The sequence below is a fragment of the Aplidium turbinatum genome, chromosome 3, assembly GCF_918807975.1.
Source record: "Aplidium turbinatum chromosome 3, kaAplTurb1.1, whole genome shotgun sequence".
Lineage (NCBI taxonomy): Eukaryota > Metazoa > Chordata > Ascidiacea > Aplousobranchia > Polyclinidae > Aplidium > Aplidium turbinatum.
The window spans coordinates 37042636-37186814 of NC_137474.1; the positions used below are offsets into that span (position 1 = coordinate 37042636).

The 144179-nt window shown below is 37.9% G+C and overlaps 8 protein-coding genes and 1 non-coding gene across 10 annotated transcripts; 7 read left to right on the top strand and 2 right to left on the bottom strand.

Annotated features, from left to right (window-relative positions):
* Positions 1-24696: 24696 nt before the first annotated feature.
* On the top strand, positions 24697-28410 carry LOC145766769 (cuticlin-6-like). Its single transcript, XM_082578476.1, has 3 exons — positions 24697-24709; positions 27356-27528; positions 28225-28410. The coding sequence occupies exons 1-3, from the start codon at positions 24697-24699 to the stop codon at positions 28408-28410; spliced, it is 372 nt and encodes a 123-aa protein (XP_082434602.1).
* Positions 28411-36874: 8464 nt separating this feature from the next.
* LOC145766770 (cuticlin-6-like) lies at positions 36875-43258 on the top strand. The gene is made up of 4 exons (XM_082578477.1): positions 36875-36957; positions 38147-38271; positions 40907-41079; positions 43073-43258. The coding sequence occupies exons 1-4, from the start codon at positions 36875-36877 to the stop codon at positions 43256-43258; spliced, it is 567 nt and encodes a 188-aa protein (XP_082434603.1).
* Positions 43259-46561: 3303 nt separating this feature from the next.
* LOC145767335 (E-selectin-like) lies at positions 46562-64224 on the top strand. The gene is made up of 9 exons (XM_082579137.1): positions 46562-46919; positions 55340-55447; positions 57507-57725; positions 57820-58017; positions 59245-59445; positions 61137-61325; positions 61636-61806; positions 62893-63100; positions 63972-64224. Coding segments are annotated over exons 2-9 (1263 nt in total). The 5' UTR covers positions 46562-46919; positions 55340-55371; the 3' UTR covers positions 63973-64224.
* Positions 64225-71258: 7034 nt separating this feature from the next.
* On the top strand, positions 71259-84711 carry LOC145765904 (DNA replication licensing factor mcm2-like). The gene is made up of 18 exons (XM_082577570.1): positions 71259-71382; positions 71944-72161; positions 75844-76013; positions 76145-76227; positions 76775-76949; positions 77705-77924; positions 78168-78334; positions 78958-79133; positions 79334-79525; positions 79751-79858; positions 80021-80257; positions 80366-80455; positions 81066-81200; positions 81362-81496; positions 81956-82030; positions 82580-82801; positions 83190-83348; positions 84012-84711. Exons 1-18 carry the CDS (start codon positions 71374-71376, stop codon positions 84120-84122), a joined length of 2682 nt encoding a protein of 893 aa, XP_082433696.1. The 5' UTR covers positions 71259-71373; the 3' UTR covers positions 84123-84711.
* Positions 84712-89316: 4605 nt separating this feature from the next.
* LOC145767079 (putative protein-lysine deacylase ABHD14B) lies at positions 89317-93228 on the top strand. 2 transcript variants are annotated; one of them, XM_082578826.1, is made up of 4 exons: positions 89317-89540; positions 90645-90785; positions 92657-92764; positions 92947-93228. In XM_082578826.1, the coding sequence occupies exons 1-4, from the start codon at positions 89327-89329 to the stop codon at positions 93114-93116; spliced, it is 633 nt and encodes a 210-aa protein (XP_082434952.1). In that variant the 5' UTR covers positions 89317-89326; the 3' UTR covers positions 93117-93228. The 2 variants fall into 2 exon arrangements, with proteins under 2 accessions (XP_082434952.1, XP_082434953.1); XM_082578827.1 differs by having other exon boundaries at positions 90645-90758.
* A 724-nt stretch (positions 93229-93952) lies between these two features.
* LOC145767078 (uncharacterized) lies at positions 93953-98537 on the bottom strand. The gene is made up of 2 exons (XM_082578825.1): positions 95760-98537; positions 93953-95091 (listed from the first exon to the last, which is right to left on the bottom strand). Exons 1-2 carry the CDS (start codon positions 97103-97105, stop codon positions 94809-94811), a joined length of 1629 nt encoding a protein of 542 aa, XP_082434951.1. The 5' UTR covers positions 97106-98537; the 3' UTR covers positions 93953-94808.
* Positions 98538-116295: 17758 nt separating this feature from the next.
* Positions 116296-116883, top strand: LOC145766771 (uncharacterized). The gene has a single exon (XM_082578478.1). The coding sequence runs from the start codon at positions 116296-116298 to the stop codon at positions 116881-116883; it is 588 nt and encodes a 195-aa protein (XP_082434604.1).
* A 5784-nt stretch (positions 116884-122667) lies between these two features.
* On the bottom strand, positions 122668-139660 carry LOC145767215 (uncharacterized). The gene is made up of 13 exons (XM_082578997.1): positions 139434-139660; positions 137176-137319; positions 135392-135508; positions 134132-134223; positions 132178-132361; positions 130583-130671; positions 130273-130375; positions 129495-129716; positions 127626-127758; positions 126356-126578; positions 125115-125297; positions 124362-124506; positions 122668-123601 (listed from the first exon to the last, which is right to left on the bottom strand). Exons 1-13 carry the CDS (start codon positions 139521-139523, stop codon positions 123545-123547), a joined length of 1782 nt encoding a protein of 593 aa, XP_082435123.1. The 5' UTR covers positions 139524-139660; the 3' UTR covers positions 122668-123544.
* A 1264-nt stretch (positions 139661-140924) lies between these two features.
* LOC145767722 (U6 spliceosomal RNA) lies at positions 140925-141027 on the top strand. Its single transcript, XR_014288873.1, has one exon. It is a non-coding gene; the product is annotated as a U6 spliceosomal RNA (small nuclear RNA).
* The last annotated feature ends 3152 nt before the right edge of the window (positions 141028-144179 follow it).

Sequence of the window (144179 nt, forward strand, 5' to 3'; positions counted from 1 at the left end):
TCCAGCTTTTTTATACAAATTGCTTGCGGTTGTAATGTTTAGGCCTAAGTGTTAGTTTTTGTAGTGTAGGCTTAACTGAATATCTGAGAATGAACATTCATGACGAATTAAACATTTAGACAACTATTATTCCATGTCAAACACAGGATTTTGGTCCTGCAACGTTAAAATTAAGATTGTTCATGACTTCTAAACATTAAATGGATGTATGATCACGACATAGGCGCAGCACAATTTGACAGACTTTTATTTTTGATTTGTTTTGGAAATGCTCTCAGAGCGCACCAAATTGGAAGTGTTTTTCAAAAATTTCTGGGAGAGGCCCCCCAGACCCCCACTGGAAGTGTTTTTCAAAAATTTCTGGGGGAAGCCCCCCAGACCCCCCCCGCTGGAAGTGTTGCCTTTGGCAACTCGCCTTCGGGCTTCGCCCGACGGTTACGCCCTTCGTGCCTACTACCTTGCTGCAGCATATTTCCAAGTTGCTTTCCCAACGGTTTAAGCCACCGAACGTCACTGGGTAAACGTAATGTGGTTTCAATTGCATAGAAATTTAAAACTGCTTTAGACTGTAATTTGCAAAAAAAAACGAAGAATCCAACAACTGACCTTTGGAAGGTAAAGTTTAAAATGAACAATTTGAAGTAGAATTTCAAAGTTTTACAAGTTATTACTCCGAGATGGACTTCAACTCTATAAATTATGACTTGTAAACCAACAATGAACCCTGGCTTGTTTCCTTTTGATTTTCTTTTTCGGAATACCAAATTGGGCGAAACGTTTTAAGCTAAAAGTCTGAAAGACTGTAACTTGTCACATCCATATAAATATTTGGCCGAAGGTGTTGGGAGCTATCCAATGAACGCTGTCGTATTGTGTCTTTATGACTTTAACGTTATTGATTCGCCGTCGATAGATATTGAAACAACAGTATAAATGTCAAGCAACATGCAAATCTCCATCATATTTTTGCAAACTTTGAAGGACTCATCATATTTCAGCATGTGGAAGGTTTTCACTTTATTCAGCTTCGTTGTTCTTTTCCAGCTATCAGCAGGTTTGTTTGCTTTTTTTAACATTAATGATAAAACACAGCTGGTCTTGCTTAATCGGACCAAACTCGAAGCAGGATTGATTTGACATTATTGCCCCTAATTGAAAACATTTCCGCTGCTTTTATTGTAGTTTGTTACCGGTCAGGTGGATTTTGTTTCTGTCAGAAATTACGATATATCATGACTACGCTATCGAAATACAGTTATAGGCTACGCATCAACCAGGTAAATCCGCAAAGAATGTAAAAAATCGTAGAAAAAAATGCTATAGCAAAACATCAGAATTTAATAGCATTTCATCAAAATTTTGTCTGTGTTAAATTAGCTTTGCAGTGTTGGAACTGCCACAACGCCAATAGAGAAGATGAATGCATAGCGAATGGATTTTTGGAAATCTGTCCTGGCCAGGTAGGCTATGACGTGTGGATTTTTGAACTAAAATATAGTCTAATATTTGGTGATAAGACAACTTAAAAGCAGGGTCCCATTTGATCGTGTTTTACGAACTGCTTCTTGCTTTTATAAACAATAGCCTACGACACAACTTTTCTAAATACAACATTTTCTCATCTTTCAATGCCTAAAAACCATAGCCGTAGGAGAGTAAAACATTTTGGGGGGACAAAGAAAATTTGCCCAGATTTTATCTGTGCAAAAATACTTTCAAAAACGCATCATTACTCACAATCTCTGAGGTAGTGTATAGTCTATAACAAGGGTGGGGAAGCTTTTTAGGTAAGAGAGGCATGGAAGCTACATTTTTGGAAAGGTAGGCCTATTTTCGTAAGAACCATATATAATGCTTTTTTGGTAGAGAGGTGATTTTTTTAACCATAGACATTTGTATATTATCAGTAGCGTAGCCAGGAATTTTGAAAAGGGGGGTTTTCGCCTAAGACGACACTCAGCGGTGGGGGGTCTGGGAGGCCTCCCCCAGAAAATTTTGAAAAATTACATTGAATTTGGTGCGTTTTGAGAGCATTTTCAACAAAAATGTGGGTATGAATATTTCTGTAAAATGGTGCTGTCCGGTGGCATAGCAAAAGCATTAGATCATGTTTTTTTTTCGGCATTTTTCGGAAATAAAGCTAAGTCTCTATGTTTTCTTGTTGCTACTTCCAGGCTGAGATATTTGAGTGTTTGGTATTGGCAAAACTCGCTCTTTTAATGCAGATTTGTTTAAAATTAGGCAAATTTTTTTTAGACTGAAAGCATCATTCTCAATATCGTGACGTCATACGCGTGCCAAAGGGGGGGGGGTTGTAACCCCCAAACCCCCCTTGGCTACGCCACTGTATATAATGCTTTAACACTTAATACAACTAGCATGTAGTGGCAGGTGATGAGTTGTAAAAGTGGGGCCATGTGATTTCTGAAGATGAAAAAAGTAGCGGGGGGGGAGGGGTCTGGGAGATCTTTCCCAAAATGTATCTCATAAATTATAACAATTACATAAAATTTGTAAACTGGTGAGATGTCGAAACATCATAGTAAGATTGATTTGCCCAAATAACCTGACATTTTTGCCTAAATTCGCAACGTTTTTTTTTTGCAGTGGGGGAGCGACCGCCCCCCTGCCTCCCATCTCCTACAGCTATGCTAAAAAGACACAACCCATTATAGCCCAGAAAAATAGCAGAAGTAGAAAAATGTTATTTTTAGAAAATTTCTTCCAAACTGTTAGCAGGAATCTGTAGCCTATAATCTCTTTGTAGCGATGATGGGGCTTAGTCAACGTCCGTAATTGTTGCTTCTGTTTGAGGCAGACTAGGCTATGAAAAGTCGTAAGTTTGGATTTACTAACTTACATAGCTTCACGTTATTTCATAAACATTAGATTTCGGTGGTTTGAATTACAAAATTATAAAAATTAAATTTTGGTGAAAACTCATTTTATAAAAATATTTTTTCAATGCTGTTTTTTCACAGGATGTTTGTGAAAGTGAAACTCGACGTGAGAATGGAATTAACTCGATAACCAGACGCTGCAAACAGCGAGAAGCTTGTGAAAGCTCCATGCTTCGAGTAAGTTTCCTCTGGAAGTACCAGATAGGCTATTCGATCGATAGGCTCCAATGCGTGCAAGAGTGTGTTCTTCGCAGTGTCGTGTACAATAAACTGCTCATGTAAGATAATTTTTTAAAGTAGGAGAAGGGCGGGTGAGTTGATACACTCCCCTTCTAAGAAAAAATAAAACTTTTCGGAAAAAAGTATTGCCAGCTAGTCGTAATTCAGTTTAAAAAGCCACAGTAAAACATAATTAAATGAATTTTCTCGAAAGACTATGATGTAATTTGAAAAAAACAAAATGTTTAGTGAGTGAGTAAACTTTTTTTAATGTTTTTTATCGAGGTCTCGCAAAAACAAGAAAACCTTTCAAATAAAATGAGATAATGTTTTAAATTAATCAGAACAGAGGTTTTAAAATAAGATATTTTTTTATTTGTTTACCTGCATAGGTAAACTTCAAAAATGGACATTTCATCATTTTTGTAAGTAGAGGTCAGTTGATTCGCGTGTATGAACTGACCTGCGCCATGTAGGCTATTGATAAAGGTAACCACATACAAATTTTAACTGATATGTTTTCTTATGGTGCTTATTCAATAAGCCGTATCATCTTATGTCTAGTCTTTTCTACTTTTATGTTGTAGTTATTGAGTCTTGCACACATTTTTATTGATTGTTAATAAAATTTGCATGATCACATTAATCCTCAATGCGTATAAGCCAGTGTATATTCCTTCATTGCTCTATGATGTTTTGTTTTTGCTTGTGTGCAAGGCATATTATAAAGATGCTTGCAATGTTGTATTTTAAAAGTTATTTTTTAGCACAGTATGCAATTTAGGTAGTACATCAACTGACCTGTTGTGGCAGGGGAATTGATACACTTGAGTAGCCTACATATTTTAAATTGCGCGCTGAGAGTAAACTATAAAAGATGTGAATCTGAAAGATTACTAATCAATAGATGAAATAATATTCCACTAGACTTAAAAACTTTAAGCTTTTAATGTGTTTACTTTTTGCGCAAAGCGAACAAATAAGAAAAGTGTATCAACTGACCAGCCCTTCCCCTACCGTATTCTAGTACTCTAAGTCTATAGTCTATAACAGTGCTTCCCAACCGGTGGGTCGCGACTAGAGATGTAAAAAACGTTTTTTTGTTTTAAAAAAAACGAGCTCGTTTTTTTTGTTTTTTTATCGTTTTTTTGTTTCTTATTCATTTTTTTGTTTTTTTTACCTATTTTGATATTAAAAGTCACAATATGCAGCAATTAGGGTAAACTCATTGCAATAGCGTCTCTTTCAACAAACAAACAGTTTCATAACTCGTATAACTAACTTCAAATCAGACTATATGTCTGGAATAGTTTTTCATTGCAATTTTGTAGATCTCAAGTTTTAACACACGAGCCATAAAGATTTCTCATCGTCTCAAATAGTAGTAACAGTGTCCTATGGTTGGCACATCTCAAGTATGGTCTGTAATTTGGTCCAGCCAGTTGTTAAATGCAGTACCGGTACCACACTCGTGTACAGTTTCGAAGCCACCTGGAATTTTGGTTAATGGGCATGTTAGGACCAGGTGGTCAGTGTCCTGTTTCTATGCTTCACAATGTGGGCATTCAAATTTCTCAAATAATACTGATTTGACCTATTGCCAGTATTTCATACTTTCGTGGTTTGTAAGAACCTGTATAGTGTACATGATTACTAATGTAATGTATCATTCATTAATCATCATACATGAAGCATTTATTCACTATCTGAACACAGAGCAGTGCTGAAAAACTCCAGTTTAAAGGGAAAATTTCTTCATTCAGGGCTGGTAGTCACTAGCAATATAGTCAACATGGGTGGTAGACATTTGAAAGGAACATTAACCCAAACCTTTTCTGACAAATGCACTTACAGTGCTGGCAAAAAGTTTAGAAACTTTTGGAAAGAAACTTAAAAAGCAGATTACCATCCCTAATTAATACTTTAACACACTTTATCATATATCGAACACCTTCAATACACACCAAATTGTATCATATGTAGGCTACTAATATTTAGTGTGATAACCTTTGTTTTTGATGACATTTTGAATAGAGTGGGGCATAGACTCTGGGAGGTTTTTGCACACATTTTCGTCAATGCCCATGCACCAACCCTCTATAATGATTCGTTTTAATTCCTAGAGACACGGATTTTTGGATGAGTCAACCTTTTTGCAGTTTGCCTCCTATAGACCCTACGTCCGAAGACCTCTTGGCTCTTCACCAGTGAACCCTCGGTACATCCAAGAAACTGTCAAGCACCCTCCATCTGTCATGGTTTGGAGGTGGTTTTCCAGTCAAGGCCGAGGGTGCCTCTATTTCTTACCTAAAGGTCAAACGATGAACGCCATACGCCACATCGATGTCCTAGATGCTCATCTTCTGACTTTTATGAACATTCATGGATGTACAACATTCCAACAAGACTTTGCACCATGTCATAAAGCTAAAGCGGCTATGAAGTGGTTTCAGACCAAAGATGTAAATGTGCTAAAATGGTCAGGAAATTCTTCTGACCTGAATCCAATCGAGAATTTGTGGTCTTTGATAAAATAGAAAGTCTCTAGATCAAATCCAAGAAATTTGGAGGAATTAAAACGAATTATTATACATAGGGTTGGTGGTGCATGGATATTGACGAAAAGGTGTGCAAAAACCTCTCAGACTCTATGCCCTTACAACACACGAAAGGAATACTTCTGTTTCAACATTTATTAAGCATATACATCGTTGCCAGTGACGTTCGGTGGCTTAAACCGTTGGGAAAGCAACTTGGAAATATGCTGCAGCAAGGTAGTAGGCACGAAGGGCGTAACCGTCGGGCGAAGCCCGAAGGCGTGTTGCCGAAGGCAACACTTCCAGCGGGGGGTCTGGGGGGCCTCCCCCAGAAATTTTTGAAAAACACTTCCAATTTGGTGCGCTCTGAGAGCATTTCCAAAACAAATCAAAAATAAAAATCTGTCAAATTGTGCTTCGCCTATGTGGTGATCATACATCCATTTAATGTTTAGAAGTCATGAACAATCTTAATTTTAACGTTGCAGGACCAAAATCCTGTGTTAGACATGGAATAATAGTTGTCTAAATGTTTAATTCGTCATGAATGTTCATTCTCAGATATTCAGTTAGGCCTACACTACAAAAATTAACACTTAGGCCTAAACATTACAACCGCAAGCAATTTGTACAAAAAGCTGGATAAGTTTGCCTCCTGCTTATAGAAGCTTAACCCTTTGACCGCCACCAAAAATTTACCCTACCGTCACGCATGAGTGATCACGAGTTTGTTGGCCCTAAATTTCTCATGTATGAATCTTCCCTCAATAACCTTCACATGAATGTCGAAGAGCAATTCTTTCTCTTTTCAAAAATGTAAAAAGATTATTTTATACAGTTATATTAATTAATTTTTGACCTCGCAAAGTTATCTGCATTTTTTTTCATACTTTTCTCACTTCAACCCCAAATAAAAGCTAAATTTTGAGCTCTTTTGGTGTTGAAATTTAATAAAATGTTTGAAATATTATCGGCAACACTGAAAAAACAGTTTCTAGCGCGACGGTAACGCTCTCTCGTCTGAAGCGAGCGCGGAAAATCCAAGCAAAAATTTCTGTCCAAGTTTGGCAGTAAAAATCTCAAAAAGTCTAAATACAAACTATATTTTTTTAATATATATTTTACTTCTCCATTGCTTCATCTTTGATTTGAAAGGTCAACGAGCATCAACGATGCCACCGTTCGCAAGATATTGTGGTTTTTAGACTTGCACTCAAATATGAGTGCTGGCGGTCAAAGGGTTAACGAACTAAATATTGCATCCGCACCTGAACGTTCATTGGCGAAGTAACGTTATATCAACGCTGTAAAAAGGGCAAAGGCATGACTAGGAAAGCTAGTAGGCTAAAGTACATGGCGAGGAGACATCAAAAAACAGCAATTATGATGCTGTGCGTGTACCGTGACGAGAGATCATTCTGACGAGTTAGTCTAGTCGCTCTAGCAAATGTATGCATTGACGTCACTGGGAAAGCAAGACTAACCTTAAGCAAGTCTAACCTATCTGATTGGCTAAGCAGCTGGTGACGTTTTGCAATACGAGTAAGGATTGGTTAAAACGAAGGCGTTTTTTGAACTTGGGTAAGCAATTTTGATAGTTGCTTACCTGGAGCCTCAGTGGTTGTTTCTGACAGAAGCGTTTACGTTAATTGGCATTTATAGGCAAGACATGCGGTTTGGTGAGGTCTTAGACTACTCACAAGCGTTACGAGTAATTCTAGCCACGAAAACAGTAATTTTCAAGTTAAAATAGACGTGATAAAAATAATAAGAAGTTAAACCTAGAATTCAGTCATTATATTTTGCATAGTTTTTGCTAAGGTAAGCACTGCTTTCCTTGCTTTCCCTCACCGATCGTCACTGACATTCGTTGCTAAGGTATCAGTTAAAAACATGTTTAAACAAGCTATTGGCAATAGCTTGCATTAGTAAATTACCACAAACAAGGTACAGTAATGTGTGCTCTGAATACTGCCATCTTGTTTTTACCAAAATTTCGTCAACCCATTGAGTGTGTACAAGAATATCCAGTACCAGTATACTAACATCGTAGGCTAAATTCCATAAACGGCACTTCCATAAAAGAAAAAAGAAATTAACTCATCTACATTATGTCATGCAAGTGAAACGACGTAGGACTATGCGACTATGCAAAAAACATATGCTTCTGCCAAGCACAAACGCTTAGAAACTTCAGCACACCAATAAAACCATTTTTACTAGTTTAATGTTTTTCAAGAGCACTATAATGAAACTAAGCTGCAAATTGTAAAAAATTTGCAACTTTTCCAGAAAAATATGAAAAAAAACAAAAAAAAAACAAAAAAACGCGTGTTTTTTTGAAAACGGTTTGTTTTTTTTGCATTTGCAACTCTAGTCGCGACCCATTGGTGGGTCGCGAAGCTATTTCAGCTTGGTCGCTAAGCATTTCTAAATGTTATTGATTGTTACAATTTTCTAAAAAATACCGACATTACTATGGATCTCACAAGCCACAATTTGGTCTTGAACAGTACTGCGCCTTCACCATCGCTACTCTTATCTTCACTTCATTTGTTGACTTTCCATTTTTATGAATTGTGCACCCTATTTTCTACTAGGTCGGGAAATTATTGCATTATGATTACGTAACAATTATGCAACAATGTAACAAATATGTAACAATTAGATGTGTTGTGTCGCATTAAGTATTTCAGTACATACGCCAGTAGCAAGGATGCCAGCGCTTGGTTTTTCCACCTAGATCTAGGTGTTTTTGACCACATTTGGGTTTTAAGTTGTTTTTTTTCAAATTTGGGTAAATCTAGGTTTTTTGGTTTGTAGATTTTTCTTGATTTAAAAAGTTGCTCCTGCAGCTCAACATAAAATTCCCAAACTAGCATAAACATGATGGCTTTCTCGAGAACAGGTCATCAGCAGCATATTAGAGCAGTGGGAAGCGCTGGTTTTGTATTTTCAGTAGGGTGGCTCGTTTTTGAACTTTTTTTTTTAATTCTCTCGGGGTAGTGAGGAAATGGTGCCAATGAGTGAGAAAACGCTCATGACAAAATTTGAGATTCGTAAAAAATTGTCTTCAGCCTCCTCATGGGGCCCAAAAGTCGAAAAATGGGGTCAAAAACGCATTTTTTTTCAAAAATATTTTTAGTTTGGGTAGATACAATATTGTTTAGATAGATCTAATTAGCATAAGAAAAAAAATTGGAGTCATTTGAACTATTCCTTCAGCTTCCTCACAGCTTCTGAAAATTTCCAATTTGCTGAAAATTTCGCATTTTTGTGGATGGTTACATGATACATAGTAATTGCGTTAGACATTTTGCCAGCTATAAAACGTCATTGTATTTCTCTTTATAGACCTGCCCTGAGCTGTTGGGTCATTTTTTAATGAAATTGAGTTAATTTAGTAGGAAAAAGTGACGTCTTTTACTTGAATTAACGTCACTGACGAAGTTTGTAGTAATGTAACCACAAACAAAAATGCGAAATTTTCAGCAAAATAAAAAATTTCAGAAGCTATTCTTCCGTCCGCGTCATACCATCTGCGAGTGCGGCGCTTCAGACAGTATGAGCTTCTGAAGCTCGATCGACTGGTATTGCAGTGTTTGAAGGTGGCGTGGCGTCTTCCCAGGTGGGCGTGCAGCGCTTTCTTTTACTGTAAGCCTGCATTGGGGGGCTTTGGTGTGTTGAATCTGTGTCGCGAAAGCGACACGCTTTTGATAGCCCAGGCCTTCAAGATGCTGACGTCTCCTGACGACCGTGTCTCTGCCATCGCTTTCGGGCAGCTTAGGCGTTGTGCCAGTCTGAGGTTCGGCACTCCAGATCCTACCCCGTGCCAGCTAGCCAGTTACTTGAATAAGGACCCCCCACCTGAAGGTGCCCGTTCTCGACCGTGCCCAACAGGCGAAAGCTTGTGGGGCCGCGTCCCGGCGGCTACCCGTCGTCTAAATGTACGTTGGTCCGCACGCCCGGATGGCGGTCTCGAGTTGACCGCGGGGAGCTCCAAAATCACCCCTCCCCTAAGAAAAAAAGTGGTTCCGACCCTCCACCAACACAATGACTTGTGGTGGAGGAGACAGTGGGAATCCAAACCTGACCAAGGCAAGACGGTCAGTGCCCACTGTCTGTCCGGATTTTCGAATTCTTGGACTCGGCGACCGGAGCTCCTGGATCACGCGAACCGTGCATTTGCTTATAAAGCCCGCCTAAACCTACTTCCCTTGAAATCAAAACCAAGCCATGGCCACCCATATAAACCTGCCATATGTCGCGCGTGTGGGAAAGCGGAAGAGACTCTCCCTCATATATTGAATCACTGCCCTACCGTGATGCCTGTTGTCACGGAACGACACAATTCGGTATTGTGGGAGATCGTGAAGCATGTACCTGCCGAATGGCAACCCTTGCTTACCATAGATAGTACGGTTCCACAACACGTGGAAGCGGGCGGTGCTGATCTGCGCCCTGACATTGTCCTGCAACGCCCTGACGGTGTCACGGTTGTATGTGACGTCACTTGCCCGTTCGATTACGGCGCGGATTCCCTTCGAAAAGCCGCCGACAGGAAACACGACAAGTACGGCGAGTTATGTGTAAACATATTGGAAGACAGGAAGCGCCCTTGCAGGGACGTCCTGTCACTTCCGTTCGTCGTAGGCTCCCTCGGGAGCTATGCTCCGTTGAGCTCTCGGGCTTTGGCGGCCTTGGGTGTTCCTGCTCGTGGGGTAGCAGAGGTGGCTAGAAAAGTGGCCTCCCTCTCAATCGAAGGTTCCCTCCGTGTCTGGAAAGCTTGGAACGCCGGGCTCACTCGTGGAGGGGCTACGTCATAGAAAAGACGATTCCAGCGATCAGAAGCTCAATTCCCCAACAGCAGAAGCTCTGCAGTAAGCATCCGAGCGCGCAAGACAGCAAACCTCAAAACCCGCCAGTAATTGTGTGACGTCATAGTATGTTAAATCCATTGTTTCATTATCAATTTACCTGTAAACAATTGTCGTTTCATCAGCATGCTGCAGCTCAATGAAGAATACAATCATCATCAATAAAATAAAATAGCAATATATGAATTAAGTATATATTGCATATCGTGAATGGACTCATATCATCATCAATGACGTAATATCATTAACAACACTGGATCTGTATTTTCATATTTCAATATTTTAGATTATCACACACTACCTTCTCCCGATATGCTGCTCTTTCCCGCTCGGATCAACCTCGCGTTGCTTTTAACTCATCGATAATCATGATTTCCCGATCAACTCGATGCAACCTCCAAAGTTTCATCCCACTATTATATATTTTTCCTGGTAACGTAGCCTAGTCATATCTACGCTTCGATCGCTAGTCCCCCCGACCCATCTGGGCGAACCTGCCTCAACGTCTGGCCAGTGCACATCCGTGCTCGTTGGTTCAACGTCAACACTTTTTCGGTAGGTAAAGCATACAATATATTCCCACTTACCATCTTTTTTTTTACACCAATTAATTGAGCCTTTGCTCCAGATTTTAAATAATTTTCGTCTCCCACGAGTATTCAAATCGTCCTTGTAGCTAAGCTTCTCTTCCTCGTGGGAGACCCCAAAGTTTATCCGCTCTGCCTACGGGCAGACCGGGTATAGGAGTCAAACGTACCTGTGTTACGGTCACGTGATGGAGACGTGGGCGCTGCCTGGCTTTATAAAACTTCTGTCGCCCGGCCCGTCGTGAGCTGACCTTTTTGCGTTTGCAGAAAGCAAATCCCGTCTCCCTGGCCCGTTCCGCCATTCTAACTTTTGCGGACGAGTCGCACAAAAATCTCGATCCACACTTTCCTTCCACAGGTACCTAGACTCCCCAGCCTGGCCCCCGCGACCTAAGCTGGTGGACTTCCCTTCCGGGTGCATCGCCACCCCATAATCACGCCGCTCCCCGCCTCCACGGGGCGTGGCAGGCCGGTTCTTTAAAGTCTCTGACCTGGCTATGTTTATTGTGTTCTTCTCGCCGTGTCAATTATTTTGTACTCGTGCGTCGTTGACCAAAATAAAACAGTTCATCATCAATAGTTTAAATGACTCCAATTTTTTTTCTTAGGTTAATTAGATATATCTAAACAATATTGTATGTACCCAACCTAAAAATATTTTTGAAAAAAAATGCGTTTTTGACCCTATTTTTCGATTTTTGGGCCCCATGAGGAGTCTGAAGACAATTTTTTACGAATCTTAAATTTTGTCATGAGCGTTTTCTCACTCATTGGCACCATTTCCCCACTACCCTGAGAGAATTAAAAAAAAAAGTTCAAAAACGAGCCACCCTAATTTTCAGTCTCAATGTAAGACTGACAACGTTGATGGTACAAAACGGATTTATGATGCATGTAGCGGACGCGTCGGTTAGTGCGCGCGCTCATATGCTGCCGTCCGTGCTGACGGCGACATTCCTGGGCAGAACGAGATTGGGACTGGCAAGGAATGACCAGGACACGGTGGTCTTCACACTGTCTATTTACTAACTGGCTTGACAGCTAATGCTTGACTACGAGATTGAATTCTCCAAGGCTCCGTCGTTTATTAATTGATCCACTATTTTCAGGAGAACAGAAATTTAAACATAGCGAACTAAGAACACCGAACTTTCAAAGAATAGAACTTCAGCTTGCAGAAATCAAATAGCCAGCTTGGTTGCAACCAGAAAATAATAGCGAACCTTCTTGAATCGTCTCGAATAATATAGTTGAATAGTAAAGTAAAATCTATTACAGTAAAGGTCTAGTAAAGTTCTCGATCACAAGTACCATATCCTTTACACCCAAAACTAAAATTCTCGGTCTGTCGATTGGTTGGCCAAAACGCGATATACATGGTCGCTGAGGAATGAAACATCTGTAAGCTATAACGTTGAAAAGACGAAAACTACGCATATGTGATTGAAGCTACAGGTTGTAAGAATGCTTTTAGCTGATTGGCAAACGATTTCTTAAGAGGCAAGCAAATTCCTAATCATACTTCAGGAAGCCCAAAGCATACTTGCCAAACTACATGAATTGGTTGACTTACAGAGTAACATTACATATATGCAACAGAACGATGATATCAAGGCGGTAACAAGCGTTAAGGAAGATTGAAAAGACCTAAAGTGAAAACGCAGGGCGCTACAATGCACTTGTTAATCGTGGAACAAAGCATATGATCGTTTTTTTTGCAATTTGTTCTTGAGAAGGTAAATAATGTCGACCTGGAATGCCATTGTGAGCATTTTCGTCTGCACAAGTTGTATTTTATGGTTTCTAAAGAATATAGATATATGTTGAGTCTCTTCATCAGATAAGATTACATCATGCACAGAAAGTTAGGAAAAATAAATCCAAGCAATGCTGAAAATCGTAGGAACATGTCAGATGTGCAGTATGCACCTTGGTGGATGAACAATGTTCCTGTTGGAACAGGAACCCCATTTGTTTTTGTATATAGTTATATGCCATAATAACTACCAACATAAGCATGTGTATTTGTATAGCCTTGTTACATATACGTGTTACTATTTGCAGCTTTCTGAGGCTTCTGTGTAATGATATAAAGTGGTGTTAAAAGCACATGCAGGTACTTTTTACCGCTTTTTTACGGTACATCTTTTCTGGACCTAGATTTTTTTTACCTTATCTGGGTTTTTTTAAACACACGATCTAGGTTTATTAGAAATTTGTCGCTGGCATCCCTGGCCAGTAGTAAAGATGCCATGATAAAGGTGTCATATCTCATTGTGGGTCGCACAATAAAACTTGCATTAAAAGTGGGTCGCGAGCTGAAAAAGGTTGGGAAGCACTGGTCTATAACCTCGTGGTCTTAAACAGATTACAGTGAATTGTGAAGGAATTTAGGTCGGTCTTTATTGAAAGTCTAAATAGTTGAACTTTGGTAATTAAGCAATATACATGTTCATTGTTCAGCCTATAAGAATTTTTCCTGTTTGTAAATTTTGCACTTTTTTAAATAATTGTAAATGAAAATTATTACTGAAAAAAATGCGTGAAAGTATCAGCCATTTGCAATGACAAAAGAAAGACGTTATTTGTATAATGTTTGGGAAAAGCAACGTAAAAACATGATAGCATTTTTCAGTCTTAATAAAGGCTGTATTTTCAGAACAATTTCTACATAAATCGGAGATTGCGATGCAACGATGATGCAAACGTCGTCTCTCACTGCGTCTGCTGCTGCAATGCTGATCAATGCAATGCTGAGGAAGGCTCTTGCCAGGAAAACATTATTACTTTAGGTTGCCAAAATCGTCTTTTCGTTTTCTCCATTATGATTATGTATGGCTTTTACAGCATTGAACTGCGTTTTTGTCTATTCGATTTGCAACAGCTGTGGATCGGTTGTTTCATCAAAATTGGACCGGTAGTTTAGCTTGGCTGCAGATATGTGAAACAAAATACAAAATCATATATTTTGTTGTTGCAAAAACCTTCAGATTTTGATTAAAAACCGGTTCAGGTGGCCCTAGGCCAGAAAACGGATGCCCTCCACTTACAAACCTAAATTTCGGAGAAATCACTTGCTCAGATGGCAGAAACATTGGTTCACAATGCAGTTACAGATGCGTGGAACCTGGGTACAGTGTATACCCACCGAACAACAACGTATTGACGTGCTTGTATCCTGGAAGATGGAATAGACCAGAACCTTGTTGTGCACGTAAGTAACACCTCCTGCCATGCAAGGTCCGATGTTTTGTTAGACTGCATTTATAGCCAAGTTGAAACATAAATGATTATTTCATTTTACGATTATCATAAAGAAAGCCGAGTTTCCAAATTTTCTGTTACAATTGCATTCAACTTTCTGCGGAATGGCACCAGAAACATGTGCTTAAATTACTGCACAACTTTGACCTGCCACCTAGGCTACACTGTAGGCTTATCAACCTGTTATGCTACAGTAGAAAAAAACCCAAAGTAAATTACATTGTGGTAGAAGAAAAGCTATAGTTAATTAAGCTCAACATTTAAAAAAAAGATGCAGTAAAATGCTTCGTACTATTGTTTAGAATTATTGACGTTCAAAAGTATATTTGTCCTCTTGCCCACAGGTCCATGTCCCCCAAATGGTGTGTTCGATGTTCTTATCCTTTTGTATTTGAAAACTAATACTTCCCAGGCTTTTTTTGAAAGAGTTGCAATATCTGCATCTGGGTACGTTAAACATAGAAAATGAAACTTTAATTCGTGTTCTCTAAACTAGACTAACTTTGCTACTAACCCTAGTCGTACGAGACCAAACAAACTGGAGAGAAGCAAAACAAAAAATTTCCAAAATTGCGCATTTATTAAAATTGAATACATATAGTCTACATTGAAACAGTTATTGACTTAGCTTAAGAACACAAATACAGTATTTTAAATGACTCCAAACGAATCCACTGAGAAACTGGTTAGCCTACTGTGCCCTGGCCAATAGACTGTAGCCTACTTTACGTTGACTGTTCTTTGTGTTGGCTAGTGCTTACACATTTGTTGAAAGCCTACTTTCAGATACAAAAGAATAATTACGGTCACTTTAGCAGAATTTTCTTGAGTATTTTTAAAGAAATATTTTTATGTTGCTTTCCTACAATGTTAGTTGTAGAGCAGATATTAATTTGTTTTAAAAAAAATTCTGTCAATATTCATTATACAGTAGCAAAAGTAGCCTATGGCAAACATTTTTGTTATCGTATTTTATAAAGTAGTGAATGTAGATTTCCAATCTTTTTAAACAAGTAAACGATGTGTCAGCTAAACATGAGGTGACAAAAAGTATTCTTTTAGCTTAAAGACATATTCAACTTTTTGAAAATTTCTACTGTAGCCTAAATAAATAGGCTAGCCTACTTCATCTAACTAGGTTCATTTAGTATCCGCCAAAACGGCATAATACGCTACAGCATAAGGGTCACCAACTGGCGGCCCGCGGGCCACATGCGGCCCGCCACGCTGGTATGTGCGGCCCGTGGAAGGTATCAGCGTACAAGTACAACCAAAAATACTTTTCTTGAGGAGTTAAAGAGCATGAAGGCAAAAAATACTTTCCGGGAAGCATATTTTCGCTTTGCATACGATTCCATCGACGGACCAATCAGATTGTAGTTCTAGGTAGGGGTCGCTTAAAGTTATTCCAATGCGATGTCCAACCACACTGTCCCAGTGGTTGATTAAAACGTCTGTTTTCGAATTTCAAAATTGTCTGTGAGCATAGGGGTGCTTATTTTAAGTTTGTAAATTTCATGTAAACACTAGTGTGCGTGCCACCGTTATTGTGTTTCATGAGCAGTGTTCCCTTTATGCTAGTTTTTGTTGGCAAAATAGGTCGTTGTGCCAACTCAATTTATAATTATTATTTATTTGCAATCAGACTCAAAGTCCATAGAATTCAAATTTTAACAGTCATCACACAAAATATCAGACCAACACAACACCAAGCAGGCTACATCAAACAACGTACAAAATATACTGTTGTAGTGAATATAAAATGTAGAATTAAAATAGTAATCAGAAGACATAACATTGGGCAAAAGTGGATTAATTGATCTTTTGCAGCGTTCTACAAATGCATAGCAATTTTTTCTTAATAGAGCATCAAATGTTAACATGTCATTCTGTACCTGATACACTCTAGCACTGTCGCATCTCGACAAATTGTGAATAATTCTGTTCGAATCGTCTTAAGCAACTCGTATGCGATTTAAAGTAGAAGTTTTATAGTTACACCATAGCTGAGAACCATACATTGGCATACAATATGATTGGTACATTACATTTTTAACTTCGGTAGAGCAATTTCCAAACTTGGACCTAAGCTGATTGGCAGCGACACAAAGAGATCGCACTTGCCTTTTAATATCCGCGTCATCACTGATGGTATCATCAATCAGTATACCTAAATATTTCACTTGGCTAACAAATTTAATTTGTGTATTGTACAGCCGCATGCATGGAGAAGTCAAAACTTTAAATTTGCGACATTGATGGATCAATCCAACAGTTTTGTTACAGTTGAAAATAATATCATGTCTAGAAGCATAGGATTCACAGACATCAATGAGTTTTTGGGCACCTTTAGCACTTGGACTAAATACACACAAGTCATCTGCAAACATTAGGTGATTCAAGTGAGATGAACCAGTATTACATCCGACATCTAGGGAATTCAATTCAGTCGATAAGTCATAAATTGTAATTGATAAGTAATAAATTGGCAAAATATTATATATAAATTTAAAGACTTTTTCTGGTTGTAATACGAAAATACCAGAAAAAGTCTTTAAATTTATATATAATATTTTGCCAATTTATTACTTATCAATTACAATTTATGACTTATCGACTGAATTGAATTCCCTAGATGTCGGATGTAATACGGTACACGACAACTGGGCGAAACAAACTGGGCGATACCCACTTGGGCGAGACCAGGTGGGCGATGCGTCGAGTGGGCGACGGACCAAGTGGGCGACGAGTCAAGTAGGCGACGAGCCAAGTGGGCGACGGACCAAGTGGGCGACGGTAGCGAAAGTTTAGCCGTTCGGAACGGTGGTGACATATATAATTTATCTAATCGCTTTGCGGCGTTACGGTTTATCGTGAAGCTTAAGAGAAACCCCTCAGAAAATAAACAAACGAATGGCCAAACAGTGGTTGAAGTCATCGAAGCTTGTCAGTCGTTATAAAGTCACATTTTCTGGTTTAGATCGTAAATTATGACTTTTAATTTTTACTTTAAAATACAATGATTGATTTGTGAAAGGGAGGCAATGAGAGTTCTCACGCTGAGTTTCACGAAGCATTGGAAGCAACATTTTCATTATTTTTTGTAGTCTAGTAATAGCGCTTGCTGTTTGATGTTAATTTTCATTGTGACATCATCTTGACACATTATTTTGCAATTTGCGGCGTCACGGTTTATCGTGAAGCTTAAGAGAAACCCCTCAGAAAAGAGACAAACGAATGGCCAAAGAGTGGTTGAAGTCATCGAAGCTTGTCAGTCGTTATAAAGTCATATTTTCTGTTTTAAATCACAAAATATGACTTTTAATTTTTACTTTAAAATACAATGATTGATTTGTGGAAGGGAGGCAATGAGAGTTCTCACGCTGAGTTCGACGAAGTATTGGAAGCAACATTTTCATTATTTTTTGTAGTCTAGTAATAGCGCTTGCTGTTTGATGTTAATTTTCATTGTGACATCATGTTGACACATTATTTTGCAGCACACAATCCAGTCTCTGAATATTATAATGTAAATAAACGCTTGCGGTGGGTCACTAGATCAGCCAGTGCTGAGATCTTAACTACTAAGTAGCTGGTTTGGTAGGTACATGCATAAGACATTTCAATTTTTGCAGTGATTTTCAAGCGAAACTTTCGCTACCGTCGCCCACTTGGTCCGTTGCCCACTTGGCTCGTCGCCCACTTGGTCCGTCGCTCACTTGACTCATCGCCCACCTGGTCTCGCCCAAGTGGGTATCGCCAAGTTTGTCTCGCCCAGTTGTCGTGTACCGTGCTGATAAGCACCGTAAGTGAAAGTTGTCCAATAATCAAAGAAAGACGGTTTTAAAGACTCTCACAAAAAGGATGAAAAAACAATTCATTGCTTTTTTAAAAGGAACACTGTTCATGAGTCACGATAGAAACGTTTTTTCGGTGATTTCCACAAGCGTTTGTTTCATGGTGCCTGGTTTCTTTCTCCCTGTTATTGGAGCCTATTTTCGCTGATATGTTTGCAGATCACTATTGTTGCCTGTATTGTGATGTGTCAAACATTTCCTTGTTTACTGAAACTGTAAATTGCAAGATATCTTTTGTGAAGCGCAGTGACGACACCACTTTTGCTTGGCGATGAATATTCTCATGAAACCGCACGCCTCGCTACAAGTGCACAAAACAAGTGGCCTCGTTTATTAGGCATTGTAAAAGAAGTCAAAGGTGTTGTTATAGGAGCTTGGCCAGGCAGTAGCGTTGTTCGACTAATTTTGTTGCTGCGGTATTCTAAGATTAATATTAACAACATGTAACGCTGGACACTGGGTACGAAATGCGTTCTTTTCTAGCATTAGAGTCAACCTACCTAAAATTTTATTAGTGCCGCCCGCCATAGCTTTCCTTAGTGCTAAAGTGGCCCGCATGCAAAAAAGGTTGGTGACCTCTGGGCTACAGCATAAGTTATTAACTTACTTTAACAGTTAATTGTATGAAGGAGTTATCCTAACCAGATTTTATACTTTGTGGATGCCCAAATAGACATGATAGCCTACAGTTGTGAAAATAAATGTAGATCGGTAATCAAGGATTTAAAGCAACTACATCTTGCTCACTTGGGGATTTTGTTATCTCGATAATTGAGTTGCTTTATGAACAAAGAAATTGTAAGATCAAGCGGCGCTGGTTCGACTCTTCGAGTGCACGCTTGAGCAACGCCCCTTGGTAGATAGTTTAACATGTCAATTCTCAGAAAGACCAAATGACATCGTCAACCAATCAAAACATCTTTAACCTTTAACATATCAAGCCTAGCTCACCAACGTCATTTACTAAGGTGGGGTCCTCTAAGGACCCCATCGTTTCTATTGCTTAAAGTATACAGTATAGGCCTACCGGCACACCAAAGCACAAGCCAATTTGTAGTCTACTTTCTTCATTATTACTCCAATTACAGTTTTTACAGCCAATGTAGCAAAGGAAGATTGCTGAAATTGTAAGTAAAGCAGGTGTCATTTTTAAGGCACTGTAACAAACCCCTGTTTTTACCCCGAGTATTATAAAAACTAGAATTTTAGTCTTAGCATTACATACAGTATAATACAGGGGGTTTCAAACCTTTTTTACACCGTGGCCCCCTTTGAACTTTTTGAAAAATCAACGGCCCCCCATTTTTTTTCCTTTTGAAAAAATTAAGAAAGTCATTTTAATTAAAAAACTTGTTTATAGCCTACAGTCACCGGTACTTAGAATGATAAAATAATATAAATACAACACACAATAAACATGATAGTACATTAATTAGTTATTACATATGCAGTTAATGTGATGGTTGAGCTTGTTTTTGCTCTGACAATGTCTTAATTGCTAGTTTGGTGGTGGAAAGAGCAAGCCGCATGTCATATTGAATATCTAAGACACTGCACTGCTTTGTCTTCAGAAAACATTGTTGAAAACCTACATTCACAACGATATGTTGATGAGAAAGGCAACAGCAATGGCATGACAATTTCATTAAGCTTAGGGTACGATTTGCTTAGTTTTGCCCAATATGTGGTCAAACTATCTTTCTCAAAGCTCAATCGGGTTGCCGTCTCTTCTTGCAGCTTCAAGAGTTCGCTTTGCGCACCAGGACAATGCAAAGGACCTTTTACTAGTGTAGCAGCTTGATCTGGTGTGTCAGGGAAATACTTGCTGAATTCTTTCATCAAATCTCCCTAGTGGGCACTAATTAATTGTTTCAAGTCAGCAGACATATCCACATCTCTGCCATCCAATACTTCTGATAATTTGGAAAACATTGCAAAATTGCCCAATTCTATTTTTCTTTGCCAATTGCCAAGTTTTCTGATGAATCCTGTAATAATGTCCTTGAAGTCTATGATTGTGCTGTCTCTTCCTTGTAATGATAAATTGAGATGATTTAACTACGTAAGCATGTCAGTTAAATAGGCACCGCAAAATGTACTAGTATTTTTATTAAAGTTTAATTTATTTCTTTTGTTATATAGTTTTGGAGTGAACTTAGAGATGATAAATTAAAAAAATTATTATTATTTTTTAAGTTTTTTCATGGCTCCCTTGAAAAAGGCTCATGGCCCGCTAGGGGCCATGGCCCCCAGGTTGGGAACCCCTGGTATAATTTATGTGTTTCTACAAATTACTTGGACAAAGGATCATTTTCATAAACACACAGTTCATTCACTGTCATGTCCGCATTCTTTTGCACATGTCACAGTTGTGTTGGTGACTCGGTGCTGTTCGCAAACGAAACGTTTGCATTTGGAGCATTAATGTTTACTTTTCTATCGTGGTTTCGAGGACATTGAAAACATCTTCTTCCCTTCCGTCTCACAAGCTGCCTTGAGGATATATTTGAAGCTTCAGTGTTTCGAGCTACAAAAACTCCCATAACTTTAATAGCTCTAACGATGTGAAGCTGAAAACCAGATGGATTACATGCTCTGGGCAAAACATTGGGTTTCGTCAATTCTTTGCCTAAGTACATCAAGAAATAATATTTTCGATTAGATTTTCTACTGTTCCAGTCTCTGTTTTTAACACCCAAACGATATAGGAATTCAGGGCTCCAATGTCAAGCACGTTCATAAAAAGTCGAAAAAACCATTCTGGCGTTCGTCTGGCACAAGAATATTCACTTACTAACTTGTCTGCATTATCCACTCGACCACTCCACCTTTTGTGCGGTTATAGTCAAGTAGCCTATGATGTTGGGTTTCTTGTGATCTTCATTAGACAGTGAGTCATCAAGATACTGAGAAGATAGTAAACGAACCGTCTTGCTTTTTTTAGGCACATAGCTTACAACTGCCAGTTTATCTGAAAAGATGAAGTTTGGCGATAAAACATCTCGTCCCTTCGCAACTTCTATAACTGGAGGAATATCTGGCTTTTTCTTAGTGTTCCTGTCATGGTGACATTTTTCTGGAGCAAAATTTGGCAGTTGGCACTGATGTAAAAAAAAATATCTGTGGTAACACTTCTTCGAGTTCCAAACAGAGGCTTCATCATGTCACACACAACCCGACGTCCTTGATTTTTCTCTGATGCACTCCCAGAAAGTTTTCCAGTATAGACTTGGAGGTTATACAGGTAAGTGGTCTTCACGTCTGCAGCTGCCCACACTTTAATTCCATATCTTGTTGGTTTTGATTTCATGTAGCCTATACTGTCTCATTAAACATTTCCCTCGAAAAGAGACTAATTGTTCATCTATCGTTACTTCTTCAAATGGCTCAGAGTTTTTTGCAGTTTTCTACAAATCCATCCCAAATCTCGCGAAAAGCTGCCAGTTTATCATTTTCTTTTCTTTGACCACTCGTTGATTTGTCATCAAATCTAATAAACTGAAGAATGTGAGCAAATCTGTTTCGCGCCATGGAAGCAGTAAAAATAGTATGGCAAATGGCTTGAGCAATGCATGACGGATTATACTCTCAAATTCTGGCAACAAAATGTAACGACATTTTGCGCATGAAGTTAACTAGAAAACATTCAGCATTTGTAACCTAATACACCAAGAGAGGTCCCATCAGGACCCCAAGTAATGTTATGTTGTTTTTTGCATATGTTTCAAATATTTTTTAAATTTTTGTTGCACTATACTGAACTTGCTTGAATTTATGACACATACAAAGATAAGGAGAAAAATTGTTGCTGTAGGTAAGGCGGGAAATAAAAAAGTTCACCTCTGGGGTCTCTATAAGACCCGGCTTGGTATGTTAAAGGTTAAGTGGCTACCGTCCAATTGTGACCCTTCTAGCACTCAGTCAGAAAGTTGATCCGTGCTTTGAACTTTGTTTGGTAATTGCAGAAGAAAAAAGAGTTATGGTAGGGGTGGGAATCGAACTCACGTCATCAAAATGTATTATCTAGCCCTAACCCTCTAGGCCACGCTGGCTACGGCAGAACATTCACTTAATTTACTTTCTATCAGAAATTTTTGCGTTTTTTTTCTGTTTTATCTCTAACTTTTGATTGATTGAAATGTTATTCTACCTGTGTTTCTGATTGGTTAATTGCTTCAAAGCTTTACTAGCTCTTACAAAAGTTGTTATGTTAAAGTGGCTACCACGCAGGCACGCACATTAAGGACAGCTCTCCGTTCAGCGGCACCTAATGGATGAAATAATTCACAGATTACAACACTTCAGCAATAGGAAACTTCACTTTGTGAAACTCGGTGACCGGCCTGCGTCAGTGATTTAAAGCCTCTACAAATATGCCAAACTGCAAGAGTTGAGCTCTAAAAGAAGCTTTCTCTGTTCGAGGAGAAATATGCCCTCATTAAATCAATCAATTTTCATAGAAGGTTTAGGCTACATAGATGCAAGATATCTTTATATTTTATGGCTGCAATCAGGCCAATTTATTTTATGGCCCGATTCCAACAACCATGGCAGGGCTGTAGAATCGGGAAAAAAATATACGACTCCAACTCTTTGGCTTATAACTGGTCCGACTCCACAGCCCTGCGTTTATGACAACAGCCAGGGGGTCAACTGCCTCCCTGGCTCGGACGCATATGCTACTAACATTATATTCGTTCACTCTATTGAAATGTTGTGATTTTTTGCTAAGCAGAAAACTGCTGTTCGTTGATCGGGAAAATGGCTTTCAATTTGCTAGAGTGCAGTTCAGCTCCAGTGTTTACACATCACACTCAACTCGCTATAACGAAGTTCCTCTGAAACCGTTAAGTGAAAATTATTCAGGTGTGTTTGGGACCAGAGTTGCCACATTGGTGTTTTCAATGCTAAATTAGAAAAATTTGGCGATTTTTAATGCGTTTGGCAGGCTATTTTTGGTTTGGAAATGAAATTTTTTGGCGTTGTTTGCAGGGGCGCCGGAAGCGGGGGGGCAGGGGGGGCGGATGCCCCCCCTGCCCTCAATTTTTCTGCAGATGGAGGGGCAGGGGGGGCAATGGTGCCCTTTCAAAGTCATGTAAGCTACTGCACGTTTCGCAATATAACAATTTCTGCTATTCGCTTTTAGCCTAATTATAATCTTTCATTTTTGCCTCAAAATAATATTTACGGCACAAAATTTTGCAACACAGTACAGGCCTTAAAATTCCTTTTTTTTTCGGCAGCCATCGTGGCTTACCGGGAGCTCCTTCTCGGCGGCCAAATCTGCGTGCTTGGAGGCCAAAATACAAATAACGATAGCACAAGTAGGCCTAAATAGAATTAAACTTGCAACAATGCTAAAATGATCACTTAGCGTTGTTGAAGGCTGGGCCTGGGCGACGTCCTGCAATAGAATCGTTGCGCCACGCAATAACTGCTTTATCGGAATTGTAATCCAGTACTGCGGTACCATCTAACGACACTCGCAAGAGTGTCTCCAATGTGGCTGATTTTAAAGAAGTTGACCACTCCCCTAGAATTCTTTTTAGCAACGAAAAACAACGTTCGACATGTGTTGACGATGACGGCAAGGTAATAAAATAAGTATTTCAATGATGTGAAGGACATTACTAAAAAGAAGCATACTTTTTGCAAAATATGACCAAAAAATGTTTTCCCCTCGGATGTCAATTAACTTAGTTCTCCTTTTTAACAACGATTCAATGTCCGACAACATCGAATCGACATAAAAACGACAATATTACCAGCCGATGTAAATTAGCACTTCGGATTAAGACTTTGTTAAAATAAACGTCGGGAATTACTAACAAGACTTACAGCGCTGGTGATCGCAGATGGATATATTCCATCAATAACAAATATTCCCGCAAATACAACAGTGGCGATTATGACGCGCTGACCTAATTTTGCGTCACTTTTTGATACTACATATTTTCGACAGTTAATTCACGATCATTCTATTGCGAAATTAAATAGTTGGCTAGAAGAGACCGGCGGCCAAACTTGGCCGATTGAGGAGGTAGCACCGGCGGTCAGTCAAGCACTACTTAGCGGCCATGGCCGCAGGCTGCTTTAAGGCTTGACAGTAGGTTACATCATTATAACATAGCATGATGCCCTTCCTTGTATACCGGACACTTGTAGGCTATCATTACTCAATACATAGTGAGCTGATAGATTAGCATTATCGCTATATCTTATCTTAAAACTTGAAAAAAATTGGCCTTTTAGTAAACAAAAGTGCCCTTTTTTCGTAATCTTGCCCCTCCAGTCAAAAATCGTTCCGGCGCCCCTGGTTGTTTGATAGTTCTTTCGTAGCATTTTAAATTAAAGTTTAAAAAAATTTTGTTTTATTTATTTACAATCTTTATAAAAAAAAATCAGGTTTGAAATAACAACCTCTCTTCCCCAATCTTGATAAAGTAGCTAATAACATGCCAATTCCCAGTAAGATCTCAATTACAATAATGACATCGCCAACCAATCAGAACATGTTTAGACGACTACCGTCCAATTATGACTATTTTAGCAGTCAGTCAGAGAGTTAATTGTTGCTATAAATTTTGTGGGAATTACAGACGAAAAAACAGTTATTGGAAGAGTTGGAATCGAACCCACGTCATCGGAAGAACCCCTTCCCTAATCCAAACCCTCTTCGCCAAGCTGCCGACATTTTTCTCTGACGGTTTGCAGCTCAAAGCGTATCATTTTGTTTGAGTAATGACGTCACAGACAACGCAACTTTTGATTGGTTGGCGATGTCATTGGGATCTTACTGGGAATTAAGATTTTTAAACTGGGCAGCATTTGCAAAGAATAAAAAGACTTTAACCTCCAACACACTTTTAATCAAATTAAAATAAAAAAATTCTAACACTTACATTTTACCCGCCGTGCTATACGGTCTACAACAGTGTCCTTCAACTGGTGTGCACGGTGCACCCTAGGGTGCACCAAAATATCTGTTGGTGTAATATCAACAGAATAGTATAGCTTTGGTAGAGAGATACTTTTTGAATGCCACAGACAGATAATCGATAACAGCTTTATAAGATTGAATTGCATAATTCAAAAAATAATACATAAAATAAAATACAGTAGCTACATAACTTCAAACGTTTTCGGCAAAACTTTATGCCCTCGTCAGGAAAATACCTTAATTCATCTAAACAAAAACAAATATTCGTGAAATGTTAATAATAAATGACTAAAAATAAATAAAACTGCACTGACCTGCGTACAAGCAACAACTGACGAACAAACACAAAAGGTGGTAACAATCTGTCATAAACTATGCGGGAGTGTGGTCATGAGGCAAGATAGTGAGCGGAACAACATAAAGGCAATCAAGGGAAAAAACCACTAAGCAACATAAAACAAACGTAATCTAATACAAATTCAACAGAAAAGATGCCCCTCCAGCGAATAATTGTTTGTTGAGCCTAGGGTTGTGCTGCTTAATTTGGAGTGCCTCATGAAAACATGAAACTAAAATTCATGAGGCACTCCATGAGGCACTCCCGCATAGTTTATGACAGATTGTTACCACCTTTTGTGTTTGTTCGTCAGTTGTTGCTTATACGCAGGTCAGTGCAGTTTTATTTATTTTCAGTCATTTATTATTAACATTTCACGAATATTTGTTTTTGTTTAGATGAATTAAGGTATTTTCCTGACGAGGGCATAAAGTTTTGCCGAAAACGTTTGAAGTTATGTAGCTACTGTATTTTATTTTATGTATTATTTTTTGAATTATGCCGTTCAATCTTATAAAGCTGTTATCGATTATTATCTGTCTATGGTATAGCCTATCAACAGAAGGTTTTTACAACCTTTGTTAACAAAAATAACCTAGTAACCTAAATATTCAGAAGAACAAGATTTCCAACTGGGACATCTTAACTGCCAAGAGGTTGCGTTGAGAAAAAATGTTGCCAGATGTTTTTCAAAATTAAGCAGAAATGTTATTTTGAAGAGGTATTCGTACAAATTTCATCCTTTTAAAACTATTCAAAATTTGAGGTTAAATAAAATTAGTCCAAACCAATTCGTAATTAACTCACCTTGCAATGACGTTTGCTGACTTATTTCATTTAAAAAAAAACTATGCTACAAGTTTATAAAATCAACCTTTAAAATGTAAAAAAGAGAAAATAAAAACCACGTCTTAGGATTATAAAGCATCATGTGTCAAGTGAAAAATCTTGATTGATAAAGCCGTAATTTTTTCTGGTTATTACTTACTGTATGTATGTAGATTGGATTTACAAACATGATTATGCTTTGATGAGTTTGAGATGATCAAAAATTGCTTTAAAAAAGTAATTTCGGAATAACGGTCAATGGGCAAAACTTGGGCTGCCATTACTGCAAGATAACACTTCAAATATTAGCCTATATGGAGCGATTTTTCTGTCTACGCATAAGTTAATTGTTTTAAGTTCAAAGCAGGTGATAGAAAGCCAAGTCATGGCAAAGCTTTGTCCACAGCTGCTTCCGCGTATTCCACTCAATGTTGTATAATTTTGGCACTCAAAAATGACAAACATCGCATTGAGATTATTTTGAATGAAGAAAATCAATGGCAGGAAATTCATTTGCATATTGTCATTTGAACTTTTTAACGCTATAATTATCATAAACGTGCTGCAGAGGCATGTACAGACGTGACCCTTTCTAAATACAAACATACATTTTGGCTGATTGAAGCATTCAGTTTGGATAGAGCTGATAGATTGATTGATTACTGATAGTTATAGATCCTTCGCTGTTTATCCATCAGGATCTAGTACTAAATGCTATTTTTAAAGTTTTCTGATAAATACTGCAATCGTGACAGCTGACTTTGTTTGCTCTGTTTGAGAATAGGCGTAGACAGATTGAGCTACGAAATAAAAAGCAGAAAGTAACATGTAACTTACAGTACTACCACACTACTCGCTAGATTAATAAAATCAAATTTAATGTAAAGTATTCGCCACTCAAGTTCATCAGTACGTTTTTCTGCAATATTCTGTGAAAAGTTTTCTGACGAACTTTTGTCTTGGAATATTGAGTCAGTTTGATCATTTCATCATAGTTTTATTATTTCAGCAAGAGAACGGGCGAATGCGGGGCGTGCACTTAGATGGGCATTTAAAAACGCAAGAGGCGATAACTTCAGAAAGAGACCAGGCGTGCAGAACTTTGTCTTTGTAATCACAGACAAAACATTTGATGATGATGTGGCTATTCCTGCCAAAGCCTGGAGAGATGCTGGTGCTATCGTAAGTAATATAGCTTATAGTTGCCTGCCTGAAACTGTTCTCATTACAAGCAATGAAATATTGCTGCACAAATGAAAAAAATTAGTCACAACTGATCGCCCTAAAGCGGTTAAGCTGTGGATCACGCGTAACCCAAGCAAGCTAGCTCACCGTTTACAAGTGTGAGGTTGACTTACCGTGCTAGAAGTAGATGCGAAGTGCAAACGTTGGTCTGGAAATAAAAAGTTTGGTGAGTAGATAGGAATTGGTTGTTGGATTGTGGCCACTTAGCAATTGCTTTTGGTTAGGTAGAAGGACACGGTGGTTGTTATATTGTAGATTGGTTTTTGTAATTGCTATTGGTTGATTGAACAAAATTGTCTCCACCTGAGGAACTTTCTTGAACCGGAAGCCCTTGTGTCCTTTTCAAATGCAAAACATAGACGCCAGCTAGCGTTCATCTCATATTTTCAGATCTTCGGATAAATTAAGTTGAATATGTAACATAGTGCGGGAAAACTGAAAACACATCACAAAACTAGATTTTTTATTGAATGTGGTTGTCACAGTAGGCTATAAAGTAGCCTATTGCTCAATTTATAACTTGCGAGTGCCAAGAGATAGGACTCAAGCCAGACGATATCACCAATGCCTAAATCCAATGAATACAATCATCAACACACAAACCAACGTTTTGATAACTGTTTTACTTTGTAGGTGTTTGTAGAGCGACACCAGGACGATGACGGAAACTATGCAAGTTATGAGCAAATGCTTGAAATCACCGGCAATCCCTCCCGAATCTTTGCCATGAATGGCCGGTCACAAGAAATTATTGATCGTGTGTTGGATGCCGAGATCGAATATATGTGTCGGTTTAGATGTAATCGTCCTCGAGTTTGAACAGATTTGACGATTTGCAATATAAATGAACATAATTTTACTCTGATGAATTTATGTGAAGAAATTTTTGTTTTTTTGATAAATTTTCTTTAATGTCAAGAAAAATGCAAAACTCTATCATATTCTTGATTGCTAAGGGATTCATCATTTATTTTAAATTGTCTTCTTAGCTTGACTATTTTTCTCGCAGTTGGAGTCAACGACTGTGTTTCGTCTGGCTAAAAGAGTCGATCTATGATCTTGTCAGAGACGTGCAGTAGAGATGGGCTCGAGCGCCTTCGCTAGAGCAATGAAACTCAAGCATTGCTCTTTTGAAAGTGGCACCTAGTGAATAGAATAATTCAAAGGCAGCAACACTTCAAAAAGCGAATACTTCACGCTGCCAATTTGGTAATCGGGCCTTTGTCAGTGTTCAAAGCCTTTACAAACATGCTAAACCGCCAACGTTAAACTCTCAAAGAATCTTTTTCAGTCATATTCTGGTGCCACCAGTCTGCTTGTTTCGGTTAAGTGACGCAATTAGACAGCGGCTTTTTGCCATATCTTCGGCATGGATTTTTTGGTCAACCTAACTAAATATAATATTTAGCCAAGCTGCCCATTTGAAGCTACACTGTTTCAAATATTCGGGTGATATATTATACTATATAAGGGCCCTGTGCTGATCTGCATTTGATTGTTTTAATAGCATAGCATTTTGTTTGACTTCATAACTCCGGTGAAAATCTAAATATTAATAAATTTCTTTCCACATAACGGGCTTTGTCAAAATGTTACTCATTATTCATTATGTTTGTATAATTCGACGCCGACACCGTCCCATCGGCCCGACGCTGCAAAAACAGGCATGGGTGCATCTCAATCGTCTTTGTACGAGCGTCGGACTTTTCCGCTCAACCATGCAACAACAGGAAAGGTTTTTTTTTTCTCCTGTGAATGTGGTTCTGAGGAACAGACCGCAGACCACATCATCAACGATTGTACCATCTTCAAGCCACCTAACGGAGTGGAAGGTCTGCGCGTCTTGGATGATGAAACCAAAGACTGATGGCTGCTCTTTAATAGCCTTCTAGTGTAGTCTGGGAACATCGTGAATCTGGGGTGGTAAAAAAATAGACCCTGGGCGCCAGAAGCTTACACGACGAAGAATAGGCTGTATATTATTCAATTGTGCATTAGCTATGATTTGTAAGCTTACAGCATAGTCGGATTATAGCTTTTGCAATGATATTTAAACATTGGCTTTCCGCCAAATCTTCGGCATTGTCTCAAAGCAAACTAAATAAAATTTCTTTAAATCTCTTTCCACAAACGCGCGTTGTTGAAATATTACTCATTATTTATTATACTATACAATTGAACGTTACTTGGGCTACTTGTTATATAGTCGGATAATGGCTCTTGCTTGCGGAAAGTGAAAATTTCATAAAAGTTTTGTTTGTTGTTGATGTGTGCATGAAAACTCCACCCAAGATAGTATGAGATTGTATAATTGTCATTTCTCTACAGGAAAAAAAAAGGGTTTCTGTCAGAGCAGTCAAAATGAATACAACAAAGCAGCAATTGTGAATGGCAATCCTGTAGTGAACAACAATCGACAGCATTATTAAGGTAGGCACTTTAACATGCAGATATCCAATCCAGCACGAACCAATCAGAAGCTACGCTTTTCATGGCGTCATCAAGATTGCGTTTGGGAAGAATAAAGGAAAAACGCAAATTCTAGCTAAATTAAATCATCGCTTTGCCATCGGTTGGCTTGGCGCATTGGGTTAGGGCGGTAGTAGTCATTACAGTGACGTGGGTTTGATTACCACCTCTGCTATAGCTCTTTTTTCTTCTGTAATTACTAGGGCCATTTAAAGTCATTAAAGTCATATTTTTTTCTATGCATCAGTAAGTCGTGAAATCAATTTTAACGCAAAAACCGCATCCCTATGAGGTATATTAAGAAAGTTATGAAGTCATATAAAGTCATATTTTCCTGGTTAGGTCATAAATCAGCTTTTTAAGTTATATAGTCATATTTTTGAGTTATAAAGTCATACCGTTGTACACTTTAAATAAAAAGTACCAATTTAAGCGGTGAAGCAATTAAGCACTAAGAAAGTAAGGCAATTTCTGATTGAACGAAGGCAAACTGTAGGATTGGCCTACATAACCCCTACAGTCACAGACCTATATTTTATGAGGTCACACATTGCATTGTGTTGCAACACAATCTGTTCTACTTCTGACCTGTGCATTATTTATGTACAAATACAGTACAACTAGTAGCAAACTGAAGAATATAACAGTTAAATATATACAGAGACTTAGACATAGAGAGAATATCCGGTTCAGCATGCCAAAAGTGAAAAAATCAAATGCAGCGAAAGTCAAAGCGATTGTAAAACTTACTAAAGTCATTTTTACGTCCAAATCGTAACTTCAAAGACTCTAACATTCCACACTACATGAAACTGTACTACAACAGTGGTTTAAAATAAAAATGGATGTGTATTACTGTTATGTTGCGTATGTTTTACTCTTTAGTTCCGTGAGTGACGTTGTTCGCATGTAAAAATAAACGATTTTCACATAAAGTCATATTTTCCAAAAAATAAAGTCATATTATTGATTTTTTAAGGTCATATAAAAATGGCCCTAGTAATTACCAAACAAAGTTCAAAGTAATTATTAATTCTCTGCTGAATCCTGGAATGGTCACAATAGCAGATAACGTAGCATCTCATTGGTTCGTGGTTGGATTGGATACGCGCGTGGATTATTAGAAATCTGCTTGTTAAAGTGCCTACCCATTATTAATCTCTAGTACAGCGCAGATGCTGAATCGATGTAAAAAAGGACGAATTTTCTGACTGAGAAATTTTCCTCGAAATACTTTCCTTTCACCAAACCGAGTCAATAGATTTTTAATTGACTTGGGATCCGAGGTGGACGGAGTTAAGTTTTGTATACTCCGGATCCACTCTAACCTGAAACTCCGGCTTCTGTACACCTCTGCTTGGGATGGTAAATTTAGTTTTTTAAACTATTGTTTTTTTAGACTGCCGCAGTTTTGAGAATTTAAACCAATATGAACAAATAAAGAGCGGAAAAATTTGCAACAGTTTACTTGGCGTGGAGAAACCGATCACATCTTTACCTTCACAATCAGGGTCATTGAGAGAATATTTTGGGCCGGTACCAATGAGATCCTCGGACCCCAAATCAAGACATTCATAAGAAAAAGGATTGTAGGCTATCCGCAGAAAACGCAATGGTTTTTTATGTTTTCTTCGTGCCCTTTGAAAAAGTTCCGAGTCCCTAAAATTATCCCGGGCCAGGGTCCAAAAGTACCTCTGTACCCCCCTGTCAACGCTAATGTTCACAATCGATCGCGCCTTGGTTTTATAGCACATGGGTTGCTCGATATCAGCCTGATTTAATCCTAGATTCTATATCGAGAGTAGTCAAAAGTGAGTCCTTGCACCAGTGAAGAACGTAAAATTTCATGTTTGCTAAATTTGCTATTAATTTTTGGAGCAAAAGACAAATGATCAAAAATATTGTAAAGGAAATTTTCCACGATGTTTTTAACACAGTTCAAAAACCACTGCTCCACAATCTTTCACTAGACGCATATTTTTTTCACCAACCATTTTTGCCTTTTATTTAACATACCTTTTGAGCTCAAACTGCTTTTGAGCTCTGTATTATTCACTCGCATTATTTCTTTCAATAACAAAGGATGACATTTTTCGGCTGACCTCTACAATTTGTAACTTGCAGACCTAGATTCAACTTGTCTTGTTTTGCATTTAATGTCGGCTGCGTTTTATTTATGAATCTTTTCGGTAATGCCAAATTGGGCGAAACGTTTTAAGCTAAAAGGCTTGAAGACAATAAGCTATCGCACGTCCCTGCAATTGTGTGGCCGATGGAATTGGAAACAATTCAATGCACGTTGCCTTATTATTTCTTGTTCTCAGCAAATTATTGATTCGCCGTCGATAGTTATTGAGACAATAGTATAAATGTCAAGCAACATACAAGTCTCCACCATATTCTTGCAAACTTTGAAGGACTCATCATCATTCAGCATGTTGAAGATTTTCACTTTATGCAGCTTTGTTGTTCTTTTCCAGCTATCAACAGGTTTGTTTGCTTTTTTAAGAATTTAAAATACACTTTAATGCGTTTAATAGGACCAATTTTGCTTTAACTCTACATGGTTCTATTAAGGCTAAGCGGATAGTCGACTTGAACACGTACCGATTAAAGAGGATTAAAATGGTATTTAGTGGCCTATACTGAAAGTATTCTCATTAGCAGTGGCATTGACAGGAAGGTCCAGGAGGTAGCCTACTTTTGAACGCGTGCCCGGGATGATATTAGAAGCTCGGAGCCTTTTTAAAGGGCCCAGAGACTTGAAAAAGCCACCGCGTATTCTTTAGATATAGGGGTTTTTCTTAGAAATGTCTTAATTTGTGACCGGGAGATTTTATTGGTACCGAGCTCAAATTATCTTCTCAAAGGCCCTGCCCATCATTACTATCGTAGAAGTAGTATAATGATCAGTTTGATCAGTTTCTGTCACAAAAGTTACGATGTGTACTGAAACACAGTAGGCTAATTACGCATTATCTCAGCCAGCAAACCCAACTGAGGCCCAGTGAAAACTCAAGTGGGCACTTGGGCTTGTGGGCTTACCATGTGAGCTATTAATGGGTCACAAATGTAATGACACAAGTCCAATTCTGTCCAAGTCCAATTTCATGTTTATTTAATTAATTGTCCCAAAACGAGCCCCATCTCTCAATTTCAACTTCTTATTATTTTTTTTTAGTGTAAAAAATAAAGCAGGAAATGTGAGCACTAATGTAGGTTGAATCTGGGTAGCCCAGTTGGAAATTCATCCAAACATGGGTGGTAAGTGGGTTGCCTAATATTAAAAAAATGCTTTTACAAAACAAAAATATTTTTATTGGCTGTATGAAAACAACTTTGTCAGTGTTGTTTTTATACGGCTAATAATTATTGAAAGGGTTGATATGAGATCTCATGTGGAGTCAGTCTGGGCGGCCTATTTGCACAACAACATTTTACAAAACTTAAGCTGAGTTGAATTTCCCACATTAGTTCAGAATATTAGTAAGTTAAATTAATGCACCATCTATTGTTTCTAGCACTAGTTGCAACGTTCATCTGATGAAATTGAAAGTAAAATTAACAACAAACAAAATGGTTTATTGCTTCACTGACGTTTCGCGCACCATGACAATGCGCATCCTCAGAGCGAATAACATACAAAATAAAATTTCACCGGGTTATATACTACAGTGCCGTTGAAGGCAAGAAAAAATAAAAATATAAAACACGCAATATTTTAAAAAATTGGCCAATGATGTGTGAGCGGTTACTTTCCACGTTAAATTACGTAAAAACTTCTAACAATAAACATAAAAATTTGAAGCAGCGACGACCAACAGAAAAAAGTGCGATTGAAGGCAAGAGAAATAGAACACAATGTTTTTTTTACGCATTTTCTTCTTTCACATGCGATTCAACCACAAAGAAAGCTGCTGTCATTACCTCTGAACTCGAAGTTTTTTGGCGTGAGGTTCAGTAGCGCATCGTATGATCCAAATTACAAAGAACATCATTTCGACATCGCTTGGAAGCGTTTTTTTTAGACATTTTCTAACTGGGCTGCGCAATTGAATACGAATTTGAGCCTGCGGACAAGTATAACTAAGACCCAATCCAGCAGCCCAGTTGGTGCCCCAACATATTGCCCATTTGCTACCCAGATGGGCCCCAGTTGTCATTGCTGGCTGGGATATGGTATTGCACATCCACCAGGTAAATTTTGCTAAGACTGTGAAGAATTGTAGAAAAAAGCGACAACAAAGCATTAAAGTTTAATAACACTGTGTTAAACTTTTGTTTGTATTAATTTAGCTTTGCAATGTTGGAACTGTCACAACGCCGATTCAGATGATGAATGCATGGCGAATGGTTTTTTGGAAAACTGTCCTTCTAATCAGGTATGAAGTGTGGATTTATGAAGTTGATACAGTAATATTTAATGACATGACATTAGGCTTATGAAGCAAAATATAGAATTTAACCACATGACAACTGAAATGTAGGACCCTATTTGTCACGTGTTGCAAACTGTTTCATATTTTTGTCAACAATAGCCTTTGGCATAATTTTTTTAAACACAACATTTTCTCATTTTTAAATGATTGGAAAGACACAAAATTGTCGCTGGGGATGTAGTTGTAGTGGATAAATGTGATTTTTTTAAATTTTCTGCCAGACTATTAATAGCCATCTCTAAATAGCAATAATGAAGCTTAGTCGGAGCCTCATATAAGAAGTACTGTAGACTATGAAAAGTTCTATTTAACCATTTCCAATAACCAATTTCAAAAACTTTGCTGTATTATCTGTTTTAGCCTAGCCTGCAGAGCTTTAAGTTATTTCGTAAAATATGAATTTTTGAAGGTTTAAATTAAAATTATTAAAGTTAAATTTGGATAAAAACTTTAACTTTTGTTAAGAGTTTTATTGATATGTTTTCAATAACATTTTTCACAGGATGTCTGTGAAAGTGAAACTCGACGTGAAAATGGAGTTGACTCGATAACCAGACGTTGCAAACAGCAAGAAGCTTGTCAAAGCTCCATGCTTCGAGTAAGTTCCGCGTGTAGGCTACCAGGCGGGGTACAAACAATCGATAGGCTACCATGCTGAGTAGAGCTTGTTTTTCGCAGTGTCAGGTGCTATTGCGCAAGACGAATAAGTTTTGCTTTAAAACGAGTAGACAATCTTCTACACCGATTAGATTAGACCACAATGAATTGTGAATGAATTTAAACCATTCTTTGGAGCAGGACAAGATGAGATTTGTCTTTTCGTTTGTTTTTTGTTTTCGTGAGAAATATTTTTTTTTAATTGAAAGAATACGTAGTAAAATAATTTTATATTAATTTTTCAACGCGTATGTAATAAATTTAAGTCAAAACTGTCAATCAGCAAAAACACTTGCAAGTAATAGCCTTTTTCTAGTGGTATCCAGGCTAACGCTGGATGGTTAAAGCATTACATGAAATGGACGGGAAAGAACCTGATTTTAGCGTCCATCTTCGGGCATGTCTTTGAAGTGTCTTGCTAAGGACACAGTCGCATGCTCTTAAGCGGTGTCGAACCGGCGCCCTTTTGAGTGTGGTACCAGAGCTCTCACTATTTGGCTATGCAGGCGACACAATATCTTTGACAATGTTGACCATTTGCAACTGCAACAAAAGTAAATCAGTTGTAGGCTTATAATATCATGAAAAAAACAAAAAAGTATTAGGCCTGTAGTAGCCTAGGCCATTATGCTTTTCATATTTGATAAAGGCTGTATTTTCAGAACAATTTCTACATAAACCGGAGATTGCGATGCAATGATGACGACAATATCGTCTCTCACTGTGTTTGCTGCTGTGATGCAGATCAATGCAATGCTGATGAAGGCTCTTGCCAGGAAAACATGATTACTCTAGGTAGCCAAAATCATCACTTCTCTTGCTCCATTGTGATGACTTTGACAGCATTGAACTGTATATCTGTCTGCTCGATATGCAACGACTGTGACTGTTTCACAGAAGAAATATCGCATGGTTATCAAAATTAAACGGGTAGTTTAGCTTGAATGCAGATTTGTAGAAAAGTGCATAACAATTTGTTTTGTTGTTGCAAAAACCTTCAGTTTTTTGATGAAAAAACTTGGTACAGGTGGCCCTAGGCAAGAAATCGAATGCCTTCCACTTTCAAACTTAAATTTTGGAGAAGTCACTTGCTCAGATGGCAGAAACGTTGGGTCACGGTGTAGTTACAGATGCGTGGAACCTGGGTATAGTGTATACCCACCAAACAATAACGTATTGACGTGTTTATATTCTGGAAAGTGGGATAGACCAGAACCTTGCTGTGCACGTAAGTGTTAACTTTGTTGGCTTTCTTCTTGGCGATAGCTTTGTTTTAGCTTCGGTCCACGCACAACCTGACCTGACATTCTATTGGACTTTAATCATAACCAAGCTGAAGCACAAACAATCGCATTTAATTTTGCAATTACCTTGAAGAAAGCTGAACTTCCAATGACGATGTTTTTGTTTTCACAATTGTGTGCCAATATTTGAGGAATGTGTATTACATCACACCAAAAAGATGTGCTTACGTTTGATGCAGCTCATCATTTATACATGCAGCCTTCGGCCTAGACTTATAAGCCCACTACAGACAGTATAAGGCCACGAGTAAATTACAATGACGTAAAATTTACAGCATAGCTAATTAAATTCAATAGCGTACTTTATAAAAGCACAAAAAAAAATCATTAAAATGCTTCATGCTTTTTGGAGACAATGACAATTAAAAGTTATATTTGCTCTTTTTTCCTACAGGTCCCTGTCCTCCAAATGCCATGTTCGACTTTCTTGCCATTTCGCATTTCAGTACGAATGCTTCTCAGGCCTTTTCTAACAGAGTTGGAGAAAATGTATTCAGGTACGTTGAAAACCGAAAATAATACTTTAGTTTATGCTCGCTAAACAAACCCCACAGATTTTTTTTGGAGGGTATACGTAGATTTTGGAGAAGTAGAATGAATATTTGATATTTGTGAAGAAAAAAAAAAGGTATATCTTAGATTGATCCTTTATAGCCCAATGTTGCAAATTTACATCAAGTTGTAATGCTAATTATTCTTTACTTCACAAATGTAGATGTTTCTGAAGTAGGCCTACGCAACGATCATTCTGCTAAAAGCGAAACTTCATCTATATTCTTTTGCATAAGTCAGGGGTGTTCAAACTTTTTCCCAGGACCACATTCTGGAAATTTATTTTTTATTCAGCATGCTGGTAAACAGACACGAAAGAAAGATATTGCTGTCGACTTATTCGTCGCGATGAAGCTCAATTAGCTGAAGCCCATCAAGGTTCAAATAGAAAGAAGTGAATAGCAATAGCCAATAGGTTCTTTACATTTATGGTAAAATCGCGAAAGCAGTCATTGAGTTTGCTTGCAAGAAAATAAACGAATACTCGACTATGTCGCTCATTACCATTATCTCAGGCAATAATAGTTGATTTCGCAATTATTACGCAACAATGATACTAACTTTTCTTGCTTTGCTTTTGTCGGTGAGAAAATACGATTTTCAGTATTGTATGATTTATAAAATGCAAGTTGAATTTTTATGATTTTTGTGTATTTGCGGGCCAAAATTAAAACATCGACAACAAGCCTGGGCCATACAAAAACTTCTCGCGGCGGACTTTGGACACCTCTGGCATAAGTGTTCTTTGTTGGTTGGGCTACAAATTTTTTTAAACTAAAAGTCTAAAAACTTGACTTCATAGCGACGCTACAGGAGTAGAAATTTACTGTGTTTTCAGTATTACCCTGTCATTTTAATCAATTTGGCTGCACAGCCGAGTGGTGAGAGCTTTTGTAGGCTACGATGTTCAAAAAGGCATCAATTCAACGCCGCTCAAAAGCGTGCCGCTGTGTCTTTAGCATTAGGCCTACATTTAAAAGCATGCCTGAAAAGGGGCCACAAGATTCTGGCTGCTGCCTTGTTTTTCCGTTTATTTAAGCTAAATCTTCAACCACTTAGCGTAACCCTGGATTCGAAAAAAGTCAAGTTAATAGTCTGTGGAGATTTGAGATGTTGTGGTTGATTTCTTGGCAGAAAACTGGTGCATTCTCGGGAAAACGGTTTTCAATTTGCAAGTGTGCAGTTCAGCTCCACCGTTCACAGATCAAGCTTGACTCGTTATGATGAGGTTCCTCCGAAACTCCTGAGTGAAAATTCAGGTGAGTTATAGTGACATTCATTGCTGCGACCACCACAGTCTAATAAAAATTGTAAGTTTGCGTCTTAAGAATCCAACGTATTTTTTTTTGGTATTTCTGCTAAGCCTACTTATTTTGTAGAACTGTCTAAATATGCTATGACCACCAGTATCATTGACAAGGGTATCTATAAACCCGGGCCAGAGATCATCTTAGGGGCCTAGAATCTTTTCAGATGCACAGGCTTGTCCATGGGAATGGGATTCCCACGGGAATCCCATGGGAAATGTCCCATGGGATGGGAAGGGATGAGACAGCACGAATTGCATTTCCCATGGGACAGTAGCTAGGGATTTTTATTAAAAAATGATATGAATTGTCATAGATAGACAACTTTTCTGAACTTTAAAGTTAACAAAGTCAATAAATTTTGTCGTTTTGTATCTCTTTTTGTACATTTAGTCCTATCTAGTACACATTAGACTTAAATTTCCATAAATTTAATAACATTTATTGAATTGTATTTTGATGGGAATCCCATGGGATGGGATGGGATGGGACGGGACAGGCATGAATTGCTATGGGATGGGATGGGACAGAAAAAAATGTCCCATGGACAAGCCTGCAGATGCATATAGCGGGAAGCAGTTCTCTATACCTGCTGTTTCATGTTGAAAGTCATCTGCTATTTAATGGAAAATGATATCTTCCCTTGATAAAGTTTCTAAGTTAATAAATTATTATCCTTCATGGAGATGTTGGATGTTTTTTTTTTTTGCTTGTTAAAGGTAACTTATCGAGAGAGGGAGTTGCCATTCATTGGTACCAGCCAGGTCCAAGTTTCCTTTTAATGGTTATCATAACCACTACATACTTGATGATAAAAACTATGGCCGTACGAGACGCATATTGGTAATCTGTATGTCGCTGTAGCAAATGAGGTGTTTTGACAGGTAGACACTTAACAGAGAACAATTTTCCCTATGAACCAGCTAACTGCAGTCATTGTGACCCTTTTAGCACTCAGCCAGAGAGTTGTTTCTTGCTTTGAACTTTGTTTGGTAATTACATAAGAAAAAAGATTAAATGACTATTGCCTAGCCCTAACCTTTTAGGCCACGCTGGCGACGGCGAATCGTTCAGTTAATTTACTTTCTAACGTGCATGAATCGCATAACTGCAATCAGTTGGTTTAAATCTTGCCTTTTGATTGATTAATAAACCTCATCTGCTGCACCGATCTGCAGAATAGGCTACAAATATTCTTACGAGAGTTTTGATGAGAAACAAAAAGCTGTCCTAATTTGTGCGATTTTATTTACACTTAGGTCTTATACCCAAGTATATATTTTATACCAAAACAGCTGCTTACTGAGCTTAATAACAAATATATTATGCTGCAAACAAGACCACTGTGAAACTGACCATGCACTGTGTCTGGCCAATAGAAACCTACATTACCTTGATTCGATTTGTCCTTTATACAGTAGGCTACGTTCAAAACATTAACTCTCGTTGAATTTTAAATAATTGCATGGTTTCAGGTCTGACTTAATTCTTTATTGCAATGGATAATAAAAGTGCAACTGTTCAGTGTATTTTCATCTTACTTTCAAAAAATATCAGCATCAATGCTGATATCAGTGTTGTTTAACAAGGTTAAAATGCGGTCTTCCCACATTCATTATTCATTAGCGTTTCTTTTCCACAAAGAAGTAAATGTAAGCTTTTCATCTTTGCCCACATAATTGTATACTTTTTTCCCTAGTTTGCAATCTCTTTGACAACAGTGGCCTATGCAAAGAGCAACAAGGGTTAGCCTACCACTTTGCCAAACTAAAGCCAATTAGCACTATGTTTCACAGATTATATAACAATAGCATAGTTTTCCACTATGGAGTACGAGACCTGTTCCCAGGGGGTGCGTGGATACTAAATCATAAGTTATCAAATGACGGAAGAAAGTATGCTTGTTTAGGGGGCTTTTACCCAGTATTCTGAATTGTAGATGACAATTAAGCTTACTTCTCAGTTATTCTAGGAAGGGGTACGAGATCCGGTTAATGATTTCAAGGCGGTGCCAACCAGTAAGGTTAAGAACCGCCAGTCTATATCTGAAAAGTTGTGCTTAAGATTGGCTTGTCTTTCAATAGTTTAAGATGAAGCAGACAACCCAAATTGGTGGCCAAAAATTCGTAATCAAATTTCAGTTCGCATCAATTGAATCACGTTTTTTTATGAGTACCTAACTCTACACTTTTGTTGAACTTAAGTGACAAATCATTAAACCAGGAAAAGCAGTAAGTAAACGTGCACCACAGAGTATTATTTTGAAGCAGCTCAGCAGCCTATAGCAATGAATTCCGTTTTTTTTAGCAAATGTTAATTGACCTGTCTGACTTAAGTGACTAAGTTGAGTTGATAAATTGATTAACTGCTAAAGACTAGTTGCAACGATGTCGCCTTTACTGTTCCTGCATTAGGATCTGCCGCTAAATGCTATTTTTGAAGTTTTCTGTTGAATAGTCCAATGGTAGCAATGTGGCATTAGGCCAACTTTGTTTGCAACGCTTTTGCATATCTTTGTTAACTGGAACAAGCGTAAACATATTGAGCTACTTTGATTGCTTCATCGTAGTTTTTTTTTTTATTTTAGCTGGAGGACAAGCAAATGCGGGTCGTGCACTTAGATGGGCATTTAAAAACGCAAGAGGCGATGACTTTAGAAAGAGACCAGGCGTACAGAACATTGTCGTTGTAGTCACAGACAAAACATTTGATGATGATGTGGCAATTCCTGCTAAAGCCTGGAGAGATGCTGGTGCTATCGTAAGTGACATAAACTGAAATCACTTTAAACCAGAGGTTTTCAAATTGTGCGTCATTTCAATTTCCCAATGGCGTAGCACAATAAGTTTGTTTTGTGTTTAAACTTAATTGCTGTAATAAAATTCTTACAGATATTATTATCCCCGGACATGTGCATTCGAATTCAATATTACCAAACTGTGGCAATTGATTATGAATTAACAGTCACTTAGCACAATTCGAATTCACTTCGCCGAGAGACAAATGAAGGCTGAAAAAAAATGACTGAAATTTCTATCGCTGGCTGCGTCGCAGGTCTAACAAACTTTTTCAAAAACTTTGCAACGAAAAAAACATGGAAACCACTGCTTTAAACTGTTAATCAAATATTATTGCGTAAATACTTCTAAACAGAAAATACAAGAATTCCTCGATAACCTGCCAAAAATGCTGCTAAACTCGGCCTCCAAATACTGTAGATGTGTCCAAAACCAAATGCATCACAACCGATACAATTGACAACTCACTCAACCTCACCTATACGAAAAGCAATTAGAACAAGTATCAGAATTCGCATATCTTGACCATAAACTATCCTCAACCAACGATGGAGAAACTTCACTACAACACCAAATCGGTCTAGGCTGGGCAGCATGTGAAAAGAATTAAAAGATTTTGAGCCCAAATATACTCCCAGCAATCAAACTAAAATCAAAAAATTTAAACACTTAGCCTACGTTTTACCAATCGTACTATAGAGCCTACAACGCGTAAATTGGACCTCCACAACAATAAAAACTCGCCACTTTCCAAAATCACATCATAAGAAACATGACCAACAAAAGGCTACTTGACCACACGAAAATAGGAGACCTATAAAGTATAAACTATAACGAAGCTACACCCAATTACAGCAACAATAAAATCAAAAATTTTAAAACTATACGGCCACACTAAAAGATCAAAACACGGACTCAACAAAATCTGCATAGAAGGTAAAGTTAACGGAAAGAGAAAAAGAAGCAGACAACCAAGGCGATGGCATGACAACATCCAGACAAACCCGAACTCAATTCGATGACACTGGGCGAGCTAGCTAAAAACCGTGACTCATGGAAACAGATAGCCTAACCCATGTTGATGAGCAACCTGTTTCAAGCGGAAATGACGATTGAATAAAAATACAAATAAAAATATGTCAAAGATTATAATTATAATGATCAATAATCACATGGGTATCGAAAACATATGGTTGTTCTGGGCCCCTTACCCTAAATTGTGGCTTCCGACCTGAAGAAAAAGACAACAAAATTTTAACTTGGCCCCCAAGGTGATCGTGGTGTTCTTTTCGAACGCAAAACAAATGCAGGTATGAATTGACTTTTAGTTACTGGTCTTAGTTACATTTTCCTGAGCATATGACATAACTCGAAATTGAAAACAAATCAGAAAACCACTTTTTAAATAGGTCTATGCATCATAATTGTGATTCTTAAAATAGTATTGATCAATAACCCATAAATGCCAAAAAATCTTTCACAAACCATAGCCTACCAACGTATAGAAGTTTCTAGGCTGAAGTCGGAAAGAGTTAGCGGTCACAATGACTGTTATGACGGAGTAATGTATTGAACCTTTTTTTTTTTACTTTTCCGTCGGGTACAGGCCCGGATTTAGCGGGGGCAGAAGGTGCAGGTGCCCTGGGCCCCTCGACTCTTAAAGGGCCCCCTACGTGGAAAAAATATGATTTTGTGTTATATTTTTTTCTTTCAGAATTTGAAGTTTCTACAAAATGCTGTGCAGTGCTGGATCAATGCTACTGTAGACGTAGAGGTAAATTTTTGCGCCGTAGGCGCGAAACGTTTTTTTGCACGGGGGCCCCCCGATCTAAAAGTGCCCCGGGCTCCTCATCAGCTAAATCCGGCCCTGGTCGGGTATAACTGTTGGTATAACCTAAATCCCAGGGATAAACAACAAACAAACCAACGTTTTGATAACTGCTTATACTTTGTAGGTTTATGCAGAGAGACAGCAGGACGATGAAGGAAACTATGCAAGTTATGAACAAATGCTTGAAATCACCGACGATCCGTCCCGAGTCTTTACCATAGAAGACCGATCTCAAGAAGCCATTGATCGTGTGTTGGGTGCCGAGTTCGAACATATGTGTCAGTTTAGATGTGATCGTCCTCGAGTTTGAACAGATTTGACGATTTGCAATACAAGTAGCCTATAATCATTACACTCTGGTTAATTTTTGGCGACAAGATGTTTTCAATCCTTATTAAAATTTTAATCTGAGACAAACTGAAGCAATCGAAATAATCCAAAAATGGGCTTGATGAAAACAAAAGTTATAATGATGACAGTGTTTAAATGAGTTTAGAAATAAAATTATTAAATTAAAATTTCTAAACTTCGATGCCTGTGACACAGCAACTTAGTCGAAGTGCAGTAGCAAGAATTCTAAGTTGAGTTACAAGTTTGCAAGCTATTGGCAATCCATTGTAAGCTATAGGCCTACTCTGCGTGCTGTGTAGCCTACAACCACAATGAGAAATGACCATAACTGTAAGAGAACAAAGTATTTCGTGATTGTGGCTTAAGAAGAAGCATGCGTGAGAAAACATTTACTGATGGTCTCAGGTATCAAGACCAACTCAAACCAAGTAGAGTAAAGCTTTATCTACGTTCTCACACTGCCAGGCACTACAACTTCAGCACAAAAGTAGTCTGGCCAAACAACTTGTAATGTAGCCTGCTGAATGTAAACACAACAGCACGCAACGCAAATAAATGAGAGAGCACTTACCGCACCTTGATTACAAGCTTACCGTCTAGTTAAAAAGCATCATCCAAATTGAATCTACATGCACCTCACCATTTGCAAAAAATATTTTTCCTTATAGCAATTCTGTCTGCCGAGTCTCGCATACTTTCCAAAAGAACGAAGTTTAAAAGGCGTTAAATGATAGATTAGACTCGAGGCAGTCGTATTACAATTTAAAATAAAGGTGAGAAAATTATCGGTAGGCACTTAATCATAAAAAGTTTTGTAAGACAAATGAATCATTGGACCATTTAGAAGTTATTGCAACAACAACTGTTGCTTTTAGTTTCAAATTTTTATTATGATGGAGGCCTACTGTAGTTAATTCCAGGAAATTTTAAAATACTGTAATAAAAGCTTTAAGACAAGCTAAACTAACGAGTAATTGTCATTAATCCAAACGGCTAAGGTAAGCAAATTACCCCCTGGGCAGTAGCGTAGCGTTTAAAGGACACATGGGGAACATGCCCTTCAATAAGTTTGAAGTTGCAGTAAAAAATTTACTACTGCATTGTAAAATATGGTTTCACAAGGTTGGTTTAAAATTTTTCTAGGTTATGAAGTAGCAGTGTGGTGATAAGGAGTGACAGGGTGACTTAAATCGCGCAACTCGTGGACTTAAAATGTTTCTGTTTTGAAAACTCGAATGCAAGTTAAAGAAATAGCAGTGACATTCCAAGAATACGTCACTAATGAAGCTGGTGTTTTTAAAATATTGTTACATTTACAAACGTATTTATGACACCATTATCGTCTTTCGGTGACATCAAAGTCTTCTTCGTTTTTCGTCGTTTAATTGTTACTGTTAGCAGAACGCAGTAATATCAAAACCAGAAAATTAGACCTAAAGGTTTGTTGTTTTCCGCGATGTACAGACTGTAGCCTGCCTACTAATTTGAAGGGTAAAGGTATTTTTATGACTTTCTGCATCACCAAAACCTTTATTCTCTTTAGTATGGGTGTTTAATCACACCCATTGAGCCTGATAGCCTATTGGCATTTTTTTACCGTTTTATTGCCAGTAGGCTACGGCATTTTCCTCTAACATGAGTTATTAGGCTATCTATTTTTCTTGATTAACGCATATCATTAATTGATTTTGTCTAAATAGAGTTAAATAAACATAAAAAAGTTCTGATAACACCAAATTATAGCCAAGAAATTTTCTGTTATAGAACAAAAGAATAAAAATATGAGATTTATAAATTTTGTTACTTCGCAGGCTACGGCTTTTCAGAGCTCAGTTAGGGCATGAGGGCCTCTGCTGCGTGTCAGTGCGGTGCAGGGCCTCTGAGAGAAATTTTCACTAGGAGTACGAAGAGTCATTCCGGGCCCTCTTTGTCTTGGGCAAAACGCGTGATGTTTTCTTAGGAGTATTGCACACCATAAAATATTTTACTGCACTGGACATCTGTGCGTAATAATAGTATCAGGTTGCAACAAAACTATTATTCAGTGTTTTGTGTTGTGCATATCATGTGATCTGTTTCCCGCCAATTTGTGCATCCTGCATTGAACTCGTGTTTCAGTTGTTGATGGTGCTGTTGAGAGGTATCGCTTGTACAGCTTTAATGTAAAATTTTCAAATTCATTTATTTATTTATTTTAGATGTAGGCTTAGCCTATAATTATTCCTGATGAGGACAATATGTGGTGTCAAAAACGTGGGATTTAGTATAGTTCTTTCTTGTTTTTTTTCTGTGTTTAATAAAAAATGTTAAATCCGTTAACGTTACTGAGTGTTATATGTATCTGGTACAACAAGTCAAGCTCTCTGCCAAGGCTCAAACATAACATCTTGTTAAAACATACTCAAATTAATCATCTGACCAATAACTTTTTTTCGTTGACTTTTGTAGAATCACCACATGCCTAGCAGAGGTGAACAAAGTCACTTTTTTTTTACTCCGGCTGCGCTCCTGCTCCGAAAGTATTGACTCCGGCTCCTGCTCCAAAATTCATTTTGAATTGAAATAAGCGTGAATCTACCTTTTTCAAATAGTTTTTAAAAAACACAAAAAAGCTCAAAAATACCCGGTTAGTGAGTTGGGCTTTTTAAAAAAATCCTGGTTTTTTCTCAACTCTGCTTTTGCTACACTATGCCCCCCTCCCCGACAGGAAAATAAACAACTTTTATGATTTAATTTCTAAGGGTGCTTTTAGCAGAACATTTTTGCACGTAAAGCATTAAATCACCACTTTGGGCCCCTAATTTGCGCGCAATGCACTCAATTACCTTTCCGGCCCCTTTTTCTACATTACGGGCCCCCTCCAGGACTAAAGAACAACAACTTTTATGCTTGAATTTAATCGTTTAGGATGGTTTTAACCAAACATTTTTGCGCGTAAATTATAAAATTACAAGTTCAGGCCCCCAAACAATCACAGGCCTGGACCCTCAAGGGTACGCCGTACCCTCCGTACCCCCCTCTCATAAGCCTTGGTGCGGTGCGTCGGAGCAAACAGCCAACCACATCACCTTTGAGTATCCCATGTATTCCCTTCCCAACGGAATAACAGGCCTTCGCCTACTTGACGATCTGACAAAAAAAAATGGTTCCAAGTCCTTCCATCAGGCTGAGTGTTACGTCACAGACGCTGGTTACGTGCAGTTGAAATATCTCAAGTCAGTTTCGTCATTTTAGAATTGTCGTTTGAAAAGTTGGTCGCATATTAAAACTGTTTTGCTTTGTGCTTGCCAACTAGACGAAGTTTCCGTCTTTATCTCAGTAATTTGTATTGTGGTGACAAGTTTTCTACTGCGTAGTGCATACGCGTTGCATTAATTTTCGACAGCCGGTGGCTATTTTTTGCTGAAATACAATTCTTGAAAAAGACATTTCAGAAGAGTATTCTTTTTCGAGGTCATTGCATACAGACGAACTGATGCGGGAATTTTATGTAACAACTTTCCAACGAAGATATTATGGTTTACCGCTGTGACCACTGACCACAAACTTTTTGCTTCATGCGAAAGACGAGAGCTCAGATCTCACGTGGATTTGCGTTTATTCATTAAACGAGCAATCAAGTAAGTTCATAACACGCGATAAAGCAGCGGAAATAACCAAATTGATTTTTTTACGGCCGTTGTTTGTTTGTTTTGATTTACCGTTTACACGAAAACACTTCCGTGTTTCCGAGGCTGGAATCATTAATACATGAAACATTTAGGCTACATAAACAACAACACCTGATTCTAAGCACTTATCCAAGTCTCAACCACTCAAATCACGCAGGCCTACAGATGCTGCAAAAAGAAAAACTGTCTTTCGCTGGCCTCATGCTATGTTTACTCAATCGTTGTAAACCAAACTGTAAAAACGTTTAAAAACTGTTGCTTAGTTTACTTTAACAAAAACAAGTTGAACACTTTGGAGTTACTTTTATCGTTCTAACCACGAGCTAGCCTAATTGTCCACGAAAACATGGAACAATTGTTAAACTTTGAAAGTTGAAATAACGTCGAGAAGTTCATTTCATTAGTCATTTAATTTTGAAATAACTCAAACGAAATATCATAAACCTCTGAGAAAAAGGCCATTTTTAAAACTCTCTTTTCTGAGTAATTTGTTGCAAAGGGTCCGACTTCCCTCTTGGCAGAAATGTAAGTAAAAAGGGCATTGGGCCATGGCCGACCTCTCTCTTTAAATTTGATCTGCAATTGCAGATTTAATGCCCCAAGCGCGGATCTCCCATCAACAATATCGTAGGGGAGAGTGTCCAACAGTGCCCCGCTTTTTGGAAAATTGAGGTTTAGACATCAAAAAAAAAATTTTTTCAAATTTTTTTTTCTATTATGAAAATTCCTCCTTTTCTTTAGTATTTCCACATAAAAAAAAGTTTAAAAGTTTTACACAAACTTCATAATCAGGCGTTAAAAATCACCTGTCAAAGTGGGGCACTGTTGGATCCTACCCGGGGCACTGTTGGATACCATATCCAACAGTGCCCCTATCAAAGTAATTGGTGTCTTTAGTTGCAATGTTGAGCCACTCTTTTTGCAATGATTACCCTAGGTATGAAACTTGTGTTAGTACCTGTAGTGTATTGAAATGTGATTATTATGTTATGCTTATGACCGGTTACCAGATTATCTTTTGGCAACCCTGGCAAGTATCCCGGAAGTACATTCTGTTGTCAGTAATTAATCAAAGTAGAAGTGCATGTTATTTCTGTATGTAATACACCAGTAAACAGACAGAATATGACATTTGGCGACGAGGAAAATATTTAAATCTGTAGCCTATTAGTTCAAGAGGTCCAAGCAGACAGTGAATTGTTCTTATCGTGTTGCCCAAACTACTAGTGAGCATCATGAATGGAGCTGCAGTTACCTGCGAGGTGTCAGCTGTATTGCCCTTTGATGTCAATGGTGATGCACAAAGCCAGGGACAACGTTGGAAGCGATGGAAACGGGCGTTTTCATTGTATATCACTGGAAAAGGTGTCACCAGTGATGAACAAAAACAGGCTCTGCTGCTGCACACTGCTGGTGTGGATGTGCAAGAAATTTATTTTTCTTTGGTTCCAGACAATGAAGGTAAAACTCTTCAAGAGACTTTAACATTGTTGGATGATCATTTTCTTCCTAAGGCTAATGTACCTTTTGAACGCCATGTTTTTAGGCAATTGATGCAAAAACATGATGAGCCGGTGAACAAATTTGTTTGCAGACTGCGACAACAGGCAGCTATGTGTGAATTTGGTGATTCATTGAATACCCAACTTCGTGATCAAGTAATTGATAAATGTCATTCCAATCATTTACGACGAAAGTTTTTGGAAAAAGGAGATGTGCAGTTAAATGATATATTAGCTATTGCTAGAGCACATGAAGCAGTTAATTCACAGGTTAAGATGATGGAAAGAAAATCATTAGAACCAAGCATGCAGCATGAAGTAAATTCAGTTCCTATACAAAGAAAGAGTAACATTAAGTCAAAACAGGGAAAAGACACACAAGAGTGTTTTGCATGTGGATTATTTGGTCATTTCAAATTTGACAGGCAGTGCCCTGCAAGAGGGAAGAAGTGCAACAAATGTGGAAATCTGGGACATTTTCAAAAGAAATGCAGATCAAAAGTAAGGAATACAACACAGTTTTATCAACAAAGAAATGCAAAATCTAAAACCTTTTTAAAATCTAATGCCAATCAAATAGATAATTCAGGATTGGGTGAAAATGAATTTGGAGCATCAACTAATGTCTTTTCAATGAAAAGTTCAACACATGGGCTGTGCAGTGTAAGTTTAAACATTGGTGGTGTGTCTGTGGGAGACATGTTAGTTGATTCCGGTGCATCATGCAACATTGTGAACAAGCAAACTTGGGAATGGCTGAAGACATGTAATATTAATGCAACAACAAGGAAATCTGCTAAAACATTGTACGCGTATGGAAGTAAGAAGCCAATTCCAACATTAGGAACATTTACGGCAAAAGTTGAATCAAAAGTTACACAAAAAGTATGTGTTGCTGACTTTGTGGTAGCAGATACCGATGGACACAGACTATTGGGCAAAGACACCGCAGAGACTTTAGGTTTGTTGCATGTTGGTCCAATACATGTAAATGGTGTTAAATCTGGTGCTAATAATGTTGAACCCCAAGTTGATAATGACATTGTGTCTAAGTATGATGGTTTATTTACTGGTGTTGGCTTGTTAAAAGATTATAAGTTAAAATTGCATATTGATGATTCTCTTAAGCCAGTAGCTCAACCTGTTCGAAGAATACCATTTCCGCTGAGAGAAAAGGTAGATGTGAAGTTAAATGAATTGCTTGATGCTGATATTATAGAAGAAGTCCCAGAAGGACCATCAAGTTGGATCTCTCCATTGGTAGTCATACCTAAGAGTGATGGTGACATTCGCATTTGTGTTGATATGCGACAAGCCAATCAGGCTATAGTTAGAAAGAGACATCCAATTCCCACTGTTGAAGAACTGTTGTATCAACTCAATGGTAGTACTGTTTTCAGTAAGTTGGATTTAAAATGGGGCTTTCATCAAATAATGTTGGATGAAACGAGCCGCCATATTACAACATTTGTTACACATCGAGGTCTATACAGATATAAAAGGCTAATGTTTGGACTGAGTTCTGCTCCTGAAAAATATCAGAAAATTATTTGGGATTTATTGAAGAACTGCGATGGTGTTGCTAACATTGCAGATGACATTGTCATTTATGGAAAAGACAGGACAGAACATGACAGTCGATTACATGTGGTACTGGAAAAGTTGTTAAAATCTGGATTGACTTTGAATAAAACAAAATGTCAGTTTAGAATGTCAAAGCTTACATTTTTTGGACATGACTTGCACCAACAAGGGGTAAGTCCCAGTGCAGAGAAAATTGCAGCTATTCAAAAAGCACAACCTCCAACTTCAGCTAGTGAAGTCAGATCATTCATGGGTCTTGTTCAGTTTTCAGCTAAGTTTATCCCAAATTTAGCAACCATCGCAAGGCCTATACTAGACTTGACCAAAAAGACTGCAAAGTTTCAATGGCATAAAGCACACCAAGATGCATTTTTGAAATTAAAAGCAGCGATCACAAAGGCTGATACATTGGCATATTACCGGAATGACTGTAAGACAAGAATTGTGACAGATGCATCTCCAGTTGGTCTAGGTGCTGTGTTGACACAGTTACAAGATGGAATGTGGAGAGTCATTTCTTATGCATCTCGAAGTTTGTCAGATGTGGAAAAGAAGTACAGCCAAACGGAAAAAGAAGCTCTAGGGTTGGTTTGGTCTTGTGAAAGATTCAATTTGTATGTATTTGGAAGACATTTTGAACTTGAAACAGATCATAAGCCCCTGCAATACATTTACACGAAGAAATCAAGACCATCAGCAAGAATAGAACGCTGGGTATTGCGTTTACAATCGTTTGATTTTAGTGTTATTTATCGTCCAGGGAAAACTAACATTGCTGATGCATTGTCAAGGCTAAATAAAGAGCCCTATGAAGAAAGCAGAGATTTAAAAGAACCTTATGATTATGTGAGATCTATTGTTCTTCAAAGTATGCCAGTCGCTTTATCTACAGAAGAACTTGAACAAGAATCAGCTGCTGATCCACAATTGTCAGAAATTAGGGACTATATTCATTCAGGAAATTGGTCCAAGTGTACAGACACAAGCTTTTTGCATGTAAAAAATGAACTGTGTACATATGGAAACTTGTTGCTCAGAGGGACAAGACTCGTTATACCTGCTACATTGCGTGAAAAAGTGCTCAATTTGGCACACGAGGGTCACCAAGGCATTGTCAAGACAAAACATCGATTACGCACAAAGGTATGGTGGCCAAAGATCGATGCTGATGCAGAAAAGATGTGTAAACTTTGTCACGGATGTCAAGTCACCAGCGACTTTTGCAGACCAGAACCAATTGCTCGGATATTGCCACCAAGTGGGCCTTGGCAAGATTGTGCGGCAGATATTCTTGGTCCATTGCCAAGTGGTGAGAACATTTTGGTAGTGGTAGATTACTTTAGTCGTTTTTACGAAATTGCAATCTTGAAATCAATCACAAGCGAAAAATTGATTCAAGCGATTCTGCCCATGTTTTCAAGGTTTGGAGTACCTTACTCATTGCGAACTGATAATGGTCCACAATTTGTATCGAATGATTTTGAGAATTTTCTAGAAGAATATGGAGTAATACACCGCAAAACAACACCATTATGGCCTCAAGCAAACGGTGAGGTGGAACGACAAAATCAAACATTGTTAAAGGCAATCAAAGTTGCTCAAGTTGAAAAGAAAGATTGGCGGTATGAGATCAACAAATTTCTAATGGCATATCGTTCAACTCCGCAAGTTTCTACAGGTTCTACTCCTTATTATATGATGTTTCGCAGAGAAATGAAGTCTAAATTACCTGAACTGTGCCGAGAACCTCAGATCTTTGATGAAGGGATTCGAGACAGAGACTGGAAGGGTAAAATAGACGGTAAACTATATACTGACTTTAAGCGACGTGCTGTCGACTCAGATATTCGGGTTGGAGATGAAGTTTTGGTTAAAAGTCAAAAATCAAATAAACTTTCTGCAAATTTTGATAGCGCTACCCAACAGGTAGTTAGGAAGGAAAGGGGGGAAGTGACAGTACAAAACAATGAAGGGGTTCAATTGACACGAAATTCGTCGTTTTTCAAGAAATTGAACACCAGTGATGAAAATGTAAACTCACCTCCTGCTGACATGACCGTGAACGCTGATTTGAATGAGTCCTCAATACCTGTACGTACTCGTCCGACACGTAATGTCAGTAAACCTGCCCGCTTTGATGATTATGTAACCTGAAGTGACTATTAAGAATGCAGACTTGTATGTCTATGATTCCTTTTGTTCTTTCGTTATAAAGACTAGCTTTGGAATGCCTGTCTATTTGTTTAAACGTCACGTCAATTGAGTGGTAATCTATTTAATTGTTCACCACTACAATTTCAAGTTTAAAGTGGAAGCAAACGTGTAAATTATGATCTTTAGTGTATGGCTATATTGCTTTTGACAGTAAATGTTGGTACTTAAAGTTAATCTGTGTATATCATAGATTGCATGAATGATGCTTACGTAATCGAAACCTAATGATGATGCGTCTTTTGGTTCAAGTGCTCATGGTTATCATCACCTGTTATAATCATTTAATGTAAAATAGGTTTTTATCGAAAGAAGTAGGCCTAATGCCTTTGAAAACTACGTTTTAATCCGAGAAGGAAGGGATGTAGTGTATTGAAATGTGATTATTATGTTATGCTTATGACCGGTTACCAGATTATCTTTTGGCAACCCTGGCAAGTATCCCGGAAGTACATTCTGTTGTCAGTAATTAATCAAAGTAGAAGTGCATGTTATTTCTGTATATAATACACCAGTAAACAGACAGAATATGACAGTACCGGTATTGTTTTACATGATGGATGTCACTGAGCTGGTCAGGTCAAGACAAAACCTTTTAAAAGTGGTACATATGCTACACAATTATCACAGATAAGGAAGGTGTTTATTCAACAGTCAATCAGTGAAAGAAAATGCAGTAATAGCCCCGATAGCTCAATTGGTTAGCGCGTCACTTCTTGCATTCACACGGTTTTAATACAAACTTTTACCAAAATATGTAAATGAGACAGAAATCTCGTGGGAAAAAATATTTCGCGACCGGGCCTGCGTCAATGATTCAAAGCCTCTACAAGTATGCGAAACTGCCAGGATTAAGCTCTGCAAGAAGCTTTCCCAGTCCGAGGATAAAAATTCAATCAATCAATCAATGCAGGAGATTAAAGACATCATTGATTTGGCCACATGGAAGGTATGATTTACACAAGATACAGTCTACAGACACAACACACTTTGGTAGGCCTATATTGGCATGTGGTTCACAAGAAATGGCTTGGTTTATGGAGCAAAATAACCAAATTTGACAAACAAAATTACTAAACAATAGGCCCACATATAGTTCAGGCACGAAGCTTCTTCCACAGCGGAAACTTAGAAACACAGGCTACCAAAAACTCCCCAACACCTATAATATTGTTGATATAACATAAAATGTTGATAATCATTTTGGCACTGCATATTGATTAATAAAATCTCATGGCTTCCAACAGTGCTCCACCGGGGCACTGTAGGAGACCTCAGGGTGGGGCACTTTTGGAACCACGGGCTTACAAGATAAGATGGCGTCAGTTTTTTTACCGAGGCCTACGATCTGAAACGTTATTACTGAAACCTAGTCTAGTGACTGACCAAGCATGAAAAACTTGTGAAGCATCCCTGAAGCCACCGTAAAAACTGCAACAACAAAAAGTTATAAAGTTCTGAAAATTTACTTTTTACCCCCTAAAACAAACTTTCATTTCTGCCAACAACAAGCAATGACTTATTTCTGCCTAACTTAGTTTCAGCAGCTTCTACGGACCACGTGACCATGGTAATGTACAGTTGAGTGAATAATTTGTCACGGATTGCGAAAAATGATGGGAGGGGCACTGTAGGCACCCGGGGCACTGTTGGGCACTCTCCCCTATTAGGCCTAGCCGAGTAAGCTATAGCAATAAATTTCATAACATACAGTGGTTTTGGTGGGTCCTGAGATTTTAGACAGAAGTGGGGCTGGGTAAAAAAACGTTGAGAACCACTTGGATATAGGCTAGCCCAGAGGTAAATATGCAAGTTATTTAAAATAAAGAATGGCTAAATGTGTTTGTTCTGCCAGTTTTGGGGTTTATTCTGTAATCTACTGTGATTAGGCTGTTCCTGTTTAACTGTGACACCTGCCAATGACCGTGGCCTAGGCTGTTTCAACTATGTCCAGCTGAAACGTAACCAAACAGAAATAAATAAATTGCAGCAACACCAGTGTAGCCTACATATATCCCTAAACTTTTATGGTAGGCTATATATGATAGTTTTTGTTTTGCTTTCATTAGCTCATTTAATTTTACTTTTATCTTCTTTTCGTAGTGTGTTTTTTTCTACTTTTTCCTCTGATTGAGTTCTTTGAGTTTTTACTATTTTTTTTTAACTTTTATAGGCCTAATGTCATATTTTATTTCCGTATTGAGTTTTAAAGGGACGCAAATTACCAAAACATTCCAAAGGGAAATTCATTACGCTATAATTTTAGGAAAAGTTCGGGAATCGTCTGGCTAGGCAGACAGCTTCACTTCATCGAAAAAATGTTCTAAAACGGCAAAAATAAACATTGCAAAGCAGGAAACATTAAGCTACAAACTGCATTAAACTACAATTTAGTTTGGCATGGTATTACCATGGCCACCTGGAGATGCGGCCTGATTTGTCACATTTTGCAGATTTTGATTACAGCTACTGCTAGTGCTTGACTGACATTTTTTTAGATGTTTTTACTTTTTGCGGTTTCCTAATGACAAAAAACTTTTTTGTTGCCTTGGGGAAGCAGTAGCAAGTGAGAAAAAGTAAGTTGAAAAACGCAAAATCAGACTGTCATTGAAAATTAACAGTCTGACTAAAATCTACAAAATTAAATTTTCTTTGTTTTTCAACATGTGAGGATGTTAAAAGCTATTGTGTCATCTGGGGAAAGAATAAAGAAAGCGTAAAAATCTAATTGTTAGAAAAATTTATTTAAACGTTTGCCCAAAGTTAGAAAAACCTGGAAATTTCTGCAAAATGTGACAAATCAGGCCGTATCTTTAGGTGGCCATGGTATTACACATGTTGTTGTTAAGAAGAAAAATAAGGAATGATAATACTGTCTTCCGATAAGTGAAATTTACAACAGGAAACCTGAATATTGGTCGTTTCAATGATTGTAAATAGTTGTTAATTTTTACATATAAATCAACCTATAAATAGAGACGTTCTGATCGGTGGTGGTCATTTTTGCAAAAACTAGTGGTTGGATCTAGAGGTAGAAACTAGTAGGCCTACTTATAAATTAGTTTATATCAGAAAACTTGCAAGGTGTAAATCGTGAAAACAAGATGATGGGAAAACGGCTCAACTTGTGCTTACTTGTGATCGTTCTTGGGTGCGTTTTTGAATGCAACGCTTTCTTTGGTGAGTTTTAACAAGCATAAACAAACTCTAACCTACTACATGCTGTTGTTGTAGCCTACGCGAAACTTCAAGTAAAGTTCCATAGGCTAAATCTTTTATACCGCGTCTTACAGTTGTAGCCTATCTGGTGCAGATCTGGACCAGATGCAGTGTCTGTCTGGGTTGTATCCGAATCCTATAGCATGGCAATCTGCAGCTGCTTCCAATGCAAACGCTTTTTCTCAAAAGTGTTGAAGCTATCGGAAAAAGGTGTTAATATTTCTATATGACTTTTGTAGGCATTTCACTTTTCTCGAAAAGAAATCTTACTACATGCTATTACTGAATAGGCCTAAACGTTGCAATCTACATTATTGACTTCCAGAGGTGGGCAGTAGCGCGCTACGTTTGTAGCGGCGCTACTTTTTAATTGGAGTAGCGGTTGCAATAGCGGCGCTATTTTTTTTCAAAGTAGCGGTAGCAGGAGAGGCGCTACTTTTTTTCAGTCGCACTCCCGCTACCCGCTACTTTTTAATTTAAAGTGAAAAAATACTCGTTTTTTTCGCAACACTGACGTGGTCAAGCAGCTATATTATATAGCCTATATAATCGGTTTGGTTGCAAAGTTTCGGTCTTTTGGGAATCTCGTTTTCTGGTGTGGAGCTGCGATCCTACGATCAAGGTATGAAATCGATAATGTTCATTTTAATTTTAATACTAGCCGAAGTAACGTTGCATATGGTTTATATAGACTGCATGCAGTGAGCATTGCATCATCGGTCATCACCTGTGCTAAGATGTCCAAAATAAGGTTTTATCGTATTGGTTAAAGTAAAACTGTTGACAAATGGTTAGCTAAGATATTTGTTACTGATAAAATTTTCTCACACGATGGTTTTTGTTAAAAGAAATCATTACAGGGCAATTTTGTGGTTTGTTTTGCTTACAACTTAGAAGTTACAACATAGTTTATCTTATTTCTAAACAGCTCATTTATTTCTAGCTAACGTCAACTTCTTCGGCGAATATCTTCGTGTGATGAAGCCTATCTGCCAGGCTTTATTAGACATTCTCCAGGGCGAGTCCAAGGCGTATTACGGAGTCTTGCTTCCAACCATTACAATTTGTGCGAAGAAGTTGACCGGGATCAGTGATCTTGTGACCTGTGAGGAGTTGAGAGTGAAAGTCCTTGAAGGGGTGAAGAAACGATTCAACAAGTGCTTCAAAGACATAAAATGCGTTAAGGCATCATGTCTTCATCCCTCCTTCAAGGCGTCGTGGCTACAATTTCTGCACTACATTTCCACGGATAATGCTGACGCACTGCGAGAAAAAGTCAAGACAGATATAATTCGGCTGTTGCGGGAGACATCAAGCCAGGTTGATACCGAGAAGAGTGGCACCAACACCAGTCACGACTCCGAGGATGAATTTTTTGGTGTGATGGCGCCATCCTGTGAAACGTCGGTGTTTTCAGACAGGAGCAAGTCCTTGAGCTTTTCGAATATCGAATTAAAAGATCTGTTCATTAAATACAACACCTCCATTCCTTCCAGTGCTGCGGTGGAGAGACTTCTCTGTTTGAAAAGATGTGCTTAAGCCAAAGCGGGCACGACTTAGTGACTCACATTTTGAAATGCTCTTGTTTTTGAAAGATGCGTAACAATAAATTTCCCTTAGAATGTGTTTTCTATAACGACGTTAAAATGACAGTGTAAACAAATGATAACATTCGTTTTCAAGGTTATTTTTGCGTCACTACGGACTTAAAGAGTGTTTCCTAGTGTCATTTTAGACAAAAGTAGCAGAAGAAGTAGCGGTAGCGCGCGCTACTTTGGTCCGAGTAGCGGTAGCGGGTAGCGCGCTACTTTTGTAAATTGGTAGCGGGTAGCGGTAGCGCGCGCTATTTGGGTCCAAGTAGCAGTAGCGGGTAGCGCGCTATTTTAAAAGTAGCGGGTGCCCACCTCTGTTGACTCCTCTAGGTAGGCTATAGCCTATAAAGTGGACTGTAGACTATTTGGCAATGCTAAATGCAGTAACTCAAAGTTTTATAATTTAAACCAATGTTTCCTTGTGACAGGCTTCTTCCGTTGTCTTAAAAGAAGGTTTGATAGTGATCGGTGTCCTAAGCTCGATGATCTTGAGTTCGGTAAAATACTTTGCACGAGAGGCCGAAGACGTGGCTCCTATTGTTGGTCCCGCTGCACAGAAGATGGCTACTCAATATATCCCCGCAAAAGTCGCTTAATACGATGCACTGGTAGTGGGGAATGGAGCAAACCACAACCGTGTTGTGCACGTGAGTTTCCAAATCCAGATACAATCTAAATTAGAAAGAGATGGTTTACACCAGCGTTGAGCGAAAAAAAAATTTTACTTTTAATATTTTTAAGGCACAGCGATCGTCGTCGGCGTTACTTGCCAAGTCCCTCCCAGTCCGACAAATGGATTTATTGTGAACCCTCAAAATACTTACAACGAAAATGCTGTCATCACGTTTGACTGTGATGATGGCTACGAACTGGTAGGATCAGCAGAGTCAACTTGTCAAAGCAATGGAACATTCACAGGATTCTTGCCTAGTTGTTTAGGTAGGCTACTTTTAGAATTGGGCTTGACACATTTAATAATTAATTGATGCCTACGTAAAAGCAACAAACACTACAAACAGGCCACATGACAATTTCGCAAACTCTGATCGCGAGCGTACTCAAAGAAATGAAATCAAACTACAAGACTTTACCCTTCAGTCGCAAGGAATACAAGTTGCTACAGCTGTCGTGCCTTTTTCATAGCGTAACTATACAAAAAAATGCTAAGCTAATAAGGCCCGCTAATTTTCAAACCTCAATATTTTTCTAAATACTGCATAATTTTGAACGAAACTTGGAATGAGGATACTTTGGGTCTATCTAAACAACATATCTATGAAGCAAGTTTCTAAGTTAAAGGGGTTGTAAAATATTAAAAAAATAAAAAAAATCTCAAGCGGGCCTTATTAGATACACGTGTTGTGAATAAGGCCCGGTTTGAATTAGCACCAAAAGTAATGGAAAAGGTATATTTTCACAATAACAACACCACAAAACAAATTCTAATCGACAACAGAGGCACATAACTAATAATTAAATACACAGAAACAACTATTTCCTCCCCCGCCCCATGCTCCATTTTTTAAAAAGCGACGTGGTGTTTTTAGATTTGGTGGGGATACTAAAGTATTTTGATTCTGAAATTATGATATTTCCATTGCAATAACAAATTGGATTAATGGTGTAACAAAAATTGTTTAGGTCACTCAAGTCTTTAACCCTCACTTTCTTATCCAGGGGTGAACAACGTTACCCCAGGGGCCCATGGGCCTCATTATCAAAATTAGCCTAGTCTGATCATCATTATCAGTCTTGCTTTAATTAGAAAAAAAGTTCAAATTTATTGGTTTTACTGCATCAGCATGCACATATCTTTCACATAAAATGCAAAAAAACGGAAGTCAAAGCGGTTTGTTAACTGCAGAACAGTCTAAAATACGTGAAAATTAATAAAACCACTCAATTTCAGCCCCCCCAAACTTCAACTTTCCGTAACTCAAAAAGTTCTCAACTTTAGGCTGTGAAACTTTACCAGTTAGTCTCAATTCACCATAGCACCAATCAGAGCTTCCAATTTTGTTTTAAAGATTTGTAACAACGGAGATCCAGGGGGTGGGCCTTATTACTGGCCGGGCCTTATTAGCTGCAGGTGCCTTATAGTTTTTAATCATAACTTCCTATATACTGTAGTGCATTAACTCTATTCTTTGTTCATACAATATTTAGAACTCGCCACTCCGCCTTCGAATCAATCCTGTCTTCCTCCACAAATTCCTTTGTTTGGATCCATTGATAATCCGCAGACATCTTACTCCTTTGGGAGTCTTATTAGATTTCGCTGCCAAAACGGGTACAACTTACAAGGTCCATCAATAGCCACATGCGGACAAAACGGCCAGTTTACAGGGGGCACTCGAGTCTGCAGAGGTAAGTTATAGAGTTTATTTATTATCAAATGGTTAAAAATGCATCACGCACGACCTCTTTGTGGTTTTCAAATAGTAAGGTTGATGATTAATAATAATGCATTGATTACCTATGTTCATTAGCGGACCCATGTGGTTACGCCCCTTTCAAAAAACAAAAAAACAGGCAAATTTTTTTGGGTTTCAGCAAAAATTCCTTGCTCGCTTTATTATTTTTCTTTAACTTAATCAGCGATGCAGAGCACGCAAGTTTTCAATATTGGATATGAGCGGTTAAAATTCTTTTAGTGCCAATCAAAAACAGAAGTAGGCCTAACACAATATTTAGAAGAAAACACATGATTATTCAGCCATATAACGATTAAATTTAGGCTATCTACTTCAGTGTTGATAGAGACATAAAGTCAAATTTGCCTTGAATACTATAAGGAAACGTAGAAGAACCTGAAATGAATTTTCAAAAGTTTACTAGAAGACTACACAACTTTCATACAAAACTTCGTCAAATAATAAATATTGAAATCCTTGAGTGATGATGAAAAAATGATTTGAAAATTAACTTTAATTATACACCAAACCTTGCAACTTTCCATAACCTCTGTGGAAATCTCGTTTGTATTTGGATGAATTTAATTAAATACGAAGTGTGGGTCAAAGTAAAAAAACAAAAAACATTATTGAGCCACAAAATACCAAACAAGCAATCAAAGCAAAGAAAACTTTTCTAACTTTTTTTCGAGACAATTTTGAATCCGGTACTGTTTGTGTTTACTCGAAAACGTAACGCAAACATTTTAGCTTATGGGCATATGACTGTTTTCTGCATAACTTTGCAATTTACAACTTATTGGTTGAAAAGTTTGGTACAAGCAAAAGCGACACACAAATAATAGAAATAATAAAGGACTTTTTCTGCACTTTTAGTGATTTCTTCTCCAACACCTTCGTTTATCACATGCCGGGCCCCAGTTATCTCATTTGGGTCCATCGTGAACGGCCAGGCAAACTACAACCTCGGAGAAGTAATCAGTTTCGTTTGCAATCCTACTTTCACTTAAGATGGACCGGCCACTGCAATGTGCTTAGAATCAAACTTGAAATCGTATAGTAGTCTACTGTAAACCAACACAAATGATTAATCGAACTTATGCCAGGGCCAAGCTTTTTCAACAACATTTCTGACTTCTTCAACAATACCTAATAAACGAAAGCCCTTGTTTTGAGGCGAGTGACTTCATCAAAATATTTATTGCCAAACAAGAGTAGCATTGTCTCATAGCTTCCAAATGGGTACCTTTTAAGTAGATGGATCTCGCGCCATTTTTTAAAAATTTTGAAACCTAGCAAAAACACAGGACAGCTGAAAAAATGGAACAAAAAAGGCCTACTTTTTCTTCACAGACATTTTAAAGCATAAAAAATTATTCACTGACTTATTGAGACACTCAGAGCCAGCGCGTCCATTAGGTCAAATAGGCGGTCGCCTAGGCTAGGGCACCGCCTTCAAAGGGTGCAGAACTAACTTTTTAAAGTCTTTTTTTTTTATTAAAGATATTTTTGTGTGGTACGAATTGTTTATGTATTAGACGTTGAATAACTATTGCGGTTAATGGAGTAGCTGATGTCCAGGTTGCTCAATCTTACAAGTGTTGTCTTTGTCTTAAAAAACGACAATGTTTTTAATATTTTCAGTCACTATTTCTGGAGTGCGTTGTCCTGTAAGCCCACCTGATGGTGGGATAGTTGTTGGGGGTCTATCGTCGGTCCAAGTAGGTGTGGTTGTACAATACGACTGCAATCCTCCTTACCAATTGCTTGGGGAAAACACAAGTGTATGTCAAGCCGGTGGAACATTGCAATTCCCACCTCCCGTTTGCACAGGTGAGTAATCACGGTGTAACTTTAGGCATAAAGTTTACATTTTATTTCAAGGCTAAATCATGGTAGGGTGATTTTATTGTATCGCCACTAACACAAGTAAAAGGTTTCGAAAAAAAAAGCTATAAAATTATATGACACTGTAGTGCAGACGAGCAGCTTTAAGAAAAAGTTGAAAAATAAATCAGAAATGTGTGAAATGAAAGCAGATCTACTTCAATGGCGTTTTTTGGAATAACATCTAGTCTATGCGTCGATCGGTCAATTTTCAAAATTATTTCATATTTCTAACAAAAACAATCTTTATTTTCAGAGTGTATACCTCAGCCACCACAAAATGGGTTTACAGTGGGAGACAAAAATGTGTGGAGAAATGGCGACCTCATTATTTACGATTGCCTCCCAGGCTATGTGTTAGTTGGGCTCGCCCCCTCACTGTGTCAAGCTAATGGCGAGATTCTGGGCAACCTTCCCACCTGCAGAAGTGTGTATTCTTCTTTTGCGTCGCTATTTCTAAGATAGGCTATCTTTTTAGTTGTTTTATTATGAAAGACTACTTTAAACTAGTGACGTCATGTGATGACCACCTTGATTAGAGACGTAGCTGCAAACAAAAATTTAGAAGAGTAAAAGCAACTCTTGGGAGGGAAACGTCAGTTAACATGAACTACAACGCTTTTAAAACGTTGTAATGGTATAAAAACATATTTTTTGCTGGGCAAGATAATATTTTTGGAGGACGATTGCCCTTAGCCCTCCTGACCTTGCTTTATTTAATGCATTCACACACTACTGTAGGCTACATTGCAATATCTATTTGAATAAAAACGATATGGCGACTCTCATAATACGAAACCACTGCAGAGTAGTTTAAACTTACAATAAATTAATTTCACTGTCTATTGTTTATATTTATAGCAATCTACAATGGGCATTGACCTATAAGTAAACACTTTTATTCTGCTAAATGTAGAGATGTACGTATACGCCGCAAATTCTACGCCGCAGACTTGTGGCGTAGACTTTTTGTTTACGCTAACGCTTACGGCCACATTTTTTTGGATAGTTTGCGCTTGAGGCTACGCCGTAAAGTTTTCGCGGTTTTTTAGCGCATAGCGTCAACGCATACTTTTTAATGTATTTTTTTCGCTACAACACGCCAATACCTTCCAGCGCTGCAGTTGAAAGAATGTTTTCAATGGGCAAAGACATATTGGAACCAAAACACAGCAAAATGTCAGATGAACACTTTCAGATGCTTGTGTTTCTTCGTGGAAATTCAAAATAAAACTTGTTTGTTTCGAGTGGTTTATACCGTGTGAATGTTTGGCACCTAACAAACAAATTTAGTTTACGCTAGTGTATGCGCTGACGCCGCCAACTTTTTTTTAGAAGTTACGTTGACGCATCCTACGGCGTATGGTTTTTCGAACGTTTGCGTTTACGCTGACGGCGTCAATATTTTTGTATGCGCGTACAGCACTGGCTAAATGCATATAAGATTAAACCATTAAAATGTTCTGGCTAAGACTCACCAATCCATGAATGTAAAAAGTTTTTTCGATTTTAGTGGGCGGAGACAATGAACTACCGACAGAATGTGAAGTGGGTACGCTTGTAAATGGAAGGGTACTTTTCAATAACACTGTTACAACGAGAGTACCGGTAGGAAGATTATTCAACTTCGAATGCAACTCAGGATATAGACTTATTGGCCCACCTGCAGCAATCTGTTTACAATCACGAGAGATTACTGATTTTCCTAGGTGCATGCCATGGTAAGATGGACTGATTTTCAATATATTCAAAATTTTAGTCGGGTTTTGAAGACAGTGCGATAAACATATGATAGAGTTTAATTACAGAACTGGTTTAACATCAATAAAGCTACTGTAACAGAAACACAGGTCAGTTGGGTTACTGTTATTCTGAATACAGTTAAGGGAGGAGGACAGAAACCTGTGGGAGTGGGAAAATGTAGACGTAATAATTGTTTTGTTTTTTTTTCTTACAAATCCAACCACCCATAAAATCATAAATAGAATAGCAAGTAGAATAAGTTCTCGTTATGGTACGTTGATAGCAACTTCAGTACAAAAGAAAGACCACTTAGAATTATGTTTCATGATAGTCTACCACCATCAAAAATTTCACTCGACAGTGAACATCAAAAGAAAAAGAATGAATGTTTAGGCTACCGTATTCATATTGGCTTGCTCATCAAAGACGCAAGCAAGCAACACATTTCAGTTTACACTAGCAAATAACTATGTCAGTAGGCTGCTGTAGCCTACTTATGGTTGTGTGATAGGCTGCATCAATCTGGGCGTTCCTGAGAAGGAGACAACGACACGACCACACGGTCCACAAGTCAGTTGCCTCCCTGGAGCTGCGCACCACAGTTAACCAAACTGTTAATTCTTCGTAAATCGATTAATTATATATTTACAGTAAATCCTATTTTCTTATGTCTACCTTTTCTACATGAGATTTCGAGCTCTTGAAAATTCGAAGGGAAAACTGGCCAAGCCTCAACTCGGCCTTTAAGAAATTGTCTTTGAGAAAGATTAAACAGAGTAGTCTACAAATTTTCGAAATTTATTGGAGCCAAGTCTGATTTGATGTGAATTTTTGTTGTTTATTTTCTAGATCAAGAAGATGGATTATACCGTTCCCTTTTCTCCCTTAATTTTGCAAATATCGTCGTTAGTCTACACACCAATTTTCTTTGCAAGATGTCATATTGTTGTTAAATGACAAACATTGCGACTGAAAATTGTCAATAGCTGTCAATTGCAAATATAGGCTTTTCTCAGATTACAATTTTTGTCTAGACTACCGGTATATAGTTTGTATGCTTGTATGCACTAGTCGTGTAATAGACTAGCCTACTGTAGCTTCGTGGGCCTACTTGATCGCTTGAATAAAATATCGTTACTTTGATTGCTTCGTGAATGTTTTTTAAAAATCATATTAGCCTACAAACATTAGGCTACATCATGATAGTCTATTTAAGTTTGGAGTAGACATGTAGAACAACTTTCACTGGCAGTAGCCTGTCAGGCAGTCGGTACGGTACTGCAAGACTGCATCAGCAGCGCAACTAATGGGGTTACAGCTTGTGTGACAAGATAATTAGCAAAGAGCAGAGATGTACGTAGGCTATACGCCGCAGACTTGCGGCGTAGACTTTTTGTTTACGCTAACTCTTACGGCCACATTTTTTTGGATAGATTGCGCTTGAGGCTACGCCGTAAAGTTTTTGCGGTTTTTTAGCGCATAGCGTCAACGCATACTTTTTAATGTATTTTTTTCGCTACAACACGCCAATACCTTCCAGCGCTGCAGTTGAAAGAATGTTTTCAATGGGCAAAGACATACTGGAACCAATGTAGATTTTAACGACCTGTTTTAGCCTGATGCTGCGAGTTTGCTTTGGTAGTTGAGTTTCTGTGTTGTTAGGCGTTATTATTAGACAACATTTCACAATTTTATTAGTTTAACATCGTTAATCAAACTTCAGTCATCGTCTACTTGGTAGATAAAAAATTCATTTGTTTTTCTTTCCTTCCAGCTTATATAGGTAACAGTCGCCTGTAGTAACACATTTCAAAACTGCTTAACTTTTTAAAGTCACGTTTTTTACGTGTCCAAATCTCACACCCATACGAGGCAATTGGGAAAACGAGAGTTCGCAGTACGGTAATCTTAACTTGGTGTTCTTACCAATTGACACCTGTTTCCACACCATTGTAGGTGACCACTACGCATAGCCACGACCACCCTAAACAATGTAACGAAGAAGGCTCGGGTTAGCTGGAAGCCTCCAGCCGGGTTTCACACATTGGCAACGAACCTATGATTTTAATTATCGTTTTCCAACGAATTGCGATGACATTGTGTTCCATACCAAAATCCGTGTCTTAGCTGGCTTATCCATGATTTCCCGCAGCCCATATGGGGAAACCACTAGAAAAGGAGAGGTAAATATCGGACGGACATCGCAATTTTGACCTGGTAAAATTGCGGAGCACATCTTTTAGGTGCCGGCCAAATAGGTGCTCACACTGTGGCGTCAAGATATTTAGGTGTGGCAAACGTTCATTTAAGTGCTGTTCCCAGTAAAGTTTATTTCATTAGGGGCTTAACATTAATACTGCAGGCCGTGACGTATGCAAGATTTTCTGGAGCATTCGAAATGCTTTTCAAATCAAAACGAATTAAAAAAACGCCCATTTGCTAATTATAACCAGCTATTTAGCCTATGTAGGCTATATGATTAGCCTACCACACTCAGCTTGCTTTGACGATATTTTGCTAGTTTGCAACAGCTATAGGTTACTCATTTGCATAGACTTTGTATTTGTAACAAAACAAGCAATATGATACAACATTCTTGAACAAAAGTCGAAAGTATCGAACTGTCAACATGCGTTTCTCTTCACAAACGTAGAAAATCCTCGTGTGTTTACAAAAAATAGCACATAGGCCACGGAACGGCAAGACCACAAGTACCGTAGGCCTATTATTAATAGGTCGGTACATAGATACTATATTTACTTGTGAATAGGGGAGACTGGGGGAAGTTGGGCCATTTTTAACATTTTTGAACATATAGTTCACTCAACACTCCAATAGACCTTTTGCACATTCAAAATCACCAGAGCGTGACGTTTGAGTTACGCGGAGTCTGAGGGTTGAGAATCGCTTGTTTACTACGGTTTATGAAGGCGTTTCTTGTTATTGCAAGCAAGCGTGAGGTCGGTGGCAGGTGAAAGTAAATTTTTTGTGTTTATGAATTGTTGTAGATTATCGGTACACTTCTATTCTTGTTCGTTTTAATCATAGTGTTGGCTAACAGACTAGGAAAGGCAATTTAGGACGCCATTGTGAAGCGTGTGCATTTTGACCGGGAATTATGGACCACGATAGTGGCACCTTGTCTTGCAACATTTTATTTTCATTCTGCATAACATAATATGCAACGAACCAACCACATTTTATTGATGATACCAAGCATAGTCACTGGTATGTTCCTGTCGAAGATGTGAAATTGACGAATTTTTTTATGGTCCTCTCTACATGAATGCGATGGCGTGCAATACTTCGTTTATTCAACACTTCGTCCTCACTAATTTGAGGCCTTCTACCTAGGAACGGTGGGATATTCAAATGTAGACCAATACCATGTAGGCTAAGCCTTTTTCTATAAGAAACCCTTTATCAGCCATAACAGCATCATGAAGTGCAGTTCATTAGCAGCTATTTTCTGCTTCAAAAGGTGAAAAAATCCACTCCTCTGATATATTTCTTTGTCACTCACATTACCAGTGTACAACTGAAATACAAACATATTACCCCCATTTGGATCAACTCCCACTAATGACTAATGCCTTTGCAGTGTTCGTACTTTTATAGTTCGAGTACGTTTGCGACTGACGGTGAAGTGAGGACAGTGTTTCGAGACGTAGGCCTACTTCAGTGCAGTCGATGATGATCATGGTGCTTGGGTAGTCCTTTTTGAAGTCTGGCTTCATGGTTGCTATGATAACGTCACGATGAGGGAATATGTTCAAACTAATCAACCTTAAATACATGAGATGCATTCATGAATGAAAAATACGACAGTACGAATGCAGAACTAATATCAAACCTTGTGCTTTAAGTCTGTATAAAACAAACCCAGGCGAAGCTTCAACACCAGCAAAAATTCAATCTTCCACCGCTAATCTATGTAGATCTATGTAGTGCTCCTGTAGCATTTTGAGGTATTTCGAAAGTAGCCTCGTCATTAAGTTCTGCATCAATATTTGATTTGCATGCTTAGCTTTTGAAGTTGTATAATACAAGAAATTCTTCCTATCTTTCCCTGGCAAGATCGCTTCCAATACAGCAAAGAACTGGTCGAAGGTTTACACTTCTGTAGTCTAAGTTTACAACTTAAAAGAGTTTTATTTTCTGGCAAATTATACTGAAACACTGATACACGCCTGTAAAGACCACAAAACAACAGCTCAAGCAAACGTTAAACAATTTATTCGCCTGCAAACTACGCCACTAACCCTATCCAGGGCCGGATTAAGGCGGGGGCTGATGGGGCTGCAGCCCCAGGCCCACCTAAGAAAATAGGCCCACCGATAACAACTTACCAAGAGCAACTGACATACTACTTATTAGCAGGATCGAAAGAATAAAGGACGAAAATCATAGAACGAATCCTAACTGTGTAAACCAGTGGTTCTCAACCAGAGGGCACGCCTCCCCAGGGGGGCGTCAGCTAATTTCCAAGGGGGCACAAGACCTAGCGTGCTCTACAACTTTATCTCCGGTGTTATCTCACGCAAACATTTCACTTACAAATTAATGTACTTATAAGCAGAATTTATGATGTGATAGTTTTTCATAAAACTAGTCGGGCGCTGCAGGATAGCAAAATTACTTTGAATAAGGCAACAAATTTGCTTCAGGGTCTACATGACTTTGTTCAAACATTAAGATCCCAATTTCAAGAATTGAAGAAATGTCAAGAAAGAAGAGAAGAAAAGTATGCTTGGATACTGGATATCGAAGGTGGATCTGAAGACACATCACTTGATCCATCGAGCAGATTCAAAGTAGACTCATATTTGCCAATCATTGACCAAATTATTTTGTGTATGAAATCCCGAATTGCAGCATACGATCGTCTTCAAATAAGATTTTTATTTCGGGCGTAATTAAACTGTAAAATTGAAGAGAGTGCTAAAACATTGCTTCACTAACATCCAGATGATCTAGAAGAATCACTGCCTGAAGACATGATTCATTTTTCTGCACTGCTAAAACAACACTATTTTAACAGCGAATGCAGCAAAGAAACTCAAATGTTTAGATTCATCAATGAAAATGAGTTGATGTATGCATTTCTTAACGTAGGCTATCTGTTGTTCTAAGAATGTATCTTTGTCTGATGACTTCTCATTGTTCGAGCAAGCCCTCATTTTTAGTGCTTGAAAGAGAAAAGAATCAATTGCGTTCATTCATGGGCCAGAAAAGGTTGCATTCCTTAGCTCTACTCTGCATTGAAAACAAAATTTTGAAACAAATAGACACCGATAATGTTATTAACAGCTTAGCTTTGTCTAAATTAAAAAAACATGCATTTGAATGTGTTTAATAAGTAGGCTAAATAGGCTACTGTACCTCGGGTATAATTTTTGTTATTTCATTTTAATTGTAATTGGTAGCCTACAATGAGGGGAATGAAATATAGGCCTCAGATTTCCATACAGCCCCGGGTCCATCAAAACCTTAATCCGGCCCTGACCCTATCGCACAGCATTGTGAACAGCGGCTAGTCGTTCACGACTCCAACGTCACGCTCTGTTGGCTGTTATGCAAAAGGTCTATTCGATTGTAGAACGCTATGCATCATTATCAGGTATCCCTGATTATTATGATCTTGATTCTTCGAGTAATTCTTTCTGAAATTTGAATTTATTCTAAGTCTTTCAGGAAAAAATGTATTAAGGTTTAAAAAAACGGTAACTTTTCGGCCCAATGTGCCCCCACCCCTGCTTTCGGCAGTTTTAATTTCGATGATCTACAGACAGAAAAAAAAATGGTTTGTCGAAACGCAACACGCAACAATTTGTTGCGTTTTCTTGATTGGGGAGATATTTCTACTTGATGCTTGTCACAACGGACTCCACAACGCAGTTACAACGAAAGAATTAGTGTCTGTCACTTTGTTTTCTCAGATGTTGTTGCGACATCCTGCGTATTATGTTTTTGCGGGAAAGTCAGCGATGCGTGTCTGTTTCGCGGGAATTGGTACTCGGTTGTGCCAACAACGACGTTGACAAGCGGCCTCTGCTACTATCTCAGAGTCTAAATCCAAGCTTACTATAGGGATGCCATGAAAAGTGCAGTTTAATGGAGAATGTGTATTTGTATGTAAGATTCGAACAATGCTGTAGTTAGGGATAGTAGAAGTAGGGGATTGCTTACTCAAAAAGGAGGTGGACAACTGGAGTGTCATAGTATTATGACAATTTGGTGCAACTGCAGCTTGAGGTCTATGGCCATATGTCGCATACCCAGGTGCAGCGTATGTGATCTTCCTGCGTGTGTATTGCCAAAATAAATGCATGAAAATATGTGATATCGTGTTTATGTAAGCTATACTGTACTAGTCATAATAATGCAGCAATAGATTTCACGCTGCAGTAGTAACAGTAGTTAGCCTCACACTGCAGTAGCAAGGTTCTCGTGATGTTCTAGCATCCTAAACCTCATGCAAAATATAGCATTTCATTTTATAATAATGAATTTACGCTAAAGCAAAGAAAACTTTTTGCAGTTTTGCCAATTTTTAAATTTTGCAATGATCCTGTTTATATCGAAAAAAATCAACAAAGCGAGTCGTCCCGGTATTCTACTGTCCCTAGCTGTAGTTTACGAAATGATTGATTTAAACAACTTACAACATTACAGTCAAAGTTCATTAACTGAGAGTTGAAGGGACCCATCAAATTGCTTCCAGCTCCATAGTTTGCAAAAAACATGTTGGCACAATGATGCAAGAACAAGTAGGCCTACTGTTCAGCATTACTAAAACACATGCGCAAATAGCCGTCAATAGCACTTTGTCTCAGTGCCTTTACTTTCTTTAAAGCAATGTATTATTCAAGTTTGTTTAAGATGGACCAAAGCCTCAACAAAACCTTCTTGCATTTGCAAAAAGTTTTGTATCCCCATGCACTGATCAAACATTCTCTTTGCTGTGGGTAAGGATCTGGCTTCCGGTTTATCATCATCACTTGTCAGTGCAGTGTCAGCTATTTAGTGTTTTTTGTATTACGGTATTGCCTCAAAAACACCATTGTCAGAAGGGTTGTGGTGCAACAGTGATATCAGCTGTTGCATAGTCTTTATAAGGTTGATGTGCGTATTTGCAACCATTGAGGTAGGCTAATTATGTCAACTTCAAAAATTTGTAAATATGTTCCAATTGAAAATAATTTACGTTAACTATGTGACTTGTTTTTTGGTTTCCAATTTATGTTTTTAGAAAATCTCTGTTTTGATAATAAAATAAATAAGTTGGATCATATAACTTGTTGACATCATAATTATAGGCTGCCCAATGCAAAATTGCCAATTAGCTCTGTCACTAAAAGATCCGGTAGTTGTAGAGTGACAATATATCGACCATAGCATTATTGATTGATTGATTGAATCTTTATCCTCGGACTGGGAAAGCTTTGTACAGAGCTTAATCTTGGCAGTTTCGCATAGTTGTAGAGGCTTTGAATCACTGACGCAGGCCCGGTCACCAAGATTGACAGAGTGAAGTTTCCCATTGTTGAAGTCTTGTTGCCGGGGAGCTATTCCATCCATTAGATGCCGCTGAAGGGAGATTCTTAATTCTAATTATTCTTAATCTAGAATAGGCTAGATTGGATGCACCCAAATTCGTACCCTGAACAATTCGTACCCTGAAAAGATCGAGAGAAAAAATAAAAAAGCCAAAGTCGATGATCGGAGTTTCCGCAAACAAACAAAAACTTTTAGGATCATTACCGAAAATTTTAAAATATTTGCGGAAACTCCGATCAACCCTAACCCTTTTAAAATGTTTCTGGAAACTGCGATCAGCGACTTTGGCAAACTCTTAGGATCATTACCGGAAATTTTAAAATGTTTGCGGAAAAACGGAAACTGCGATCAGCAGCTTCGGCCATCTTCGGCTTTGTTCTATTTTTTCTCTCTCGATCTTTTCAGTTTGTTTGTTTGCGGAAACTCTGATCAGCGATTTCGGCTTTATTTAATTTTTTCTCTCGATTTTTTCAGGGTACAAATTGTTCAGGGTATGAATTATGTTGCACCCGGCTAGATCCAAGTATTAACGTGCTTTATTTGGCTATACCTTTAATTCATATTATATTTAAATTCAGATAAACGATACTGGTATTTTTGCATTGGAAACCTTTTGTTAATTATAAACAGACAAAAAAACTTTTTTTAATCATCACTTAGAAGTGCCAGATCAGTATATTGTTTAACGTTTATGATGGAGGTAAGTCAAACACTAAACTAGCAGTCCTACCACACTGATACCTTAAATTTTAAAAAAAATGATGTATATATTGGCTAACTTGCAAGGCTATTTAAAAAATGGCAATTTAACAGAAACATTGCTGAGAAAGTGTTTGTTCACAAGTACTCTAAAATTCATCATTTGAAATGACATCATTCCATCACCGCTCTAGAGCACATGGCTGTGTCTCAGCAAAGACGCTTAACGACATGCAATAATGGGAGCAGCTTACCGGTACTTAATGACTATTATGTCCTTTTTCTGCTTTCTGTTGTTGCATCGGTAATCGCAGTGTACTGTATATTGTTGCAATGGGCACAAAGTAAAACATATATAACTATTATTATTAATAAATACATGGTCTGCAATCAAGTATTTCAATGTTCATTTGCAAAACAAAAAAGAAAATCTTATTTAGGCCCAAAGAAGTTATTGCATGAAGAATTGAAGATGGTCATAGCTGACTCCTTCATATTTTTATGTAACATCATCCCACACTTTTTAAAAGCACGCTTAGTATTAACATTGTTTTCATTCCAGGACCATTCTGAAAGTGAGGCTGATAGATCCCAATCTATTGGGGATATGGCTACCAGTCCAACAAGTCGGCCCCCATTTGCTTCCAGTCCCACGCGTGGAGATGATGGTGATGATCTTCCACCTTTTCAAGATGAAAGTGAAGCAGATGCTCTGCTTGGGAACATTGGTGATGTGGAGGAAGAAGAAGGAGAAGAATTATTTGGTGACAGATTAGAAAGGTAGGTGATGTAAAAAATTGTTTTTTATTAACGGCACTATAAATATTCAATTTTATTATTTGTCGATGTAAAAATACTAATGTTGTAACTAGCTGTTACTGTTCCATGCAAGATATACTACTTCTTTTTAAAGGTTTCAAAGCGTACTGTCATTATTTATAATTAATAAATAAAGGTAGGCTAAAGGTCCCATACTCAGTTTTAAGCTTTGGAGATTGGAGAATGAGAAGAAAAGGTTCTCATTATACTCAGCTGTCAGCATTAATGAGAGTATGGTGGTCACTGGTCAGTTCCTCTCTCTCTCTTACACCTTTCTGTCAGCAAATATGCCTACCCTGGGTAGTGTTTTTCAACAACCAACATAAGCTGGTAGTTGAACCAGGTTTGCATAATTGGAAAACCAATATCTTATCCACTGCCTTATCTCATCGCTAGTAGTTAATAAATAGAAATCCAGAGTGTTTCAAAAAATTTGACATCATTTGAGACTTAAATATCTCAAAAAGTGCCGGTACAGGGTGACCCAAAAAGATGCGTACCCATGTTTTATTCGATTTTTTCACATTTGAAACACATCTTGGGAAAGCTATCAATTGACAGAAAAAGCCAAAACTCTGGTCAATGGTTTTCCATAAACTGAATAATGTGTGGTTGTAATTTGAAATGAATAGCTTTTCAATCAAAGTCACAATTGAAATTTTCATGGGTACCGTACGCATCTTTTTGGGTCACCCTGTATGCACACCAAGCCAATTGAACTTGACAGGTACAAGGGTAAACATATAAAATTTTATATCAAATTATCAAATCAAATTGTCATTTGCACACTATCAATGGCACAACACATGTGTTATCGGTTTTCAAAAGTGTTCACAAATTTTCAATGTGTGCTCAGCCTTGATAATCATCGCCATTCGCATTAGCCTCGAAGCAAACCGGCCATGAACAATTGAACATGTTTCTTGGAAATTGCACAAAAAACATTCACTTTTGGAGAATACCTCACATGCTACACTGTGGCATGGGGGTTCTCTTCATCCCACATTCGAACAAATGCATGCTGCACAGTCTTATTCAACTGTGTTCTAGCATACTCCAATACGCAAAATGCTTTTTCTACGCTATTGTATGGCATTTCTACATCTAAAAGGAAAACCGTCTGAAAATTAAAAGGTAAAATTTTATGCTGTATCTGTGCATATATGTATGCTGTTAAAATTTGAGATCTATAAATGATAATTGAAGGGCCTACCTAGAGCAAAAACAAGATATGTCAAAAATCGCACTTTCGAGAAAATGAAGGTTAAAGTATATCGTTGTACCCTGCTCTTTTCTTGGCATTATACCAAGTTTCATGGTTATGTGTCAGTCCCCAATGGTTGTTGAAGTGTGCCAGTACAGTTTATTGTTGTTTGAACACAAGTTGCGTGTCTTTATTTTGCACAAGAAGTGACATACCACCTTTTTGCACAACAATTTATTCACATGAAAGGAGATATGTCCCACTCAAGAACAGGATTTCAAGAACAAAGCAAAGAGACAATATATTTCTTGCTTAGGCTGTTTTAAAAAAGTTCGTTTAAGTTGTTTGGATCTTTTGCTGCCATCCTGCTCTTCAAGTTTTTCTGCATCACGTTGTACGAGACACTCTGGACGTTGTAATACGAGACGTTCTATGTTGCTCTGGCAAATAGGCTACATGTGCTGATGTTTTCTTAGCTGCTTCTCAATGAGACCAAAGTCTCTGTCGCAGTCCATGTAGCTATGCGCAACAATCGGAAATTTATAAAAAAAAAAATTTAAATCTCTCCGTTTGAACAAGAAAGTACCAGAAAGCCATCATAGAAGTTTTTGTTCTGACCTCCACAGGCATCCGACCAAGCTATTAGCGTGTCACCGTGTACCTTAGCTTCTAACATAAAAGCATAGAGAGATGAGATGATCTCGTTCAACCCAGGGATATCTAAAGAAAGGGATACGAAGGCTTTTATTACGCCTGACAATAGAAGGGCTTTTGTTTATCGTAAATAATCTGTGTTTATCGTAAAATGACACTTGGCACCGATAGTAGTTTAATATATCTTGTTATGATAATTTGCATTGCGCTATTAGAATCAGCCCTGGATATTCACTGCATGCTCATGGTTGCTTGTTAATTCAACTACTTATATACTTGCGTTACATCTAGCCTGCTGCAAAAGCTTTGTTGAAAAAAACAGCTTACTGATAACTTTTCAACTGTCTGTGTAAGCAAGTATTCTTTAAATATGCTTTACGTAACATTTGATAACTGTCTTCTGTAGCTGAGTGTACCAGCTGCACTACAAAACTTTCTACGATTTTATAAAGAACTACATGTTTAAAGCACTAGAAACTACAGCCCTGGTAGTGTCATGAGAATAAGGTAATCGCTGTGAGCCTTCATATCCCCTTCTCTAGATATCCCTGGTTTGACCTTTGCCTCCTTCATTCTCTACGAAAGAGTGCATGAATCAGTTTTCTTCCACATTACTCGAATCATCATTTTTTTAGATTAAATAAACTCCGAAGTTATACATCCAAAGTTGTCTCAAATAAAATGCAACAGATGTAGATATTTTTGGGAGAGGCATTGCTTGTTGGAGATCAAAACTTATAAAAATGATTCCGGTATTGGTTCTTACTTCCTCTCCGTCCTTTTTCATTTCTTCTGCTGCATTTTTCACACGCACTTTGTGTTGTTCCAGATCTTTTTATCAAAATTATCACAGGTGCTGCAGATATCTGTTTTTGGAGATCCAAAGCCCAGATTAAATTCTGCATTGAATATATGCCTGTAGTATCCTTCTTTAACAAACATGTCATCGTTTTCTTTCTTCGGTAACTTATCAAGGTATTCCTGGTACATCCTGGTTATGCTCAAATGAGGCGGTAAATATTTTCGAAATGGGTTTTGCATTCGACTGTAGTGTGATTCGTCAGTTGGAAATGATGCTTGCAACACTTCATTGAACACGAGATAGTGTTTTCAATAAAAAAACAAATCATTTCGTGAATGCTTTGCTTGGATAAGCTAGGGTTTGCAGGTTATATGTTCAATTGTTGCAATCTGTTGCTTGCAGTAAGGATATATGTCAGACATATATATGTCAGACATAGGTGTCAGACATATATCCTTTTTGCGCTAAAATGATAAAAAAATTATGTGACATATCCCCTTTTTCCTTCGCCTATCTCCTTCATTTCTCAAGATACACAATTACACATACGGCCTTTTTGCACAAGACGCGCAGCAGGCTCATGAACTTCCTGATGTGCTTAACTCAAATTTGGTAAAAATTGACATACCTCCCTTTTGCACTAGGCCTTTCAATTGGCAAAGTTACAAGACTGTACAGTGTACAATGACGTCAAACTTTTTGAAACACCCTGTTCCGTACACTGATCAGATAGTTTTGAAGACACTCTTCATTAAAAAGTTTCAAAAGTTTCTTGTGTAATTTGAAAAAATGGGTGGTTAATTTTGGTTCATAATAAAAAATATCTAGTCTTTTGGGCTATATTAATTATTCAAAAATGAATTATTCTTTTTGTCAGTTTTTTAAACTTCATCCTTTTCCAGAGATTTTCACCTTATTGTTATATCAGCTTTACTACTGAAGTTCGTTTGTTCGTAGTGTTACGTTTTGCACGTATGTTTCAGGGATTATCGACCTATTCCTGAACTGGATGTTTATGACACCAATGCTCTTGACGATGAAGAATATGAAGCTCTTTCACCGTCTGCTCGAGCTGAAGTAGATCGATTGTTGAGAAAACGAGATAGAGAAGAGGCATTAGGCAAAGGACGCATGCGACGGGGTCTTTTATATGGTAAGTATTATTACTATCAAAACGCTCTTAAAAATTGAAAGCAAATGCAGTTTAGTCATATCAAAATTGGTATATAGCGATTAGAGACCACGATTTTTGTTTATTTCTGGAAACATATCTTTTTCAACTAGAAAGTGATGATGAAGATGATGAAACTCCTGCTCGTCGGAGGAGGATGGCTGAAAGAGCTGCTGAAGGAGGAGATGATGAAGATGTATGTTGTTATATGAAAAGCTAATTTTTATGTTATCTAAAAAGTCACTAACTGGCCGTGTATTAGATGATTGTGACCAATTTCTTATACACAAATAAGGTACAAGTATCCACTATCCATGTTCTCCATGGTAACCCATTTCATATTCATGAGACATGCTGCTAGCAGGGTAGATTGAACTAAAGTGCTTCAGATGTTCTTGAAAATTCCAGCTAAGTGTTATTTTGATTAGGCTATCTCAAGGCAAACCAATGCTTCTTCAACTAACTGGTGACTTGCAAAACTGTGAATTAATCAAAAAATGTAGATACTAAACTCATGTTTAGCAAACACTTCAGAAAGTAAACTGTTTTCATCTTCAGTCTATTAAATGAATTCATTAGTTTCTCACCATCGTCATATGTAGCACCCAGGAGCATAGTTTGCACTATGGGTGTGGCGCTATATAAACGCTTTTATTATTATTGTGACCCAAAACATTTTTTTACATTTTATTGCTCATATATGCGTTTTTTTTGTCTCTATAACAAGGTGGTGTTATGTGCAGATGATTGAAAGTATAGAGAACTTAGAAGACACCAAAGGCCACACTGTCAAGGAATGGGTTGCCATGCAAGCACCTCGTCTGGAAATCTTCAACCGTTTTAAAAACTTTCTTCGGACTATGGTTGACAGCCATGGAAACAATATTTTTAAGGAAAAGATCAAGCAAATGGTAGAAGGTTAGTTTGTTACGTTCTTTGATCTGTTATAGAACGTTTTCAAGGTCTTAAAGTCCTCAAATTTATGTTGGCAGAAACAGTGATTCGAACTTGTCCCGACTTCAAAACTGGTTTTGCTCAACTGACATAAAAGTTTTCCATGGGTTTCAAAAGTTTCCATTTGATACATGAGGTTGAAGTAATGTTTAATAAAACAGCAGTAATATTATTTTGCCGTTTAAACACAGTCGCCTGCATAGTCGAGTGATGAGAGCACTGGAACGGCACTCGAAAGGGTTTCAGTTCGACACCGCTCAAGAGCATGCGGTTGTGTCTTTGACAAGACACTTAAAGGCATGCCTAAAAGTGTACGCGAATATTGGTTTTCGTCCACTTAATCTAAATCTTCAACCGCCCGGCGTAAGCCTGGATACGACAAAAACGTACTAGAAACATAAGTGGGTCCAATCAATGCTTAGATAGCCTACATATCATGGTTCAACGCTCATTTGTTTCAATGTTTACCCAGCAATGTATCTATGTATTTAGGCTATCTATCTGTCTATACGATTTAACGTCTCTTGTCTTCCGTATTGCGAGGGTTGGGCACCAACGAATGACTATTTTCTCTGACGGCATTTCTCCATGCCACCCACACCTGAAGGTCGACCGAAACAAAATCTTCCTGTCGCAGATCTTCCCGAATGTTGTCGAGCCAGCGCTTCTTCGGACTTTGAGATTGTAAAATCATTATTTCTTATTAATGTTATTGACAGATAACAAAGAAAGTCTAATTGTTGACTACAACCTATTGGCGAGTTCCCATGAAGTCCTTGCTTTCTTCTTACCTGAAGCACCAACGGAAATGCTACAAATTTTTGATGAAGCCGCCAAAGACGTTGTGTTATCCATGTATCCGAAATATGAAAACATCGCAAAAGAAATCCATGTCAGGATCTCAGAACTTCCTTTGATTGAAGAAATTCGATCTCTACGGTATGTCACTGTAGGCGAAACTCCTATTTGCATTTCATAAACTGAAGTGCAAAAATACTCACCGATTATTGTTTTCGAGAATTATGGTTATCAGTTATAAAACTGAAATCTACCCTTCTTTAAAACTTTTATTTTTGTGTTTCTTTTACAAAGTCACCTAACAACGACGCTTCTTTTATTGTGTTTTCTTATGTTCAAGCTACTTTTGTATTTATTTATAACAAAATACTTTTTTTTATTTAGGCAACTTCACTTGAATCAGCTCATACGCACATCTGGTGTGGTAACCAGCTGCACCACAATTTTACCACAATTGCGCTATGTGAAATACGATTGCCCTAAATGCAGCTATGTACTCGGTCCATATTTCCAAAATCAAAACCAAGAAGTGAAGCCAGGCGCCTGTCCAGGTAAACCGAATTATTTCGTTGTGATTTTGTTTTAGCATGCATGGATTGTTTTGTGTATCTTCTTTTTGCTTCATTCCCCTTTCAAGTGTTGGTACAGATTGCAGTCATCCACAACGCTCTGTCAGCAGCATCCTACTGTTTCAAAATCTTCTAACACATAATCTCTCTATCTTCTTTTCGGCCTTCCTCGCTTTTAAGACAATACTGTATAGTGTATATAAAAAATAGTGTGTCACAAATCTGTTTCCGTTTTTATAAAACTATACCTCGTAGCATAAGTATTGAGTATACAGCAGATATACACACGGTGATAATCATCCAAAATCGGTTTTGTCTCCGTTGGTGGGGGTGGCCGATTTCATCCTTGCAGCGTATGTCTTCACCACTTTTCCCCCATCTCATTCTTGGTTTTTGAAATGACAAAAACAAGCTCTTCCACCATTCGAAATTTGCAAACCTCCAGTAACGCAGACTACTGTTAAGACTGAGACACCTTCCTGCACATAAATTTTTAGGAATGTATATAAATCTTACTCAGCATTGGCATGTTTAGAAATGATTAAATGCAGCATATATCTTATAGTAAATAAATAATAAACAACTTTCTATATATCTATTTTAAGAGTGTCAAAGTTACGGACCATTCGAAATCAACATGGAGCAAACAGTGTATCAAAACTATCAGCGTATAAGAATACAGGAAAGCCCAGGGAAGATAGCTGCTGGACGGCTGCCACGTTCCAAAGAAGCAATCTTATTGGCTGATTTAGTTGATACCTGCCATCCTGGTGACGAAGTGGTGGGTCGTGTACTTGTGTTTGTCTTACTTTATTTTCATTATGTAGAACAGGGTCTTTTTAATAGCTTTTTGCTATCCTACTGGCCTGGCCATTATACACAAGGATGTGACGATACACTAAGAGAAAAGTAATATTTATTTTTTTGCCTTGTACGTTTTTTATCATTGCTGTGCGATAATTATTAGCTTGTTTGGTTTAGGAAATTACTGGAATATACAGCAACAATTATGACGGTTCTCTGAACACCAAGAACGGGTTTCCAGTCTTTTCAACGGTCATCATGGCAAATTATATTGAGAAAAACGATGACAAATTGGCCGTATCCGCTTTGAGTGATGAAGATGTGCGGACTGTGGTCGCCTTGTCAAAAGATGAAAGAATCGCTGAAAGAGTAAGTTGTGCTGTCACTTTAAGAATGAACTTTTCCCAGACGCTCTTTTGATTACCTGATTTTTGTAATGTTTGTAAGGTGTCAGATTTTGATGAAGCAACAAATTTGCTTTCTTTAACTTGAACTCTACTTTAATACTTATTAGTACTTATTAAAATTTCGTGTGCACATCCAAGAAACCTGCCACACAACTCTTCTAACCTTCGTGCCTTTGATCGCATTCAGATTGTACACAGTATCGCCCCATCCATTTACGGTCATGACTACATCAAATATGCCATTGCTCTTGCTATGTTTGGCGGAGTCTCGAAGAACCCCGGTGGTAAGCATAAGGTAAGTCCTACAATGTCATTAACAACATTCCGATTGGGATTAGTTCACTTTTTTGGAGAATTGTTGATTTGTTCCGGTTTTGTCTTCAGCTACTAATAGAATAAAATTAAACCTATGATTTCTCTTCGTGACGTCAGAATATAATCCTTAACATTTTGTTAGATTCGTGGAGACATCAACGTTCTAGCCTGCGGTGACCCTGGGACTGCAAAGTCTCAATTTCTCAAATATGTTGAGAAAACCGCCCATCGGGCCGTTTTCACAACGGGGCAAGGGGCATCCGCTGTTGGATTGACCGCGTACGTACAACGTCACCCTGTGACTAAAGAATGGACTTTAGAGGCCGGGGCTTTGGTTTTGGCTGACAAAGGCGTCTGCTTGATCGATGAGTTCGATAAGGTAAATTTATCACTTTAAAACTGTTTATTTCCCGTCATTGAAACCCTTACTATGTCATTTCAGTATAATTGTTTGATTGGTAACTTTAAAATTATTTATTTTGCTCAGATGAATGACTCGGATCGTACGAGCATTCACGAAGCGATGGAACAACAAAGTATTTCGATATCAAAGGCTGGAATCGTCACATCATTACAGGTACATGTTTGCAAGGAAGTATTTTGGTGCTTCTACTTTCTGGTGCGTATAAATGCAGTGTAAACATGTTTTTATACTCAAGTAGGCCCACTGCTGCCGTACCACCAGTTTTTGTGACTAATTTCTATTCCAATGTTCTAAAAAGCGTGTCCGTGCAAAAGCATAAAGTGAAGAAAACACACTGATATTGTATTCGTAGCTTTGTATAATACTGAAGAAGCCATGCAATTGAAGTAAAAAACTAGATTAACTTCATTAACTTTATATTTTCATACCAATGTAAAAAAGGGGGTTCCCATACTTGATTCTAGTGTCGGGTATGAGAAGATAAGGTTCTCATTGTACTAAGCCTTCGGCACTAAGGAGAGTAGGGTGGCTAGTTCCTTTCTCTCGGCCGCCTTTACTTCAGCAACTACGCCCTCCCAATTTATTACACCCTGGGTAGAGGTGAACGGTGTTTTCAACAACCAACTGAAGCCGGGAGTCGAACCAGGTTTGCATAATTGGAAAGCCAACGCCTTATCCGTTGCGCCATCCCACCGCACTAAAAGTATACAGCAGACCAGATATACAGCAGATACCAATGTACATTGTACAAATTCAATTCCAGGCGAGATGTTCCGTCATAGCTGCTGCCAATCCGATTGGAGGAAGATATGACCCATCGCTAACATTTGCAGACAATGTTGATCTTTCTGAGCCCATACTATCAAGATTTGATGTGCTCTGTGTTGTGAAGGATCAGGTAGGTAAAAGGGGCTGCGCAAAAAAAAATTCACATTTTGACCTATTGGGATCAACAAATATCTGCCATGGGTGTATCACTGTATGAAATGCACATAGTTATCACATCGTTTGCTAATTATTTTAGCAGTTCAACCTACATGTTTGTCTCAAAATGTTCAGGTTGATCCGCTAAAGGATGAGATGTTGGCAAGATTTGTTGTTAGAAGTCACAGACGGCATCATCCATCCGCCACGAAGGAAGACTATGCTCCTGTCGCTGAAGTAGATACCACAGACATCCGAAAAATCCCACAGGTAGTTAGGTTTTACACCATCTCTTTGGTATAGAATATAGATTGCTGGATGCATACTGTACTGTAGTACAGTCATAAAATATATTTTGTTGAACTACAACTCACTTTCGACCCTTCTCGAGTCAAGCGGCTTAACTACAACACCTACTCAGTTCAGTTTGTTTTCATTTCTGACCATCACAAAGAAAACAATAAAACAAAGCAGAGGTTTGGAAAAGGTAGAAGCGACCAAACGTGGACGTTATAATGGGATATACCGAAGCAGGATCTCTGTTTTAAAATTTGGCACGGTTGCAACACCTCACTTACATGGTACTGTGGTGAAATTGCCTGTATTGTACGGCGATGATAGCATGCATGTCTGCGATGAATACAATGTCATAAAAGCACACATGTTTATCAAAAAAAAATTTATATATTTTTTAACTTACTGTCAATCATTACTTCATACACTGCTCAGGACCTCTTGAGGAAATACATCATTTATGCAAAGGAAAAAGTGGAGCCCAAACTGCATCAAATGGATCAAGACAAGGTAATTGATGGACCAGAGTATCGTTACTTGGTTTGGCATATAATATTCCCGGAAAAGCTGGTGGCGGTGTGATGTCATTATTGGATAATAATATGTTACACGTTCTGATGTTTCACTTCCAGCTTCAATGAGAGTGTATAGAACTCAAAGTCAATTATACTTTTTCCTGCTTATTTTTTTTTTCAGTATTGAACCTGATGATTGTTATGTGACTTAGAACTTTAGGTAGCGCATTTCTTAACCAAGTTAGTTTTTTCTGTAATTATTTCTGCTCTGCTTGCTGCATTGAGCACTTTGTTTGCAATTGCAACAATTATCCCTGGAATAGAACTCAAAGTCTATATACTTCTTGTACCGGTATAGCGGTGATTTGGTAAAAACTGATATTTTAATGTGTTACTTGGTAAAAGCTTTTCCCATTGCTCAATAATTAAGTGTGGGACCTTTACCTTTACTTAGTAGAAACAAATAAATTCCTGTCCTAGCGTTACAATTCCATACAACCATTCCAGCTAAAATTGACTGTACTTCAACAATTCATTTTCCCAGGTGGCTAAAATGTACTCGGAACTGCGCCGAGAGTCGATGGCAACCGGAAGTGTACCGATCACTGTGCGCCACATCGAGTCCATGATTCGACTGGCAGAAGCCAACGCTCGCATGCACTTGCGAGCTCACGTTAACGACGATGACGTCAACACGGCCATTCGAATCATTCTGGAGAGCTTTGTGGATACCCAAAAGTTTAGCATCATGCGAGGCATGAAAAGGGTACGTAAAATAAAATAAAAAACACTCTTTCTAGCGAAAAGAATCTTGTAAAAAATATTTGGAAACGCTTTTTTCATTGTGCGGACTAAATCGGTCTATCGCATAGGAGTCAATTTATTAGTGCGATTATCCGATCATTATGTGATATCTATTCATCTTATGGTTGGGATTTATGGCTCTTATGCGGTAAAACACTTCATGCATTTAATCTATTTCGACTGTGTTGAAGTTGAGCGCCTATTTTCCTCTTAGATTCTTCTATTGTAAGATGACGCTTTCAGTTCGTGTTGTTGTACTCTTTCGACCGCTTTTTAATAGCGATGCTTCCTACCGTACTGCACATGCTTGTTATCTTTTGATGGTAAAGTAAAAAAAATTGATGTTACAGACGTTCTCGAGATACCTCAACTACAAAAAAGACAATAACGAACTTCTTTTGTTCATCTTGCGCCAACTGGTGGCCGATCAAGCTAAATTTCAAAAGAACAGATTTGGAGAGTTGCAGGACGAATATGCTCAAATTCGAGAAAAGGAATTATCTGAAAAGGTGCCACTACTATTTCTTTATTTTCAAATGAAGTTATGATCTCAGCGTAACAAATCAGTTTTCTTACATTGATTCAATGTCTTCGTAGGTTGTAAAAATGACACTTCTGTCTGGGATGAATGGTCGTTCAATGTGACAATGATTACATATTTGCAGGCCCAGTCAGCCATTTCCAAACGGGATGCCCGATTTTAAAAATTGTAAAGCTTTTCGACAGAACGATACCGTTTCCATCTAAAAACTCCTGGATTGCTTACATTAAAAAAACGATTTCGGCCCAAAAATAGGCCTTTTGGCACAAAGCCTTGGACCGAATAAACCTGCTACGCTGGTTTATTCGGTCAAGCGGCCGATTGTGAAGAGACGGCAAGATCACAGAACGATGGTTTAACTCTCGGGGTGTGCGGTTGAGCAGGAGTAATTTAGAGATAAACTTCACTCTTCAGTGATCGTGCCCAAGTCAGTGGTTCAAAACCACACGCAAGTAAAAAAAAAGTTTAAGTACAACGTAAAACTACTAGAGTTCAACTTCTGAAAATGATTTCTCAGTGCGCAGGTAAGGTTCCCAAATCAATCAATCAACGCCACGCTATGGACCTGATATATGCTTACGTAATTTAAAAACAAGTTGCCCTATATGGTATTTCAATCCATGTTGTTTAGGCGCAAGCTATCAATATCCACAGTCTAAGTGCATTCTATCAGAGCGAGCTGTTCAAAGCAAACCGTTTCACCTACGACGCCAAGAAGAAGATAATCACACAACTTGTGTAGTAACTCTATGAAGGATATTCGTACGCGTTGCTACATAGAGACAAACGAACCGTTTGCCTAGATGAATTTCTTGCTCTCAATACGGAATACACTTGGCGGCATCCCTTACTGGAACTAGCTTACAGTACTTCAGCGTATTTTCGCTTCGGCGTAGATATATGTGTTAGGTGACGAAAAGCTTAAACTAGACCTGATATATCATCATATGTGTCGAAAAGCTTAAACACTCTCGTGATTTGGTCTACTACTTTCGTAAGCTTATTTCTGTTTAAACAATAAGCTTCCACTTAGCAAACAATAAGCTTCCACTTAGCGGGGCCTGTTATTTAAACTCGACTTCAGCGATGCTGATTCAGCCAGCAGAAAGAGTGACGACTTTACATCGTTTCGTTAAAGAAAGGTTTTTTTTGCTGAAAAATAGCAGCTTATTTTTTGCCAATCTTTCAGACTATTTTGTTTTATTTTACAAACGTAGGTGCAGAATGTGACGATTGTTCTTGTTTGATGCGTTTGCAAATGCCCAATCGTTTACTGTTTCTTCTCGCTTTGTACATTTATTCGTTTTTGTGTTTCTAATAAAAATCGTGCATTTGAATGACGTGTGCTAAAAACAGCAGGGCATTTTCGTAACATAAAACCACACCCGTGGAAGGTTTGGTCTCTATTTAATTAAGGGAGGCTGTTTGCATCACTGAACCTGGTGCTGTCGTCGTTCGTATGTAGGAGAAAGTTTGTGGTCAGCCGAATAGAAGGACTTAGTTCTCAACGTCATCTCACCAAGTATGTTCGACTCCAGCCACCCGCACTTGCTGTTGTTTCTCTGAGCAAGAAACTTCACGATAATTGCCTCTACCCAGTGATCGATTTCGAGTAATGGGTGGTACCAAATTAAGTCATAAGTAGAGTAGACAACCGGAAACAGACATTGCAGTCGGCTGCAGCGTGGGTCAGGTGTAGCCTACGTCGGAAGTAGGGACAGTAGAATATCGGGATGCGCAACTACATCCGCTTTTGGCTTATCCGCAACACTAGAAGGGTTACGATTTTTTCTGATTTACAAAATAATGTACATTTTATAGGATATATAAGAAGAATGAAGTTGGTTTTAAAGTAATTTAAGGTTTTTAGTTGAAAACAAGCGAGCAACAAAGCGTGAAAAAAATGTCAAATTGGCAATTGACCCTTTTTATGTTGGCGGAACAACGGAGTTGCGCGTCCCGGTATCTACCGTCCCTAGTCGGAAAGCGTACACCGATGCATAGCACTCAAGTCCGCTTTCCCGCAATGCAGGATAAAGATAACAAAACAACAAGTCAAACTGATATTGCAGCCGCTTTAAAACAACTGCTGGAGCCTAGAACCGCCACTACAGTTCCACGGTTGAATAGTTGCTTCAGCGTGGTACCGTAGTCAATTGTTAAGATAATTCTCTAGTGTGCGGATATATTTACAAAACACTGGTAAAGATTGTGTTTCGTGGCCCTGGTGCAACGATAATAAAAAGTGCTTTTACTGGAGCAGATTCGGAAAATACTACCAGGGATCAAACGATATGTGACCTCAGTATCGAATCCAAGTTGAAACGGCTAAGTTTTAAAGCTAACTTTTAAAGAAATTTAAAAGCATTTGCTGAAATCAAAAATGCTTTTACTTTTGAACAGATACGCGGTAAAACGGTTTATCACGTAATCTGCCTTGGCAAAATTCAGGTCAACTTGTGTGACCACCGAATCAGCCACTTTAACAACAAACAATGTGCTTGTCAGCCTGTTCAAGCCGGTCTCGTCAAAATAGTCCAGACTCCAGAGTTTTAAAAAGTGCGAGAAAAACAAACAAGCCTAAGACCATTAAAAGTAAGTTAAATCGTTAAATGCGGTAAAGTGTGTGGTAGGCAGCAGTGGCGCCGGCAGGGGGGGGGCAGGCGGGGCAGCTGCCCCCCCAATGTTTTGGGCATCATCTTTTTTTCTTTTTTTTTTATTAATACATATTAATATTTTTTTTTTAATATTTGGATCCCAACCTCAAGTAAGTCAACTCAAGTTGCAAGGGGGGGGGGGGGGGGGGAGGTAAAAGCTCTCTCTTTAAAAAAAAGTATGGAAAACTGTAAAACCTTGATGACTAAATTGTACAGTAGATAAAAAGATTTTCTACAGAAGCAAAGATATAGACTTTTTAAAGTTTTAACTAACATCACATTGATGTAGAAAAATAACAACCTGTTAAATTTTTGATACCTCAAACTCCCATGACTTCTTCCGCGCACATTTTGGCATTGGTTGCTTGCAGTGATCCTTTCACTTAAACAAAACGTTTTGTTTCAGCAGTTTTGAGTTGTTCGATTCTTTAGTTGTAAAGAAGACTCAATTTCTCCAATATTTATCATTTATGTTTCTTCTTTAATCTCAGCAGAGTGTAAAACTTGTAAAAGTTTTTCATCCATACGACGTCATGAATGAAATTATATCTCAAATCGGCGTAATGACGTGACATCATCTAAAGATTTTACCGAATAATAAATTAACAAATTCGATCGTCAAAAGTGGTTTGGTGGTGGTAAATATTACGTAATGAAAAAAATGTGATAAGGTTGGAAGACATTACGTCATGCATTTTCAATACAAATATGAAGTTTAAAATTTATTCTTTTGTTCATAGTCGTAATCCACCTTCAAAGCGGTACTACATAGAACAATTTTCGATAAGGGGGGCATCAAGAATAAGTCGACATGACTTTTAACCCTTAGAAGGTTGGGCTCCTGGAGTCTTGCTCAGTTTGGGGAGGGGGGGCTGTCAATTCTTCTTATGCTTTAGGAGTGATATCTCTGTTATTTTGGCACGGTTTCAAAATTTGGGATTCACTTTGTAAAATTATTTACGCTGAGCATATCCGAAAATTAAAACTATGTGAATTTTAGAACTGCTCATATACGTTGAAATGTTGAGGTCACTTATGAGTGTAATTTGTAGCGTGAGTTTACACATTATTTTTTGGTAGGGTAATGAAGAACGTACATAGTAATGTTGTGATTAATTTTTTTTACATTATTTTACATACAGCCAATGCCCTTTACGCTGTTAAACAGTTAGGATTAACGAGACATGGGCCAAATTAATTACTTTCATCCAGCTGATGGGAAAATGTTTTACAATAGAATATGAAATATTTCAGAGGATGTGCTGAGAAATGCCTTATATCTTTCAATTTATAACCTTTATTCGCTCAAAATTTCAGCTCAATAGAGGTGAATAAAAGTTAGGAAAAGTCAAGAAACCTCGTAGTCGCAGCCTCAGTGGTTTTAGAGATACAACTGTTGATACAAAAAAGTTGAATTGGCAGCCCCCCCCCCCAACCTTCAAAGGGTTTGCATTGAGTCAACAGATCTATACCTTAAGGTTTACGTCAGCTCCGGAGATCAGTAAAATATAAGGTTGTCATTTTCAGTGCAACAAGACCATTGATTGATTGGTTTAGTGAGGATTCGTAGTCACATTGCTTTCATTTTGAGTGATCATACTGATTTTCAATTTACTCCCACAAGACGTTACGTAATGAAAAAATATATAACTAAGGTTGGAAGACATTACGTCATGTCTTTTCAATTCAAAATGAAGTTTAAAATTTATTCTTTTGTTCATAGTCGTAATCCTCCTTCAAAGCGGTAATACAAAGCACAATTTTCGATAAGGGGGCATCAAGAATATGTCGACATGACTTTTAAGGTTTACGTCAGCTCAGGAGATCAGTAAAATATAAGGTTCTCATTATCGTGATTGTAAGCCGCGGGAAATTTTTTCTCTAAAAAACAGATTCCCGGGAAGCTAAATATTTTTTCCAGCCCTGGTAAAAAACAAGAGAAATTAAATAATATACTCTGTTTTGCATGTCTTGCACCAGTGGCGTAGCCAAGGATGGAAGGTTCGGGGGTTTCAACCTTTCAAATTGACTTTACGGATGTTAATACGTTGTTTACAAGAAAAGTTTTAGCCTATGATGTAATTTCTCGTCAAACTGTGCAAGGATGCAAGCCATCTGCAACTGCTGAGATCGCTTGTTCGATCTAGATTAACATCTAAACAGCTATTCGTTATACAAAACTTGAATATATCAGAAATAGCCTAAAGTAACTTCATTGTCTCAAAGCTTTTTGTTTGACACTCATCAAGATGTATGACCTCTATAACGTTACATTTTCTAAACTGTGGGTTGACTTCAGAGCATAAAAGTTAGTGACTTACCGGAATAAGATCGTTTTTTGAATCAACCAAGGAGAAAATTGATAAATAATAAAACTGTAATAATCTCGCAAAAAAAGCAATCAACCTATGTCTCTAAAACAAAGTTTGCCTAATTTTAAACGAAACTGCATTAAAAGAGCGAGTTTTGCCAATACCAAACATTCAAATATCTCAGTCTGAAATTAGCAACAAGAAAACATAGAGACTTAGCTTTATTTCCGAAAAATGCCGAAGAAAACATGATCTTATCCTTTTGCTATGCCACCGGACAGCACCATTTTACAGAAATATTCATACCCACAATTTTGTTGAAAATGCTCTCAGAATGCACCAAACTGAAAGTAATTTTTCAAAATTTTCTGGGGGAGGCCCCCCAGACCCCCCGCCGGTTGTCAACACCCCCCCTTTCAAAATTTTTGACTCTGCTATTGTCTTGCACTGTCAATATTTTGCCCCTCCAATGTTGAAGGTCTGGCGGCGCCACTGGTAGGCAGTTAGTTTTAAAGAACACTAGGTTCACAACCTAAGATCTCAAAAAGATGCAAGATAATTTGTTAAAAAATAAAGGCGGACACGTAGAGTGCAAAAAAGCTACAAAAAAACAATGTTTTTGGCCAGATGTTGGAAATCACCTTAATGACAACCAAAAGTGATCCACAGACATTTACAAACGTGGTTAGGTGCTGCTCAATTATAGTACAACGCCATTTGCTTCAACCACTACCACAGGTTGCCACATACGTTTTTTACCAACATATGCAATGCCACTTGCAACACCCCCGTGACAGTCATACAACAACCCCTTAACATGGTATGATCATGGTATGATGCAGGCGGCAGCAATTAGACAGTGCTGAACCAGACTATTTTACGCGAAACAGCAAAACTGCCTTTTTCTTTTGGTTTTGCAAATGATTAACAAGCGTTGGCTGCGTTCTTGTGCAGCCTTTGATGTCAGTCAAGTGGACATGAGTGCAACAAAAATGGCTGTGGTTCACGGCAGTGTGACAGTAAACGGCTGTAGTATTTTCTATCGTCAAGCAGGGCATGAGCTAAGCAGCCCACAAGGCGCAGTTTTGTTGTTGCATGGCATGAAATTTTCGTCTGCAAATTGGGAAGAAATTTCTACTTTATCAAAGATAGCTGAGCGGAACTACCGAGCTGTTGCAATAGACTTACCAGGTATACAAAGCAGGTGCAAGCACTGCAATCAATTCATCGTTCAAAATGATAGGCAGTTGTATAGCTAACGATCAATTAAATCTACACAAATCAAAACAATCGGCCCACAGAAAGACGACGTTTAGTTTTTATTTCGCATTGAACACTTTACGATTAGATGGCACTGTATGTGTATTGTCTGTTGTTTAGTTACCAAAACTTGTCATACTGATATTCATGTTGACGTGGGTCTTTGTCTACTCTTGTCGTTGATGGGCCTACATTCGTGTATCTCGCTCCTTGTACAATGCTTGACGAGTTTTACTCTAGATTGGCGCAAGATTATACTGCAGCCTATTGACCTGTATGGTATATCAAATACCGGTATGCAAACAAAATCATAAACAAAGGAGTAGATCTGCAGCATGGCGACGCTATGGTCTGCTACAGGAACTGGCAGCCTGGACAAACGAAAAAATGCATTTTCGTGAGACATGAGCTGCATTCAACCAAAATCAGTTTGATGCATGTGGTCACAGCGGTAAACCATAATTTCTTCGTGGGAAAATTGTAACTTAAAGTTCCCGGATCCTTTCGTCTGCATATAATGACCGAAGAAACACACACTTGAACTTCTTTTCAAACAGTGTATTTCTGTAAAAATTAGCCCACGGCTACCAAAAACGAGGAGGTGCAACGCGTACACCACTTAAACTGTCACTACACAACAGATTACTTGGATAAAAGACGGAACTTTTGTCCAGCTAGCAAGCACTAAGCCAACAGTTAAATGTGCGGCCAACTTTCAAACAATTATTTTACGAATGACCAGAATAGATATCAATATCTCAAATTCACGTAGAAAGTAACTGTGACGCAATAAATGAAAGACAATTATGAAGTCATTCCAACAGGTGTTCAAGCTGATGTAATATTTCCTGTTTAAACAGGCCCAAACAAGTCCAAACAAGTTTGACACAAGTCTATGAACGATGGTGCAATTTTGGCACATGCTTTAGGAACTTCCATGACGTAATATTCAGTAGACTTGAACGGTTTTATATGACGTTTGATTTGTACAGAGATTGGCCGTAACAGCATGTTACTTTCATGTTGTCATCTCAGGTTATGGAAAGTCGCCTCAAGCAGAACCTCTACAAAACAAAGCAGTGTTTATGAAGGATCTATGTGATGCCTTACAAATTAACAAGCCGATTGTGATCAGCCCATCCATGAGCGGTCAGTATTCACTGCCGTTTTTACACAGTAAGTTAAGCACATTCCTGACTTTTTTTTGCCAAGACGTTAACGCCAAAATAAGAATGCACTCTACGCTGCTACAATGAAATTTATGAAGGCAAAAATCTGGTGGTAATTGCCCTCATGATACTGTGCAAATCAGGGGCGTATCCTCAATGGAAGCAAGGGAAGCATTGCTTCCCCTATCAAAATTGAAAAAAGAGAAAATGATATTTTTCAGTAAAACGATTTCGTAATTCTTTACCTGAATATAAATTAGAACGGTTTCTAACTCATGTCCTCGTATGATTTCAGCTCGGTTTCAATTAAAAAAAGTTGGAAGCTTACGGAAGCAAAGATTCGTATCGCTTCCCTTGCTCTCGTTTTTGCTATACTAAGAAACAAGTGAGAGAAAGGAAAAAAAGCAGAGCAAAGTTTGCTCGATTTACGTTTTTTTAACTCGTCCATGGAAGCAACTTTTCAATTGCTTCCCTGTCGCGGGGTTACCAGATTGGCCAAATTCCTCAAATTAAGCTTTTTTAAATTACTTCTTCAAAATGCATAATAATCAATATTTCTCAAATATTGTAACCTTACCAGATGAAACCATGTTCTACATTGTTCAATACATGTTCTGTACTTGTTTAATACTCGTAATGTGGCGGATTAAAGCTCATCCGCTACAGTCCTTTTATACTTGCTATTTTTCGGGCTATACTTTCAGAATTATTTTTGCTACAATTTATTGAAATCCGCTACAAGTCATAAAATATAAGCATACATTTTATTATTTCTAATAGAAACAGGTAAATATATCCATTTGGCTTTTTTGTCTAATATTTTTCTTGTTTTGGGCTTTTTTTGTATTAAATTAAATTCTGCATTGAATATATGCCTGTAATATCCTTCTTTAACAAACATGTCATCGTTTTCTTTCTTCGGTAACTTATCAAGGTATTCCTGGTACATTCTGGTTATGCTCAAATGAGGCGGTAAATATTTTCGAAATGGGTTTTGCATTCGACTGTAGTGTGATTCGTCAGTTGGAAATGATGCTTGCAACACTTCATTGAACACGAGATAGTGTTTTCAATAAAAAAACAAATCATTTCGTGAATGCTTTGCTTGGATAAGCTAGGGTTTGCAGGTTATATGTTCAATTGTTGCAATTTTAGCTTTTAGACCTTTTCATAGTCTGGCAACTCTGCTCTGTTGGATATTGTGCCAGTGGGCTAAAAATGAAAAAAATTAAAGCGCTGTTATGGTTATAATATCGGCCTAGTAAGCTAAAGTTTGAGCCAAATGTTGGCTTTAGGCTACACTGCTATCCTGGCTGGATAGACTTTGGCATAAAACAGGATATGTGAGGTCTAGGCTAGGTCTAAACTTGACTGAAATGAATTCTGGCTTAAGCTACTACAGCAGTAGGTAGCTGCAGCTGAGTTTTTGGTGTTTTCTAATTTTAGCCGCATTTTTTGCCCGTTTGTGTGTTAGAGCTACCTTTAATAAGTTAATAGCTGTTCATCTGCTTATAAATTTCATACAAATATTACCCTAAAAGTGTTTCCTGAAAGCACTATAATCCATTATTTGAGCGTAATTTTGCAAAAAAATTTCCGGGGGGGAATGCCCCCGGACCCCCCCTAGAAAACACGTGCCTTCGGCACGCTCTGATCCCCCACGAGTTTTATTGCTTCCCTTGCTCAACCAACCAGGATACGCCACTGGTGCAAATATTTTGGTGAATACGTAGGAGTGGAATGGCACATTTTTACTTGAGATGTGATCACTTGATGAAATAACTCATTAGTGCATGTGTTGCAATGCCTGTTATATAATCAAAATTGCATACAAATGTTCTTTATTGGAACTCTAAAGTCAGACAAAGTTTTTTTTAGGTCTTCCGGACTGCATTACAGCGTATATTCCTATTGTTCCCGTATCAACAGAAAACTACACAAAAGAGCAATATGAAGCTCTTCGTATTCCTACTTTTGTAGTTTATGGTAAGTACCATACAGAAGATGTGCTCTGTAAATTTAGACAATTGTGACATGTGCTTTCAAGGTAGCCTATATATTTGCAACTCTAACATAAATGTGATTCTATAATTAATTAGTGAAGCCCATGTGGAAACAGCATAGCCTATGTTGTCACATATGAATCATGCAATCTGGATGATTTTCAGGTGAAAATGACAAAGTGTCTTTTGCCGAATCATCAGTGAAACTCTTGAAGTTGATTCCAGGAAGTAAAGAAATAAAAATTAAAGAAGCTGGTCATGCGTGCTACTTGGACCAGCCTGAAATATGGCATAAATACTTGCATGATATACTTGAAACTCTGTCAACACAGTAAGATTTTGGATTCGTGTTTCACAAAAATCAACTGTCAAAACTTTTTAAATATATGTGCAAGAACTACTATTTTATATCAATAAATGCATCAATTACTGCCAATAAAAGCATTATTGAAAAACTGATCGGTAAGTGGAAAAGAGTGCAATAACACGAATCTCCAAAAAATATTTATAAAACAGCTGGCAGCCAGCCATCAGTTGAAAACATGTGATAGCAAACAACAACAACAATCAAACAGGTACCTGAGTAGTGAGTAGGCTACTGGTGGCCTGGTTACATTTAGCTGATAAACAAATGGTTATCATGGGTGCCTTCAATTTGTGTAAATTTCTTCACAAGACGAACCCGCGTTTATAACACAATAAACCTTGACTGTTCAAAGTGAAATAGAGTACAAAACCTGATCGATCTTGGTAAAACAATAGAACCCAATATGCGGGTGTCCACGTCTTTCAGGTGCAGACAGTAATGTGTCACACTGTAGCGTCAAGATATTTAGGTGTGGCGCCTGGTCATTTAGGACAGGTGCAAAAATGCTTGATTATGCAATAGTTATCCTCGCTGTGTTTGATAAATTGAAGTTGTGCGCTTTTAAACATTTTGAAAGTGATGTGACAAACAAGCACTGGTTAATTTTGAGCTAGTCAAGAAATGCATTTAGATTGAAAAAATACCTGACTGCGCTATTATTTAGCGTAGCCTACTCTAAGAGTTTCGCATACCGTATATACTTCTAGAAATCCTTGTAGTGTACGAATGTACCAATGTAGGCCAAACATGTCTACTTGCTAATAGACTAATCCATGTTCACAACAATTTAATCAGTTTCAGTAGTATTGCTTAGCTTAAATATATTTGTTAATACGAATCAACTTTCAGTTTGAAAAATAATTTCTAGCAAGAAAATTGCAACATCGACAAAACTTTAAACGGCTTTGTTTAATAATAATTAGGTAACCACGTCATAATACCTTTCCAGGAAATAGCACCTAGATGACTGGGCAACACAGTGTACCGCGCCTAAATATCCTGACGCCATAGTGTGCGCACCTATTTGGCAGGCACCTAAAAGACGTGCTCCGATATGCAAAAACTAAGCTCAGAGTTAACAGCCTTTAATAAAGCTTTATGGTCAGTAAAACACCATGAAGATAATGTCGAAAATCTAGCAAAAGTTGTTTAAAAAAATCAGAATTACAGCATAACTTGAATTAAGAGCCAATACAATAAAAAATTAAAATGCCATTTCAAATGTTAGAGGCTGGGTAAATATCATTATTATGGTGCCATCTTCTACATGACATTATACGGTTCTGCTTCCCCTGAAAGCGGTATCATACAGTATTTGACCAGCTCTGACTTTTTGCGTGACACTATTAAAGCAGTGTTTGTAGGCATGTTCATCAACCAAAATACTTGCTTTAGAAAAACAACAAAGTAAGCAGCAGCTAAAAAGCTAAATTTGATTTATCATATATTATACATGAGCATGAGCAATTATAGGCACAGTATGATATAAACAAACCTTTTTCAAACAAGGTTTTCAAACCAGTTTTCCACTAATAAAAGTTTGAAAAGTTTCACACTAAGTGTTTTTCATTCTTTATTCCTTTCGACAATATTCATTGCAGTAAACTACGCTCACTGTCAAAAACAGTACCAGTAGTTTTTGTATTCAACTGTCTCTGTTTCATAGAACCTGGTCCTGATTAAAAAGATGATACGATGTATTTTGTGCAATAGAAGTGGCTTTAAACTGTTCGCTCAAGGACATCATAACTTCACGGTGTGAAATAGGAAATGAAACAGATTCCATTTTAGCTTTCGTGCCCTTGTAATTCTCCTTCACAAAATTAGCAAACGGATTATTTCCCTTCTTCTTCGTTAACAGCTCAAGTTTTCCAGAACATTTTCCACAAACTTTTTTTTCTGTATCAATGGATTTTGAATGCCTTCCGATTATGCTCTCACATCTTTCGAAATAAAGAACAGAATTAATTGAATTAAAAATCATATATAGCAAGCGTTGTTAGTGTTCAACTGTGCATTTTTTAGAATATTTAGCTTATCTACAACTGAAATGATGCACATGAAGAATGCAAAGACCAAACAAGGTGAGGATTACATATAGCAAAACACAGTTGTCAAGTTCATAGTAAGAAAACTCCTCACTAACTGAGAATTGGGTCCATTTAACACCGACAATATGGTACACCAATACATTTATCATAATCTAAAAAAACACTGATAACAAAAATGATGGAATGAGAAAAATGTAGCTAGAATATATATATTGTATAAATTAATCCAGCCATTTTCAGTGTATCAGATACACTCTACAATTAAGCAAATGACATAAAGCATTTCTTTTAGTTTTTTTTTTAATTTACCTGCTATTAAAATAAACGTTGTAAAATACTGTCAGATCTCAATAAAAACAATTTCAATACTGTAATAATGACCATTTGACAAAAATCTAATTTGATGCATTTCAACACTTTCTTTTCAAACAACACTTTCTTTTCTTTTCAATTTCACAAATTCAGTATGATTAACAAAATGATGTTGTTAAAATAATGATACCTGGATGTAGTGCAATTGAATGTCTATCATGACAACTAAAATATGGAGGGCACCATACCTTGTACATTTGTATTGGTACTTGTATTCTATGTCGTAGTTGTGGCATCGATCAATAGAAGGTAACTCTGGATGAATTTTTCTTGCTTTTGCTGCCCAAGACTTCCAAAATGGACCATGACTTTCATTAATATTGTTTAAAACCCACACAGCCGCATGGCACATTTCATGAATCAAAGTATCTCTGAGCCGACTGGCACAATCTATTACTTTATCTGACAAAACAATTTCTGCTTCATAGTTGGTACCGGTACATTTCGTGGCAGATTTGCAATCGGTTTTAGAAATTTGACGACGGCACTTTGTTATTCCTGCTGTTTTGGTGAGGCGTTTAGCCCAACTGACTTTCATTGTATCTGGCAATCTACTTGAAAACACAGAACAATTAAAAAATTTAAAAAGCTTTGCAGTTAATTCTAGCTTCACTTTTTTAAAATTTGAACCAGAATTTTTTGAAATGACACCATCCAATGAATCTAAAAAGCATCCTGGTACCAGGCAAGTCTTTTTGAAGGTTTTTACAATTTTTTCTGTGTGGAAATACTGCTTTGTAGCTAATAATTGCTTTTGTGGTGTGCATGTCAAGCTGCCAATGGAACAAACCAAATTCCTGGAGTTTTTATCAGAATTCAAATCTTTTGAAAGTTTACTGTTTTCAAGTCTATCTTTCAGAGGTACATAATCATTATCCGAATCAATTTCTTTTGCTGCAGATAAAACACATTTTTGTATGTTCACTGGAACTTCATTATCAGATTCATCGCTTGATGTTATAACAAATTGAGGAACTTTTACAGGAATATTCCGGTAAACTTCAAAGGAATTTTCTTTTTCAGAATCTGAAAAGGCTAAAGATTGAAATGGAGTCTTTTTAACTTTTCTTGGCCTTGTTGTGGTTGCAGTTTCAAAAACATTGTCATCGCTATCAGAAGAAAAAATAACCTTCCGTACTGGTGTGGCAACTGACCTAATTTGATTTAGTCTATCACTACCTTTAAATCCCTTATTATGTAATGATTGAGCCCTTGGTAAAGTTTTACTTAATTGCTCAAATTTGGCTTGAGGAGCTGTTTTTTCCCATTGTTTTTTATGAGAACCACCACCATGATTCAAAACAGGCTTGGTGTTATTTCTCACTACTTGATCATTGTTAATATTTTCTCCATCTAAATGACCATGGCAATCATCAGATGTACAGGAATTGTCCGTGATGAAATCGGATAAGCTGTTTGTTGAAAGCCGATACTTGCTTTCCTTTTCTGATTTTTGTATCTGTGAGAGAAAACTCTCTAAGTGATCACTGCCTGAAGAAAGGCTGCCATCAGATTCAACACAAAATCTCCCCATACTGTGCAATTGAGCATATACAGGACAATTTCTGTCTAGCCACCGCCTAAAGAAGATTGCAATAATAAATTTTTAATGCTCATCTGAAAACACGAACAACACACAAATTTAGTTATTCGGATGTCAGACACCTAATCAAGTTATTTGATTACATGAGGATTGTAAATCGCAAACCATTGTTAATCATACGGAAAAAAATTATTGGTTATTTGCACACTGCACAGTCAACGGCTAAATGGGTAAGGTCTGCTACTATTCGGTGAGTCCGATTCGGTGAGTCCGATTTGGTGAGTTCCTAACCTCTAACCCCTAACCCTAAAACGGCAATGATAATTAGGCTACGGTACTCGATAATTTTTAAAAAAAAATGAAAAAACTCCCGTTAAGGGATCGGACTCACCGAAACGGGCCATTCCGAAATGGGTATGCAGGGTTCGATCTTAGCACTGGTCCTCTGGCCAATGTCTAGTGCGAGTTCCCCGCTAACCAATACCAATCGTTTCGCACTGCTCCGACTGTCCAGTGCGAAAATATCATCGTATTATGTCGTTTGATCGTTTAGAATGTGTGGTTCTCATTTGTGCTTCTCTTCAAACAACAAAACTCTTCAAACAACAAAACCGTGCATGTTAAACCGTAAAAAAAGGCAATCGCAACATCACGTGTTTAATCGTAAGAAAAAGGGTATCATAATCGCAACAACACGTGAGCTCTGGTAGCCTAGTTTCGACCCCAAACCTGCCATACATCTATGGCTGGCAAACGATTCATCTGTGAGGACAAGAAGGCCCGACACTGGCTAATGGCTATGTGTTTACAAGGCCAGACAAACTCACATCGGATTCTGATTATGACCCAGTGATCATCCCGTCATGAGATTCCGATTATGACCTATCATTGGAATCAGAAATTGAAAAAGAGCCCCAAGTTGAAGACTCAACGTAGATTGAATGTCTTGCCTAGATAAACTGTTGTTACTGTTATTGCCACCATTCATTAATTGTCGTTTTAAGGTGGTTTTTCCTGGGTTGGCCTAGTGCTTCATACGACAATCTTGTTTTTATCAGTACACGGGACGGACTAGTGCAATCTCGTGCAGACCAGTGCAAATGGTGAGCCACTGGTCCGGTTGGCCAATGCAAAAAAAAAGTTAAGGTCGGACCCTGGATATGTATGGTAGCCTAATTCCGCTTTTTAACAGTACCAGTAGTCAGTACGGTATGTTTAGTTTCAGATTTAAAGTAAGAAAGCACAAAAGATGAAACAAACTACTACTAGTCTTACAAGGTGCAAATCTATGGTAAGCATAAACTTTCCATTACTATCAAAGACATAAATCAAAGATATTTTGTATATACTTTAAATGTTTTGTACTGTACAAATGACAGCTGGAAGTAGGGAAAGAGCACTATTATCAAATGAATCACTTCGAAGTTCAATCAAGTTTGCAAGAAAGGTGCTTCCAGTCAATGTCCTATGGCACATTTTTTCCCAAAATAGGTATGAAAGCTATGCAGGCCTCGAAATTCGTTTTTGTTGACGGCGGACAAACGTGTCCGACTGTCCGGTCTGAGCAGCTACTGTATCTCGGCGGACAAATTAAGTCTCTCGGCGGACACACGAGTTTTAACGTCGATCGTCATGCTCAATCACTTTATCTTGATAATTCTTCGCCATTTGAGAAATATAGCTATGGTGTAGAAGGCTTTTTAAAATTTCAGCGAAGTCACTCTGAAAAGCTTTTATCAGACCAACGACACGCGCTTGAAGAGTCAAAGCGCCGTGTAGCTGCTTAATACGCCGCATAACTGATTAATTTCCACCTAAAGATTTCGTGTCGCTTCTTGCGTCACAATGCTCTGGGGACGAGTCGGAAAACTTCTACACTAACACTATTATTTTCTGCTGTGCAAAGTTTTACTAGGCTTTTTCTGGGTTTATTTTTGCGTATCATGTGAGCGAAAGTGAATTTCCCTAGGCCTTTTCTTACTGTAATACCAAAACTTAACAAATTTTGCTGCATCTTGCTGTAATAGCCTACTCGTATAATCTAATTTTGTAACCAACCTTGCCTTATCAATATTATTCGGAGATCAAAGCCAGACATTGTGACGTAAGACTTGAACTAAATTGTGCGTGATTAGTGTAGAAGTAACCGGTACTCCCATCGATTTTTGGCGAAGAAATCGCCTTTGTTACACTGATTCAATGTCATCAATCGTTGGAGCAATGTAAAATCGAAAGTTTTCCTGCTTAAATCGAAGCTAAAGGATATAATATATACAGTATTCACACTTTGTAGATGCGCGCTGGAATGCGCGGGAAATAATATTTTTGCAACGATTGTTCATGCTATGCAACGACGATTTGTATCGCTAGTTTCTGTGTTATTTCTCGGCGAACAAATATGACCGATCTAGATGGTACTTCCCGCGGACATCACATGCTGTGACGGCGGACATGACCGCCATGAATTTCGAGGCCTGCTATGCTTTTTGTAATCAACCATTATTTAGCTTAGGGTTAGCCTACTCTCTTGTTTAAGCTTTTAGATGTTGCAACTCTTTTGCTACATAAGGACGCTACAGTAGCGTTCCTGTTTTTGTACCGTATATATATGAATGAAAGGCCACTACAAACTACAGTGACCCACATCAGGCGAATAAAAACGACTATAAAATGCACATATTTTAACTTTTAACTTTGCAAGGCCAGTACAGTGGCCTTTTCACTTATATATAATTGTATATAAAGTCACTTTAAAGTGACCCATAAACAAACTAGAGAAGTCACACCAGTGAAAAGCAACTTTAAGGCAAAATTACTTCCATACAGCAATGACGCAAATTTCTTCTACATTGTTTAAAAATTATTTTGTTGCTGACAAGTGCTGCACAGCCGAGTGAACAATTTGTTTATTACTATTTCTCTAAAATAACATAGTCTAATGAACTGCTACGGTCTAAGGGAACGAAGTGGTAAAAATGTAGCTCGTAATTCTGTTCACTTCCGTTTAATTGTGTGTCTGAAAATACGTCAAATTTAAAATCACAATCGCAGAAATGAAAAGCAAATTCTTCTTTAAAGTTTTTTGCAGTCATTGCATGTTTATCCTGACCTTGTTGAACACTTGGCAACACTGCTTTCAAGAGACAACATGGGACGACATCAGGGGGGGAGTGTTCAGGCCCGGACAACATCGGTGGCATCCAACTCGAAGGAGGTTCGATTCCCACTCAAGTCAATCACATTCCACAATTCCCATCAAGTTGGAAATTGAATTTCTGCCCAATGGATATAGACCACTGATGATCCAAAGCAAAAGTGACTGAAACTCAAGGATGTCGACTTCTGTTGTTGTTTGATAATTGTGGCTTTAAAAACAACAAACTACAGTACAAATAAGTGGATGCAACCTAATTCATACCATGAACAATTTGTACCTTGAAAAGATCGAGAGAAAAAATTAAAAAAAGCCGAAGTTGCTGATTGCAGTTTTCGCAAACAAACAAAAACTCTTAGGATCATTACCAGAAATTTTAAAATGTTTGCGGAAACTCCGATCAACGTCATCAACCCTAACCCTTTCAAAATGTTTGCAGAAACTGCAATCAACTACCGTACTTCGGCAAACTCTTAGGATCATTACTGAAAATTTTAAAATGTTTGCGGAAACTGCAGAAAAACGGAAACTGCGATCAGCGACTTCGGCTTTGTTCTATTTTTACTCTCAATCTTTTCAGTTTGTTTGTTTGCGAAAACACCCTAACCCTTTTAAAATGTTTGCGGAAACTGCGATCAGTGACTTCGGCAAACTTTTAGGATCATTACCAGAAATTTTAAAATGTTTGAGGAAACTGCGGAAAAACGGAAACTGCAATCAGCTGTGTTCTATTTTTTCTCTCGATCTTTTCAGTTTGTTTGTTTGCGGATACCGATACCTAACTGATACTCCGATACCCTAACCCTAACTACCGAGGATGCAACCTAGTTCGTACCCTGAACAGTTCGGACCCTCAGTTCGTACCCTAAAAAGATCGAAAGAAAAAATTAAAAAAAGCGGAAGTCGCTGATCGCAGTTTCCCCAAACATTTTAAAATTTTCCCCCTGAAAAGATCGAGAGAAAGATAGCACAAAGCCGAAGTCGCTGATCGCAGTTTCCGCTAACCTTAACCATAGGCTAATCTATGCTCTAACCCTAACCCTCGCTGATCGCAGTTTCTGCAAACATTTTCCGTAGATTCCGCTAACCGCAGTTTCCGCTAACCTTTACCCTAACTCTAACCATAGATTAATCTATGCTCTAACCCTAACCCTCGCTGATCGCAGTTTCCGAAAATATTTTTCCGCAGTTTCCACTAACCTTTACCCTAACCCTAACTATAGAGCAATCTATGCTCTAACCCTAACCCTCGCTTATCGCAGTTTCCGCAAACATTTTTCCGCAGTTTCCGCTAACCTTTCCCCTAACTATAGAGCAATCTATGCTCTAACCCTAACCCTCGCTGATCGCAGTTTCCGCAAACATTTTTCAGCAGTTTTGCTAACTGCAGTTTCGGCTAACCCTAACTCTAATCATCGAGTAATCTATGCTCTGCTTTAACCCTCGCTGATCGCAGTTTCGCAAATATTTTTCCGCAGTTCCGCGGTTTCCGCTAACCCTAACCCTCGAGTTTGTTTGCGGAAACTCCGATCAGCGACTTTGGCTTTGTGCTATTAAACAACTGCGATCAGCGACTTCGGCTTTTTTTAATTTTTTCTCTCGATCTTGTCAGGGTACGAACTGAGGGTCCGAACTGTTCAGGGTACGAACTAGGTTGCACCCACTACCGATACCCTAACCTTGTGGAAACTTCGATCAGCGACTTCGGCTTTTTTATTTTTTTCTCTTGATCTTTTCAAGGTACGAACTGACAGTACAATTGTTCATGGTATGAATTAGGTTGCATCCCAAATAAGTGACATTGTTGTTTTTAAAGCCACTATTATCAAGGACTAAAAAAAATTTCCAAAATATATACAAGTTTTTGTTTTCAACAGCTTTAAACTTTTCTCAAATTAGAGCAGAATTCCTTATCCAGCAACACTATTCAGGCTATTATTACACTATATACCGGTAGTGTAAATATAGCCACAGCCTATATTCAATCAGTGTAGCAAATGAACCCAGGCAAAAAATTCTCTAAATTGGACCTTAAGTGGGTATAAAATTCCCAACCTAAACTGGAGACAAATTCCCTAAAAATGAGAAGACTAGTGATCAGGGCCGAATTTAGCTGATGGGGGCCCGGGGCACTTTTAGATCGGAAAGCTCCCGTGCAAAATTTTTTTTTGCACCCTGGGAGCGAAAAGCCACCTCTCTCTACGTCTACAGTAGCATTAATCCAGTACTGCACAGCATTTTGCAGAAACTTTAAAGGCTGAAAGGTAAACAAATAACACAAAATTACATTTTTTCTACGTAGGGGGCCCTTCAAAAGTCAGGGGGCCCGGGGCACCTGCACCCTCTGCCCCCCCTAAATCCGGGCCTGCTAGTGATATGATAATCAAGTTGAAAAACATGATTCTTGATTGATTTGAATGTTAAAAACTTGAACTTGCCGCAAACAAGAATTGATTTGTATTTTAGAGTTCCCACGTGAGTTTTGAAAGAAAAAAAAAGTTCAAAAGTTTGAATAAATCAATTCATCAGTTTATTCAAATAGCACAAACTCAATCGATGTACACACCGATCTTCGTCAAAGAAGCACAAAAGTAAAGCAACAATCGCTCAATTCATAGCCACTTACTTTTAAAAAACATACTTGGAGATATTAGAAAGAATAAACCCTGAAATCTGGAAAGAATAGCCCACTTGGCAGGTGTAATTCCTGCAGTCTCCCTTTACGTTATTTTTACGTTCCTTCATTGCTGCTGTGAAACCGTATAGCCTATCCTCTATATGGGTTCTCTGTAAGTCATTTTTGTTTTCTTACGGCGTTCTTGTTGTTGTAATTAACAATTCAGTCAGGTTTTTGTTTAAAAAGACAATAAACGATAATAATTAATTGCTGGTTTTGTTTTTTTCTAAGAACATCGCGAAAATGCAGATAGGCGGTAGCCCAGGGGCGCGCGGAAGTAGGGGTGCTCAAGGGGCTGAAGCCCCCCTAGAGCTAATTCAGCCTTTCCTGGAATTTTTCGATAATTGCTTCAGCCCCCCTCTGGAAAATTCTGACAAATAGACCGATCCATCGCCTAGCAACGCTCAGCCAATCAGAGCGAAGGAGAGCAAGCTATCTTTCTTAGCCCACTGTCTAGCATTGCTTTTTATGCAGTTTCCATCACATTTATGCTGTGATTTTATAGAAGTAGAATTTTCTTCTGCGGTACTGTAAATTGCCTAAACGTAAATCTTTGTTCATGTCGCTTTTTAGTTCCGATGAAGTTGCCTGCAATTGGTGCGTTCGTGCTTCTGCCCTAGAAGCCCCCTGCTTCTGCTCCTTTTTCCCGCGCTTTTTAGAGTAAGCAGCAAAATTTTTCTCTCCAGGCCCAAATCAAAAAATGGACTCATAAAAAAAATAAGGCCTGGAGAAAAGCTAATTTTAGAAGAACCAAGAAGAAAATTTAATTGTAGTCATATCAAAATCAAAATTTTCAAAATCCATCAGAAAGTTGCAGAGATAATACAATTTGAAGAAACCTTGAGTTAGACTAGCCAACAAGTCAACAGTCATTTTCTGCATTTAAGAAATTAAATCACTGCTGCTAGACAAATCATCAAGTTTTGAAGACAAAGAAAAGTAAGTCAAAAGGACTCATTTTGGCATTCTTTACATTTTCTCAACCGAGCCATTATTTTTTACCCAACTGTAAGTAGCCTAACCTTCAACCCAATCAAGACCAAGTTCAACCATCGACACCAAAGAGGTTCATTTATTGGAAGCTAAACAGTTCAAATTCAGAAGAAAAAAGATTAAATCTGGACAGTTCATCGTACGATACCACTCCATTTTTTTGTTTAATTTTAGCTTGTTATCCTATTAATTTGTACTTCTGCACAATATTGGAGTGATTAGCTAGGCTACTAGGTCAAGACTGACTGCTAATTTTTTTCCCTAAGTTTCATAGTTTGTGACGTAATAATAGTATTTTTGAAATTTTTACCATACATTTCGTTTTCCGACATTGATTGGTATCTTAAACCGACTAAATTAAATATTTCATAACGCAATAATATAGTGTTTATTTTTCAAAGTTTTTCGTCTATCAACTGAAAGTCACTCCGTAGCCTAATCAGTCATATTGTCATTGCACATGTATATGTCAGTCATTTTTATTGTGTTTGTTGTAATGTCCACTACTAACATCAATTTCGATTCCAAAAACTACCTCTCTACATCTGATACTAAAAAATTCTTTCAAGAAAGTAAAAAAACAAAGCTCTCCTTGTTCCACTTCAATACCCGCAGTCTAAGTAAAAATAAAGACAAACTCGAAGAGTTTTTGGCCGAAATTAATCACCAACCTGATATTATTGCAATTTCTGAAACTAAAATAAAACCCAATTGTGTTGATAACTTTAACCTCATCGAATACAAATTTTTACACAAAAACTCTCCTACAAATGCTGGTGGCGTTGCACTTTACATTAAAAATAATATTGCATATTCTATACGTAATGATATTAGCTTAAATGTACCAAATTGTGAAGACCTCTGGATCGAGATAAAAAATAATTCTCAAGACAGCGCAGTCGTGGGTGTCATCTACAGGCATCCTGGACCAAATATTGATAGTTTTCAAAACAGGATAATATCAACTATTGCGGAAATTGAGAAGACGAAATCACAATACATCATTTGCGGAGACATCAACATCAACCTTACGCATGAAAATAAAACCCCTAAAGTAAAAGAATATTTGAACTCACTTGTGGCCATAGGTTGTAATTCCGTGATAAGCCATCCAACTAGATTTTCTAAAATTAGTGAACCATCTTTATTGGACCATATTTATACAAACATTGAAAAACAACACAAAACCAGCGGTATCTGTTTATATGATGTTTCTGATCATTTACCAGTGTTCTTGAGCGTAACTAATTTGAATTTCCTTAAAACCAAAGTTCCGAAATTGACACGATGTATGCGGCATTTTGACAATGAAAACTTTTTATCTGAAATGCATGTTGCTATGAACTCCCTTGATTTTACAAAAAACAACGTCAACACACAATTCTGTGAATTCATAGACACGTTCCAAAAAACACTCAATAAACACGCACCTGTAAGGAAATTATCCCGTAAAGAAGTCAAATTGCAAAACAAACCCTGGATCACAAAAGGAATTCTTAAATCCATAAAGACAAAAAATAGACTATATCGAGCGTGCTATAAGCACAAAGACGACATGAAAGTAAAGAAATATAAAGCTTACAATAACCGCTTGGTGCATATAAAAAGATTAGCTAAAAGACAACACTACACTCATTTATTTGAAGCAAACAAAGCTGATGCATCGAAGACATGGAAAGTAATTAACGAATTGATCACTAGCAAATCCAAGTCAACATCATCGCTTCCCACCAATATGGAAATAAATAACATTTTACACAAAACTGAATCAACCCACTTTGCAAACATAATGAATGAGCACTTCACCAATATTGGTACTAATATGGCAAGTAAAATTAAACCAACTGGCGTATCCTCTTCAGATTTTTTAACAACAACATGCCAATCCAGTTTTTTACTTGAAGACATCATTCCCAGTGAGGTTTCAAACATCATAATGACATTGAAAACAAAAACTTCTCCTGGAATACACGATATCCCGACAAAATTCATCAAACTTGCAAACTGTATTATTTCACCCATCCTTGCTCGATTATACAACAACTGCTTTGCTCAAGAGACCTATCCAGATCCACTGAAGCTGTCTAAAATCATCCCAATACCAAAGGTATCCAATCCCACCGCTTTAACCGATCTCAGGCCAATATCTCTTTTGCCCACTTTCTCCAAAATTCTTGAAAAGCTTTTGTACGAACGAATGATCAAATTTCTGGATAAAAATAATATATTAACTCCCAGTCAACACGGCTTTAGGACAAACGATTCGACAGAACTCAGTATAACTCACATATATGATCATTTACTCAAAAACTTAAATAACAATAACTATACGTGCTCCATTTTTCTTGACTTGAGTAAAGCATTTGACACTGTTGATCATGGAATTTTATTGAACAAATTGTATTGTTATGGTTTGCGTGGAAAAATATGGAACTTGATGAAGTCTTATTTAACCAACAGACAACAATGCACCAAACTTAACTCATTATCATCAAACTTTTCGACGGTCAAATGCGGCATCCCCCAAGGGTCAGTCCTTGGTCCTTTGTTATTTTTATTATATGTAAACGATCTACCTACTGCGTCCTCTTTCATGACCACTCTTTTTGCGGATGACACCAGCCTAAACATGACACACCGTAATTTGACTTGCCTAGAACAACAAGCCAATGAAGAAATAAAAAAGATTGATGTATGGATGAGAACTAATAAATTATCGATTAATTACACTAAAACTAATTTTATGATCATTTGTAGAAATCCTCCTGTTGCAAAATCGTTCTCTCTCACCTTAAACGGCCAAAGCATTAACAAAACTGATCAAGTAAAATATCTTGGAGTAACGATGGACCACAGATTGAACTGGAACGCCCATATATCTGACCTTTGCACAAAATTGAGTAAAGTATGTGGCATTGCTTACAAAATCAGATACTATGTCCCAATATCCACATTACGGTTAATTTACTTTTCATTATTTCAATCAAATCTTCAATATTCAATAATTAATTGGGGTAGGGCCAACAAAACGTTAATACACAAGGTAGAAGTGATTCAGAACAAATTTATTAGAGCCTGTTTGTTTGGTGACAGGAAAACCTCGACGACCTACATGTACAGCAAATTTCAGGTATTAAAAGTGTGTGACCTTGCAAAGCTGGCATATGCACAGTTCATGTTCAAGTACGAAAATAATTTTTTGCCAGCATGTTTCTCTGGCTACTTTGTTAAACTAGACGACATACATCAACATGATACAAGACATAAGGCTAAAACCAGATTTTTTCTTCCCAGGTTTGAAACAAACTTTGGCAAAAAAACACTCCATTTCTTGTGTGTGCAAGTGTGGAGTGAAATTTCACACGATATAAAAGATTTACCGTTCCAATGCTTTAAAAAAAATGTCAAAAACCAACTGTTACATGAATATACATGCGTACCTTAAGTGCTCAATACAAAGGATAACTTACCTTTACAGTATATCATCATATCGTACTTATTAATCTTTGTTCTCTATAGTTAGTATCAAATTGCCCTGTTTTTGTATGCTTTACATAAAAATTGTTGCAATTCGGTGGTGGTATTCACGTTTTTCCCCGTTATTTCAAGAAAACTTTCGCAAGTGCTGTAGCCTATTATAGCACACAATCACTTATTGGTCGTTGGTTAATTTTTGGTCGCTGGTTTGAATCTTCATCCTCGGCTTACTCAGTTTGAGGATGCAGATTCAAACCAACAGCAGTTGTTTTTCAATCTCAGTGGCGAACCTTTTTATTCAATGAAGTAGTGTGCCTGCCTCTGCACACTATTGTGTATGAATGTGTAGTTAGATTTACTGTGATGGGGTGGTGGCTGACTAGATGACTGCTTATGGTCTTTCGCTACCATCCTGATTGCGCCATAATCTAACCAACAGTTGTACAATGCATTGTTTTGACAACTACATTTTACTCTGATTGTTTGTTAATATATGGCGCTGTTAAAACAAAATAAATTGACTTGACTTGACTTGACTTGACCTAGATCGTGTTGTTAAGTACTGGTCTACCCTGTGCAATGTCTGGCCCACATGACAGAAGATAGTGCAATGAGACGCACGTGCAAAGATATTTGGCTTGGTAAAACAAGCAAGCACGATGTGGCTTCATTTTGCGATTACCTGCAGCAGTGAAGTTTTTCAACCTGCAGAAGCCGTCGCAAGACAGCTCCTAAACAAGAAGATCTCTGCTTCTTCAGCTTTGGAATCCATCATCATTCTCCACAAACGGATCAAAAATCTCAGAAAAGATGAATCCGTTTCCAAGCTTATGGAAGCAGCGAACGTCTTTGCGTCTGCCAATAACCTAAAGACGCCAAAGGATCCCCAAGTGAGCAAAACTCCAGCAAGATTTCGAAAAACAGAGGAATCGGATGCTTTGTCGTCTGCGGGAGAAGAAGCGTGGAAACTGCAATACATCGAAGCCCTTGATTTGGTTCAAGCTGAGCTTGATCGACGATTCGACCAGGCAGATCTGCTTACAGCAGCCAACAGAGAGAGAGAGATGATTGTTTATTTGCCTTTCTAATACGAGTCGAGAAAAAGAAACACAATTACATACAAATCAAAATATAGCAATAGAAAGGTCTGGCAGCACCGAACAACCTTGCGGTTAACCAGTCAAGGTGCTGCCTGACATCAGACATCATACATTGCAGCGTTAGACATTACAAGTTATACATTAGCTAAATCAATAAACAGCATGATTGAACAGTAGCTTCGAAATCGAAATGAAACATATAGGGTTTTGTCGGAAAATGAATCAAGACCAGCTAGGAAAAACATAAGCATAATAATGAATCATATCGGGTATAATAACACAAAGTACACAAATACGAGGTTACATGTAGATAAAACAATTTAACTAAACAAGTATGTTTAATAAGAATTTAACAAGGTAATTTTATAAAGTTTTTTAAACAAAGCAAGGTGTTTGCTTTTCATACATTCATCTAATTCACTCCACAATTTAGTACCCCGATGTGCCAAAAGATTGTGTGCCACGGATTTGTTTATTTGTGGAAGAAAATACTTCATTTTATTTAATTGTCGAGTGTTGTGCGAGTGAGTATTATCAAGTTTTATAAAACGATCTTGCAATTCAGGTGGTAGATTATTATTGGAAACTTTATGCATAAATTTGGCAATTTCGAGTTTGTAAATATCTTCACGTTGTAAAATATTCAAAGATTTGTATAAGTTAGTGACGTGACTGAATTTTGTACTTCTAGTGATTGCTCGAATAATGTTATTGTGTCTGACGTCTACTTCCTTGATTAGCGTTTTACTTGCAGTACCCCATATAGTAATACCGCATTGGACACGACTATATACTAAACTATAATATAACATGAGCAATGTTTCTTCTAATACATAGTTACAAAGGCGATAAAAAAATTCCAGAATATCGAGCCAACTGCAACGACAAATGTTTAATGTGTGACGACCAGGTTAGATTTTCATCGACATAGATTTCCAGATATTTATTTGTTTTAACTCTTTCTATCACTGTTTGGTTTATACACAACCTGAAATTAGTTTCAACAGTACGCTTTGGCACTTTGTTTATTAAAATGTAGCTTGTTTTAGAGTAGTTTATTTCTTCGCAGCCAAGCATCTATTTTATGTAGTTCAGAATTGGTTTCTGTTTGTAAAGAATCCAAGTCTTCACCACGTAAAGCTAGATATGTGTCGTCCGCAAAAAGCACGGTTGAAAATTTTGACATTAAAGGAAGATCGTTAATATACATTAGGAAGAGAAGAGGTCCCAATGTTGAACCTTGAGGGACTCCACAAAGGATTTTTTGCATACTTGAAGCAGCATTAGACAATTTGGTATATTGGTATCGAATGTGCAAACGATGAGGAAAGATCTGATAGCTGTGCAAACGATGTGCAAACAATAGAGCTGTGCAAACGATGAGGAAAGATCTGATACCGAGATCAGCTTACCCGACGCCATCAGAAAAGACCGTCTAAAAACGGAACTTACCTTGCTCAATGCTCAGCGATGTTGTAAGTGGAAAAACCGCATACTCCCTTCAAAGGTTGCTGAAATACTATCGCAACTAAACCCTCAAACACTAGGCCTAGATTTTTTTGATTATTTCAAAAGAATGCGAAATTTCGTGGAGCTTTGCGTTTGCCTCCCGGTTTCAACTGCATCATCAGAACGTTCTTTTTCTCCTCTAAGACGCCTGAAAATGTGGTTGAGAAGACGACACAAAAAGACTTAGCCTACTCATCTTGTGTTGATGTATGTCCACCAAACAATTTTGGACATTGTCGATGTCAAAGAACTCATGACACCGCTCATAGAGAAAACACCTGAGCGAAAAGCAATCGTTGGGTGCGTGTGAGAACTCATTTCCACAAACAGTCGTTTTCATATCCCTTTCTAATTTTTTCGTTTTCTTTTTAATTTCCTGAACAACTGCTTTGTTGTTGCTGTCTTTCATTTGTTACAATTTACAACGTGTGTGCTTTGGCGTCATTTTTACACAAGAACAGACCGAATGATTACTACCAGTTGTAAATTTGCCCCCCAGAAACTGACAACACTACTGCAGCTTCAGCCCCCCCTAGAGAAAAATAGTTCCAGTTCGCAGGAAGCAGAAGAGATGAGAATTATACCGTAAGCTACGGTATCGAAAACACTAGAGAAAATAAAGCGTTGAATAAGATTACAATTCGCAATGTGGTGGTTATATGAACATGCCAGCCAACCAATTTGTGATACTAGCCTAATTGCTTTAGGACCGGATCGGGCCTTGTGAATTTGACCAATTATTGGATCCCAGGATCGAATCATAGCCTAACTAATGTCTATGTCAGGGCAGGCTATATCAGAATCTTGCAAAAGGTGGATCCGAACATTTCTGCTATACTCACTGTAGAATTTTGACGCGAATTCTACGTTAAAAAATATCTTTCTCACTGGCGCCAAACAGTGGATCGGATTATTATATGCGTCGCTTAGTTATAATACGGTTTTTGGGACCTACAAGGCAACAACAGACAGAGAAACAAGCCAAGTAGATTGAATCTGAACACGGTCTTGAGTTCTGTTAGTTTATTATGGCAGAAAGGTTGCAAGATCACAGGTCAGAAGATCACAAGTTGCAGGTCGCAAGTTCGTTTAACAAACTTGGTGCGCAGATAAAGGCTACTTCAATCCTAATAGAGCTGGTGGGATAGTTCGGTCGACTCACCAAAACAGGAGCAGGGCTTGAAGGATAAATCCGTACAAATAATAATCCAAATGATATCAAGGATCGTAACAGTCATACAGCAATTGATTCTACTAGTGCATCTTATTCAAATAGAATACAAAATTTACAATTAGTAAATGGTCAAGAAATATTTAACATAAAGTTTCTCAATTTATGCTTAAGAAATAACATTAAACAGCTCGTTTTACAAAATGCAGCTAATATAAAACTCATGAGAATTTCTGGTCTATACTTTCACAAGTAAACAAAGTTCGCTTTGCTAAGTCCTTATGCTGATTGCAGCAAAACACAGAGAAACTGTGTTATTTAAAGACGGCGAGAAGAAGAAATAGCTTCAAATAATATGCCTAATTTGAAGCAAGCAAGCGGATAACAATCGTTCACTAACGTTGATACAACATTTTTCAAGATGCGGCGAAAGGCTTCGAAAAGATAATGCGCTCAGCCAATATTTATAGTCACCTACAGACAAACTACATTTAAACGTTGAATTAACGTTGGCCATGCTATGCCAACGTTTAAATGGATGATGAAAAACACCGATTAATTTTCAGCCCACAAGATGACGTAAGATTATTTTTTACAGAAGTAAAAGTTAAAAATAGTGCTTTAAAACAACACACTACAGATACTCTGGTGCCGTTTCATGAGTCAATCCCTTTCAAGCTTCAGTTTCTCGTCTACAAACTGACAGCAATTATTTAAACTTGTTTTTCAGAACGAATAAAGAAATGCTAAAAATGTAATTGTTTTCGTACAATTCGATAGATCACCAACTCCGTGGAAAGAGATATATGGATTTAAGTAAACACAAGCTTTATGTCTGTAAAAGTAACGTAATAATTCTTTCAACACGAAGACGCGATTGACGTTTCAAAGGTTTTTCTTGAAACAACAAGCATCGCTTGGTCTGGCTGATGCTTGACATAATAGGCTACTCAAGGCGATTATAAAATTAACCCTTTGCTTTTCAACGTTTTTTTGGAAGTTAACTGCTCAAGGGGGGGCCGTTTTTGGATCAAATTCAATCAGCTGTTATGTGTTAGCCGCTGATGCTATTTCAACAGAAGTTACACTGGTGTAAAAACAAATCATTTGTCTATAAGTTTGAAAAGTCATTGTTTTAAAACTTTATATGTTAAACTTGATATTTCAATTTTTGCAAAGGTACCCAAAAACGACAATTTTGATTTAACTTGCCGCTATTTAATTACCGTGCTAATCCGATTTCATGCAAACTTCTAAATAACAAAGAGCTCGATCGAACGCACGAAGTGTGTGTGCGGTGTGCCGAATCATTGCATTGATTAGAATTTACGACTTGCGAGCAAATCTTATTGTAAGCTACTCACTGATTCTAAAATTGTTACAATCAGAGTAACATCGTTACACGGATTTGAAAAAAAAAAAAAAAACTGCGTTTGTTGTCTTACATTTTTATCCTAAACTAATGCATTCCGAAACTCATGGCTAGCTTCTAGTTTTATGGAACCAAATTTCTCATAAGTAACACCTTAGCCTGCTTGAATAGCTGTTTACATCTTCGTTTGTGTATTTTAGGTCTACAATTGAGTTTGTAGTATGAATATTTTTAGTAGAGAGAAGACAATTGAACAAGTTGTTGAAATTATCTGAAATTTGTAAGTTCAAATTAGGTGCTTTTGAAATTGTGGATTTGTGTCAAGTCGCATCACAAATATCATGCAGGCCACATCATAAGTCATTTCGTTTACGGGTGTTTATAAACATGACTCATAAATTACATCCACAAAAAATACAGCATTTACATCAACAAAGCTAAGTTCGAAGCTCACTTTTTATTGAAGATTGTGTCAATCAATTTGAAAATACAGTTTTAGTCCGCCAGCGTCGAAATAATGCAACAGTGAATTGAGGAACATGCGTAAACAAAGGAAATGTGAAATAACCCACAGTCAGAAAATCTACATAAATTTAACGTTTACAAATGTTGAATCAATGTAAAAGGACTGGATTGCTGACTGGGTCCTTATTGTTTGAAGCACTAAAAATACGCGTAAAAGCGACAACATGAGCAAGGCAGTGATTATGTTTCTGGCCAAAAAAAAAAAAAAAACTTCTGACTTCAAAGATAAAAATGATTATAACGAAGCTTCAAAGTTTGTCGTAAAACATTTTACAGAGATACAATAAACATAATCATTTTGTGCTAGATTGTGAGAAGACTTCCTAGATTCTTTCCAACCATTTGCATGATTGCAAATTATTTTCTATAACTTTATATTGCTAAAAAATGGCTTCTTTGTTGAAACAACGTGGCTACAATTCTATAAAAAATTCTTAGGCCTACTACATTGAAGTAATGAATTTTTTTTTGTGATTTTGCTGATGACGTTTTACAATATCCGAGAAATAAAATACTATAATGATGAATTATTTTACAAAACCGTGGTTTGCAAGTGCTTCACAAAAAATTGTTGGGGAAAAATTTACTATTAGACGTAAAACGTTTGTAAAAGAACATTGTTGGTTTACGTATTTATAATGTTTATTGCGCTGTTATCAAATTATAAACTGCTTGTAGGCTATTGTCTACCTTTGTGGTTGCCGGCCAGCTTAGAACAGCATGCAAACTAAGCGTCTATGGTATTTGCATCGTGTTATGATTCTCGAAAATTTCCCACAAGGTCTTTATTTTTATCGTGATATTTTGTGCCTCTTCTGTCCTAAACTTGAAGTTATTGTGCAGCACAATCCACATCGGTTTTTAGACTCAGTCTTCATTGAAAATCTTTTGTGTGGTGCATCATTTCAAGTAGTGTCTTCCCCTAAACTGTTACACAAATCGCCCAGAACCAGGTTGATTATTATGTATCTTAGAGCAGTTGAGAGCCCGTTATTGTATGTGTGGAATTAATACTGTAGATGTCTGACTAAATTCATGCCAAAGTCGAGCAAATTCTGCTTTCGGGATCCTTGCCGTTATTTACGGTATTTTTTGTTGATAAGTTAAGGCAGCATTTTTCCAAGATAAATGAAGACATCGGTATTGTTCGTCACTTAGATTTAGTTTTCTCAGCATTGTTTATTCATTCTTTGATCCACTAGTTTGTCCCACTTTTGGTATAATCGGATCGTTTATAAATGGCGGGTCTTCACAATAGCCGGCCTCTTATACATTGGCGCAACGTATTCAGATGTTGAATCAATGATGAAGAAAGCTGATTTGTTGTTTGTCTTATGTGACGCCTAACTTTATGCCTCGTCTACAGTACAAAATGTTTTGTAATGTACATTGTGTACATTGTACATTTTGTTTGTAGGCCTACATTACAAAATATTTTGTAATGTAGATGAGGCATTATCATCTTTATTTTGCGCTCTTTGGAACAAAACACAGTGCACTGTAAAACAAAAATACAGGACATAACAACAAGTAGGTGACATAAAGCAGTGAAGGGACGCCATCGAGTTAGCTGCTACGTGTAAATGGAGCCTATCTCATAATTTTGAGTGTATCTCACAATTACTGTTTGCAAATACGCTATTTCTCCGGCCAAAAGCATTTGCAGTGATACATTTCCTCAATTGCAAGTTTTGTCAATGAGAGCATTTCCATAGAACGTTTATTTCGAAACCAGGTTTTTGTGTCTTTATCCAAGAGAAGATCTCTTATTGTAACGTTTTTTATTCGTCAATGAATATTATCTGCTTGAAACAACTGTTTTGAATAGTTTGTGGCCTCCATAGCCTACTATTTTGATCGTGGATTGCTATTCTTCTTTGTAGAGCTGATAACGCAAAAAACGTTTGCTATTATTGTTTCTAATTAACAGCTTTGCGATCACTGGCTTTTCTTTGTAGCATAAGAAATAACGCGCTTTGTATTATTGAGGTCAAACTAAACAAAAGAAAGCAAGAGGATGCTTCTCTCTGCTCGCACATATCGATGCACGAAGCAATTATGAGCTTATGGCTTGTCATCGCAATGTAATCCATTTCACGCTTTGCTGGAAGTTAGCTAGAAATAGCGAAAATTCACGAAAATCTTGAATTTACAAGAAAACTACACAACTTTTAGCATCAAATTTAATATCATCAGATCCGCCTGGCAATTTTAGGAAAAGTCAAGAAAAACCAAGTGCATGGCGTTACTGTGCTTCAAATAATTAAAGCAAATATGAGGGGGGGCCAAATCTGGCCTCCCTTTGAGGAGCAAAGTGTTAACACTCACTATGGTGACTATGCAAATGGTTCAAAATTTCAAAGCCTTGTAACGAATTTGGTTTTGTAGCTTAGATCATATTAACCTTTTTACTTGGGCCTAACCACTGCTGTTGTTGTGTAAAATCAAGGTAGCGGACGCCTTGTTCAGGCATGGCCAAAGATGATGATGATGATTAGATGAACCACTGCTCGATAGCTTGCTTGAACTTTCTACGAGCTTTGATCTCATAGGTTACCGCACGGCGCAAATCCGTTATTAAAATAGCCTATTCAGGAAGCTTTTCATTGACTTTGATGTTCTTTTTATTTCCTCCCATTAGGGATAGGCTAAAGCAAAAAATAAAAGATCACTTGTCATAACATAACAGAGGTATAAAAAGTAAAAGCGACAAAGGTTTATTTACAATACCGTACCAAAACTCCACCCGAAACAGAAATAGCTTACCTCGGAAGGGATGGGTGAAGCGCAATCGCTTACGAACTGGGCTGGGCCGTTTCGGCAACATATTCCAAACTTTCAATGGAGCCTCGCCGACTCACCGTCTTGTGCTTGTGGCTCAGACTGCACACCCCAGAATAGGCATGTGGACTTTTCAATCCTCGATAAACACACAATCCATTGGCTGCTATGCCTGGATCTAACAACGTGAACTGTGGTGGCCTCAAACGCAAGAAGAAGAAGATTCCAAAACAGCCACTTTATCTGGCCCAGATCTGGTAGACTAAGGATCTGGTCAGATCGGTACCCGATCTATGTAGTATTACCTCCCTGTGTGTTCATCCGCAGAGCACGTGACCTACAGTTCGCGTATATATACGGCTGTCGCCATCAGCAGCCACTTGAGTTACTAGTAAAAGAGCTAAACACTACATGGTGTCAGAATGGCTGGAAACCTTCGACCTCCAGACCAGTTTAATTTTGAAAAGCCAGAAGAATGGCGAGGTTGGAGCCGCAGATTTGAACGATACAAAATTGCTTCAGCACTTAGTGACAAGCCTGAGAAAGAACAAGTTAACTTTCTGATATATTTGATTGGAGATAAAGCGAACGATATTTTGGCAACATTCGGGTTAAGTGCAGAGGACAGGAACAAGTATGACACGGTGATAGCAAAGTTTAACAATTATTTCGACACTCACCACAACGTCATATATGAACGAGCAAAGTTTAACCTCAGAAAACAAGAAATTTATGAAACAGCCGATGAATTTATTACGTCGCTTTACTCTTTGGCGGAAAACCGTAATTACGGCAATTTGCGCGATGAACTAATCCGTGATAGAATTGTAGTTGGTATTTCAAACAAAGGCTTGTCTGAAAGATTGCAACTAGATTCGGAATTGACCCTTGATAAAGCAATTCGGATGGTTCGCAACACCGAATCGGTGAAAAAGCAGCAAAAGCTCTTGCAGCAAACAAGCGTTTTAGAAGTGACAGCGCATGTTTTGATGATTGCACGCCTGCAGTGAGCGCAGTGCGACAACGATTTGAACGCAAACCAAATCAAATTAATCGACAATCTTGTTCATGGTGTGGAAATGCGGCTCATTCTGAAACGATTTGCCCTGCTCGGAATGTTACCTGTCACAGTTGTGGTAAATTAGGCCACTTCCAAAAAGTGTGCAGAAGTAAGCGCAACAAAGTGTTGTTAACTCACCTAGTTGTCAACTCACAATTTGATCTAATGCTTGGAAATTTGAACAATAGTGCAATGTACGACAGACCCGAAGAAAACATTCAAGTGAATGACGTAATGATGCGGTTTCGAATTGATTCAGGAGCTGACGTTACGGCGATGTCCCTAGAGGACAGTAAAAAACTTAAAGTTTCGCTACGCCCGTCATATGTTGACTTAGTCGGCCCTCAATCCACACGACTGCAATTGCAAGGCAAATTCACTGCGACTTTGAGAGTAAGGAACCTTTCCTGCACACAGGACGTTTATGTCATAAAAGGATTGACGCAATTACTGCTAGGTTGGCCTGCAATAAAAGAACTGGGTATCTTAGCTTGCTTTAATAATGTCAGGGAACTCTCGGTTTCACAGCAATCAATTTTTAGCGAACAATATCCAGACTTATTCACAGGTTTAGACAAACTGGGGCGCGAATAGAACATCAGCTTTAAAGCTGAGGTGAAACCTTACTGTCTTTCAGTTCTGAGACGAGTTCCATTGCCGTTGGAGGCCCAGGTGAAGGGTGAGTTGAAGCGCATGGAGGAACTTGGAGTCATTTCAAAAGTTACGGAGCCTACAGAGTGGTGTTTTGAAATGATTGTGGCTCCAAAGAAAAACGGTAGGGTACGCATTTGTGTAGACTTTACACACCTAAATAAAAGTGTTCAAAGAGAGCGTCATATGCTCTCCACCGTCGAAGAAACCCTGGCCAAACTTTCGGGTGCCCAGTGTTTTTAAAAACTTGATGCCAATTCAGGATTTTGGCAAATTCCCCTATCCGAACAATCACGATTGCTGACTACATTTATCAGTCCATCCGGGAGGTATTGTTTCAACCGATTACCATTCGGAATCTCCTCAGCCCCAAAACATTTTCAACGCGAAATGTCGTCTATTCTGGAAGGATTACCTGGCGTGTTATGTCTTATGAATGACGTGTTGATATTTGGAGCGACAAAAAGTGAACACGATAAAAGATTAAATGACGTTTTGGCTAGACTGTCCGCTGCGGGAGTGACTCTTAATGACAATAAATGTGAATTTTCCAAGCAATCGATAAAATTCCTGGGCCACATAGTTGATAACAAGGGTATTCATGCTGACCCTGAAAAGATATCGGCTGTTAAAGACATGGAAGCTCCCTCAGACACAAGTGGAGTACGCCGGTTTTTGGGCATGGCTAATCAGCTTGCAAAATTTTTGCCTAACCTTGCAGAATTGTCACAACCATTACGAGAATTGTTACGCAAAGAGACCTCTTGGGTTTGGGGCCTCAGCAAACAAAAATCTTTCAATAATATCAAGTCTGCGTTAACAGATACCCCTGTGTTAATTTACTATGACCCTAAAGCTAAAACTGTTCTTTCGGCAGACTCGTCCTCTTATGGGTTAGGAGCTGTATTGTGGCAAATGCAATCTGGGCAATTGCATCCTGTTGCCTTTGCATCAAGATCACTCACTCCGGCTGAAACTCGATATGCCCAGATCGAAAAAGAGGCATTGGCTGTAACTTGGGGATGTGAAAAATTCCGAAACTTTTTAATTGGCACTTTATTTGAAATAAACACTGATCATCAACCGTTAATATCGCTGCTGGGCAACAAAAGTCTTGACGAGTTGCCTCCTCGCACTCAACGCTTCAGAATGAGATTGATATGGTATTCTTACGAGATTAAATATGTTCCAGGAAAATTACTTTGTTCAGCAGACATGCTTTCCAGAAGCCAACCGGCAACAAAGATGATTTGCATGAGGAGGCTGAACTTCATGTGGATGCCGTTATTGTTTCACTGCCTGCCTCGTCCGAACGCTTAGATCAGATTCGCGCCGAAAATCGAGATGATCCGGTATGTGCTAAATTAATTGATTACTGTCAAACGCAGTGGCCGAGCAAATCTGTGCTAGATCTGCACTTGATGCCATATTTCAAAGTCCGAAATGAACTGTCGTTTGAAAGAAACTTATTGCTTTTTCGCAACCGCCTGTTAATCCCTCTCAAGCTACGTAATGATATGCTTCACCGCATCCACACGGGTCATCAAGGAATAGTCAAGTGTAGATCCCTGGCTAGATCTTGTATATGGTGGCCTGGTATGAATGATGACCTTGCCAGTTTTGTAACCAAATGTTGTGCTTGCAGCCAACACCGTGTTTACAGCCCAGAACCTCTCATGCCTTCGAGTTTGCCGGACTATCCTTGGCAGAAAGTTGGCTGTGAGTTGTTCCAATGGTAGAACAAACAGTATTTGATTGTGGTCGACTATTTTTCGCGTTTTATTGAAGCGTCGTGTCTTGACCACTCCACTACATCCTTTGATGTTATCGAACATTTGAAAAAGATTTTTTCGACTCACGGAATCCCCGAAATACTCGTCAGCGATGATGGCCCACAATACTCTTCTCACATCTTTTGCAGATTCTCCGAGGAGTATGGTTTTTTACACAAAACGAGCAGTCCACGATATCCAAAGAGCAATGGCGAAGCAGAAAGAGCTGTTTAAACAGTAAAATCGCTATTCCACAAATCAACGGATCCACAACTTGCACTCATTAATTACGCAAGCACTCCACTGCAGTCTGGATTTAGTCCGTGTAAACTATTAATGGGACGCAAGCTGCGATCGATTGTTCCCGCTGATCCTAAAATATATGATCCAAAGTGGCCTTACTTAAAACAATTTCGCCTTCGTGATAAGGCAAAGTTAAGAACTAAAACAACAGCAAAAGTTAGATCACGTTAAGAGACATAGAGCAACGGTGCTGCCTCCCCTATCTCCAAACTCAAGTGTTTGGATCGAGCCAGATTTGGATGAAGGACACATAATTGAACAAGCTCCATCCCCTCGCTCTTATCTGGTCGAAACTCCTCGTGGCATTATCAGACGAAACCGCCACAGTTTAATATCAAGACCGGCAAACCAAAAGACCGAAATCCCGGTTACAGAGTCAGAAACTGATCAGGTTGACCATGATCAGCCCAATTCTAATCAAGATCAGCCCAATTCTGATTTGTATAGAACCCGCAGTGGTCGTACTATAAAGCCACTAGATCGTTATACTGATAATTGGCAATAGTATCGTGTAATTGTTTCGGTGTTGTTGTTGTTGTTTTTTATGAGGTTTTTTTCTATCAAGATGAGATGTAGCCCTTCCTTCCTCAGTCATCTTCTTGACTATATGTAAAGTTGTATTTTTTTTTCGAAGGGAGTTGTAGCCCTTCCTCTCTCTACGTTGGTGTTGTTTCTTTTAAACGTTTTAGTTTCTTGAAGGGGAGATGTAGTATTACCTCCCTGTGTGTTCATCCGCAGAGCACGTGACCTACAGTTCGCGACGGCTGTCGCCATCAGCAGCCACTTGAGTTATTAGTACCTGAGTTATTAAAAAGAGCTAAACACTACAATCTAGTAAAGATGTGGACCAGATGAAGTGGCTATCTTGGTTTTTTCATATTTAGGCATTAAATGTGAACTTCCTTGAACTTGCATTATCTGAAATTGCATTCACTGATGGTTGGATAATTTTCCTTTCCCGATTAAAATTTTCAGCTTTGCTCAAAATAAGGCCTCTAGCTTATTAGATTTACTTTTAAAAACATACCGGCAGCTAAAACAAAAAATACCGTAGACAGTTTATTTACATAAAGAAAATAAACTTGTTGAAAAAGCTAGCACGAGACAAATATGTGCTACTTTATATTTTTACAGTATCAAAAAATACACAAATGGAAAGGTCAGGTTAGTTGACTCACTGCTAATTATTCTAACCAGTCATGCGTAAAGGTTATTCCATTGTTTCATTGGTTACATCATTTTATGCCAGCCCTAAAAAGTTTAGGCTACATGTCTGAATGCAACGGTTGACAAGTTATACGAGAAAGTAGCCTATGTTTTTGACTAAAAAAAAGTAAAAGTCGATATGGGTTGTATCTTTTAATGTAGGGTTAATGTATGTTTTAATTTATGGGTTGTATCTACCGGTAGATGTAGCCTAGCCTATGCATGAAACAATATTTTTCACAGATTATAACTAAAGTATGATGCACATTCTCACATTCTTTATAATTTATAAATTTGGTAGGCTATAGGCCAGGGGTGGGCACACTTTTTGAATTAGGGGCCAAAATTATTTTGTTCTTAGACTGGCGGGCCAAGTGATCGAGCCGCCACTTACATATAGTTTGTCACACGAATAACAAAGGGACAAAAAAAACGGAAGATTAAATTAACAAATAACTGAAAAATACAACCAAAAAACAAAATCGAATTTAAATACGACGTCTGACAGGATTGTCAAGCTTTATTTTTTGCCAAAGCATCGAAATTTGGCATCATTTTGGTTGTGGCGATAGTCAGGATAGATTTGAGGTGCGCATCACTCAGCTGAGACCTGTGGCTAGATTTGTTAAAATTCATCAAGCTGAACGTCTGTTCACAAATATATGTGGAACCAAACAATACCAGCATTTTTTGTGCCACCTTTCGAATTTCTGGAAATCTGGTGTTGCTTAGCGATGCGTAAAACTCATTTAGCTTCAGGGCTTCGAATTTCTCCTTTAAAACGTAGTCACTCTGAAGATCGATCAATTCCAACTGCAGTTCTTGTGGTGCTGTTGCAGCGACTTGTGAAAGTGGAGCCGAAATAATCTGAAATGGTTTTTGGAGTTTTTCGAAATCAAGAAATCTACGGCAAAATTCGTGGTGCAAATCATTTAGTGATTTGCTGTATTTATTTGCATGTTTAGGGGCTTCTTTCATCGTCAGTAATGTGGGGAAATGAACAAAAGAATTGTTGGACATTTGTGCTGAGAATAAAGCCAATTTTGATTTGAAAGCCGTAACGCTTGTGTACATATCGTGAGCGAAGAGTTCTTTCCCTTGCAGCTTTGCATTCAGCTCATTCATATGTGTTAATATATCGACAGAAAAAGCAAAATCACAGAGCCAATCTCTGTCCTCCAGCTCAGGAAATTCATCAGCTTTCCCGATTACATTCTTTCCCGATTACATTCTACATTGTATCGCTATTTAGAGACAAGAGGTATCTAATCCTCCTATTGAAACTTCACAATAATAAAACTTGCAACATGTCGATAACATCCGGCGGGCCAGAATACAAGAGCCGGCGGGCCGGATTTGGCCCGCGGGCCGTAGTTTGCCCATGTCTGCTATAGGCTAACCCTCAGCATCGGGTTAGTTGACTCAATTCAGAAGAAGTTCTGAAGCTTCTGAAAATTATACTTGGTTTAGTTGGTTTGGTTTTGAATCTTTATCCTTGGACTGACACAGCCTTGATAGGTTATTTCTGGTTGTTTCGCATATTTGTGGAGGCTCTTGACGCAAGACCGGTTACCGAGATTGGCAGAGTGACGTTTTCTGATTGTTGAAGTGTTGTTGCAGGGGAATTATTCCATTCACTTGGTGCCGCTGAATGCAGTAGTCCTTAGAAATGCGTTGCTCAAGTGCACTCTCCGAGAGTCGAACCAACGCCGTGATCTTGAGCCGGCGCGTAACCACTGAGCTAACGGGGCGAACGAACTTGAAAACTCATTATCGCAGTGAAACAAGTCTTGGAGTTAAGGTAAAGCGTTCTTTATATTTGATGATTTTCAGCTTGGTAGAAAAAGGATGTTTGAAATTAGATGCATTTAAGTAAAAAATGAGTCAACTAATCTGACCTTTCCCATAAGTTATGTAGGATAGCTTTGATGTGTTCAATACCGTACACAATAAATTGTTAATCACATTTTATAGCTGATTCTTAATCCGCGACAAGATATTTCTGTTTGGTTAAAGAAAACTCAATAATAAAGTCATTTAACAAAATTTTCAATAAAAGCAGTGAACGTTAAGCGCATCAGGTATTCAAATTGTGAGCAACAGAACCAATACGAAAGCATCATAACAACCCCAGTTCATGAAATGTGCACAAATGGCAAATATTTCAAATAGTTACAGTATGAGCGTCAACGAGTAGCATTTACTATGTTCAACTCTAATGTAAGCCTACAAAACAACAATAGCATAAATATAAAAAATGTGAAGTTGCAGAGCAGAAAAAAAAGATAAGCCTAATGATGAATCGATTTTATAGCTACAGTCAGGGCGGATTTAGCTGATGGGGGGCCCGGGCACTTTTAGATCGGGGGGCCCCCGTGAAAAAAATTTTTCAAGCCTACGGCACGAAAAACCATCTCTACGTCTACAGTAGCATCAGTCCAGTACTGCACAGCATTTTGCAGAAACTTTAAAGGCCAAAAGGAAAAAAATAACACAAAATCACATTTTTTTCCACATAGGGGGGCCTTCAAAAGTCGGGGGGCCGGGGGCAACTGCTCCCTCTGCCCCCCTAAATCCGGGCCTGGCTACAGTAGGCTACGTAGCCTAGCCAAAACTAGGCTACATGAGAAGTTAGCAAGTTTGCTAATAAAGCGATGAAAGCATTTTTCCAAGCATTCTTTAAGATCTTGAATCGTATCCGTACGTGTATCCTCGGAAAGGCTTTCCTTCAACGTCCTGCCAAAATCAATACAGTGATAAATTAGTAAAGTTCAGAATCTATCTTACCTTGAAAAAATCTGAAAATCTCTCGCTCTGTTTGTTTATAAAAGCAATTCTAAGTTAAATCGCGAAGTCATCTAAAGGCTATGTGGAGAACGTTGTCCAATAGTAGGCTATGCTCCACACAACTTCGTAAATGGTTTAGAAAAAGATTCACAACAAAGTCAAAATTTGACAGATTAAATCAGTCATTAGATTAGTCAATTTTTTTGCTGAGATACATCCAGAAATTTCTAGAATCTTCTTCTGAATCCCTGGGTACATCACCAAGATAGATCATTCAAAGCAAAAACTGTTTTATCAAATTGCCTCATTTGAAAATCGTTGGGCGAATTTAGTTCTGTTTTTAATAATTTGACTGGGTGATTGATTTGAGATTGATTTTGAAGCGTAGTTTAAACGAGTAGGCTAGGCCTATGGCAATCTTCTTGGACATTGTTTTAACTTTCAAACCAAAAATTATTGGAAAATTCAAATAAACATTTTGCTCAAAAAATGAACGTCAGAATAACCTTGACGGTGAACGATCTAATTTCGATCAAAGGCCTTCGTATAGCCTAAGTAGACAAAACAAACGTTTTCTAAAGGCACCAACAACCTATCTTACAACTTATCTTTAACCTATCTCTAAAACGTACGTACCGGTAGCCTACAATCTATCGATCAAACCACAACTTTACATAAGCTACCGTATAAGGCAACGTTAAAGGCCTACCTTCTTCATCTGATCAAGCTGATTTCCAATAGATTCCGGCATAAAAAGCTGAGAAGTATTGTCTTCTGAATCCAGGACACCCCTTGTTGTTGGCATTTCTTTGCCCAACGATATTTCACCAGAAACTAGTTTAATCCATTTGGATCTAGATTTTTAAGAAAGGAAAAGTTTGTTTACGTACTAAACAACAATAGATAATTGAGTCGAACCATTCAATGAGCAAGCATTGCTTACGGAATTAAGCAAACTTAGTAGCCTAAAGATTTTGGCAGGTCACAATCGATTGCTACGGGAGGTTAAGAATCCTTATATTTATAATTTGGTTGTGAGAGTCATTATCCTCGCATTGGAAAAGCCTCTTGGCAAGCTTAATCATAGTAGTTTCTATAGTTTGCACACTTTTAGTCTTTGAACCGCTGACGAAGCCCCGGTCACCAAAATTAACAAAATAAATGTCTCGCTTGTTGTTGAATCTACAAATTATACGAGTTGCTCGATCTTACCATTTTTTCGTTCATAGTAGTGGGCGCGTAACCAACTGAGCTATTGGGACGAACAGATTTAATAACCAAACTGTATTTGCTTGGAAAGAAACTCAGTTTTAAAGAGCATATTGTTTAAAATCTCGACCTTAAACACATTAAATTTTATCTGATTCATAGTCAATAATGATGATCGTGATCAATGATGATCGTGATCAAGCATAAGCCAAATAAAACAAATCTCAAGAAACTATATCTCCGAATCACTCACTTATCGTCGTCAGAGACCAATCGCTCCAGTGCAGAAATCTGATTTTTGAAAGCATCCGCCTCTTGCATCGCTTTCTCTGCGTATGGATCATTCTCGCCAAACAGCAACACAATCGTTTCAGATAGACTGTCACAAACATCTTTTGCACTCGCAATCAACATGTCTCTATCGAAGCTTTCGTTTCTGTAAAGTAATTGGCTTTAAGCTAATGGTGAAAAAATTAACTTGGAAGCAGACTTGGATCAATTACATAGTATGGTATGGTCATTTATTTTTGTTCGTTTGCGAAACGTAGGCTACATAAAACAAAACGTACAGTGTGCATCCAATGGGAGAGTGCGAAAGACCGTAGCCCTAAAAATGCGTAGGAAGTCGTCGAGTCTGCACTCATAGTTTTCAGTTCAGTTAGGCTACACTATAATTACACCATCAAAATTTTTAATTACATTGTTTTGAATTACAAATACTTTCAAATGTAATTGGTTACACGATTCAAGTACAAAAATTAAATGTTTCAAAACTTATATTCATCGATGATTTTTGAGAGTTTGATACAAGAAAACTGGCAGCAGTGCAAAGGAACATACAAAGAATAAGATTAGAACTGAAGTTATCATAAACAAAACACATACTAAAGATGACATTGAAACAGCTACAAATCTGAAATGGCAATGGGCAGGACATTTAGCAGAACAACAGACAGCAGACAGCAAAATAACCACATATTGGAGACCAAGATATGCAAATAGAACTAGAGGGAGACCGAAAAGAAGATGGCGGGATGACATTGAAGAAAACATTGGCTTCACCCGGATGAGAACAGCAAAAGACAGAATGTTGTGGAAATATACACTATATGGAAGCCATCTGCCAGCAGTGGCGTGACTGGCTGATGATGATGATGCATCCAAGACAAGTAGAATTGTAGTTGGTGAAGAATAAGTTCCGATGTAGAATGTAGATGTTCCTTTTGAGCCCAACTAGAGGGTCAACAAAATCACCAAATCATTAGCGCAACTTACTATTCTGTTATGATGATAATAACAACTATGTCCAAGGAATACGAGATGTTATTTTGTTTTTCAAGTTCCCGGGCCCTTTGGAAAGGTTAGCCTACGGGTCTCTAAAATCACACCTGGTTACGGTCCAAAAGTACCTCCTGGATACCCTTTTCAACCCTACTCTACCCCACAGTCACCGAGTTACACAAACCTCGTTTGCATATACTGTAGCCTACTTACTCCAGGTTTTGAGACATTGTAGCAAAAGCCTGTGTAGTGCCCACACGACACTGTTGCACTGCAACAACAGCATAAGCTTCTTTAGCGTTCTCCCACGTCTTTCCCACTTCATTGTTTTCCACCGTGTATGCAGCGGTTTGACGAAAAATATCTTGTGCTTCTATAACGGGAGCCTTTTCTCCTGGAGGACGATCTTTTTTTCTATTGTAGAGAGCAATTTCTCCTGAAAGTACAAACAAATTTTTAAATCACACTAGCGTTATGTTATTGGTTACAGGTGGTAGGGTATATGCTGTATAGCCTATATCAGAGGCGTGCAACATACGGCCCGCGGGCCAGAGCACGGCCCGCGGTACCCATTTACGTGGCCCGCACATTCTTCATCCAGTAGCCCATTATTTTTAAATAGTTTTCACTGTTAGATCGGAGGATGTTGTTATTTGTAACGTCATCATTGGCATTATTGATTTTTAGCATTATTACATCATTAGCATTATTGTTGCATCATTAGTAAGCATTGTAGAAAACCGCCTTGTTCTTCTGGCAATAATTCAGTAACATAAATCTTACTTTATAGGTGCAGTGTGGTGAATATATTAATATTTATTCTACAAAAAGCTTAGCATAGTAAGAAAAAGAAGGTTGATTATGAAAGACGGAAGTTCAACAATGAGTGGTGTATAAATTACTTCGTTGTTCAACACAATCAAGATGTTGTTTGCCTGATTTATTTTGTCAAAACACTATAGCAGTAATGAAAGAGTACAATATCAAGCGACACTACTGTGCAAAACACTCTGCTAATTATTATAGCATGATAGCATTGCATTATGAGAGCAGTTCTTTTCAAAAATGAAGCTGTTCAAGACAAAATGCAGGAATCAGCTTACAGATGAGCACTTGTCAAGTCAACTTCAAGTTGCCACTTCCTCCGTCAAAGCTGACATTGGCAAGATCTCTGGACAGAGAAGATATCAGACATCTCATTAATCACTCACTCAATGTGTAACTTGATTGTGTGTACTTTTCCATTAAATAAATTTTTCATATAAATTCATGTGTTATTCGATAGACTGTCCCTCAGCATCATTATAATTGTACGTTGTGGCCCATTGCGATAAACAGTTGCACGCCCCTGGCCTATATAATTGTTATATCTAAGGCTGTCGCGTTCCGATTTTAGCTAGTAGATCAATTGTTTTCACAATGATTCAACGTCTGCAGACGTTAATTAATTAAAAGAATTGGTTTATTGGCTAGGAAACCTTACCAGTGGGGGCTTCGTGCAGTAGTGTTTCATGCATTCTTTTCAAATAAATCACCAAGTCATTTTCAACACTTCGAAACTCCTTGTTTTTATCAAGATAAGTAGTCTTAATCTTTAAGATGACTTCCTCGTTCAGCTATGTAAAAAAAGGGTACATTACATTTTGTTAAGACAGACTTAATGTTCAAAGCAAAACCAGCCATCACAATGAACATCTACCGAAGTATACTAATTTACAGTACTTAGATAAGCAATGAAAATTAATAGACGGCATTGTTATTAATATCAATTCAATATGATTTCAGTGATTATAATACAATGTTTGTTTTATTATCTTTATCCTGCATTGCGGGAAAGCGGACTTGAGCGCTATGCATCGGTGTGCGCCTTCCGACGTACACCTGACCCACGCTGCAGCCGACGGCAATGTCTGTTTCCGGTTGTCTATTCTACTTATGACTTAAATTTGGTACTACCCATTATTCGAAATCGATCACTGGGTAGAAGCAATTATCGTAAAGTTTCTTTCAATTAGCAATTATCGTAGAAGCAATTATCGTAAAGTTTCTTGCAATTAGCAATTATCGTAGAAGCAATTATCGTAAAGTTTCTTGCCCAGAGAAACAACAGCAAGTGGTGGTGGCTGGAGTCGAATATGCAGGCTCTCGACAGCGAGCCCAACGCGCTAACCACTCGGCCACTGCTGCCGACTACTAACCGAAATGTAATATAGTAGCGTATCCAATTAATTAGCGACGACCTTTTAAAGCACACGTTAATTCGAAAAGAAATAAGAATTTATCAAAAGTCTCAGTCATTTTAGAAGATTTACACCACCGGTTACAGGACCAGCTTTGCTTGTTTCCTTGACAGAGTCAACTCTGATTTATCATATACGCCTTGGAGAGTAGCTAATTGAGAAAATTCAGATAATATGAAACCAAGGAAGTTTCCAGAAATATTTAATAAAACTACCATTTAACGTTTTATAGGCAGAGAAAACTTTTTCTCTCTACATTGAAAAATTCCAAGTCTGACTACTTATAGATTGCTGGAAGATGGAGACTACCGTTTCTTCGACTTGTTGTTTTTCTTTAGTCATTGCAAACAAACTGTACTTCAGAAATGAAAATGACTGCAAATAAGCAGGCACTAACCGATCAATGCAATAAACAAAGAAAAACGAAACACATACCGGTACACTGCTTTTATGTCATAGTCTTAGTCATTTGTGTTTTAGTCATAAATCTTTATGGTCTTGACACGCAGGCTTCATGCCTATTTGAACACAATCAGCTTAACTGAAGATGATCTAGCTTCTAGCTGATCGAAATCGATTTTTAACTATATCATTGAACTGCTGACTCGTGTGAAAATAAATTTCTTCGCATTACAAGACATGTAACCGAGTCGTTCATATCAAGCATTGTTGTGGGTTTGACACCTGTCAGAAGATACTATAACTTCGTAAATTTTATTTTGTATGTTATTCGTTCTGAGGATGTGCGATGTCATGGTGTGCCAAACGTCAGTGAAGCAATAAATCAACCTTATTTGTTGTTGCTTTTACTTTCACTTTCATCAGATAAACGTTGCAACTGGTGCTAGAAAGGAAAAACATCACTTTTGCATAAATACATTCATTGCAAAATCTATAAACTTGAAATGGTTGAGCTACAGCAGAACACGTTGAATTTCGCATGAAATACTTTACTGAAAGTAGTAAACTTACAGCAGCCTACATTAACTAAAATTAATCAGTTAAAAAAAAATCTTAAATACAGGCGTATGTTACCAGAGTCTAGGCGTATGTTATTATTGTAAGTCATCTATGATGTTACTAGTAGAGCCATACTAAATAATGTACATTACCTTGGTTTTGAAGTCGTCTGGAAGATTTAATGTGAATACAATGTGTTTGGTCATTGAATTTGGTAAACCGTGAATGAAATAGCGCAGTTGAACAATATCACCAATTTCAGGTTCACTTTCCACAGGCTTGGTGAGCCCAAAAAATGCACCTACACTTTTGAACGTTTCAAACCAAGACGTTTGTGGCTCAGCTAATTCCTCGTTTTCTGTTTGTCGAAATTGCTGAAAAATAGAACTATTATTCTGCTGGACAGTATGCAATTGAAAAATGCAATATAGTTAATTATATGATTACACGTGTAAGATAAGAGAAAAAAAACTTTAAAAATTTGGAACCAATAGAGATAGTAACATGACATTTTAGAACAGCGGTTCTTAACCTTTTGCCTGGTCGGCACCACTTTGAAATTACCAACCAGTTCTCGCACCCCTTCCTAGGATTGGCTGAAAAGTAATAGTCGCCTACAGTTTGAAATTTTTGTTGAAACCTGGTAAAACAACTTTGCTTCTTACGTCATATTATAAAAAACCTTGATAACTCTAACTCAGCATTCCGCACCGCCTATAGGCACAGGTCTCGCACCCCTTAGTGGTGCGTGCACCCCTGGTTAAGAAGCCTTGTTTTAGAGACATAGCTGAAAAGATACAGGTGTTTTTTCTCTTGGGAAAAGAGAGGGAGTCCAAGGTTACATCCAATATGTTTATGATGATAACTTTCTCGCAATTCAAAGTTAGGTAGGCTGTCTTAAAATGCAAGGTTAGTTGCTAATGGTCAAACCTTTTTTTCCAAATATTCAGTTGTGAATTTGTTTTTAACAAAAGTGACATCTTCATGCTCACATGACAATGTTGTTTCGATATCCGTTATCTGTGTGGAATCCCTGTACAAAACATAAATTTGAAACATTTCCCAGAATAATCGTCATAGCTTAAAACAACAGTTTTACTTCCGGATTCGAAAAATAGCTCTTGACCTTTCAATTAGACTAGTATTCTTTATTTTATTCAATACACATTGCCCTGACCTTTGAATGTTTAAAAAATATTGATCATAAAAGACTTTACATCGCACAAAAAACGAGATTCACCGCAGAAAAACGGGGGTAAACATGTCCGCCTCAAAATCAGCATTTTCGTCCAACCAGTAGAAAGCGTCACTTCCCAAACGTCTAGACATCTGCAAAACAAAACTTTGCCTTGAAAAGTAAGTTTTCTTAGCATCTTAAAAAAGGAAATCTAAAATTTATTTATTTCTGATCAACTTTATCGACCTTATTGTTTTGAGACAAGGCCAACCAGGTTACATTAAAGCAAAGCGAAATTAGAGCGGTCATAAGAAAGATAGAGTTTAAACCTCTCTCTTGGGTAGCATATAGGCTATATAGGCGTCGATTTTTTTCTTAGAAAAGAGGGATTCTGGGGTTCTGGATGGGCGAGAGTTTTCAAACAGATTTCATTGAATGTGTATGTTCGCAAATTCGCAATGGTTAGTCTTTCTCACAAAAACCTTTTGGAAACTGGTTTTAAGAATGCTCGAATAGATGTTTGACTTTGCTTCATGTTTAACTTTTCAAGAATGAAATGACAACATCACGCGGTGCCCCAATTTATACCCAGCAACAAGTATGTGAGGAAAGATTTGTAAAAAGCGCTTGTTTCAGTAGGTCTTTAGTTTGTATCGGTTATTTTATTGTCATGTTAATAATTATGATGTCATGTTCATATTCCCTTACGCTGACACGGAACTGAAGTTTGATAGTGACGTAACAAAAGTGAGACCATTCGGAGAAAAGATCAAACGTGGCTTTCTCTCACCAGGAATTGCCAGCGTGTGGCAGTTGCCGTAGCAACAACAATGCAGTGAGTACCGAAAATGGTTTGCGGATGCTGATTTTTGTTTCTAACCGTGACGATATTCAATATGTAAATAGAGGAAACGTACGACAAGTCCTCTTAGAAGAGAGGAGCGCGGTAAATGCGCGCATTCGATTTAGCGTTTGTACTGACACACTTGTCAGCGCAATTTCGATTACCACGAAAAGCTAGGCCACGCGGATTCTAATTGTCTTGGCTTTCTGCTCTAGACAGGTTTTCAACGTGCGACATCCCAAGAGAGAGAGATGAGTTCCGCGGTTTTACAGCGTATTGGCAAGTCCATGGTATTGGCTTGATATCAAATCGTGCCCAAGCCTTTTTTTCAACGCAGCATTGTTACGGAATCGCTTTGTTCTGTCGGATACCTAGCGAGAGACATAGCGTAAAACAAGAAGTTGCGCTGCAGTTGGTTGGATAATTCAGCGTTGTAACAAAAACGGAAATAATTGTAACGAACACTTCATGTGTCATGAAAACAGGGTGGGCGAAACATATTTTGCCCACCCTATTTCGACGCCTATGGATAGTTAAAAGCTGTAACGTGAGCTACGCTTCATTTTTCCTGGCTGAATCAGTGTAATCACAGATCCTCTTAAAACTTTCCATCGGGCGCCTTAGCGGTTTATGGAAAGGTTTGAAACCGCCGTCTCAGATGTTTATATGTTTTTTTCATGCCCATACTTACAGTATGACAAAATTGGATTACCTTGATATGTCCAAATTGTAGGCTACTCCTTCATTGAATGGATCAGCGTTGATCTAAATACAGTAGCGCTCTGACTCCAAGCTACAAATTTTGGCAACTAACCTCACACAAAAGCGTTGGCTTGTGATCTCCAATAGACATAGAAGATAGAGGAATGCGATGATTTCGTTGCGGGACCGCCATGAACTTTTTATATTCAGTCACAAGCTTGTCTGGGTTTTTTTCGCCGCATGTTACTTCGCCATCAGTAAAGAGCATGATCTGGTCCCGTGTTGGCTCACTGAAACTAAACAAAACACAACAATCATTTTTCAGTGCTTCTCGTCTCAAAGCAGTGGTGGATCTAGAGCAGGGGTTCTTTACCGTGGCTCTCGCCCTCCCCCCCCCCCCCCAGAGGGCCACAGAGCGTTCTCAGGGGGGCCAAGATAAAAGGCTTCATTAATGAATTATAACATGTAGGCTATTAATTGACAGAAACGTAGAATTGTGGCAATAAAAGCACTCTTGTAGGTGTTAGTATCGTAAAGCTAGCTAAAAGCATGTTTTTTCATCGTATGTTCTATCTCACTGCATGTTGCATCATCTTTTGTGATTGTAACATAAGTCTTAAAGTAAAGGACAATAAGCCATCGACTGCTACATCACAACTAAATTTTATATTTTTGTAGCTTTTTTTTGCTATTTATATTTGACCCACATATAAATTTTGTTTATAAAATGTCTAAAATTCGTTTCACTGAAGGTTTAAAATTTATTTCAATCAAGGGGGTCACGGTCTTTTAGAGCCACAGTCTGGGGGGGCCATGATTCAGAAAAGGCTAAGAACCACTGATCTAGGGGGAGAGAGCGATTGGGACGATCGTCTCCTCAAAAAACCAAGAAAATTAACTTTATTTTTGGTGTATTTTCGAGGTCGGATTATTGTAGACCTACACATCATATGTTTTGGTGAAAACTCCGCTCCTCTTCACAAGATTGCACAATCAATGGCCTATGTTTCACGAAAAACGCGTCACTAATACAGTGGGGTTAAATGTTTAAACTAGCAAGATCTATTCACTCCAGCTCTCTTATAGCCAACGCATTTAAAAAAAAAAACGTGCCACGGTTAGACTAGAACTAGATGATTCTACAAGACGCAAATTTCAAGAAGGCATTTGTCACATCATTTTAATTTATTATTTGGTTAATCGGTGAAATAAAAAATGAACATTGTCGGCTGCGTAGCCGAGTGGTGAGAACGTCTGCGCGACGTTCGAAAGGACGTGGGTTCGACACCGCTCCAGAGCACGCGGCTGTGTCTCGGCAAAGACACTTAAAGGCAAGCCGAAATAAGGGGAGCAGTTGACTCGAAGACAATATGTCACTTCGCTGCTTCCTGTCGTCTGTTGCATCGCAGCTGTGATCGCAGTGTTCTGTATGTTATCGTAATGGGCGCAAATAAAAACACTATTATTAGGCTATTATTATTAATATATCTGAACAATCAAGGCGATGTGGGGATTTGTAAAGTCACTGAGGCTCCGATTGAACAAATATAGAAGACGCTATGCTCGAGTTTCACTCATGTTTGAGATCATCAATGATGTCTATTTATGTGTCTTGAACGGGTTCGGTCGGTTGGTTGGTTTTGAATCTTTATCCTAGGACTGACAAAGCCTTGATTGGATATTCCTGGTAGTTTCGCGTACTTGTAAAGGCTCTTGACACAGAGCCGGTTACCAAGATTGGCAGAGTGAAGTTTCCGATGTTGAAGCGTTGTTGCCGGGGAATTATTCCATTCACTAGGTGCCGCTGAATGGAGAGCAGTCCTGAAATGCGTTGCTCAAGCGCACACCCCGAGAGTCGAACCAGCGCAGTGTGATCTTAAGCCGGGCGCGTAGCCACTGAGCTAACGGGCGGACTTCGTTCAAGGCCCCGATCGAACGAATATTTTTAACGAAGTTCGATCGGGGCCTGATGACCTAGCGTCCTAGCCTAATATATGTAGTATCCGCATGGCAATTTTGTTTCTTATCAAACCATCTCAGATCGTTTCCAAGTGATTCCGCATTACCAATTCGCGATTTCCAGTCCCTTCCGTATTCCCTTCTGAAAATCAGTCCCTCCTGCAGCTTTCATATTTGCAATCGCTTTGTGAGCGCAAGTCTAAAAATTATGCAAGACAACAAGCTTGAAATTAAATAGGCTACATTCTTGCTTTAACCGCATATTGTTTGATTTGCACTGGAAAAAGAATTAGCCTACTCAATTTAGATTTCAAAGTTAGAAGTTAAATACTATCAAAAATAAAAATGCCATAACAGCACTTTTCTAACATAGTACTGTAGGCTATATGTAATCGTCGGGTTATCATTTACTCGACAGTGTTGGTGAACATTATGTTGAAAAATATATGTCAAATCATGCAAGTGTAGCCTACTGAACTCGGTGATATTACTTGGCTTTTGTAGAAGCGTGGAAATTAATTGGCCGAGTTGATTAATTAAATCAAGTGTCGTATTTGCAATGATGCATCAAATATCCTCAGTGTTTAGATTAGCTTTCCAGTGTTACTGGTATGAATCCACCATACGTAAAATGATCATTGACATTTTCATTTAATTCTTAAGTCTTGAGCTTACAAAGACACGGTTGATTGACTTCAGCGAGCGATATTTGAGATATCGACAAGTTATACTTCGTTTCTAGCACTAGTTGCAACGTTCATCTGATGAAATTGAAAGTAAAAGCAACAACAAACAGGATGGTTTATTGCTTTACTGACGTTTCGCGCACTATGACAATGCGCATCCTCAGAGCGAATAACATACAAAATAAAATAAAATTTTATTTTATTTATTTATTTTATAAAATAAAATTTTAGTTTGTATGTTATTCGCTCTGAGGACGCGCATTGTCATGGTGCGCGAAACGTCAGTGAAGCAATAAACCATCCTGTTTGTTGTTGCTTGTACTTTCAATTTCATCAGATGAACGTTGCAACTGGTGCTAGAAACGATAAGTGTCCTGATGAACACCCAAACTTTTCAGTATTAAGTTATACTTCTCCACAGCCAGGTAAAATAGTAGCCTTTTCACATAGATTCAATGTCAGTTGATCTAATTTAAGTTTGTTTTAAGTTAAGTTTGTTTTGTTCGAAAGATCTACGTAGCCTACCAAAGAAAGAAGCGACATGATTCAATGGACTTTTTCTATTCGCTTTGCAATATTGAGAAAAAAATTCAGTGGTAAATATCATCTGTAAGCTACTGCTTGAATATTTCGCGATTACTAATGACAGACGGTGCATTATTTTGAATTAAAATTTCATACCTTTCCTTCGTCCGACATTTTTGTTTTCTTTAGGCATACTGTGGCATTCACATTGAAAGCAATGATCGAAAGAAAATCGTTCGGATTGATGTTTTTCACAAGAAGCTCTGCAAAAACCTAAAAATATTTCACGGTAAACAATACTTGGTATTAATTCAAATATAAATAAGAGGCTTATTAAGAAACAAGGTTAGAGTTTGTTGCAGGTTAAGGTAATCGGTAAAAATCCCCCGAAAAAAATCCGCCATGCTAATAGTCTCACAAAATAGTTTCAGTTCTTTACAAGGGGTATATTTACAGAAGGGATTTTATCCGGAAGATATTTACAAGAGTAAATTTTTTTGAGGGTTATTTACCAACAATCTGTAGGTCAGCGGTTCTCAAACACTTTCAGCTTGCTGCACACTAAGATAAAAATCGTAAAACCTCACTTTGCAAATTTCCTGCAAACTACCCATCTAAAACTCGTTAAAAGCAAACTCGGGGAAGTAGCCTAATATTGAAATGCCAGCTGTAGTTCAGACAATGTGTTCATAATTTTGTGAACAATTTCCTTTTCAAATGGAGATTTTAAGAGCGGATCGTGTCAACGATTTCCTTCAAAACTTTATTTAAGTTTACGTCAACATTACGTCTAATTAGCATAGCTTTGATGTTGCTGTGAACAGGGCCGTTGAAAGGATATTTTTGGCCCGGTACCACTGAGATCCTTAGATTCCAAATCAAAACATTTGTAAGAAAATACACTGTATCCAAAGAATACGCTGTAGTTTGTTCATGTATCCGGACTCCTTGAAAAGGTTCCAGGCCCTCAAAAATTATCTCGGATCAGGGTACATACGTACCCTATGAACCCCCTGGTTAACCCTATACTGGCTGTAAAGATATTTTTTAATGACTTTTGGAGACACTTACCGTCAAGGGCGGGTCCAACAGGTGGTGAGGGAAGCGATTTCAACAAATCACAATGAAATGTAAGTTTAAATTTAATCCAACTTTGCAAATATACAGTGAATATAATTTTTTGTGGTATAGATGTGGGCAATCGCTCCAATCGCCCCTTTCCCTTCTAAATCCGCCTTTGATTATTGTACAGTGCAATGTGACAATCACTCTTACTACATCGCTAAGAAAAAATGAAGTATTATTATCAGTCATGGCTGCCTAGAGATACATCTGGCTGTGGCCATGCATCAGTTATCTGATACTTTAATAAATAGTGTGTTATCAAATCTCATATTCTCCCGTATTTTTAATGTTGAGAGCTAATTGTCCAAAATTTAAAAAAGTTTTGTGGCATATCTGAGAACCGCTTGAGGAACAAAGTTTAAAAAATATCGTTGTAGACCTATCATTATGCTGCATAAAGATGTGACCTGTAAGATGTTACCTGCAATGGCACAGCAAAAACGTGTATGCATGAATTGAGGCTGACAAAATTAGTGTAAAAGCATGCGTCGTTTGCCATAGAAGTAGGCCTATAAGGTACACACTACACAGGCTGCGTTCCCAGACAGCAAATCAATCGTTTTATACATTGATTCAACGTCTGCAGACGGTAAACATCGTCTGCAAACGTTGAACCAATGTATAAAACGATCGATTTGCTGTTTAGGTTATTTGTCAGCGAGTTGGCATCGACAAAGAATCTCGGTTAGTTCACATAGTTTTAATAGTAGCAGTTTTTCTCTGACGTCAATGCAGTATCCTGTATAAGTGTTATAGGCCCTATACAGTATATAATAGGCTACCGTCTGAAGTTGGTGCGTTGTTTTTGATTTTACCTTTACTCTGTCGAGCTTGGGCGGGCCCACTTCGTTTATTTTGAAGTTCATGCTCCCGCTAACATCCACAACAAAAATGTAATGATGAGCAACATCGCTTCTTCCCGTAGCTTCTTCAGTTGATAGCTTGTAGACAACATCAAGCTGCAGGAAACAAACACAGAATTACTGCATCATTAAATTTGTTGTCGTCATTGTCGCTAGTCGGTTTGCCAAATTGTGATGTCAATGCATCTGTTCAGTTTGATCATTGCAGCATGTCACAATAAGTTAGATGCAGAATATAGTGATAGTTGAAAAATAGCAACAAAACGCAAACCTTGAGACGTCGTCAAGTCAAAGAATAAAAGGCTACGGTCCACAATCGAAGTCTTCATGTCAACAAGGGTTTGGATTCATTTCTCACTCAGTCACTCATCGTTTATGCGAAGACCATCATCCTCGAAGACGAGGGATAACCAACAATGCCAACAACCACGAACAAAACCAGTAGAAGGAAAAGTTTCTCTTTAGATCAGGGGTGTCAAACTCAAATGCACCCCGGGCGAAAATTAAAAAATCAGTACAAGTCGCGAGCCAGACTAGTTCAATATTTATTGCAAAATATATTTCAAGGAACTTCCGACTTTGCAACAATAGTTGGTTTTGACAGCGATTTTAAGTATATGGGTTACGCATTTACCGAAACATGATTTAAGTTTAAAAAAGTCAACTCAGGTCAGGTCATATCTAAAGTCAAGATAGGGCAATTAAATAAAGAAAAATATCAGTTTTATTCCTTTTTATGGCTTTCAGTACAGCCTTTTCAGAGCAGCGAAGGAAAACAATATTCAAACTAAAACCGAAAAACACAAACATGTCTCTAAAAAGCAAGGAAAAACCTACACGAAAGTTTACTTTGCGCATTTGTAACGCATAGGCTACTTTAACCCCGATACTTGGCTTCTCATTTTTGATGCAAGTTTATCAATGTTTGGGGTCAAGCTCTTAGCTGAGGAAATCCTTATGATTGAAGACAGGTGTTCATCAGTAAGGCTACTCCTGTGTGAATGTTTGCTTATTTTCTTCAAAAATCGCCAGATTTTTTGATTTTGGCAATTCGTCAATATGGCCTACCCAGAATGTTCTTTGATGAAGCATATTGAGGACTTTGGCTCGTGCAAATATGCACTGAACAGTACTTAGGCCTATAAACTAAACATTTATTAAGTTTTAATCACGTATAACTTCATTATTGTTTATTTTAGTTATGTAAGTTTATTATAACTTGAAGTTGTTTGTGATGTAGCATATCGGCGGGCCAGATTTAAAAGAAATTTAATACCATCCTGAAGGCCAAAAAATGTTGCATCGCGGGCCGGATTTGGCCCGCGGGCCGGGAGTTTGACACATATGGTTTTGTATTTTCGACCACCAAAGCGTTTACTATTTCTAATTATCATAACATACTATATGTCCGGAAAAAGGCAGAAGCGACAAAACGCTAAGCGCATGCAAAAGATCGAAATAATTTTCTAAATACAAAGGGAGATAACTTTAAAACTGGCATTTAATCTAAGCCAAAAACGTTATAAGCATAAAAACGGAGTGTACCATGACCACCACAGCTTTACATCTCATACATTAAATAAAGAGGTTAATTAGTTAAAACAATTAATATTAATTACCCAAAATATACTAAACGTGTGTCGATTATAATAAAACAAGCAAGAGAAATTGGCTCGATCACAACACCATTTTTATGCCATTACGTTTGGTGAAATTTACAAATAAATTTTTCAGCGTGTCTACATATTCGTTGTGTGAGCCTTTGGGGCCGATGGTCTATTCTTTTACCACCCCAGATTCACGATTTACTGATCTATTGTTTAAAAGTTTTGTCAAAAGACAAGATTATCAGAAACTTAGCAAAAGTTATTTTCAAGTTTGTTTCGAAGCTGAACATAAGTTAGGCTACATTGTAGGCTATCAACAACATACGTAAAAGTTACAAAAAGGTTGAGAGAAAGTTAAGAAAACATACGGTAGCCTATATAGGCTACATTCCTCTCTTTTAGCTGCATTATTTACTGTAGCACATTAATATATTTACGAAATTCACATCCAAACTTTAAACACTGACGAATCGAAATTAGTTTTCAGAGAGTAGGAAAATATGCCACGTTTAGCTGTAGGTCTTTTCCAAGCCTACTACTCTCGTATTGTAGGCCTACTGTAGCCTATGTACAGCAGCCTAGTTGAAGCCTACTTCAACTCACTTGATTGTTTGTCAATGTGCATAGCAATTTCGTTCGAAGAAGAACCTTGTTTTTCTTACCATTCGAGGATGTTGTGGTTGTTGGAGACATTCTGGCCACTTTCAACTAAACGTATTACTAAATTTTGCGATAACTAAATCTGAAGCTACTTTGACTTCACTCGCGGTTTATGACAACATATACTCTGGACCTAGCCTATACAGCCTTTTGAATGGGAAACTGAAACCTTAAACTTCTTCATAAACATAGTCACAAGATTAGGCTACCTTCTTTTTATAAGTGGCGTTTTGCAACGATATTGCAACAAATTTCATCACGAAATTTTCTGTCAGTAACAAATAAAGTAACCATTGGGTAAATCCCCTGGTAGCCTACGCCTTTCACTTCCTCTTTTTTAAAGAAACACGCATGTGTGAAATGAAAATAGCATCATTGCACGAAACCAACTTTTATTTTACCTCAACTTTTATTTGCACAGCCTAAGTTATTTTCAGTACCGAATTCCACGTTGAATTCTCACAAATTAATTCTTCACACATTTGAACCGACTTATTAAAAGTCGGTATAAGTTCAATGTAGGTAAATATTTTCAACCCGATCAACGTGGCCTGCTTTAAATTTTCGGTCCAACTTCAATTCTAAACCAAAAATTAAATCTAATTGCGACAAAATCCTTATTGATCATTAGATCATAACCAAATGCAAGTTGTGAGTTTCAAACATCATCGGCTGATATACCACTGAGCTAACGGGTGGAAATAAAAAAAAAAAGCTAATTACAGTAAATGCAAGGATAGGTTGGTAGCCTCTAGACCAGGGGTCACCAACCTTTTTGGCATGCGGGCCATTTTGGCACTAAGGAGAGCTGTGGTGGGCCGCACTGATAAAATGTTAGGTAGGTTGACTCTTATGCTAAAAAAGAACGCATTTCGTACCCAGTATCCAGCGTTACATGTTGTTCATATTTATGTTAGAATACCGCAGCAACAAAATTAATTGAACAACGCTACTGCCAGGCCAAGCTCCTTTTACAACACTTTTGACTTTTTCTAACAATGCCTAATAAACGAGGCCACTTGTTTTGCGCACTTATAGCGAGGCGAGCGGTTTCATGAGAATATTCATCGCCAAGCAAGGGTGGTGTTGTCACTTCGCTTCACAAAAGATATCTTGCAATTAACAATTTTAGTAAACAAGGAAATGTTTGACACATCGCAATACAGGCAACAATAGTGACCTACAAACATATCAGCGAAAAATAAGCTTCAATAACAGGGAAAAAGAAACCAGGCACCATGAAACAAATGCTTGTAGAAATCACCCAAAAATCGTAATTCATGAACAGTCTTCCCTTTAAAAAAGCAATGAGTTGGTTTTTCATCCTTTTTGTAAGAGGCTATAAAAACCGTCTTTCTTTTGTTATAGACAACTGTCACTTGCGATGCTTATCAGCGTGGCAAGAATTTGTTGATTGATAACATTTTGCAAAACTTGCTTCCGCAGTACATATACTAAAATTGGAACGATACAGAGAAGATTAGCATGGCCCCTGCGCAAGAATGACACGCGAAATCGTGAAACGTTCCATATTTCTTTAAAAAAAGAAGAAAAAAAACATTTTGCAGTAGGCTACTAAGCTAAATATTTTCATAATACAATCAGAAAAAGTCTTTAAATTTATATATAATATTTTGCCAATTTATTATAAATTGAGTTGGCACACCGACCTATTTTGCCAACAAAAACTTGCATAAGGAGAACGCTGCTCGTGAAACACAATAACGGTGAAACGCACACTAGTGTTTACATGACATTTGCAAACTTAAAACAAGCAACCCTATGCTCGACATTTTCAAAATTCGAAAACAGACGTTCAACTACTGGGACAGTGTGGCTGGACATCGCATTGAAATAGCTTTAAGCAACCCCCACCTACAACTATAATCTGATTGGTCGGTCGGTGGAATCGTATGCAAAGCGAAAATATGCTTCCCGGAAAGTATTTTTTGCCTTCGTGCTCTTTAACTCCTCAAGAAAAGTATTTTTGATTATACCTGTAGCCTACGCTGATACCTTCCGCGGGCCGCAGCGATACAGCGTGGCGGGCCGCATGTGGCCCGCGGGCCGCCATTTGGTGACCCCTGCAGTCTAGACAGATAATGCTTTTTCCAGTTTGCGTCTGTAGTTCTGACAGGTCAGTCTAAAACAGATTATCCCGAATAAAAGCAGAGGCGGATTTACCTATGGCGCCCCCTAAAATTCCAATTTATTTTTTTATGTCTGCATGCAAATTCCCTTTTTATGCTATAGTCTACTCTAACGTGTAAATTTCCATTTTACTAACGTAAAACAGTGCTTGATGTTTAGTCTCGGCAAGTAGACCTACAAACCGCTAATAACCGCTGATAACGGTACAAGAGACAATGAACATTATACAAAATAATAATAACTAATAAAGAAACTTTTTCAACTCAAGTTTTAGCAGTCCAGATTTTATGGCAGTTTAGGCAGAGAGATAGGATGGAATGCCATACATCAACCTTTTGGACAGTAAAGCTGGATCTGGTCTTGAACACATCTCTGCTAAACTTATTAGGCTACGTATTTTATTCAAAACATGTTTGTGATCGAATTACTTGTTTGAGGAAATCTAATGTCATTTTTATACGTTGTTACAAATTACAATTAGCCTACGTATTGAGACGTTTTTGCAACATTATCAGCATGAGTAGTTCAATCGTATTGTTCTTTTGCTCAATTGCATCATTGTCAGTTCACAATATTTTGTTTTTGCTGATAGGGCATAGGCCCGATTTCGCTTATTCTACAAAAGAGAAATAGTAGACTCTTATTGCTGCAAGCGCTTTGTTCATATTTGAATTATTTCTTTATTCGCAATGTCTTAACTGAGTACCACTCACTTGTACTAAGTACACCTAGGCCTCACCGTTTGAATGTTTTTTATAATGCATTTTTTTGAGCTATGCACCAGTGAGCTTCAGGCACTCAAGGTTGGTGATTTATTGAAATGGATTTTGGTAGTTACCCCTTTTCATTCACTTGGAGCAATCACTGTTGTAGGCTATAGCCTAAAGTTTTAGTTGAAAATACCTAAATTATCATTTCACGTTCGTTATTGCTTATGCCATAATTGCCACGAGCGGCATTATGGCATTGCCTCAACTTTACAACTGATTGTCACTTGTGGTGTTGATTTGTGATATGGGAATGACTGGTAGCCTACCTGACTTAGATAGGCAATTTTATTGATAAAAACGCAAAAAAATTAGATTAATTAGATTACGATCTACGTAATCTACGTAACCTATGTAATCTACGTAATCTACGTAATCTATGTAATCTATGTAATCTATGTATTTATGTAATCTATGTAATCTATGTATCTATATGTATCTATGTATGTAATATATATATAATGTATATGTATCTATGTAACACAATGCTTGTGTTACCAATGTTAACGTTGAAATTTTTTATGTGTTTTTTATTTGTTATTAGCATGTAGGGGAGAGAGGGGCTAAAAGTCACAAGCCTGAGTTTAGCGCACCCAATGTAGGAAACTACTTTCTGATGTCATAAAAAGCGAGTACTACTTCTTTGGTTACACGTTGAGATCGGCCATGTTGTTTTAAGCAGCAGAAGTGAACAGAATCTAGACAATAACCTGTAGTGATTTTCTGCTCGTTGCGAAGACGAATTGCCCAAGGTAGGTATTTTGATATAACTTAAACGTTTCTTAATATTATACAGATTTTTTTTCTGCTAGTAGTGACAAATATCAGTAATATATGGATGAACTTATCGTTTATAGTGCTGAAGCATGTTGACCAGAATTTGGAATTTTGAAACTAAAGATGCTTTGGGGTAAGTTGTCACATTCTGTGACAACTTACCCTGAGGATCAATACTAATACTTCATTAATCATTTTGTTTCAATCAGAGTGTGTTTGTGTAAATTCTGTTATAATTAGGGTAAACCTACTGTATTACCAATAATTCTTATTTTTTTCTTTAACATATAAAACCGATAGCTCATATCTTTGCAGATGCATAACTACCAAAGGAAAACTGAACGTGAATGGTATTCGAAAGACGCGACGAAGGCTGCTGCAGAAGCAGTTGTGAATGGTGGCCTGAGCATTAGAAAATCTGCTAGCAACCATGATGTTAACTACAAAACCTTAAGTCGTTATATTCCAATCGTGCGAGAAAAAAAATGCCTTGCTAAATTAGGAAACATGCACTTTCATTTTCCTGAAAATCGTGATAGCCTACTTACCTTCACCACTACAGGATATTGTCTTCAAGCTTCCAACTCCAGTTTGTGGACAAACAAAACGAGGAGCAAACTTGTTTAGCCTTCACTGCTCTCAATTATCTGAGTAGCCTACATTGTGCAGTAGTTTTGGACTCCACAAAAAAGCCAATTAAGTAACAACAAATACCATACTTCTAAAGTAAATACTATGTATAATTGGCTTTTTAATGTAGCCCATCTGTATTATCTTATTCATTCCATTGTAGGCTACTGCATCTTAAATAAACTTTATGCGTTACAAACTGCATGACACAATTCACCCCAAGGTTTGTGACAACTAACCCCTGGAGCTGTACTTTAGTATTCACATTGTCCTGCAAATTTATTTCACATTTGTCACTTACCGTAAGATTGGTGTCGTCTGCAAATAGTTTAACATTCATGTTTGTTGAATTTGGTAAGTCATT

Excerpts from the sequence above, each read along its gene's own strand:
- LOC145766769 (XM_082578476.1), top strand. Across the intron at positions 27,529-28,224 it reads GGAGAGATGCTGGTGCTATC|GTGTTTGTAGAGCGACACCA; the intron begins GTAAGTAATATA and ends TTTACTTTGTAG.
- LOC145766770 (XM_082578477.1), top strand. The coding sequence starts at position 36,875 with ATGTTCGACTTTCTTGCCATTTCGCATTTCAGTACGAATGCTTCTCAG. Across the intron at positions 38,272-40,906 it reads ACTCCTGAGTGAAAATTCAG|CTGGAGGACAAGCAAATGCG; the intron begins GTGAGTTATAGT and ends TTTTTATTTTAG. Across the intron at positions 41,080-43,072 it reads GGAGAGATGCTGGTGCTATC|GTTTATGCAGAGAGACAGCA; the intron begins GTAAGTGACATA and ends TATACTTTGTAG.
- LOC145767335 (XM_082579137.1), top strand. The coding sequence starts at position 55,372 with ATGATGGGAAAACGGCTCAACTTGTGCTTACTTGTGATCGTTCTTGGG. Across the intron at positions 59,446-61,136 it reads GGGCACTCGAGTCTGCAGAG|TCACTATTTCTGGAGTGCGT; the intron begins GTAAGTTATAGA and ends TAATATTTTCAG. Across the intron at positions 61,807-62,892 it reads CAACCTTCCCACCTGCAGAA|TGGGCGGAGACAATGAACTA; the intron begins GTGTGTATTCTT and ends TTTCGATTTTAG.
- LOC145765904 (XM_082577570.1), top strand. Across the intron at positions 72,162-75,843 it reads TTTGGTGACAGATTAGAAAG|GGATTATCGACCTATTCCTG; the intron begins GTAGGTGATGTA and ends CGTATGTTTCAG. Across the intron at positions 76,014-76,144 it reads GCGACGGGGTCTTTTATATG|AAAGTGATGATGAAGATGAT; the intron begins GTAAGTATTATT and ends TTTTTCAACTAG.
- LOC145767079 (XM_082578826.1), top strand. The coding sequence starts at position 89,327 with ATGAGTGCAACAAAAATGGCTGTGGTTCACGGCAGTGTGACAGTAAAC. Across the intron at positions 89,541-90,644 it reads TGTTGCAATAGACTTACCAG|GTTATGGAAAGTCGCCTCAA; the intron begins GTATACAAAGCA and ends TTGTCATCTCAG. Across the intron at positions 90,786-92,656 it reads TTCACTGCCGTTTTTACACA|GTCTTCCGGACTGCATTACA; the intron begins GTAAGTTAAGCA and ends AGTTTTTTTTAG.
- LOC145767078 (XM_082578825.1), bottom strand. The coding sequence starts at position 97,105 with ATGGGGAGATTTTGTGTTGAATCTGATGGCAGCCTTTCTTCAGGCAGT. Across the intron at positions 95,092-95,759 it reads TACCAATACAAATGTACAAG|ATGTGAGAGCATAATCGGAA; the intron begins GTATGGTGCCCT and ends TTATTTCGAAAG.
- LOC145766771 (XM_082578478.1), top strand. The coding sequence starts at position 116,296 with ATGGCTGGAAACCTTCGACCTCCAGACCAGTTTAATTTTGAAAAGCCA.
- LOC145767215 (XM_082578997.1), bottom strand. The coding sequence starts at position 139,523 with ATGTCTCCAACAACCACAACATCCTCGAATGGTAAGAAAAACAAGGTT. Across the intron at positions 132,362-134,131 it reads GGACTGGAAATCGCGAATTG|TTTCAGTGAGCCAACACGGG; the intron begins GTAATGCGGAAT and ends TGTTTTGTTTAG. Across the intron at positions 130,376-130,582 it reads TTTACCCCCGTTTTTCTGCG|GGATTCCACACAGATAACGG; the intron begins GTGAATCTCGTT and ends TGTTTTGTACAG.